We start from the raw sequence: 144,179 nt of genomic DNA, 5'->3' as shown, positions 1-144,179 counted from the left end.
TCTGCTGATGGACATTTAGGTTGCTTCCAGATCTTGACTATTGTAAATAGTGCAGCGATAAACATAGGGGTGCATCTGTCTTTTTCAAACTGGAGTGCTGCTTTCTTGGGGTAAATTCCTAGAAGTGGAATTCCTGGGTCAAATGGTATTTCTATTTTGAGCATTTTGAGGAACCTCCATACTGCTTTCCACAATGGTTGAACTTATTTACATTCCCACCAGCAGTGTAGGTGGGTTCCCCTTTCTCCACAACCTCGCCAATATTTGTTGTTGTTTGTCTTTTGGATGGTAGCCATCCTTACTGATGTGAGATGATATCTCATTGTGGTTTTAATTTGCATTTCTCTGATGACAAGTGATGTGAAGCATCTTTTCATGTGTCTGTTGGCCATCTGAATTTCTTCTTTAGAGAACTGTCTCTTCAGATCCTCTGCCCATTTTTAATTGGATTATTTGCTTTTTGTTTGTTGAGGTGTGGGGGCTCTTTATATATTTTGGATGTCAACCCTTTATCGGATCTGTCATTTACGAATATATTCTCCCATACTGTAGGATACCTTTTTGTTCTCTTCATGGTGTCCTTTGCTGTACAGAAGCTTTTCAGCTTGATATAGTCCCATTTGTTCATTTTTGCTTTTGTTTCCCTTGCCCAGGGAGATACGTCCAAGAAGAGGTCACTCATGTTTATGTCTAAGAGATTTTTGCCTATGTTTTTTTCTAAGAGTTTTATAGTTTTACAACTTACATTCAAGTCTTTGATCCATTTCAAATTTACTTTTGTTTATGGGGTTAGACAGTGATCCAGTTTCATTCTCTTACATGTAGCTGTCCAGTTTTGGCAGCACCATCTGTTGAAGAGACTGTCATTTCCCCATTGTATGTCCATGGCCCCTTTATCAAATATTAGTTGACCATATATGTTTGGGTTAATGTTTGGAGTCTCTATTGTGTTCCATTGGTCTGTGGCTCTGTTCTTGTGCTATGGCCCTCCATTTTGGAGGCTGCCCAAGGCTGGAGCCATCTGTGTACCATGCATCTTTGGGGCTTTACCCTCCTGAAAGGGACTCTGTGCTAATGGTTTGAAAGCAAGTTCTTCCTGCTTTTGCACTAGTGTATGTCACCGGCCCCAACAGGCATTGGAGTTCTTCACTCAAGGGGCTACTAAAGAGGGCACTACACTGCTGTAGGTAAGCACCCCACTTGGCTAGTGTGGGTGATTGTGCCACACCACTCCTTGGCTTTTTGGTCCAGTCTCGTACCCACCCCAACATGGGATAGGTGGTTATTACCTTTATTGGGGCCATTCCAGTGATGGGTTCTTTAGCCAGCAAGGCATGATACACAGCAGCCAGTTGTTTTTCTATCAAAGTGTATTGTATCTCTGCCCCTTTCCAGAGTTGTGACCAGAATCCAAAGGGTTGATGAGTTCATTCAAGTTGCTGCCCGAAACCCCAGCCATAACCATCTTCAGTGACATAAACATCCAGTTCACAAGGCCTTGATGGGTCTTTCACACTCAAGGCCTGTATGGCCTTGACTGCCTGTTTTACTGTAGTAAAGCCAGATGCACATGTCCCATCCCAGTCCCACATGACACCTTTTCATACCAACCAGTATAAGGGCTTCAGAATTTGTGCCAAGTGTGGTATAAGCATTCTCCAGTAGCCTAGAAGACCCAGAAACTCCTGTAGTATTACTACAGTTGTGGGGGTAGGAAAGGCCTGGACTTTATCTATAACTGCTTCTGGTATAACCTTGGTCTTACCCGACCAGATGACCCCCAAGAATTTAACAGACAAACCAGGTCCCTGAACCTTGGAGCTGTTCACAGCCCATCCTTTCTCCTGTAAATGTTGCAGCAGTCTAGGTGCTGCACCTTCTAGATCTGAAAGAGAATTGGACGTGAGCATGACATCATCAATATAATGGTACAGCCACACCGTTGGCAGTTTCCCCCATGTAGCCAAGTCCTGGGCTACAAGTTCATGACAGATGGTGGGGCTGTGCAGGTATCCCTGTGGGAGGATGGTGAAAGTCCACTGCCATCCTTCCCACATGAAGGCAAACTGTTCCTGATTTTCCTGCTCAATGTCAATGGAAAAGAAGGCATTAGCAAGATCTATCACATAATGGTATGTTCCTAGTTCATGGCTGAGGGTATCCATTAAGCCTGCAATAGAGGGGACACAGCATGCATAGGGGGTATGACTTTATTCAGTTCTCTGTAATCCACAGTCATGTGCCAGGAGCCATCTGGCTTTTGTACAGGCCACACTGGAGAATTGAAAGGACTATGGGTGGGCTTTATAATACCCACCTTTTCCAGCTCCTGGAGAGTTTCTCCAATCTCTTTATGACCTCCAGGCAGTTTATATTGCTTGGTATTAGTCACCTGCCGAGGCACCGGCAAAGCTATGGGTGGGTGCTAGCATGTCCCCCCAGAACTGCCTTCACCACACATACTCTCAGTCTGAACTCACCTGCAGTGGTCTGCAACTATAGACCATGCAGGATATCAATCCCCCAAATATACTCAGGGATGGGAGATACATACACAGTATACTCTTTTGGGGGTAGACACCCTATTCCCAAAGGGATTTGGGCTTTTTTTACTCTGATAGCTAGAGCCAGGACAGGTTGTATGTTCACTAGGGACCAATGGATAGCTATTTCAACATGTGGCCTCCGTTCACCCCCTGGTCCCTCAGGGCAGATACCTTGGCCTTTCCCTCAGTCAAACTGTGTTCCCCAGTCACCTTCCTGTGTGGACTCAAGTGAGGTTGGCTCGTTTTCCAGCAGGAATTCTTGCAAACACACAGGCCAGACTCATGGCTCTGTCTCTGACCTCTGCCTCTTTGGTCTTAATGGCTGGAACTGCTGCTCTGGTTTCAGTTGCTGCCGTAGCTCTAGTAAGATCCTATTTGACTTCCCATCTAATTTCCTTCCATCTGCTCCTGCCCATATTAAATCAACCCACATCTGGGCCCTCATAACCTTCACGAGGCCCTTTAAATTCTTCTTATGAGGAGCAGACCTTATTTCTTTCTGGGTTCTCCTTGCTTCAGCCTCTCCTCACTTTGCTTCTGTATGTGTCACCTCGCTTATGGGCTGCCCTAAGTGAGGGGAAAGAATGGCCACTAGAGACCCAAAGAGGGATGTGGGAGCTGTTTGAAGCACAATATTTCTCATCCCAGTACTGAAAATCTCTTCATCTGGGCCATAATTCTCTGGACTATGAATGGCATTGCTTATGCCTGGCTCTCGTAACACCTGCTGGAGCTCAGCATATGTCGGCCATCTAACAGGAGAGGATGGCAGATCACCTGGATTGAGCCACACAGCACGAACTGCAGCCATAAGCCAATCGAGGAGGAGATGACTCTCTGGGGTCTGATGTGCATTGTGTAATTGCTGCCTCAAGGCAGGCTGCACTGTCAGGGAAGACAGCTTTCCCATCTCTGATCCCGACAGAACAATTGCATCCATGCTTAAGTCCCACAGATGCAGGAGCCAAGCTGATATTGACTCCAAAGGCTTCTGCCTAAACCGGAGTCCAAATCTACCAGCTCAGCCTGAGTATAGGGGCAGAGAATAGAGTGCTCCATGACCTGGGGAGGGGGCTGCTCCTCTCCTTGGGGAACTTGCAGCTGCTGGGTCTTTATTTTCTTTACAACCACTAGGCCTGCTTTCAATACAGGAGGCACCAGTGCCTCCAGCACCACCCCTTCATCCTTATACAACTCCTCCATTTCCGGGGCTGATGGCACCTTTCTCTCCACTCCCCTGAGTGCCTCCTCTGCTACAATCTTTACCTTTTCTACTGTGCCTTTCAGCAATGCTACCTCTGTCTTCCGAAGCTCTCTTACCTTCAGCTCAATGCTATGCAGCTGATGTTCTCGTGCCACCTCCACCTATGCTTTCCTCAGATGTCTTTTTCCTTGATGGCCTCTTCCTCCTTCAGAACACCTTGCAGTGCTGCCGTCTCATTTCCAATGGCTCCTTGCTGCTGGCACTCTTGTGCTGCCTCTTCCTGCATCCAGGCCATCTCCTTCCTCAGGGAATCCACAGAGGTTTGCAGTTCATGTTCTCATGCCACCTCCTCCCGCATCAATACCATCTCCATCCTCAGGGCATCCACAGAACTCTGCAGCTCACTTTCTCATGCCTCCTCTTGCAACAATGCCACTTCCCTCCTCAGGGAAATCTACTGAAGTTTGCAGCTCGCATTCTCGCGCTGCCATTTCTTGGGTCTCCTCTGTAGACCTTTTTAAGACTGTGAGAAGCAGCCAACCCACAGTCCCCACTGCCTCACCGGCACTCTGCTTCTCAAAGGATCTGCTTACTATATTAAGAGCCACCCCTACTGCCTCAGGTGTCACTCCACTTGCCTCCAGTCCTGGGGTGGGGCCCAGTCCTCTAGGAGGCAAGCCACCTCACAGTTTGTTTGGTGGATGATCCACTGTCTCCCCATTCACAGGGGCAGCCAGCTGAAGCACCCCTCCCATAAGGGCAGCCTGTCTTCCCTTGATCAGCAGTGAACCCTGCCAGCTTTCACCAGTTGTCTTGCTAATGGGTTTCAGCCCAGGCAAGTTCCCTATGGATTCAGTGTGACCAAAGAAATTGACCGAAAAATGCTCTTTGGGGTGAAAGGGTCTTACAAAACTGCCCTCTGGCCCATCTCTCTCTTCTGCTCTAGCAGCAACCACACCGGCCCTCCCCCTCACCTCTCAGGTACAGATAAGCCCTCTTTTGCCCAGGTAATTACCCACTGATATGGAGATGAAAGATGCAAATGCACTAAAGCCTACTTACTTACACCGCTTTGTTAGGGTCCGGGCTTCTGAGGCTTCTCCAGAGAACAAACTACACAGGCATAGAGATGTAAATTCAAGCAAAGTCTTTATTCAGCCAGCTAGCTGGGGTCCAAGTCAGCCCGACACAGCGGGTCTCAACAAGGACCCCGAGCACTCAGAGCCAAGGGTTTATATAGCATTTTCAAAGCACTTAACTCATAGTAATTTTCCACAACTATACATTATTCTTGCAAGACATACATCCTGGGGTTAAGCAAGGGCAGGATAAGACTACTCCTCAATGGTTAGGGAGGTTCTGCACGATAAGCTTGGTATGTAAGATTAACTGACCAAGGTTAGCTGACCAAGGGTCACAGCTGCCCACCACCCGGTGCTCATGATTAACTTGTTTTTCAAGGCCTTACCCAGGCCCAGGTTTTTTTTTTTTTTTTTTAAGTCACATACTCAGAAAATGGCTTCTAGGCCTTTAAGATGGCTATGCTTATGCTAACCTATTTCTATTCTTACATTCCCCTCTTCTTCTTGTATCTATTTCAATCATGAAATTAGGGGTCATCTGTTTGGTTAACACTCTGATAGTTCTGTCTCAACACTATGATTTGCACGGTGCTAATGCGTTCTTTGATAAAGGTAACACATGGAGTGACTCCAGTTTGGCAGGCCTACTACTTGTTAGAATAAGCTGGGGTGGTGCTGATTACTTCTGTCCTGTTGCAGAGGGAGGTGTAAGTTTTAGGAACTCTCTCAATGCAGGTTCTTTGCCTACTTACAGAGGATAAAGTGAGTCTTGGTCTTTGTCTCATTCTCTCTTCTACAGATAGGGACTCTAGCTGCTGCTAGGGAAAAGGGGCGATGACCGCTCTGGCTGCTTCGTGCTGAGAAGGGGGCACAGTAAAGGGTGCAGCTAGGTCTCCATCACTGGTCAGTTGAGAGGGCCTCAGAAGGCTGGCGCTTCTATTCTGGGTTTCATTTCTATTACTATTTGCAGTTTTGTGGCTTCTAGGCAAGATAAAACAAATTGTGTTATTAGGTTATGTAGCAACATCTGGAGTTGGATTTTCTATTCTGGAAGGAGGCTGCCGTTATTGAAACAATACTTTTCTCTAAAATCACCCTCATTTTTATTAGAAGTAACCAGGTTAAGAAAATAATTAACAGCTGGCTTGATCATTTGCACAAGTGCAGCAAGAAGAGCAATTGATACCACAGGCTCTTTTAAATATGCTTTGCTGGAACTTTTTGTAAGGAATTTCAGATTGAACTTTTAAAGGCCTCTTGAGGACAGACAGCCAAGCTAGACTTGCCATCAGGCTTTGCCTGCAGTACCTGTAGATTTGGATGAATTCTTCTCTTCTCGAGGTCTCTGCACCTGCCAGGAAGTGACCTTCTTTACTCACCTGGTAAGGCTGCTGGGAACTCTGTAAGCAAGGTACCAGGCCAGTTCTTCCAAGGGGCTTTGTTGGCTTTATAAAGTCAATCTTAGTTCCTTAAAGTTGTTCACATCTGAGTCCATGCACATGTCTCTCAGGTATGACATTCCAGTCAAAGCCCTGGCAGTATAACCAGTGTTCTTAAGTAGTCTTATCACAAGGAAAGCAGATTCTTATTGAACTCGTGCAAATAAACATACTGCCATGGAATACAAAAACAGTCACTGAAAGTTTTTAAACTCTGGAGGGATCAGGTAGCGAGAAGGATGTTTCAATTCTGCTCATAAAGATAGTAATTTGCTAAACTGTTGTCAGTTTAAGAGAACAAGGTTAAAACACTTTATCAGCAACATTTGAAACAAAAAGACACAAAATCATTTTCTTTAGTTTATGTAATCTTATGTAACTAATACCTGTTCTGCTGAAATCCAGTTCTTTACCAGTTTAGGGATAATACTATAAATGACAAAAGACTTACAAATGACAATGGTTAAAGATCTGATGAGAGCTTACTGTAAGACAGTTGACATAAGGAAATTCTGATATTTCTGTAATACAAAACATTCAGTAACAAAGTTTAGCATCATTCTCTTTGACAGTGCTTTCCTGGTAAATATATATATATATATATATATATATATATATATATATATATATATATATCAGATAAATAAGCCAAATTAGTCAAATACTTTCTCTAATGAGAAAAAATTCTTCTGACATGTTCCAGGGGCCCTCTGGAAAATATCAGAGTTAACTAGAGGTAAAAGCAATTTTTTTGAACTTAGCATAAGTGTCCAAGACCAGATACAAAAAAAAAAACAGAGAAAGTGCTTAAGTCTACAGGTCTTCCCTGAAAGCTTCAAGAATGTTTTACTCTTTAATAGTAGATATAAGCTGCTATGCAAATTCTATTAAAAGCTCTAAGATCATTTGCATTAAAAAATATGGAGAGTCCCCTGAAGGACCACCACCGTAAGATGGCAAACTTCCGGCTTCTCTTCGGGGTCCTTGGTTCCCGCCAGCGCCACCTGAAGCCCAATCACCTCTCGCTCCCCTCCCAATCCCAGCACCTAGCCAACAGCCACCAGCCCCGTAGAAGTGACACCTCAATCAATTCATGCCCCTTCCTATATAACCCAGCACCTTTCCCTAATAAAGCGGAACTCTCCGGTTAATTGCTGCTATGTGTCGCTCCTTTCCTTTCATCCCCCATGTTTTTTTTAAAACATACAGCATATAAATTAAACAAGAAGACCTGGTGGTTGTCAAAAAAATCTATTACAACCTTTCTCAAAAGTGGTCACACGTTTGTCCATTTAAACTTTTACAGTGAAACCTGTTTTTCTGGGAGAAACATAATCTTGTCCAGATTCTAGTTTAATTTTTAAGAATAAATTTTGGTTTGTTAACTAAGTGCATTTAATCAGCTGAAAAAAGCTTTGTTACCATTCTGTTTAGGAGGATAAATTAAGAAAAATAATCAGTAACAACTTTAATCATTTGTTGGTTAGAGATTTTTCCACTTATAAAAATATATGGAATAAATAATTCAATTTCTCAGGCCATGCAATCGTTTTCAATAACAAAATATTTCAAAGGCAAATAAAGGTTATACAGTTGTTAACAAACTTTAGCTTTTAGTCCCTTTAACATTACGATTTCTTTTTTTTTTTTTTTTAAATATTCTGGCAACTCACTGAGACTTTAACCATGAGAAACTACTTTGATCTTTCAACATTAAGAGCAGACTAACAGTTAAAGAAAACTGTTTAACTAGAAACGAGATTCTAATTTTGCTGTGCACTTGATATCAAGACTCACTTGTTTTAATTTCACTAGGCACGACTATATCTGTAAGAATATAGTAATTTATTCTTCATTTGCCCCATGGTCCCAAGCACATAAGCCAGTGAGAATTATGCCTGGGCTTGCCTGCGGCTTGACTGGGTTTATCTCACTTAATCTCTAAACATCCTGACCCTCCCCCCAAGCAACAGGCAGAGCGGATCTTCTACAACAAAAGGCACCACGCTGTTTTCTCTCTTTAAATAAATAGCTGTACTTTAGAACAAAGTTACTTTCTTATATCATAAAACACATTCTTTAGCATGCAGAAGAGTTTTCATTCTTTATACTTTTTCTTATTAAAACATACATCTTTTAGCATAGAGAAATGTTTTCTTTATTACTTTAAGTAGTTTTAATTAGAACTTAAAACCATTAGAAACTTTAATTTCCAGTGAACACTGAGAAGTAGGCTATTGTAAATTGTTAAACTAACATTCTTTAGATTGACAAATTTATGAACACATTTTATAATTTCTGTAACCATGAGCTTTACAGCACAATCTCTCATAGAGTATATCTTCTTAACTTAGCAAAAGTTTAAGGTTTTAGGTTACTACAAAGATTCTCAGGCAGTAGGTAGGTATACACACTGTAACACACAATTAAAAAGGTGTTCACTTGCCACAGTCATTTAGTTCACTCATTCATAACAACTATTCTAGATTACTTACAAGACCTTTACTGAATATTAGACAAAGCCAAGCCTTTAAGCATTTTATTCTTAAAAGATTTAGCAGATAACATGACTTAAATGACCTCAGGTAAATTTAGGCAGCTGATAACCACAAGGACATGCCCGCCTCAGGCAAACTCAAATTAGCATTAATGCTTAACACTTTTTATCAGGTTTTCTGGAAGTTTTAGAATACCCAATTTTCACAAGCGCTTGTTACACACTTAGGGGGTCGTCTGAGTCTGTCCCATGGTGAGAAAGAAGAAGGAAAAAGAATATGAGGGAGACAAAGGCGAAGGATGAAGATGCCACTTCAAACAAAATGACTGTTGTATGTGCTTGTGAACAAGTGCCTGTCATTGCACAGTTTTCCTTCCATGGGGGACGCAAATTTATCTGGGATTCACGGCTGTGACCCCCTTATCCTGTCACAGGAGTCTTCTAGCGGCGGGCACCCTAATGGCTCTTAATTGCCCGACCCGTGCCCGCGGGGAATGATGTAGTGGCAGAAAGGAGGAAAGGAGAGAGCAGGAGAACCTTAGAACAAGGAAACTTAAAATGGGAAGCGCAAAAAAAAAAAAAATAAACTGAAACCAAAACACAGTAAAACAGTCAATGATAACACCAAGCACACACACCACATCTGATCGCACTCGTTCAGACCGGTCCTTCTCTCACTCTGGTGCGCACCACACTCACCACTTTCAGGGTCCTCAAAAACTCTCGTAATTCTCCTGAAGGGCGTCCACTCGGACTGCTGCAGGGTGACGAGCTCGATCTTTTCCTCCTCGGGCGCCAGTTTTCTGCTGATTGGATTTGCCTTCCTAAGGCCGAGTCACTCGGACCCAAGGGCCAGGATTGGTTACCTGGGCTTTTACCCAGGGTCGCTAACCTGGGGGCCAGGACTACCAGCCTGGACTTCCTCACTCGGGACCACTAACCTGAGACCATACACGGGATGGCGACTCCTGCTTTATAATGGATTTATGCAGACACGAGGGGGCAACCCTCGAATTACACTGCCCCGTCCGGACAATTAGACCTTGCCTCCAGCTGTCCTTTGTTCTCAGGGAAGCCGCTCGTATCCCGGACGAGCCCCCAAATGTTAGGGTCCGGGCTTCCAAGGCTTCTCCAGAGAACAAACTACACAGGCATAGAGATGTAAATTCAAGCAAAGTCTTTATTCAGCCAGCTAGCTGGGGTCCAAGTCAGCCCAACACAGCGGGTCTCAACAAGGACCCCGAGCACTCAGAGCCAAGGGTTTATATAGCATTTTCAAAGCACTTAACTCATAGTAATTTTCTACAACTATACATTATTCTTGCAAGACATACATCCTGGGGTTAAGCAAGGGCAGGATAAGACTACTCCTCAATGGTTAGGGAGGTTCTGCACGATAAGCTTGGTATGTAAGATTAACTGACCAAGGTTAGCTGACCAAGGGTCACAGCTGCCCACCACCCGGTGCTCATGATTAACTTGTTTTTCAAGGCCTTACCCAGGCCCAGGTTTTTGTTTTTTTTTTTAAGTCACATACTCAGAAAATGGCTTCTAGGCCTTTAAGATGGCTATGCTTATGCTAACCTATTTCTATTCTTACACGCTTAACACCTGTTTATATGCAGGTGTACCAAAGCCAGGTGAGATATTCTGGAAATATTACAATTTTACCCACAAGTGCAAATGGTGACGCAACCAAGACAGGACCCACTCTAGCCCTAGCACCCAAGCTCTTATTATTAACTACCGCTGCCATCTTATCTTAAAGCTAGGGGAACTGAGAAACAGAGAAGGAAGGGTCCACATTTCCATAACGAGCTAGCCCAGCAGGATAGCAAGGCCATCCCTCAAGCCTGTATTTCCAACTCCTAGAAAAGTGCTCTCTTCTGAGCACCACCTATGAGAAAACTCAACCAGACTTCATTTTAAGAAGCGAAGGAGTGTTCTGAGAAACCATGGGGCATACAGTTTCCTTACAGCCAGAACATAAGAACTGAGCCATTTATTATCTGCTTCACTTTGACCAAAATGCTTAACTTGTCTCAGGCCTCTCCTCCTTCACTAGGGAGCTATTATATGATGGATAAGTTTTGCCATTAGGGACTATTTCAGGACACTGTATAGGCAAGAGCTAAACTAGGCTGTAAAAATATTAAGTGCCATCATTTGAGACTAAATAAATCTCTCTATGGGTCAAAGTAATAAAAAGTACCTTGAGAAGGTAGCACTGATGCCAGGGTTCATGTTCATGAGGATGAAGAATGAGCTTCACAAACACTCAAGGTAGGAGAGCAAGGTACAGGCTTTTATTTAGAAATAAAGTGAGAGGAAAGAGCTCCTGGCTCCTGCCAGGAGGGGACAAGAGAGTCTGTAGTGGTACATTGTCTAGGGGGTTTTATAGACAGTTGAGGATTTGAGAACATGAAAAAAACTTGGGGTGTGAACTTGCATCACCTGCCCTGTCCTCAAGGTGGGCTGGGTCACAGTCTGATTGCCAGGGCTGACAGCGGAGTCATGGATTATGCTGATACCCTTGCAGAACACTCAAACATTCCAGGCCAAGTTGCTTCTGGCCTTTTGACCTTAACTGATCTCACTGAAAATGTCTGTATTCCTAGTCTGGTATCTTTACCCTAGAGAATTAATGTGACCTTGACTTTGCATAATGCTGAACACAGTGTTTCAATAGGGATTTTACATTGTTACATTCCTCTGAGTGTAAGTGTCCTGCCTTGCTTTTCCAGGAGGCCCTCACCCTACTCTGACTACACCCATGGTCCCTGTCTCAGCACCTAAGGTTGGCTCTGAAATATATGAGATTAATAACTATTTTTTTAATGTGTTCTTACTATGCATCTGGTTCTGAGGTATGATTTCAGTTTATCCTTATGAAACCCTATATATTTATTATTACTGTGTTTCCTATTCTAGAGGTGTAGAAACTAAGGCCCAAAGCAGTTTGAGTTTAAATTGCTGGCAGGTGACATAGCCAAGATTCAAAAGTCAGGGATTTAGACTCAATCATATATCATACTGCATCTCTGGGTAGGCTGAAAAGACAAAGGAGGGAATGGTTTTCATGAAAGAAGAGGCATCCAGGGAATTAAATTTTTCATAACAACCAGCAATAGCTGCATTTCACAACATGGAATTTGGTATTTCAAATACTCTAAAATGATAACCTGGCTGTGCCCTGTATTTTCCAGCAGGGCAAGCGTCACCCTATTCCAGAGGGGTTAAGGACACTCTCAAGGTCAGACACCTAGGCGATCACTTCCTCCTCCCAAGGCCCTGCTTCTTCCTTAATCTTTTGCCTTGAAGCACAATTTAAGTTCATGGACCTCCAGGTCTCAGCTAATAACTGCTCTGTCTACCTTACGTTTATGTGTTCTATAGACCATAGATTATAAAAAAGGGTGCTGAGATGTATTTAAATCCTTCCACAAACAGAAAGTTTTATGTAAATACAAAGTATGTGGAAGCCTAGGATAAAAGGCATCGACAATACCATAAGCACATAGACAAATGGTAATTGAAATGCAAGGCTTTACCTACCCAGCAGAGTATTAAAGTTGGAAGAAGCCTTAAAGTTGGGTGACCCAAAGCACCCGAGTTACAGACAGGGAAACTGAGGAGGAAAGGGTAGAATGATTGGCACAAAGTTCCACAGATGGTTAATGCTGGACCTAGGCTGGCACCCAGGGTGCAGGCGTGTAATTTGCTGCCCTTCCTTCTTCACTCTGCTGTCCTCTGCTCCACACTTCCGTCCATGGAAGGCCTAATCCACGGCTTCTCATCTGAACACTTGGCAGCATCCCTGGAGTCATGGCCCCAGAATCCATTGCCTTTTAACCATCTGTCCCTCATTAAAACATTCTCATTTCACCCTCTGCACGCTTGGTTACCTCATGGAGGCACTGGAAGGACCTCATTAACTGACAGGATGCTGATGTGAACTTTCTGCCGGTTTGAATGTGCTCATCCTCCTGAGTTGCCCCTGTTACACCATGTAGACTAGGCTGCCTCTTTGACAGGAAGCCCTAGAGGATCCTGAAGCAGGACAACTCTATGTAGAGAGAGAATAGCCTGCTGTGAGCTAAATAGCTTCTCAGTATTAAAACGCTTTTAATTTTATATAATAGGGGCTGAGAGGACTCAAAGTGAATGATGGGTGAAATTCATTTACATTTCAAATGAACACAACATTTGCCTGGGGCATTACTTCTTCTTAATAATCTAATCTGTAAAATATACCATTCCTTTTTTTCTTTAACCAAATAGTTAATAAACAAATAAATTTCTGCCATTCATAAGCATTACTATCTGCATATATTGTAAGCATAAAAATCAAGAACGTGCCTTCAATGAGCAGCTGATCTAAGCCTTATATGCATTTCCACAGGAGTGAATAGCCTGAGTGACTCATGGGATTCTCTTTTTTAAAATGCAAAGAATTCTCACTGGGGACAGATTCCCCAGCTAGACCTCTGGGCTCCCCTTCCCTTGTAAGGGGAGAAAAAGAAAGAAGCATTGCTTGGCGAGAATGGCTTCACAGATGCTTCAGTGATTCCCAAGGTAATTCCACAGAAAAGTCCATTCCCTTCAGGCACCCAGTGCAACATGAGCTGCGTACTCCACCACAAAGAGCGTTTGTCACTCAGTGAAATTACATTTTTGAAAGAGAATCAATTGAGGACACCAAGCATCATGAGAAAAACCCCTGGCAGGGGAGCTGGTAATGAATTTTCTTAGCACTAGCTTCTCCAACAGGTGTATAGAGGGCCTATTTATAATTAAGCCTTGGTAGGATTATTAGTAGAAAAAGACAAAAACAAAATATAAGTAACAAAAACTTTGTTATGAGTTCTCCAACTGCTGTGATCACACCAAGGCACATATAATCACCCTTGATCACCCAAAGAAAAACAGGACTTCAACGGAGGCTCTGGCTTCTAGGTATTTCCTTCCTTTAGGAAGACCACAAGTGGGTCTTTCTGCTATTCAGAACCCTCATTACCTATCTATAAAACCAGGGGAGAAGATCAGGCTGGTATGTTACCCCTTCAGTATTGATTTACTTTCTCCAGTGATGACTGGGCTGGGGGCAGGAATATGAATTATGATGAGTTATCAGGCTGATACCTGTACAAGTGTCCACAGAGTTGGGTTGTACACTCTCTTCAAGATATTTTTAGTAGTACACCCTCAGTATATTTATTTATGAATCCACACAGAATCCATATTATGTATATTATAGATATATACATTTTTAAAATATTCAGATCTACATATTAAAATGCATATAAACATAAGTTATAATATTTCCTCCCCAAATCTCAGTGTTGCCTCTTGGTATGCAGGCATTCCACTTCGAAAACTTCTGATCTATACCATCAGCGAGTGACCTCTGCCTTTACCTTCTGTCTCACCTGTCCTCCACCTGTAATCAAATCTGGAGCCAGACACTACTATTGACAAAGCAACTGTCATGCTCAGGTGAGGGGCAGGTAGTGTGTGAGCTCTAAAAAGTAGTCAGAACTTGAATGCCCCATGCTTATGAAAATCTAACTGTTCATATATAGTTCAGGGATTGCACAAGTCCTACCACCCCAGTAACCCTTTCCTGGCTATTTGGATGATAAATAATCACCTTCCTCCAATAAATGCCTGTAATGAATTTGTCAGGGAGCAGACATTTTGCTAGGTGCAATAAAATTTGAGAGAAAAGAAGCTTCATTTCCGTTACCCCCAAAAATGGTTGAAATCTCAAAATTAGTAAGTGGTAGACCTACAGCATTCAAATCCTCGTCTTATACTAAATTAGGTCAAATACACTTTCTTTAATACACATCACCTGTGCTATTCATGTGAGATTTAAGTGTAGTGCCTTTTACAATAATAATCAGCTGGATTTCAGACTTCCTCAGGGATCCATTTCTGAGAGTTCCTACTCTGAGGTGCTTTCACCCTGTGTTGAAATCCTCTGTCAACTTACACTGGGAATATGCTATGTGCCAGGAATACTATATGAGTTACCTCACTCAACTGTCCTGGTCATCCTGCAGCATTGTGTAATTATACCCTTCTTAAAAAAATAAAAAGTCAGAGATTGGTGAAAAACTTTCTAACCATGATCACTAATTTTATAAGGGATAGAGTCAGGATTTGAACTGTGCCAAATTCCAAGCCCTATACCACTTCATCTTTTCATGCAGCCATTATTATCAGAAGGTTCCTCACCATATATTTCACTGATGGACTTGTTACCTATGCATTTTACATGTTCCTGTGATATGTGACTGACACTTCTCAAATGTCAGTCACATGGTAAATGCTCAACATATGAGTTGCTTTTTTTCTTCAATGATGATGTACTTTAGAAAAGGAATACTTGCTACTGGACGCTAAAGCATATGCTGAATTTCATTCCACCTGAATGGAATCATATAATGTCTCCTTTGTGTCTGATTTCTTTCACTTAGCCTAATGCTTTAAAGTTCATTTCCATGCTATAGCATGTATCAGTAATTCATTACTTATTATGAAACTAATGTTTGCCCCCCACCTTGGGGAAGCCCCTGAGACTTCTCATTAATAAAGGGGAACCCAGTCCCTCACATGCTCACCCAGATGTGGAAATTAGATTAGTCAGGAAAGGGGAGTTTGAGGACTGAAGATAAAGAAACTCAATAGATAAACATTAGCCACAGGACCCTTTGTACCCCCTCAAAGTGTGCAGATAAATTCTTAACATGTGTATCTTTGAGATGTGTTACAGGAACCTAGACCCCATCAGATAGACCACCTGCTGATCACAAGCATGGAGACCCCAGACTGTCAGAACCAGATGACTGATAACTAAGATTACTAGAATAATCCCCTTTACCTCACCAATCAGAAGAATATGAATAAACTACATATTCTTACTCATAAATTTGCCCTTAAAAACTCTTGCTTGTAAACCAACAAGGAATTCAAGGCTTTGTGACTTTGTGCATTAGCTGCTCAGTCTCCGTGCTTTGTGCCTTACAATAAGCTCACCTACTTTGACTCTCTACACCCCAGTGTCAGTGTTTGGTTTGCTGGACATCAGATGAGCAGACCCAGGTTTGATTGGTTTGGTAACAATTATAGCAGAATAATATTTCACATTTCATTGTATGGATATGCTACATTCTGTTTATCCATTCAACAGTTGATGGACATTTGTGTTGTTTCCGTTTTGGGCTATTACAAATAATGCTACTATGAATATTTGTTTGATAGTCTTTGTGTGGACATGTTTTCATTTGTCTTTGGTTTATACCTAGGGAGAAATGGAAAGAAAGAATATCTTTGAAAATAATGGCCAAAAACTTCCCAAAGTTGATGAAAAGCACTCATCTACATATCTGAGAGTATCGATGAACTCCATATAGGATAATTCAAAGAGTTATACATCTAGACACATCATATTCAAACTATTAAAAGCAAAAACAAAGGGAGAATCTGCAGAGCTTCAAGAGAAAAATTATTATTCTTCATAGGTAAAGCCTCCTCAGTAAGATTAAGCACATACTGTATCAGAAATCACAGAGGATGGAATGCAGTGGTAGGAAATATTCAAAATGCCAAAAGAAAAAGAATGTCAATCAAGAATTCTATATCCAGCAAAATTGAGGCAATATGTGAAGACATAAAAATTAGTGTTTGCCAGGAACTGAGGGGTGGAAGAGGGAACTGCTGATGAGTACAGAGTTTTCATTATGGGGTGATGAACATATTCTAAAATGAGATAGTGGTGATGGTCACACAACTCTGTGGATATATTGAAATCCAATGACTTGCATACTTTAAAAGGGTGAATTTTATGACATGTGAATTGTATCTGAATAAAGCTGCTACATAAAAAAACAGGACTGGTACATAGTAAATTCTATATTAGGAATAGCCACCACTATTTTTAAATTACTATTCTTTTTCAAATCATGAATCATTTTGGATCCTTATGAAGAATGGATTGTTGGGGGGAAATGGTAACTGGGTAAGAGGTGATTGCAGTACATCAAGGCAAGAGAAAATGGTGGCTTGGATGAGATGACTGTGAAGATGAAGAGGCAGGATTCAGGATAAATGTTGAGATAGAGCACCCATGGTGTTAGAGAAAGCACTACTCCTGGATAGGATTTCTGAGTGATTGGATGCCTGCAATAGCCCTTACTGAACAAATAACTGCTAATCCCCCAGCAAATACAGTTACTATCAAAGGGCCCCTTGAGTAATGGAAACTGTTTTATTTTCCTGCCCAGATGATCACCTAGGAGTGATTCCAATCAGAGACTTCTGGCTCTTGAAATAAAAGATAAAAGACAACATTTCTTCAAGCTGGTAAGTGTAAAGATTTACATGTGGGGAGTCTTGAGGACTTCCACATAGATGATGTACAACTTGAAGGAAAGGAATGAATTTAGGCTCATAATCAAGGTATGGGTGGTTGGTTTCCTGATATTTAAAGAAAATATTGGCTAAGTGTTGGAATTCAAGTAAAGAATAAAAATGAGTAAGCTCTTGATCCACCCTGCAATAAGCAAGGAAACATTAAACCCTCAAATGGTAAGCAGGAAACAGCTGCCCAGAGGCAGCTGCCCAAAAGCATGGAATTCCAGGACATTTCCTGTCAACTGTAAATGTCAGACATGGTATTGAGAGCCTTCAGTAATTTCCATGCAATGCTCTAATTTAGCTGAAGTGGGATGGTCAGGTAATAATTAAGATCACAGAGGTCTTGTCCTCCACTGTAATGATCCTCAGAAGAAATGCCTGAATTGAACCACTGTGGATTGATAAATCCTTCTGAAAATGAGTTGAAAAATTCCTTGAAAAATTAGGCATTAAAAATAAAGTCATTCCATGTGTGAGTCTCTTAAAGATAATGAGAATTAACATTTATGAGTGCTAACAATATTCTAGGACTGTGAAAATTACCTTATATGTATTCTTTCACTTAATGCTCACAACTCCATGAGGTGGATACCATTATTGTCCACATTTGGGAGACCCAACATCACAACTATTACATGGTGGAGCTATGATTCAAATCCATACTGTCTAATTCTGGAGTAGACACAAGTTACATTGCCGGATATAATCACTCTTTTCCTTTATCCCAGTGTGAATATATCCAAGACCATAATATGCTGATCCCCTTCATATATTTTGACCAACCTAAATCCTTCAGCTGATATTTACTTATATCTTGATATTTGTCATATATCTGATCAATTAAGAAACATGATTACAGTGTTCATCAAAATGTAAACCAATAAAAACTAAAAAATTATACATCTAGCTCTTTATTAGATACTGTAAGTGGGAGAGACAAAGGTGTGGGTAAAATTGCAATATTTACAGAATCTCACCTGGCCTTAGTGCATCTCCAAATCAATAGATGTTTCCAAGGGGTGCAGAGAAGTAGTCCACCTCCATACCAATTGGTAATTACGAGGGTGACTTAGGGCTAATCTGGACAGGAGAGGTTGGGTGGGGCCTTTTCTTGTGCAGCCAGGTCGTGAGAGACATGGGAAAGCAGAAGTGGACGACTGCTTGTAAGAAATAAATGGGTTTATCCCACTTTGTTTCTCCTTTTGGCTGATTTCAGTTTCAAAGCTATTTTTCCCTGGGATATCTCCCCCCAGAGTTACATCCGGTGGTAGTCAGCAAGACTCCTGAACCAGAAATCTGTCTACATGAGTGTGACCCTTGGGCAGGCTGTATATGGAGATGACAGGGAGATGCCCAGAACCTCTCCTGTCGATAGTGGGGAGGCCTCAGTGGCTGCAGTGGTAGAGTGTACAGCTTCACCTAGGAGGCCACTGTCTGTGGGGCTTCCAATTGGGGTGCCCCTAGTGAGGAGCTTGTCTAAGATAAAGCACCTCCTAGAGGGGTGGGGCCTTCCCCAAGACTGGGGAAGTGTGGAGACACCAGAAGCTGTGCAATTAGTCCTCCATAAGAGAGAAGACTGCTTAGAGTCCCTGAGTGGCCATGTAGCAGCTGGGACTGTGGGATGCATTTTCCTCAAGATAGTGGAAAGTGTTATTGAGGAGAAAGCATTACTGAGGAGAGAGACTTTGGCAGGAGAGAGACACACTTCAGCATCACTTGGAGGAGCTGGGCAATCACCTATGGGATGCTCTGAAGAAAGAGAGACAGTTACTGAGAAGACGGTTGAGCTCCTGGGAGATGTTATCAGCAGCAAAGGAGGAGACATCAGGAGAATCCACATTGCAGGAGACAATGGGGGGGTGGAGGAAAGAGCAGTGCCTTCAGCCCTGGAGATGGTAGAGGAGATGTTGGAACAGGATGAGGGGGTGGGGCCAAGGGCTGATCTGTTGCCAAGGCCACCACCCAAAGCACCGGACTCTCCTCTATTAAAGGCATACCCAATTGTAATTAAGAAAGTAAAAACACAACAATCACGGGCTCCCCAGGGGATGGAGCTGCTCCCTGCCCAGTTTGTGGAGCACTCAATGCTCCACCACTATACCAAGGATGAGACGGTGGACATGAGTGTCCAGTACCAGCAGAAGCCATTGGAACCTCTGCCTACTTGGCTTTTGCGTCTCTGGGATATGGGGGTGGAAAATACTGTTATGTCAGGTTCTGAAATGGGTAGACTGACTTCCCTGATGACTCACCCTTCCCTCTGGCAGTGTTTGCAAAGTGCCCAACATACCTCAGGGAATCAGGTGTTTCTGGATTGGCTGACAGCAGCCATCAGGGCAGTTCGGCTTAATCAGAGTCATTTACTATACTTACCCACTAGCTGGAAAATGTATGCAATGCTCCAGCAGGTGTTACAGGAGCTGGGCATAAAAAATATCATCTATAATATGGACTGCCAGGGCCCTGATGAGGGTTTGTTCACCATCAGAATGAAAAATCTGGTGCTCCATACAGCTCACCCATCTCTTGTTGGGTCCCTAATGAATACTCTTGCCCCCCACATAGGGAAACCCATAAGTGAGGCTATTTGTAATTTAGCACATCTGGGGAGGTTGAAATAATAAGAGCACAGAAGGAAGTACAGGCTGCAACTGAAAGGAAAGATGCAAAGGGCCCCATGAAGGTCACGAGGACCCAGACGTGGGTTGATTTGATAAAGGCCAGGGTAATGGAAGAAAAAGTTGATGGGCAGCCCAATAGGATCTTGTTAGAACTGTGGCACCAATTAAAGCCAGAGCAGTAGTTCCAGCCACTGAGGTCCAGGAAACGGAAGCGGGAATCAAAGCCCCATACCCAGCTTGTGTCCCTGCAAGTCTTCCTGAGGGGCAGTACTCAGGCTCTGCCAGGGCCCTCACCCCCACAGGAGGTTGATTGGGCATCACAGTTTGACTGAGGGGGGATCAAGACCCCTACCTTGGGGGACATGGTGAGGACCAGAGGCCACAAGTAGAATTAGCAATTCATTGGTTGCCTGTGAATGTACATGTCCTGGTGCTGGTGGACCCAGGGGCTGAATGTTCTCTGATCTATGGCAACCCTGAGTGTTTTCCCGGGACCCCTGCTGTGATAGATACCTATGGGGTAGGGTATTTAGAATGAAGAAAGCCTGAATGGGGCATTTACCCCCAAAGGGGCATACTGTGTACATTTCTCCCATCCTTAATATATTTTGGGGGTAGATTTTCCGCAGGGCCTGTGGTTATAGACCACTGCAGGTGAATTCAGACTGAGGATATGTGTGGTAAAGGCAGTTCTGAGGGGACATGCTGAGCACCTACCTGTTGCTCTGCCTGTACCTCAGCAAGTGACAAATACTAAGCTGTATAAATTGCCTGGGCTGGCACAAGGAAATTGGAGAAACTCTACTGGAGTTGGAGAAGGTGGGCATTGTAAAGCCCACTCATAGTCCTTTTAATTTCCCAGTGTAGCCAGTGAAAGAGCCAGATGGCTCCTGGCTTATGACCATGGAATACAGGGAATTGAATAAAGTCAAAGTCCCTTTGCATGCTGCTGTCCCTTCTATAGCAGCCCTTATGGACACCCTCAGTCATGAACTAGGAATGTATCATTATGTTGTGGATCTTGCTAATGTTTTCTTCTCTATTGACATAGCACAGGGAAGTCAGAAAACATTTACCCTCAAATTCTACTACAGAGCCACAGTAATCAAGACAATTTGGTACTGGCACAAGAACAGACCCATAGACCAATGGAACAGAACAGAGAGTCCAGATATTAACCCAAGCATGTCTGTTCATAATATATGATAAAGGTGTCATGGACATACAATGGGGAAAAGACAGAGTCTTCAATAGCTGGTGTTGGCAAAACTGGACAGCTACATGTAAGAAAATAAAACTGGATTACTATCTAACTCCTTACATGAAAGTATACTTGAAATGGATTAAAGACCTTAATGAAGTCATGAAACCATAAAATTCTTAGAAGAAAACATAGGCAAAAGTTTCTTGAATATAAACATCACCAATTTTTTCATGAACGTATCTCCCCAGGCAAGGGAAACAAAGGCAAAAAAAAATGAACAAGTGTGACTATATCAAACTAAAAGCTACTGTACAGGAAAGGACACTATCAGTAGAACAAAAAGGCATCCTACAGTATGGGAGAATATATTTATAAATGACATATCTGATAAGGGGTTGACATCCAAAATATATAACAAGCTCACACACCTCAACAACCAAGAGGAAAATAATCTGATTAAAAAATGGTCAGAGGATCTGAACAGACACTTCTCCAAAGAAGAAATTCAGATGGCCAACAGGTACATGAAAAGACATTCCACATTACTAATCATCAGAGAAATGCAAATTAAAACCACAATGAGATATCACCTCACACCAGTAAGGATAGTCAAGACCCAAAAAACAAACAACAACAAATGCTGGCAAGGATGCGGAGAAAGGGGAAACCTCCTACACTGCTGGTGGGAATGTAAACTAGTTCAACCATTGTGGAGAGCAGTATGGAAGTTCCTCAAAACCTGAAGATTGAAATACCATTTAACCCAGTAATTTCACTCCTAGGAATTTATCCAAAGAAAACAAGATCTTGGTTTCAAAAAGTCATATGCACCCTTATGTTTATCGCAGCACTATTTACAATAGCCAAGAAATGGAAGCAAGCTAAGTGTCCATCAGTAGATGAATGGATAAAGAAGATGTGATACATATACACAAATGGAATATTATTCAGCCATAAGAGGAAAACAAATCCTACCATTTGCAGAACATGGATGAAGCTAGAGGGTATTATACTCAGTAAAATAAGCCAGGTGGAGAAAGACAAGTACCAAATGATTTCACTCATCTGTGGAGTATAAGAACAAAGAAAAACTGAAGGAACAAAAAAACAGCAGCAGTCTCACAGAACCCAAGAATGGACTAACAGTTACCAAAGGAAAAGGGACTGGGGAGGGTCAGTGGGAAAGAAGGGATAAAGGGATTAAGGGGCATTATGATTAGCACACATAATGTAGGGGTGGGCACGGGGGAGGCAAGATAACACAGAGAAGACAAGTAGTGACTCTATAGCATCTTATTATACTGATGGACAATGACTGTAACGGAGTATGTGGTGGGGACTTTATAATGGTGGAATCTAGTAATTACGATGTTGCTTATGTGATTGTATATAAATGATATCATAATAAAAGTAATTAATTAATTTTAAAAAAGATAAGTTATCAGGGGATTTTTGCCAAGAGGTATGAAAAGGGAAGCACAGGGAATTGTAGGGCAGTGAAACTCTTTTGCACTATAAATGACGCTATACATTTGCCAAAACCCATATAATGATATAGCATAGAGATCACTAATGTATAGAATTTTGTTAATAATTTATCAACATTGGTTCATTAGTTATAACAGATATACACCAATGCAGGTTGATAATAATAGAGGAACCTGGGAGTGGGGTGTGAGCATGGGAGGAGGGGAGAGACAGAGTATATGGGAAATCTCTGTATTTTATTCTTAATTTTTCTGTAAACCTAAAACTGTTCTAAAAAATAAAGTCCTTTAATTTAAAATATATATTTATCAAGAGGAAACAGTGTTAAAGTCAGACCTTGGAATCACAGACAATACAAGAAAAAGGTGGTACCTTTTCAGATGAACACACCTGCATCTGCCAGCAGACCAGAGAGTACTCAATCCACCAGCCCCTTCCCACAGTCACCCCCATGGCTGAGACTAGCTATGGCTTTGCCCAAAGAATCACGGATTCTAAACTTTTCATTTACACTTAGCATGACTGAGACATAGCATCAAGAAAAAGCTACATACTTATGGGCAAAAACCTAGTTTTAATGGTAAAAACAGTAATAGGACTTGATGGGACTCAGGGCAGGCTGCCCCAGAATGTGCCACTCTGACATGTAGATTATTTAAAGCTGAAGACAATCGAGGCCCAGAAGATGCAGGAAGAGCTTTACCTCTCCTTCAACTACCTGAAAGAATTTAGACAGGAGGCCTGGTCTAGGAAGAGCCCTCTCACCAGAGAAAACTACAGAAAGTATGGACTAGGTGTTGAAGGCTGGGGGAGATCTGGTCAGGAAAGGGGGTGGTGGGCAGTTTGTGCTGTTTGTCGAGACTCCTCTTGGTGCCCCATTGTGTCTGTATGGCAGGACAGACATTTGTTTACCAAACACTTGCTCTTTCTATCTTCCTGTGAATTTTCCTCCTTCACTTTGAAGCCCCAGACCCCTACCTACTTACTCCTTAGCTCAGGATGGTATATAAACTTCAACTGCCTGACTGTCTTTGAGCCTCATGTCTTTGGGGTTCCCATAAGAACAATATTAATTTTTTTTCCTGTGAATCTGCATTATGCCAATTTTATGATTAGACAAACCAAAGAAACTAGAAGGAAAGAAAGGGAAAGATTTCCTTCCCTACAAATTCAATTTTTCCTGTGTACAACTTTGCTAGTAGCTGTGTGTGTGTGACAGTCTTAATTATATTGATTTTCCCATGAATTTTTTTTTACAGAAACACACCAACCTATGAGCAGTAATTTCATTCATTTCATTCTCAAGACAGACAAGGACTCAACTGCCTAAATTTAAAAAAAAAAAAAAAACACACACAAATGCCTTGCAACTATCTAGTCCTTTCTGGCAAGTGCAGAATTTCACACTGATTCATGTAAGTTCCCTTCCCACGATATGACTCCCATTTATAATTGCTAAATATGTCGGGTCCACAACGTTTTCCCATTTGGGTGCCCTATTTGAATTTGTATATAAATACTCACGCCTCCAAAGGTTTTATTTGAGTACACAAAAACATCCATTTCAGCACAGTGCATTAATTTAAAGTTGGAGGCGTGTGGTGTACTGCCGAATAACACTGCCTCAAGAGCCAGCGTGTGGAGGTGTGGGCGTTGCTCAGCCATATGCTCACCATGGGACCTTGTGGACATCAGTTGCCCTCTCTGAACTTGTTTCCCGATCCCCAAAGTGGAAGAAATGAGATGTTTCATGTTTCACTCATGGGTACCTGGGAGAATCATGTGAGATCCTGGATACTTTTTATTTAATTGTCCATGATCCTCACTTTGAAAATAAAGGAATAGAACTGTTGGGAAGGAAAGGACTCGGCTTGGTGTCGCAGGGAAGTCAGATATAGTAAGATGAGAGACCAAAGTCAAGAAAACAAAGTAAGTTTTAATATACTCTTCAGAGAGCAAAGAGAGGGCCTGCCTAAGATAAGACAGGCAGGCAGGGATGCTCACTCTGAGGCTTCATTTATGTGGCTTTGCCAGGGCAGAGAGGTCCTTAACTGACAGCGGTCAGCTCTCTAGGCTGCTTCTGATAGGTGAAATGGAGACAGGGGCTGTTCTGTGCCTGTGCCTCTGATGTTTCTTATCTGGGGCACCCTGGACATTTCCTGAGTCATTCCTGGATCCTGTGGCTTCATCTGATTAACTCTTTGAGTCATTTCTGGCTTTCTGCTTCTATTTGATCAACTCCCTGAGTCATCTTTGGGGGGGTGGCCCTTTCTCCTTTTCATCCACTCATTTTTGTCTTTCTGCCTAACAGAACCAAAAACACGTACTTAAAGAAATTACAAGGAAATTTGGAACCTAGTGATATGGTTCCAGTCTTTCTATGAACTTGCCTACATTTCTTCTCTGGGGTGCAGGTTCTCCATCAGTTAAATAAGGGAGGGGAGACCAAATGATCTTTTATGCCTCCAGTACAGTGAGTGATGACATGAGTAAATGGAAAATACAGCTGAGCCTGTAAAAAGGCTCTGGGGTAAGATCAAGGTTTTGGTTCTGCCTCTACCAGTTACTGTATAAAATTAGGCAAGTTATTATCTGCTGGTCCTCAGATTCCTCATTTATAAAAAAAGAGGGCAGATCTATGGATTTCTCATGGTCATTCCTGTATAGTACATACATGGAATGGCCGGAATGCTGAGTAGTCATCTCCAAACCTTCCTTTGGCAGCCTCAAGTCTCTCCCAGCATCTTGGCAGATTCTTTTTCTCTTAAGGGTCTCAATAGGACCAGGCTTTGTGCCCCATCATTCCCATGCACGCAAGTGTCTGGTCCTGCAGTGAGTTAAGCAGAGCCACAAAGGGAGACACAAGCATGATGAAAAAACACAGCCAATGTAACAAGGTCAGCAGCAGGGGACATTAGATTTTGAATTTGCTTTATTGAGTACAGGAGCAGAGACTGTACTTCTAATAGCATGCCCTTTTGCTTTGTGAAATAGAAATCCTAACTTCCATCTGTGAAGCCTCTGGGGAAAGCAAATGAGGTCTTTGGCTCTAAGCCTTTCATTAGCGGGCAGTTTTATACCAGATGAGGCCATAGACTCAGAACTACCATGTCTCTGCAGAGACTTTGCCCAGAAGAAAGATTGAAGTCAGCTCAGAGCAACTGAATTTGGAAGTGGCACTGACTAGAATCTTGGGATTGCTCCTGGCTTTTTACTGTTGGTGACCTTTGTTAAGTTTGTGTAAACAAACACACATTAGCATGAGCACAAGCTTCCCAAATCAGAGGGGAATGGGGTATATATCCAAATAAAAATTATCATGGGGCAGGTAATATGCCAATCCACCCCATTCAAATTCTGTTTGCCTGAACCAACCATTTAGGTAAGTGAACATTTTAACAGTACCTATGAATCAGTTCTAAGTTTTGCTTTTCCATATGGGAAGTATATCAGAAGAACATATGACACTAACATTTTCTGAGTGCAAAAATGTTACTTGGTATTATGATAGATAAATGATTGTTTAGCATATTAAATCTCTCTAAACCCTGATTTCTTCATTTGGTGGTAATAAGCCTACAAAATTTGATTGGAATCTTAGCAATAATCCTCTGAGTTTTACTTTTATGTGACATTATCCATATATATGGAAAAGAAAAATGAGTTTAAAATTTAAACTAATTTCTTTCAATTTAGATGTTAGGTGCAGAGCTGGGATTTGAACTCACATCCAACAATGCTAAAGCCCACACATCTATTAGGATGATTCTGGCAAACAACTATTAACTATGATGCTTTTCCTGAAAACCATAACAAATTTGTCTCTTAAGCTTAAAAAATAAGAGAAAATTTGGGGGGCAACTGATATACCTCTTTTACACTTTGTTTGTCAATGTTATAGTTTGTGATTAAGTATGGTTTTCTCAGAATGAAATGTCTTAGCTATGTAGAAACATATCCCATAATGTATGGAAACCAAATCTATCACAACATAAAGTCTAATGAACAAAAAGTATTCATCTATCATTCCAGAGATGCTACTCTTCTGGATTGAGACTATAGAGATGACAGAGTAGGAAAAATTAAACAGAATCAATAAACTGGAAGACCAGAATATAACTGAATCAGAAGTTTTGTTTTCCTTTAGAATTTGTTTTGTTTTATTTTGTTTATGTGGGGAGAAGACCACGTTATTTGTTTTGCCAGGCCCATTATTTATTGTGCAAGTTTTCTATTTCCCAACTCTTCAGAACATTATTCACATTCCTAATTGTTACACATTTATTGAAATATTATGTTAATTTCAGGCAAATGACAAAACAGTGACTTGAGGAAATCAACATTGAAAAATGCATTTTCATAATTAATATATTATTTACATAATACTTTATATTGATGATTATTAACTATTATTATTGATTATATATTTTTCAATGTAAACACTTTAATATATATTACAGAGTTGTACAAATCAAAGCAGTACTGTATTAGCATAAAAATGGAAACATAGACTAGTGGATCAGAGTGAGGAATCCAAAGATAAACACACACAAAATCGTCAACTTATTTTTGAAAAGCTGTCAAGAACACACAATGGGAAAAGGATACTCTTTTTGATAAATGGTGTTGAGAAAACTGGATAGCCACATGCAGAAGAATGAAACTGGGCATTTATCTTACAATACTCACAAAAATTAACTCAAAATTGTTAGTGACTTAAATATAACATGAAATCATAAAAATCCTAGGAGAAATCATAAGGAAAAGTTTCCTTGAAATTGATCTTGGCAATGATTTTTTGGATAAGACAGGAAAGCACAGGCAACAAAAGCAAAAATAAACAAGTGAGACTCTGTGAAATTAAAACATTTCTGCATAGCAAAGGAAATCATTAGTAAATTGAAAAGGCAACCTACACAACGGGAGAAAATTTTTGCAAACCAAATAGCTAACTAGGAGTTAATATCCTAAATAAGGAACTCATAAAACTAAATAGCAAAAAACAAATAATCTGAATTTAAAAAATATGCAAAGTACCCGAATGCACAAATTTTCCAAAGACTTCCAAATGGCCAATAGGTATATGAAAAGGTTCTCAACATCACAAATCATTAAGGAAAGACAAATCAAAACCACAAAAAGAGATCATCTCATACCTATTAGAATGGTGATCATTAAAAAGACAAGAGATAATAAATGTTGGTGAAGATGTGGAGAAAAGGGAAACCTTGCACACTGTTGAAGGAAATGGAAATTGGGGCAGTCATTGTGAAATACAGTATGTCAATTCCTCAAAAAATTAAAAATAGAACTATCATATGATCCAGAAATCCACTCCCATGTATAAATCTAAAGGAAGTGAAGTCAGTATCTCATATTCATTGCATCATTATTCATAATAGCCAAGATGAGAAAACAACCCAAAATGTTCTTCAATGATAAATGAAGAAGATGTGATATGTACACATGGATAATACATATCCATAATACATGTACGTAACATATCATACACACAGGCATACCCAATTTAATGTGCTTCAAAGATTTGTGTTTTTACACAAATTGAAGGTTTGTGGCAACTCTGGGTCAAGTTTATTGTACCATTTTTCCAAGAGATTTTGCTCACTTTGTGTCTCTGAATCATATTTTGGTAATTCTAAAAATATTTCAAACTTTTTCATTATTTTTATATTTTCTATGGTAATGTATAATCGGTGATCTTTGATGTTACTCTTGTAGCTGTTATAGGGTGCCATGAAACTGCACCCATGTAAGACAGTGAACTTAATAAATGTTGTGTGTGTACTGATTGTTCCACCAACTGACCATTCTCCCATCTGTCTTCCTCTCCTTAGGCCTCCTTACTTCCCAAGGTACAACAGTATTGAAATTAGGCCAAGTAATAACATTACAATGGTCTCTAAGTGTCTCTGAATCATATTTTGGTAATTCTAAAAATATTTCAAACTTTTTCATTATTTTTATATTTTCTATGGTAATGTATAATCGGTGATCTTTGATGTTACTCTTGTAGCTGTTATAGGGTGCCATGAACCCTATAACAAGTGAAGGGAAGAACCCCACATCTTTCACTTTAAATCAAAAGCAAGAAACAATTAAGCTTAGTAAGGAAGGCATTTCAAAAGCTGGGATAAGTTGAAATCAAGGCCTCTTGCATCCAACAGACATCAAAGTTGTGAATACAAATGGAAAGCTTTTGAAGGAAATTAAAAGTGCTACTACAGGGACACACAAACATTAAGAAGCAAAACAGTCTTATTGTTGATTTGGAGAAAGTTTTAGCGGTCTTGACAGAAGATCAAACCAGCCAACAATATTCCCCTAAGCCAAAATCTAATATAAGACATGGCCCTAACTCTTCAATTCTGTGAAGGCTGAAAGAGGTGAGGAAACTGTAGAAAGAAAAGTTCAAAGTGAGCAGAGGTTGGTTCGTCAGGTTTATGGAAAAAAGCCATCTCTATAATATAAAAGTACAAGGAAGCACCAAGTGCTGATATAGAATTGCAACAAGTTATCCAGAAGATTGAAGCTAATTCCTGAAGGTGGCTACACTAAATAACAGATTTTCAATGCAATGAAGCACTCTTCTATTGGGAGAAGATGCCATCTAGGACTTTCATAGCTACAGAGGAGAAGTCAATGCCTGGCTTCAGAGCTTCAAAGGACAGGCTGACTCCCTTGCCAGGGGTAATGTATCTGGTGACTTTAAGTTGAAGCCAATGTTCATTTACCATTCTTAAAACCCCAGGGCCTTTAGGAATTAATTTACTCTGCCTTGGCTCTACAAATGTAACAACAAAGCCTGGATAATGGCACATCTATTGACAATATGCTTTGTTGAATATTTCAAACACACTGTTGAGACCTACTGCTCAGACAAAAAAATTCAGTATACTACTGCTCATTGGTAATGCATCTGGTCACCCAAGACCTCTGATAGAGATGAATGATGGGATTAATGTTGTTTTCATGCCAGCTAATACAATATTCATTCTGAATCCATGGACCAAGTAGTAATTCTGATTTTAAAATTCTTGTTATTTAATAAATACAAATTCTTATTCTTTAATAACTATATTTTGTAAGACTATATATGCCATATATACTGATTCCTTTAACAGATATGGTAAAGTTAATAGAAAACCTCTGGAAAAGATTCACTAATCTCAAGGCCATTAAAAAATTCATGATTCATTCTTCAATGAACAAGAACAAACAGTTCTAAAATACATATGCAACCACAAAAGACCCCGAATAACCAAAGCAATCCCAGAAGGAATAATAAAGCAGGGGGAATTGTGCTCCCCAACTTCAAGCCCTACTACAAAGCCACAGTAATAAAGACAATTTGCTACTGGCACAAGAACAGACCCATGGATCAATGGAACAGAACAGAGAGCCCAGATATAAACCCAAGCATATATGTTGAATTAATATATGATAAAGGAGCCACTGATATACAATGGGGAAATGACAGCCTCTTCAACAGCCGGTGTTGGCAAAATTGGAGAGCTAACTGTAAGAGAATGAAACTGGATTATTGTCTAACTCCATACACAAAGGTAAACTCGAAATGGATCAAAGACCTGAATATAAGTCATGAAACCATAAAACTCTTAGAAGAAATCATAGGCAAAATTTCTTGAATATAAACATGTGCAACTTTTGCCTGAACACACCTCCTCGGGCAGGGGAAACAAAAACAAAAATGAACTCATGGGACTACATCAAACTGAAAAGCTTCTGTACAGCAAAGGACACCATCATAGAACAAAAAGGCATCTTACAGTATGAGAGAATACATTAATAAATAACATATCCAACAAGGGGTTAACATCCAAAATATATAAAGAACTCACACACCTCAAAACCCAAAAAGCAAACAACCCGATTAAGAAATAGGCAGAGGATATGAACAGACACTTCACCAAAGAAGAAATTCAGATGGCCAAACATGAAAAGATACTCCACATCACTAATCATCAGGGAAATGCAAATTAAAACCACAATGAGATAACACCTCACACTAGTTAGGATGGCCAACATCAAAAAGACAAACAACAACAAATGCTGGTGAGGATGTGGAGAAAGGCGAACCCTCCTACACTGCTGGTAGGAATGTAAATTAGTTCAACCATTGTGGAAAGCAATATGGAGACTCCTCAAAAAAATAAAAATAGAAATACCATTTGACCCAGGAATTCCACTTCTAGGAATTTACCCAAAGAAAACAAGATCTCAGATTCAAAAAGTCATATGCACCCCTATGTTTATTGCAGCACTATTTACAATAACCAAGAAATGGAAGCAACGTAAGTGTCCATCAGTAAATGAATGGATAAAGAAGATGTGGTACATATACAAAATGGAATATTATTCAGCCATAAGAAAAAAACAAATCCTACCATTTGCAACAACGTGGATGGAGCTAGAGGGTATTATGCTCAGTGAAATAAGCCAGGCAGAGAAAGACAAGTACCAAGTGATTTCCCTCATTTGTGGAGTATAACAATGAAGCAAAACTGAAGGAATAAAACAGCAGCAGACTCAGATCCAAGAAGGGACTAGCGGTTACCAAAGGGGAGGGGTTGGTGGGGAGGAAGGGAGAAGGGGATTAGGGGTTATTATGATTGGTACACATGGTATGTGGGGGTTATAGGGAAGATAATGTAGCTCAGAGAAGGCACGTAATGACTCTGTGGCACTCACTACAGTGACTTCCATGGACTATATGGGGGGACTTGATAATATGGGGAAATGTAGTAACTGCCATGTTTTTCATGTGAGTCCTTCATAAGAGTGTATATCAATGATAACTTAATTAATTAATTAACTAACTAACAAACATTCATGATTCATAGGAAGAGGTCAAAATATCAACGTGAACAGGAGTTTGGAAGGAGCTGATTCCAATCTCCATGGATGACTTTGAAGGATTGAAGACCTTAATGGAGAAAGTAACTGCAGATGTGTGGAAACAGCAAGAGAACTAAAATTAGAAGTGGAGCTTGAAGATGTGACTGAATTGCTGCAATCTTATGATAAAACTTGAATGGGTGGAGTTACTTCTTATGGATGAGCAAACACAGTTTCTTGAGATGAAATCTACCACTGCTGACAACGCCGCAAAGGCTGTTGAAATGACAACAAAGGATTTACAATATTACATACATTTAGTTGATAGAGCAGTGACAGGGCTTCAGAGCTCTGACTCCAGTTTTGAAATAAGTTCTGAGCGGGGTGAAATGTTATCAAAATGCTATAATGCAGCATTGCCTGCTACACAGAAAGGAAGCTACATTTGTGAAAGGAAGAGTCAATCGATGTGGCAAATATCATTATTGTCTTATTCTAAGAAATTGCCCCAGTCACCCCAACTTCAGCACCCACCAACCCTGATCAGTCAGCAACTATCAACATCAAGCCAAGACCCTCCAACAAGCAGAAAAATTATGACATACTGAAATCTCAGATGATTCTTAAGATTTTTCAGCAAAAACTACTTTAAAATTAAGATATGTATGATATTTTTAGACATAATGTTATTGTACACTTAAGAGATTACAGTATAGTGTAAACATAATTTTGATATGCACTGGCAAACCAAGAAGTATATTTGACTTACTATATTACTGCATTGTGATATTAATTTTATTGAGGTTGTCTAGAATTAACTGCAATATATTTAAAGTATGCCTGCATAATGGAATACAGAATGTGAGATATATAGATATACATATGTTTTAATGGATTATAGTCCAGCCATAAGAAAGAAGGAAATCCTGTCATTTCGAACAATATGGATGAAACTGGAGGGCATTATGTTAAGTGAAATAAGCCAAACAGAGGAAGACAGATATTGTATGGTATTTCCTATATGTGGAATATTTATAAAGCCAATTTCATAGAAACAGATAATAGAATGGCAGATTCTCCAAGCGAGAAATGTGGAGATGTAGTTCAAAGGGTACAGACTTTCAGTTACAAGAATAAATTCTGAGGATCCAGTGCACAGCATGGTGACTGTAGTTAATAATACAGTATCTTACACTTAAAAGTTGCTGGGGATAGATCTTAATCATTCTAACTACACACACGCATGCACACTCACATACACACACACACAGAGTTAAATGTGAGATAATAGATGTGTTAATTTTCTTGATCTTAGTAATTATTCCCCAATGTATACATATATCAAATCATAGCATTGTATAATTTAAATATATACAACTATTTGTCAATTATTCCCTAATAAAGTTGGAAAACAAATTTATCATCCCATGATACCAGGGCTGTACTTTGCCTTAGAATCACAAAGGGAAAAAAAGGAAAGAATCAAATGAAAGCTACCTTAAGTCACAGGGTAAAATCTGTTGTCATTGTAGACAAGATACTAAAGCAGGAAAAAATCATCAATAGCAGAATTAAGAAGTGCTCTGCAATCGTGGCCCACTCTTTTCTTGCTTTCCCTCCATGTCTTCCTCTACACATTTGACCTCTACACAAACTTAGAAAGCCCACGATCTTAGGTCAATTATACAGTCTTCTCTCTCTGCTCCTCTGTAGCAGAACATGTAACCTAGCGTCATTGGAAAAATTTGCTTCACTCTGTAAATTGGAGTCTACAATTTCATGAGCTGGAGCTACTTAAAAGATTTATGCTTTTTCTGGTCAGCTCACATTCCCATCCTGCTTGAGAATTTTGCAAGCTTCTATCACTCTCTTCCAGGGAGTACTCAGCCTTTGTCTCCCTTTCTTAGCAGATGGCTTCTCTCCGATTCCATAAAATGATTGAGGCCACCAAAAGTGATCTGTATCAACTTCCTACCCTACCCCTAACCATTGACTTGACTATATTTATACCAACCATCACCTTCATTCCTCCAGTCTTTGAAAATAGCATACTGTGGTGCTGCTTCCAGAAGCTGCTCACTCCTGAATACATTCACATTTCTATTTCAACCCTTGGGTTACATATATTCAACTTCAGGCTGAACAACTTCATCTGGATCTCCCATATCTGCCTGAAATACAACTTGTCTGAATGCACATCCTCTCCAAATTGCCTTTTCCTACCACTATTTTCAATGTCAATTCTTGGTACCAAGAAGTATAAATCTGAGATCCATCCCTGACTTTCAACTTCCTCTTGCCTTCACATACAACATAATCATTCATCTAACCAATCATTAGGAATACTACTGATTTTGGCATCTAATACTTCTTGAACCTAATCTGTGTACCTTTAATCCCTTCCTCTGCAACATATTTCTGGACATTACTCCTCTTTGGGACAGCCTCCTAATGATGTCATGTCCTCTGTTACTTTTTCTTTCTCATCCTTCTATATGGTCCCCAAGTTATTCATACAAAATGCAAACTTAAACACACATATGCTTTGCCTGAGACCCTTCACTACATACCTATTGACCTAGTTTTCTGACTTCATCTCTCAATTCAGCACTACATCTGATTAGAAAAACTCACTCTTGGCCCTCTCTTTTAAGCTACAGAAAATCCAACACTATGTATAATTCTCTATACTTAACTCTGTTATTGTTATTTATTTATTTATTTTGGTATCATTAATCTATAATTACATGAAAGACACTATGTCTACAAGGCTTCCCCCTTCACCAAGTCCCCCCCACATACCCCTTCACAGTCACTGTCCATCAGAGTAGTAAGATGCTGAAAAATCACTACTTGTCTTCTCTCTGTTGCACAGCCCTCCCCATGCCCCCCCACACTATACATGCTAATCATAATGCCCCCTTTCTTTTTCACCGCCCTTATCCCTCCATTCCCACCCATCCTCCCCAGTCCCTTTCCCTTTGGTAACTGTTAGTCCATTCTTGGGTTCTGTGATTCTGCTGCTGTTTTGTTCCTTCAGTTTTCCTTTTTCTTATACTCCACATATGAGTAAAATCATTTGGTACTTGTCTTTCTCCACCTGGCTTATTTCACTGAGCATAATACCCTCTAGCTCCATCCATGTTGTTGCAAATGGTAGGATCCATTTTTTTCTTATAGCTGAGTAATATTCCATAGTGTATATGTACCACATCTTCTTTATCCATTCATCTACTGATGGACAATTAGGTTGCTTCCATATCTTGGCTATTGTAAATAGTGCACTGACAAACATAGGGATGCATCTGTCTTTTTCAAACTGGAGTGCTGCATTCTTAGGGTAAATTCCTAGAAGTGGAATTCCTGGGTCAAATGGTATTTCTATTTTGAGGAACCTCCATACTGCTTTCCACAATGGTTGAACTTATTTACATTCCCACCAGCAGTGTAGGAGGGTTCCCCTTTCTCCACAGCCTCACCAACATTTGTTGTTGTTTGTCTTTTGGATGGTAGCCATCCTTACTGGTGTGAGGTGATATCTCATTGTGGTTTTAATTTGCATTTCTCTGATTACAAGCGATGTGGAGCATCTTTTCATGTGTCTGTTGGCCATCTGAATTTCTTCTTTAGAGAACTGTCTATTCAGCTCCTCTGCACATTTTTTAATTGGATTATTTGTTTTTTGTTTGTTGAGGTGCATGAGCTCTTTATATATTTTGAATGTCAACCCTTTATCGGATCTGTCATTTATGAATATATTCTCCCATACTGTAGGATACCTTTTTGTTCTATTCATGGTGTCCTTTGCTGTACAGAAACTTTTCAGCTTGACATAGTCCCACTTGTTCATTTTTGCTTTTGTTTCCCTTGCCCAGGGAGATATGTTCAAGAAGAGGTCACTCATGTTTATGTCTAAGAGATTTTTGCCTATGTTTTTTTCTAAGAGTTTTATGGTTTCATGACTTACATTCACGTCTTTGATCCATTTCGAATTTACTTTTGTGTCTGGGGTTAGACAGTGATCCAGTTTCATTCTTTTACATGTAGCTGTCCAGTTTTGGCAGCACAATCTCTTGAAGAGACTGTCATTTCCCCATTGTATGTCCATGGATCATTTATCGAATATTAGTTGACCATATACGTTTGGGTTAATGTTTAGAGTCTCTATTGTGTTCCACTGGTCTGTGGCTCTGTTCTTGTGCCAGTACCAAATTGTCTTGATCACTGTGCATTTGTAGTAGAGCTTGAAGTTGGGGGTCGAGATCCCTCCCACTTTATTCTTCCTTCTCAGGATTGCTTTTGCTATTCAGGTCTTTGGTGTTTACATACGAATTTTTGAACTATTTTTTCCAGTTCATTGAAGAATGCTGTTGGTAATTTGATAGGGATTGTATCAAATTTGTATATTGTTTTGGGCAGTATGGCCATTTTGACAATATTAATTATTCCTAGCCAGGAGCATGGGATGAGTTTCCATTTGTTAGTGACCTCTTATGGTTTTCAGGGTATATGTCTTTCACTTCCTTGGTTAGGTTTATTCCTAGGTATTTTATTCTTTTTGATGCTATTGTGAATGGAATTGTTTTCTTGATTTCTCTTCCTATTAGTTTATTGTTAGTGTATAGGAAAGCCACATATTTCTGGGTGTTACTTTTGTATCCTGCAAATTTGCTGAATTCTGATATAAGTTCTCGTAAATTTGGAATGCAGTCTTTAGGGTTTTTTATGTACAATATATGTCATCTGCAAATAGTGACAATTTAACTTGTTCTTTACCAAACTGGATTCCTTATATTTCTTTGCCAAGGTTAGGACCTCCAGTGCTATGTTGAATAAAAGTGGGGAGAGTGGGCATCCCTGTCTTGTTCCTGATCTCAGAGGAAAAGGTTTCAGCTTCTTGCTGTTTAGTATGATGTTGGCTGTGGGTTTATCATATATGGCCTTTATTATGTTGAGGTACTTGCCCTCTATGCCCATTTTGTTGAGTTTTTTTTTTTAGATAATTAATTTTCATTGAAGGGTAGTTGACACACAGTATTACATTAGTTTCAGGTGTACAACACAGTGATTGAACATTTATATACATGATAATTCTAGGTACCAGCTATCACCATACCAAGTTGTTACAATATTTTGACTATATTCCTCATGCTATACATTTCATCTCAGTTACTTATTTATTTTACAATTGGAAGTGTGTACTTTTTTTTTTTTTGGAGAGGGCTTCTCTCCTATTTATTGACCAAATGGTTGTTAACAACAATAAAATTCTGTATAGGGGACTCAAAGCTCAATGTATAATCCTTAATCAAGCCCAAGCCTAATTTTCATCAGTCTCCAATCTTCTGAAGCATAACGAACAAGTTCTTACATGGAGAACAAATTCTTACATAGTGAATAAGTTACATGGTGAACAGTACAAGGGCAGTCATCACAGAAACTTTCGGTTTTGATCCTGCATTATGAACTATAAAAAGTCAGTTCAAATATGAATATTCGTTTGATTTTTATACTTGATTTATATGTGAATACCACATTTCTCTCTTTATTATTATTATTTTTAATAAAATGCTGAAGTGGTAGGAGATGCAAGATAAAGGTAGAAAACATAGTTTAGTGTTGTAAGAGAGCAAATGTAGATGATCAGGTGTGTACCTGTAGACTATGTGTTAATCAAAGCTAGACAGGGGCAATAAAACATCCACGTATGCAGAAGATTTCTCTCAGAACTGGGGGGGATGTTCTAAGCCTCACTTCTATTGATCCCCATTTTCTCACCTGATGGCTCCCCCATGACTGTGCCTGTCTTAGGTTGTTCCTCCCTTGAGGAATCTTACCTGTCTCTGGGTAACCAGTCAGCTTCCAGGGCCATACAGGGAAATGTAAAGTTGGTAAGTGAGAGAGAAGCCTTATTGTTTGAAAAGGTTAGTTTTTTACTTCTTTGCATATTTATGCCCTGTGGCTTCTATGCCCAGCATTTGTCTTGAGGTATCTTTACTACTTGGAAGAATTGTGATACATGGTAAATTCGATATGAGGCACGAATTCTATTTAGGGGTTGTAATTAGGAAGGAAGAAGAAAAGCTATAGAAGTAGCAGACAGAAGAAAACATGGAAGGATTGATTATTTCTTTGACATATCTTCTTGTAGAGTAACTTCAGCATGTATAGGTTTTAAACTACTAATTAAATTGCGCACACACATTAATGTAATAGGAGTACAGTTACGTAACCAAAGCAGACCTATAATTACCAGCCATCTCCAGTGAAACCAAGAAAGCCAGTTAGGCACCTTAGGCATTTGTGAAAACTTATCTATGATATGGTGGATATTGTCCAACTGAACTTGAACAGCCTGAGAGAAATCAGACAAATTAAAACAACCCATTCCTGGAGACTGTTCACATCCCATATGTTCTTTTAACAGAAAATAGTCTGTAGTTGTAACATTTTGGAGCACTACAATTTGCACTTCTCCTAATTCTTGGTTGAGTTCCAACAGGGTAGATCCAGTCAAATTTGTTGTTTTACTGTATGCAGAGGCCAGCTTAGATATCTCCTTCTTCATTCCCATGGCAAGTCCAGGAACCGGTGGGATGAGTGCATCTATACCTGTAGCAGCGCGTGGATCTTTGTTGGGTTTTTTTGATGATCATCTTCTGGCATGAGTCTTCCCGAGAGTGCTGATGTTGGAAGTTCTTTTTCATATCGTATCTTAGTTCATTTTCTGGGTAGCCAAATTAGGCTTTGATCCTCTGTATAAACACAAACAAACCCTTTGCCTACACTTTTATATGCCCTTTATACCATTGTGTAGAAACTCATTGGAGGTCATCACACAGGAACTGCTTTTTTTTGTTTGTTTGTTATCATTAATCTACACTTACATGAAGAATATTATGTTTACTAGGCTCTCCCCTATACCAGGTCCCCACTATAAACCCCTTTACAGTCACTGTCCATCAGCATAGCAAAGTGTTGTAGAATCACTACTTGTCTTCTCTGTGTTGTACAGCACTACCCTTTCTCCCACCCCCCCATGCATGCTAATCTTAATACCCCCGTTCTTCTTCCCCCTCTTATCCCTCCCTACCCACCCATCCTCCCCAGTCCCTTTCCCTTTGGTACCTGTTAGTTCATTCTTGAGTTCTGTGATTCTGCTGCTGTTTTGTTCCTTCAGTTTTTCCTTTGTTCTTATACTACACAGATGAGTGAAATCATTTGGTATTTCTCTTTCTCTGCTTGGCTTATTTCGCTGAGCATAATACCCTCCAGCTCCATCCATGTTGCTGCAAATGGTAGGATTTGCCCTTTTCTCATGGCTGAGTAGTATTCCATTGTGTATATGTACCACATATTCTTTATCCATTCATCTATCGATGGACATTTAGGTTGCTTCCAATTCTTGGCTATTGTAAATAGTGCTGTGATAAACATAGGGGTGCAACTGTCTTTCTCAAACTTGATTGCTGCATTCTTAGGGTAAATTCCTAGGAGTGGAATTCCTGGGTCAAATGGTAAGTCTGTTTTGAGCATTTTGATGTACCTCCATACTGCTTTCCACAATGGTTGAACTAATTTACATTCCCACCAGCAGTGTAGGAGGGTTCCCCTTTCTCCACAGCCTCACCAACATTTGTTGTTGTTTGTCTTTTGGATGGCAGCCATCCTTACTGGTGTGAGGTGATACCTCATTGTAATTTTAATTTGCATTTCTCTGATAATTAGCGATGTGGAGCATCTTTTCATGTGTCTGTTGGCCATCTGTATTTCTTTTTTAGAGAACTGTCTGTTCAGTTCCTCTGCCCATTTTTTAATTGGGCATTTGTTTTTTGTTTGTTGAGGCGTGTGAGCTCTTTATATATTCTGGACGTCAAGCCTTTATCAGATCTGTCATTTTCAAATATATTCTCCCATACTGTAGGGTTCCTTTTTGTTCTATTGATGGTGTCTTTTGTTGTACAGAAGCTTTTCAGCTTAATAAAGTCCCACTTGTTCATTTTTGCTGTTGTTTTCCTTGCCTGGGGAGATATGTTCAAGAAGAGGTCACTCATGTTTATGTCTAAGAGGTTTTTGCCTATGTTTTTTTCCCAAGAGTTTAATGGTTTCATGACTTACATTCAAGTCTTTGATCCATTTTGAATTTACTTTTGTGTCTGGGGTTAGACAGTGATCCAGTTTCATTCTTTTACATGTAGCTGTCCAGTTTTGCCAGCACCATCTGTCATTTCACCATTGTATGTCCATGGCTCCTTTATCAAATATTTATTGATCTTATATTCTGGGTTAATGGCTGGATTCTCTAGTCTGTTCCATTGGTCTGTGGCTCTGTTCTTGTGCCAGTACCAAATTGTTTTGATTTCTTTGGCTATTCAGGGTCTTTGGTGGTTCCATATGAATTTTTTAATTATTTGTTCCAGTTCATTGCAGAATGTTGTTGGTAGTTTCATAGGGATTGCATCAAATCTGTATATTGCTTTGGGCAGGATGGCCATTTTGACGATATTAATTCTTCCTAGCCACGAGCATGGGATGCGTTTCCATCTATTAGTGTCCCTTTTAATTTCTCTGAAGAGTGACTTGTAGTTTTCAGAGTATAAGTCTTTCACTTCTTTGGTTAGGTTTATTCCTAGGTATTTTATTTTTTTTGATGCAATTGTGAATGGAGTTGTTTTCCTGATTTCTCTTTCTGTTGGTTCATTGTTAGTGTATAGGAAAGCCACAGATTTCTGTGTGTTGATTTTGTATCCTGCAACTTTGCTGTATTCCCATATCAGTTCTAGTAGTTTTGGTGTGGAGTCTTTAGGGTTTTTTATGTATAGTATCATGTCATCTGCAAATAGTGACAGTTTAACTTCTTCTTTACCAATCTGCATTCCTTGTATTTCTTTGTTTTGTCTAATTTCCATGGCTAGGACCTCCAGTACTATGTTAAATAACAGTGGGGAGAGTGGGCATCCCTGTCTAGTTCCTGATCTCAGGAAAAGCTTTCAGCTTCTCGCTGTTCAATATAATGTTGGCTGTGGGTTTATCATAGATGGCCTTTATTATGTTGAGGTACTTGCCCTCTATTCCCATTTTGCTCAGTTTTTATCATGAATGGATGTTGAATTTTGTCAAATGCTTTTTCAGCATCTATGGAGATGATCATGTGGTTTTTGTCTTTCTTTTTGTTGATGTGGTGGATGATGTTGATGGACTTTCGAATGTTGTACCATCCTTGCATCCCTGGGATGAATCCCACTTGGTCATGCTATACGATCCTTTTGATGTATTTTTGAATTTGATTTGCTAATATTTTGTTGATTATTTTTGCATCTACATTCATCAGGGATATTGGTCTGTAGTTTTCTTTTTTGATGGGGTCTTTGCCTGGTTTTGGTATTAGGGTGATGTTAGCTTCATAGAATGAGTTTGGGAGTCTCCCCTCCTCTTCTATTTTTTGGAAAACTTTAAGGAGAATGGGTATTATGTCTTCCCTGTATGTCTGATAAAATTCTGAAGTGAATCCATCTGGCCCAGGGGTTTTATTCTTTGGTAGTTTTTTGATTACCGCTTCAATTTTGTTGCCAGTAATTGGTCTGTTTAGATTTTCTGTTTCTTTCTGGGTCAGTCTTGGAAGGTTGTATTTTTCTAGGAAGTTATCCATTTCTCCTATGTTTCCCAGCTTGTTAGCATACAGGTTTTCACAGTATTCTCTAATAATTCTTTGTATTTCTGTGGGGTCCGTCGTGATTTTTCCTTTCTTGTTTCTGATTCTGTTGATGTGTCTTGACTCTCTTTTTCTCTTAATAAGTCTGGCTAGAGGCTTATCTATTTTGTTTATTTTCTCAAAGAACCAGCTCTTGGTTTCTTTGATTTTTTCTATTGTTTTATTCTTCTCAATTTTATTTACTTCTTCTTTGATCTTTATTATGTCCCTCCATCTGCTGACCTTAGTCCTCATTTGTTCTTCTTTTTCCAATTTCGATAACTGTGACATTATACTATTCATTTGGGATTGTTCTTCCTTCTTTAAATATTCCTGGATTGCTATATACTTTCCTCTTAAGACTGCTTTTGCTGCGTCCCACAGAAGTTGAGGCTTTATGTTGTTGTTGTCATTTGTTTCCATATATTGCTGGATCTCCATTTTAATTTGGTCATTGATTCACTAATTATTTAGGAGCATGTTGTTCAGCCTCCATGTGTTTGTGAGCCTGTTTTCTTTCTTTGTTCAATTTATTTCTAGTTTTATACCTTTGTGGTCTGAAAAGTTGGTTGGTAGGATTTCAATCTTTTTAATTTACTGAGGCTCTTTTTGTGGCCTAGTATGTGGTCTATTCTGAAGAATGTTCCATGTGCACTTGAGAAGAATGTGTATCCTGTTGTTTTTGGATGTAGAGTTCTATAGATGTCTGTTAGGTCCATCTGTTCCAGTGTGTTGTTTAGTGCCTCTGTGTCCTTACTTATTTTCTGCCCTGTGCATCTGTTCTTTGTAGTGAGTGATGTGTTAAAGTCTCCCAAAATGAATGCATTGCATTCTATTTCCTCCTTTAATTCTGTTATTATTTGTTGCCCATATGTTGGTGCTCCTGTATTGGGTGCATATATATTTGTAATGGTTATATCCTGTTGTTGGACTGAGCCCTTTATCATTATGTAATGTCCTTCTTTATCTCTTGTTACTTTCTTTGTTTTGAATTCTATTTTGTCTGATACTAGTATTGTAACACCTGCTTTTTTCTCCCTGTTGTTTGCATGAAATATCTTTTTCCATCCCTTGACTTTTAATCTGTGCATGTCTTTGGGTTTGAGGTGAGTCTCTTGTAAGAAGTGTATAGATGGGTGTTGCTTTCTTATCCATTCTATTACTCTGTGTCTTTTGATTGGTGCATTCAGTCCATTTACATTTAGGGTGATTATTGAAAGATATGTATTTATTGCCATTGCAGGCTTTAAGTTTGTGGTTACTAAAGGTTCAACGTTAGCTTCTTTACTATCTTACTGTCTAATTTAACTCACTTATTGAGCTATTATAAACACTGTCTGATGATTGTCTATTTCTCTCCCTTCTTATTCCTCCTCCTCTGTTATTCATATGGTGGATGTTTTGTTCTGCACTCTTTTTAGGAGTGTTCCCATCTAGAGCAGTCCCTCTAAGATACCCTGTAAAGGAGGTTTGTGGGAGGCAAATTCCCTCAACTTTTGCTTGTCTGGTAATTGTTTAATCCCTCCTTCATATTTAAATGATAATCGTGCTGGATACAGTATCCTTGGTTCAAGGCCCTTCTGTTTCATTGTCTTAAATATATCATGCCATTCTCTTCTGGCCTGTAGGGTTTCTGTCGAGAAGTCTGATGATAGCCTGATGGTTTTCCTTTGCAGGTGACCTTTTTTTTCTCTCTGGCTGCCTTTAATACTCTGTCCTTTTCCTTATCTTTGCCATTTTAATTATTATGTGTCTTGGTGTTGCCCTCCTTGGGTCCCTTGTCATGGGAGTTCTGTGTGTTTCTGTGGTCTGAGAGGCTATTTCCTCCTCCAGTTTGGGGAAGTTTTCAGCAGTTATTGCTTCAAAGACACTTTCTATCCCTTTTTCTCTCTCGTTTTCTTCTGGTATTCCTATGATGCAAATATTGTTCCTTTTTGGATTGGTCACACAGTTCTCTTAATATTCTTTCATTCCTGGAGATCCTTTTATCTCTCTCTGCATCAGCTTCTCTGCATTCCTGTTCTCTGTTTTCTAGTCCATTAATGGTCTCTTGTATCTCATCCATTCTGCTTTGAAGTCCTTTCAGAGACTGTTTTATTTCTGTGTTCTCCCTCCTTAGTTCTTGCATATTTCTCTGCAAGTCCATCAGGATGGTTATGACTTTTGTTTTGGATTCTTTTTCAGGAATATTGGTTAAATCTACCTCCCCAGATTCCTTCTCAGGAGAGGATGTTGAAGGTGTCTGGGTTAGCCTGGTCTGGATCAAATTTTTTTGCCTTTTCCTGTTGATAGGTACAGTGGAGTGCTATTGACTCGCCTGTCAGCTGGGAGAGCCAAGACCTTTTCCACTTGCTGCTGACCTTCCTTTACTGGGACAACGGTGACCCCTAGCGGCTTGTGTTGGGCAATTTCACATAGACTGGGTCTGTTTCTTGCCCAGCCACTATGGAAAAAGCTCTCTTGTTGTGGGCATGGTCAGCCTCAGGCTGCTGCTCTGCTATGGCGGGATGCCAGAGTGGCAACAGATGGAGGGGCTGTTTATAGTCGTGAGGGGTCTCAGAGTTGCTGCCCAGGGGGTTAGGGTGCCCGGAGTTCCCCAGGATTTCCAGCTGCTGGGCTAAGTGTCTCAGGATGCTTCCATCCAGCTGTGGGGTCACTGTCCCTTTAAGACTTTCAAAAAGCACTCGCTTTTGTTTGTCCCAGGTGTGCCAGCTGCAGGGACCCGCTCACAGGTCTTACTGTCCAATTTCCCTAGTATCCAGCACCCCACACCTGGGTGCAAATGGCTAGGGCTGGGTGTTTAGCAATCCTGGGCTCCCTCTCCCTCCCCGCACCAACTCCTCTCCTCTCTCTGGGAGCTGGGGTGAAGGGTGCTTGGGTCCTGCTGGGCCAGGGCTTGTATCTTACCCCTTTCACGAGGTGCTGGGTTCTCGTGGGTGTGCATGTGGTTGTCCTGTATCTTCTGGTCTCTCTTTTAGGGATAGTTGTATTTGTTGTATTTTCAAAAATATATATGTTTTTGGGAGGAGATTTCCACTATCCTACTCACACTGCCATCTTGGCTTCACCTCTTTTTGTTATTATTGTATCGTACTGTTATTATTGTTGTTTCCTCTTAATGAAGTACCTTTTAACTCCTCCCTTTTTACTCTGAAAACTCTCCACCTAAATTCACTGTCATTTCCAAACTTATCTCAAACATCAACTCCTCCAGAAAGATTTCTGTAAGCATCATTATTGCCATAATAGGTTAGATGACTCATATTCTATACTGCCACAGTACCCCTGCATGATTTCATCACTGTTCTGAGACATTTTATAATTAGTTGTCATTCTGTGTCTTTTTTACTTTATTATTATTCAATCTTTAGGGACAAAATAGACAAACTATAACCCAAACCCAGTCTGTCACCTGTTTTAGTAAATAAAGTTTTATTGGAAGACAGACATGCCCATTCTTACACTTATTGTCTACATGCTTCTGCACTACAGCAGCAGAGCTGAATGGTTGTAACTGATGGCCTGAAGAGTCTAAAACATATGGCCTGAAGAGTCTAAAATATTTGTTATTTGGCCCTTTTCAGAACATGTCTGTCAGCTGCTATCTTAGAGGGAAGTAACTGTTTCATTCACTTTTGCATCCCATCACCTTATAAGGAGGAACTGAACAATACTATACAATACAAAAACTTAACAATACAATAACTGAAATAAATAAATTCACTAAACAGGCAAATAGCAGAATGAGATGACAGAAGAAACAGTCAATGAATTTAAAGATAGTTTAAAAGAAATTATCCAATGGGAAAAACAGAAAAGTTACTGCAAAAAAATTAACAAAGCCTCAATTCCTGTGGAACCATTTTAAAAGTCTAATATTTATGTCAGCAAACAACAGGAACAAGAGGAGTAATTTTTCAGCATACAAAAAATATTTCAAGAATTAATGACTAAAAACTTCGTACATTTGAGGAAAAACATAAACCTACAAATTCACTAGTCTCAGAAACCCAAAACAGGATAAATATGAACAAATTAATGCCAAGACACAGCACAGTCAAGCTACTGGAAACCAAACACACACACACACACACATCCCAAAAAGCATGTAGATGAAAATTATGCACTACTTGCAGCTAAAAAAAAAAAAATAGCTGTTAGAAACTGAGGAGCTGAGAAGAAAGCAGAGCATTTTTAAAATGCTGAAAGAAAACAATTGTGATCAGTATACAGAGAAAATAATCTTCACGAGTGAAAGCAATGACCAAATGAAAGAAAATTAAGAAAAACTATTGCTCTAAACTAATTGCTAAAGGAACATTTCAAACAGAAGGGAAATGATCTTTGAAAAAGGAAACTTGGAAGAGAAACTTGAAAAAACAAACAGGAATGGATAAACAGCAACAGAAATGGTAAATATATGATACATATATACTACTCTTGATTTTGTAAAAATATGTTTGTTGATAATTAAAATCATAATATTGTCTGACAGGGTCTTCAGTGGATGTATACGTAATCCATAGGAAAACCAAAACACAAAGAGGGTGGGAAAAAAACTCTGTATAGGTAGAAAGGTTTGAAAATTTTACTTGAAGTGGTAAAATATTGATTTTATAGAAACATTAAGTATTTATATTGCAATCCCTAGAGAAATCACTACCAAAGTTATAGGATGTGATAAATTAAAAAAATACACACACAGAGTTAAGTAGAATATTTACTCTGGTTCAAATAACACCATAGTAAACAGGGAAGAGAGAACAGAGAAACCAAATCAGAATAGAAAACAAATAATAAAATGCTAAGACCTAAATCTAAATATGTCAATAATTACCTTAAATTTAAAAGGCCTAATCATAGCAATTGAGAATCAAAGATTGTCACAAGTATATAAAAGTACTAATTAATCTATAATAGTTATTTCAAATATAATGATATTGGTGGCTATAAATCAAAAGGATGGAAAGAGATATACCATATAAATATTAACCAAAAGCAGACTAGAGTAACTGTATTAATGTAAGACAAATTAGATATCAGAAAAAAAGAAAATTAAGAGAAAAAAATGTGGTATTGCATAATAGTAACAGAATCAAATCATCAAGAAGAAATAACAATCCTAATTACATTTATACCTAATAATAGAGCTTTAAAAAGTGAAGCAATAAACTGACAGAACTGAAAGTATAGACAGACAAAATCCATAATTATACTTGGAAACCTCAATAGTCCTCTCTCAGTAATAAATAGAACTAATAGGCAATGATCCAGTGAGGATGCAGGACTGAACTGCATCAACAACCAACTGGACCTAACAGGCAGCTCTAGAACACTTGACCCAACAATGGAAGACCTGACAGGTAGCAGAACAGTTCTTTCACTGCTAACAACATAATGAAAAAGCCACATGGAGAAGGTTATGAAGGTCAGAATCACAGTCTGTTAAGGAACTGAATCTGCAGTGAAGTGACACACAGACCTGGAGGTCACCCCTTAGGGAGTGAGGGGTTCAAGTCCCACATCAGGTGCCACCCATCCTAGGGATCTGCACGAGAAAGAAAAATCTCTATAACATTTGATTTTGAAAATCAGTGGGCCTTAACTCTGTTAGCTTTGAAAATCAGAGGAGCTTAACTACAGCAGAGCAGGAGATCTATTGTAAACCAAGACTCCGCTTTTAAAGGAACCACACACATTCTCACCCATTCCAAGACCCAGCAAGGAGGCCGTAGTTTGAAAAACAACTGGGGAATATGTGAATGGGATTTATTAACTAGCTTTAGGGTGTGGCTAGAACAAGCAGGTATCTGTAGGAACTTTTTCTGGGAACACAAGTGTTAGCAGACCCCATTTTTCTTGCCATCTTTTAGCCTAGCTGGCTTGATACTCATGGCTACCACTTATGACACTCTCCATCTACCTTGACACCACCACTGATGCCATCACACCATTCTTCTGTGGGTCCACCCCACCCTACACACCCACCCTGGCAGATGCCCCTCCAAAGTGACTCCCACTAACCACACCCAGCAGGCAGCCTCAGTAGAGACTGGTGGCCTCTCTAAGGTAACACCTGCTCCAGGATAGAGGTGCAGTGCCACTCACCAACATGCCCACAAAAGTCATGGTCAGGCCTTGCAGCCAGCCACACTGGGGGTTAACCTCCAAGCCCACAGCAGCTGAGCTGGGCCTCACATCCAGCCACACCAGGGGATAAACCCCACCCACAAGCATGCTTGCAACATTCATGGTTGGATCTCAGCCAGCCACACTGATGGCCAACTCACACACCAATGCACCCACAGCTGTGCAGCCCAGTCACACAGGAGAGCATGTGCAGGAAACCTCTGAACACCCAGTTCTGATGACTGGCAGGGGTGGGAGGTTGTGTTTCTGGGCTCTACAAGATTCCTTCTATATAAGGCCACTGCCTTCAAGACCAGGATGTAGTTGACCTACCTAATATATATAAACACAGAGAGTCACACAAAATGAGGAGACAGATTATGTCCAAATGAAAGAAATTATAAAACCTCATAAACAACTCAAGGAAAAAGAAATAAGCAATCTACCTGATAAAGAGTTCAAAGAAATGGTCACAAAGATGCTGACCAAACTTCAGAGAAGAGTGGATGAACTCAGTAAGAACCTCAAAGAAGAGACAGAAAAAAAATTTTTTAATGAACCAATCAAAGTTGAAGAATACAATAAATTAAATACACACTACAGGGAATCCACATCAGGTTAAATGATGGAACAGATCAGCAATCTGGAAAACAGGGTGGTGGAAGTCATCCAAGTGAACAGTCAAAAATTTTTTAAATTTAAATGACAATAGGTGAAAGGACCTCTGCATATTAAGAGAACTAACATTCACATTTTGGAGGTCCCAGAAGAAGAGAAAGAGAAAGGGGCAGAAACCTTATTTCAAGAAATAACAGCTGAAAATTTCCTTAAACTGGGGATGGAAACAGACATCTTAGTCCAGGAAGTACAGAGAGAGCTAAGCAAGATGACCCAAAGGAAGTCCCCACCTAGGCACAGAATAACTAAAATGTCAAAGATTAAGGATAAAGGGAGACTCTTAAAAACAGTAAGAGAAGAGCAAGGAGTCACATATAAGGGAAACCCTTAAAATTATCAGCTGATTTTTAACCAGAAACTCTACAGGCTAGAACACAGTTGCATGATATATTCAAAGTGCTGAAAGGAAAAAAAAATTACAACCAAAAATGTTCTACCCAGCAAGGTTATCATTCCGAATGAAAGAAGAAATAACTTTCCAGACAAAAGTGAAGAGAGTTCATTACCACTAAGTCAGCCTTACAGGAAATATTAAAGGGACCTCCTTAAGCAGAAAAGGCTAAAACTAGAAATAAGAAAATGACAGAAAAAATATCACTGGTAAAGGCAAACATATAAAAGAAGTAGATCAATCACTTTCAATAAAGATTAAAAAGACAAAAGTAGTAAAATTAACACTATCTAAAGTAATTATTTAATAGATACACAAAATTTTAAAAAGTATAAAATAGATATCATACTCATCAAATGTGTATGAGGGGGAGTAAAAAGGATATCACTGTTAGAATTTGCTCAAAATTAAGTGACTATCAACTTAACATAGACTGCTATAGATGCAGCATGCCATATATGGACCTCTAAGAGCTGGTTCTTTGAAAAGATAATCAAAACTGATAAACTTTTAGGCAGACTCATCAGGAAAGCAAAAAAGGACTCAAAATAAGAAATGAAAGAGAATTTAAAAGCAACACCACAGAAATACAAAGGGTAAAAAGAGATTGTTATGAAAAATCATATACCAACAAATTGGACAACCTAGAAGAAATGGATAAATTCCTGGAATTATACAATATTTCTGAAAGAATGAAGAACAGAAAATGTGTGCAGATCAATTTTTATTAATGAAATAGAATCGATAATTTAAAAACTCCCAGCAACAAAAGGATAAGATGGTTTCACAGGTGAGTTATGTCAAAACATTTAAAAAGAGTTAATACCTAACCTTCACAAACTATTGCAAAATGCTGAGTAAGGAAAGCTTTTATATTCATTCTACAATGCCAGCATCATACCGATGGCAAAACCAGACAAGTATACTACAAAAATAGACTATTACAGACCAATCTACGTGATGACCATAGATGCAAAAACACTTTTCAAAACATTAGCAAAACAAATTGAAAAATACGTTAAAATGACCATTCACCACACCAACTGGGATTTTTACAGGATGCAAAGCCTTTTCAGTATTTGCAAATCAATCAGTGTGATACACAATATTAAGAGAAGAAATTATTTTAAAAATCACCTTAATAGAGGCAGAAAAACCATTTGACAAAATTTAATATCTATTCATGATAAAAACTCCCAACAACTGCATGTAGTAGGTTCATATGTCAACATAATAAAGGCCACATATTTCCAACCCACAATATCATACTCAATGATAAAGAGCTGAAAACTCTTCCTCTAAGATAAGGAACAAAACAAGGATGTTTGCTTTCACCACTTTTACTCAATAACATACTGGAAGTCCAGGCCAAAAGACTCAGACAAGAAGAGAAATAAAAGGCATCCAAATTGGTAAGACTGTCACTATTTGCAGGTGGCGTGGTACTATATAGAGTAAATGCTAAAGATTGCACCAAAACACTATTATAACTAATAAATGAACTCAGCATTTATAGGACACAAAATCAATATACAGAAATCTACTGTAGTTCTATATGCTAATAACAAATTGACAAAAAGATATATCAATAAAAAAATCCCTTTTACAAAGAATTGCATCACAAATGAAACACCTAGGAATAAATTTAACCAAGGAAGTGAAAGACCAGTAAACTGAAAATCAAAAGATACTGATGAAAGAAATTGAAGAGAACCCAAATAAATGGAAAGATATTCTATATTTCATGCTCATGGGTAGGAGGAATTGAATGCTAAAATGGCCATACTCCCCAAAACTGTCTATATATTCAATGCAATGCCTATCAAAATACCAATAGTATTTTTCACAGAACTAGAAAAATAACCTTAAAATTTGTATGGAAATATGAAAGACCCTGAATATCCAAAGCAATCTTGAGAAAGAACAACAAATCTGCAGATAACAAACTATTTCAAACTATAAAATAAAGCTATAGTGATAAAAACAGTGTGGCAATGGCATATGAATAGATACCTAGCTCAATGGAACAGAATTGAATGTCCTGAAAAACCCACAATTCTATGTTCAATTAATATACAACAAAGGAGGCAAGAATATACAATGGGGAAACAACCATCTCTTCAGTAAATGTTATTGGTAAACTGAGGTATATGTGAAGTAATAAAACTGGATCACTGTCTTTTACCATACACAAAAATAAACTTGAAATCGGGTAAAGACCTAAATATAAGACCTGGAACCATAAAACTCCTAAAAGAAAATATAGACAGTAACCCCTTAAACCTCAGCATTAGTGATTTTTTTTCTGGATGCTCCCCCAGGCAAGGGAGCCAAAAGCAAAAATAAGTGAGTGAAACTTATCAAACTAAAAAGCTTCTATATATCAACAGAAACTATCAACAAAATGAAAAGATAACCTACCAAATGGGAGAATATATTTGCAGGTGACATATCTGACAAGGGTTAATATCCAAAATAAGTAAAGAACTCATACAACTCAATACCAGCAAAAAAAATAATAAAATCCAATTGAAAAATGGGCAGAAACTCAGAATATAATTTTTTCAAACAAGACACAGATGGCCAACAGACACATAAAAAGATGCTCCACATCATTAATCATTAGGGAAATGCAAATCAAAACCACAAAGAGATTTCACCTCACGCCAGTCAGAATGGCCAGTATCAAAAAGGCTACAAAATAACAAGTCTTGGTGAGGATGTGTAGAAAAGGGAACACTCATGCACTCTTGGTGGGAATTTAAATTGATGAAGCCACCATCGAAAACAGTATAGGGGCTTCTCAAATAATTAAAAATAGAAAACTCTATGACCCAGTAACTCCACTATTGGGAATTTACCTGAAGAAACCAAATGACTATTTTTTATGTGCATACCTAAGTTACTTCAGCATTCTTTACAATAGCCAAGATAGGGTACTAACCTAAGTGTCAGTTTATGGGTGTCCAGCTAAAGAAATTACAGTGTGTATGTATGCGTACACACAACACACAGGAATATTATTCAGCCATTAAAAAAAGAATGAAATCTTGACATTTGCAACAACATGGATGGATATTATGCTAAGTGAAATAATTCAGACAAAGAAATACAAATGCTACATGATTTCATTAATATGTGACATTTAAAAATGTACAAAGAAACAAAACAGAAAAAGACTCATAAACAAAGAGAACAAATCTGCTGGTTGCCATAGGGGAGGGGACTGGGTGAATGGACAAAATAGGTGGGAAGATAAAGAGGGACAAACTTTCAATTGTAAAATAAGTACGTTACAGGAATCAAAAGTACAACACAGGGAAAATTGTAATATTATAATGTCTTTGTGTGATGACACCTGATAATTACATTTATTTTCATGAGCATTTAGTAATGTATATAACTGTTGAATCACTATTTTGTACACCTGAAACCAATATAATATTGTATATCAACTATACTTGAATAAAAACAGAAGAGTTAATACCTACCTTGTCAAACTAGCTCCAAAAAATGAGGAAGGAACTCTTTCAAATTCATTCATGAAGCCAGCATTACCCTGATATCAAAACCAAATATGCTATTTTTTTAAAAAAAGGAAGTTATAGGCCAATGTCCCTTATGAACATAGATGCAAAAATCATCAAACAATATTAGCAAACCAAATCTGACAACACAGTAAAGGATCATTCCCCACAATCACGTGAGATTCACTCCAGGGATGCAAGGATGATTCAGTATCCACAAGGTGACACAATTAATATGATACACCATATTAACAAAGGATTAAAATCCACAAACATATCAATAGATACAGTAAATTCAACATTCATTGATTACAAAAACTCTCAAAAAGTGTACAGGGACTATAACTCAAAATAATAAAGGATATATATGACAAAACCACAGCTAATACCATATTTAGTGGTGAAAAGCTAAAAACCCTTATTCTAAGATCAAGAATAAGAGGATGCCCACTTTCTTCACTTTTATTCAAAATACTACTAGAAGTCCTAGCCACAACACCCACACAAGAAAAAGAAATAAAGGTATCCAAACTGGTAAAGAAGTAAAACTGTCACTATTTGAAGATGATATGACACATAGAAAACCCTAAATAAAGCCTCCACCAAATACCTATTAGAATTAATTAACTTGTAAAGCTGCAGCATAAAAAAATCTAAAGCCATCTGTTGTAAGTCTATACATTAATAATGAACCTAATAATGAATAATTATTAATAAATTAATAATTAATAATGAAACAGAAACATATGGTACTGGCACACAAACATGCAGACCAATGGAATACAAAAGGATGAAACTAGACATTTTCTTACACCATACAATAAACAATTAAATGAAAATGGATTATACACCTAATGAGTCTTGAAACCTAAGACTCATAAAAGAAAACACAGGCTGTAAATTTGTGGAAATCAGTCTCGGTAATATTTTTTTGGATCTGTCCCTTCACACCATGGTAACAAAAGCAAAATAAACAATTGAGACTACATCAAATTGAAAGTTTTTGTACAGTGAATAAAATCAACAAAAAGAAAAGGCAAACTATTGAATAGAAGATATTTGAAAGTGATATATCTGATAAGGGATTAATATAAAAAATATATAAAGAAATAATACAACTCAACAAAAAGCAAACAGTCTGATTAAAAAATGGGCAGAGCCTGGATACACATTTCTTAAAAGAAGACACACAGATGGCCAACATACACATGAATATATGCTCAACATCACTAATCAAAGAAATGCAAATCAAAATCACAATGACTGTCAAACTGACTAGTATCAAAAGGATAAGAAATAATAAATTTTGGTGAGGATATGAAGAAAGGGAACATTTATGCACTATTGGTGGAAATGTAAACTGGTAGAGCCACTATGGAAAATAGCATTATTCCTCAAGAAATTAAAAGTAAAAATACCACATGATCTATCAATTCCACTTCTGGGTATTTACACTAATTTGAAAAGATATATGCAACCCTATGTTCACTGCAGTATTATTTACAATAGTCAAGAAAATGGAATCAACCTAAGTGTTTATAGATAGACGAGTGGATAAAGATGAATGGTGTGTGTGTACACATGCGATATGCATGCAATGGAATATTACTCAGCCATAAAAAAGAATGGAATCTTGCCACTTGCAACAACATGAATGGACCTTTGGGATATTATGTTAAGTGTAATAAATTAGAGAGAGGAAATATATACTATATGATTTCAATTATATGTGGAATCTAAAAACAAAACAAACATACTCACAGATACAAAGATGAGAGGGGATGAGGGATGAGTAAAATAGATGAAGGTGATTAAGGACTACAAACTTCCAGTTATAAGAGTTACAGGGATATAGAATACAGTATGGAGAATAGAGTCAGTAATGTTGTAGTAACATATGGTGACAGATAGCAACTACACTTATCATGGTGTGCATTTTGTTATGTATATTAATGTAAAATCACTGTGCTGTGCACCTGAAATATAGTATTGTATGTCAACTATTCTTCAATGAAAAAAAAACAGTAATAGTAAAAGCATTATCCATGAAAGAAAATATGGACAAACCAGACTTCCTCAAAATTAAAAACTGTTGCTCTACATGGGACACTGTGGGAAGAATAAAAGATTGAGAGAAAATAATTGCAAATTACATCTCTAACAAATAACTTGAATATAGAATATACAGAGAACTCTCCAAACTCAACAGTAAGTAAACAAGCAAGAAAATTATAAAATGGGCAAAAGTCTTAGACACATACTTCCTGAAAGAACAGCAAATACTCACATGAAAGAATTGTTAGTCATTAGAAAAATGCAAATCAAAGCCACAATGAGATACCACTTCATGCCTATTAGAATGGTTAAAATAAAATATGCTGAGAACACCAAGTCTGGTGAGGATGCATAACCCACTCTCAGATACTGTGGTAGGAATGCAAAAGACACAACTACTCTGGAAATCACTTTTATAATTTCTTATTCACTTGTACTTAGCATGTATCCCAGAAACCCAAGTTCTACATATTTACCTTACAGGAATAAAAACTGACATTCACACGAAAACCTATACACAAATATTTATAGCAGCTCTATTCACAATCAATAGCATGGAGACACCTCAAATGTCCTTCAGTATCTGAATGGATAACTGGTTCATGCACAAAATGGACTACTACTCAACCAAAAACAAAAACAGCAACAAAAGCAAAAAACTGTTGTTATACTTAACAACTTGGATCAGTCTGCTGATCCAGCACTCTGCTGTGTGAACAAGGCCAGCTTAAAGCTAACACTCTCTATGACTTCACTTGTATTTCATGCTCATAAAGATAAAACTGTGGTAACAGAGAACAGATCAGTGGTTTCCAGGGATGTGACAAGGGTATGAATATGAAGGAATAATATCAGGGAAATTTATAGGGTAAGAGAACTGTTCTATAACTTGATTTTTGGCAGTAGATATATATAGAGAGAGTCCTATGAATCCACATTGTGGATGCACACACACATATGTATATAAGTCCACTTTACTGTAAGTTAATTTGAAAATTAAAATAAAGCACAAAAATAGAAAATTAAAAACAAGCAAAGGGATATCAAATACAGAAACCTACTTTTCCCACTTTGATTTTCTCCCCAAAAATGAAAGCCCATACATTTTTCCCCCCACAAGCTAGACTTTTATTCATTTATTAATGAATATGTATTTGGCACATACTATGTGAAGAGGAAGGAGCAATCACTTCTGGCTAGTGGAAAGGTTGAAGAATATGGAAAGTTCTATGAGAAAAATAGCATATTAACTGATACTGAGAAACATAATCTTAGTGAGAAAAGATTAAGGGAAAACTTTGGACATCTCCCTGCTTGCAGGCAGAAAATTACCTGACTCATTTGAAAAAGGTTCAGTGTGTTTGGAGTATCAAATAGAGAACAGAGATAATGTGGAGAAAGGAGCAAAAAGTTAGACTGGGGAGAGGTCATGAAAATCTTGAATGCCAGACAAAGGAATTTGTACTTAATTTATATCCTATCTACCTGGCAATAAAGAGCATCTTATTTTCTATTCCTTGGCCTTATCATATGGATCTTATTTAAAGGGGATTTTGCATCATGACAGCTAACACTGAAAGTTAGAAAATGGATTCCAGTAATCACTTCGTCACTGATTTATCACATGAACTTTGGCAAATTCACTTCAGCATCTTCTTTTACCTCATATAACATGCAAGAAATTATGCCAGACTTTCTTTCTAGTGAAGTTTATCTGACAAGTCAACCTGATGATAATGTAAAAGGAATTTTTAAAGTATAGTGTAAAGCATTGTTTCAAAGTTTGGTCTTTGGGTGAGCAACATTAGCACAACCTGGGAACTTAACAGAAATGCAATTTCTCACACCCTATACCAGACTTACTGAATCATAAATGCTGGGGATGATGGCCAGCAGTGTGTGCATTTAACAAACCTTCTTGGTTATTCTGACGCGTAAACATAAAATATTATACAAATATCTTCAAGTACTTCAAACTCAAATTGCATGCCTCAGTCTACTCTGAATATTAAAATCTCATGAAGGGACACTGTCTTATTTGTAGCCAGAAAATCAGATATTCTTCATTGGCATTTTGCTTTCCACAACTTGTGAAGCTATCAAAAGCAGATTTTCCTGGAGGAATAATTACTTTCAGAAATGTTCAGAACTCTGTATCAGGAGGTCTAGGAATGATTTCTTCCAGGGAAAGAAAATAAATAGGGAATCTTTCTTCACTGATTTGAATTGTGAAAAAGCAATTTTGCTTGAGAGAATTGATGTCAGCACACTGACCTGCAGTCACAATAAATTTGTGTCAATTTACTAAATGAATCATCCCTAATGTCAACATTTTCCCCTATACCCGAATGTTCTTAAGCATTACAAATCATTGCTGCAGAAAGGATAAACAATAAAGACACTGCTAGTCAGAGGACAGAGTACAAATGACACAAGTAATGAGGACACTTTTCTCTCAATATGAAATAATACACAAAAATATATTTCTGTGTAATTTATTTCAACATGAGATATCAGAATAATAATTGAAATAGATTGTTTAGTGCCTCACTCACCCAAACAATTAAAAACTGTGAACTTGTTCATGTCTTATAATCTGTATCTTCTCATGGATTCAGATCCTGTTTTCCTATGGTTTTCTTGGTTCAAATTATCACCATCAACATCACCATAAATATCAATTCTGTCCCTGATTCTGAGATTTCCCTGTAGGTCAACCTGTCAGGATTAGCACTAAGGAAGATTAAAATTTAGAAAGCACTTGTTTTTTAACTCACCTTCTATCAGGGTATTAGAAAAACAACAGGAGAGCCTATTGACCATGCTCCAAGTTAAGCCATGGGCTGAATCTGTGTCTCTAATTGTATCCCTAGGCTTCAGTTTTCTACCCATAAAATAAAAAAGGAGCTGTTAAATTCTCTAGAAAGGGGTGTAATAATCTCCTTTCTATAATTGTTCACTTTCTTTTAATGCCCCCTCACCATTTTCCACATTCAATCTCCCATTCTGCCCACATTAGTTCTGTCTCCAGAAGAAATAAATCTGATAAACTCATTATTTATTTGGCCAGAGGTCACAAATTCAAATTCCTTCAGATTAATAAGTTATCAAAATGCTTTCTGGGTACACAAAAATGTGTACAAAAAGCTTGTCCTGCAACCAAGCAAAACCCTATCTAAGTACATTACATTTAAAAACCTACATAAGGATACACATAACAAAATATTCAGACAAAAAAACCTCTATTAGTTGAAAAACTTTGTAATCACCAATTTGCATTCCTTAATTTAATCCTTGATTACTTTATACCATGGCCCTGACAAGTTAAACCCCTCTCTCTTCTCCTGCATAGTTAAAATAGAAGATTATTAGATAGGTAAAATGATGCTTGATGATGATTCATTACTGATTATTCAAATACAGTCTACTTGTCAACTACACTTTCTCAAATGCCATTGCCTATATCTAATACTGTTTCTTTTCTTTCCAAAATATATTATCTCTCTCTCTGGTTTACATTCTTATTACATTTTCTGTGCTCTGGGTAAAGGGATTGGCTTATTCCACCTTGTAGTGAAGTATATTAGATAATAGGGCACACGTTACACCTTATATTATTTTATAATCTGACAGCGATTGTGCATTATTGCTCTGTAACTCCATCATAACTTAACACTGTAAATGGAATATTTTCAAATCAGCCCTAAACAAGAGACTGCTAAAAATGGGCTTATTCATCAAATTAAAATAACCATGCATAAGTGACTATACTTGCCCAAACATAAGCACTCAACAGTCACCTCCGTTATTATAAATTCCCACTCACACATTTCCATGAATGCACATCCTTGCACCCTACAGATTTTAGTATTCCTTATCCATAAGATTTACTATGCAAAAAAGGCAGACATTAGATAGCAAAAGGCTGCCTGGAATGGGAGATTAAGGAGGAAACAAGACATAAAATTTTTCAAACATTATAGAACACTGATTCATTTCTAAAATGTTTTTCCTTTCTTAAGTCCTTATTTACTGGAAGTTGTTGTCAGGCTGTGATTAAACACATTGATCACTAACTCCTCCCTGTTAACTACACTAGCAATCAGTCCTCTTAGAGGAAGTTGGATTGCCCCCATTGTGAAAGCTTAAATATTCCAGATGGCTTTGCACAGATTCTTGGGTTTTGTCCAGTACCACGGACAGCTCTACTTATTCATCCACAATAGCCTGTATACAAGTCCTCTCCAGAAGTGTTATTATGCATCCTTTATCTAACAGTTGTTAAAACCTTGAGTATATATTTTTCTCCTCCTCTAAGATATTCAGCAGCATTTTCAGATGCCGCATACGCGTTTCATGTACAACACACATTTCTATAAGCAGTAACCAAATTTGAGATTCTCTTGAGATTTGGCAGAAATTATTTTTTTGTCAATGAGTCATTAATACTGTCTTTTTTTCTTTAAGTATCATCATTAATATTAGAGTGTCATTGCAGAGGAAAAGAAAAGAAAAAAGGAAACAAACACATACATCTCAAAACAATCATTGGCAAGGCATAAGATTTTAGATAAGGAAAGAACTGTTGTTAGGATTTTACTGAAAATAAGTGTCCTGCTGATGACTAATTTGTTTCAATAGAGAGAAAATTAATCTCAGACACCAGTTACAGATAGAATGTTGGCATTCTTTTGTCAGATGACAAAGGCTCAGCACTCCCAGTTACTCCAAAGAAAGTCAGACCCAGTAAGGTCAACGAGACTCTATCCCCCTCTAGTGTTTCTACATTAAGAAGAGAACAAGTTTCCCTTCTGGCCACAACCAATCATTCTTTATTCCAAGTATCCTTGCAAAATAGTCCATTTGCCTTACTTCTCAAAGTGTTAATAAAGAATCATGGTAAATCTCAAATATCTTCCTTTAATCCAATATGAAGTTCCCCACGGAGGAAACAACAGCCAGAAATTCCTCCAGGAACTAACGTACCACCATGTTTGCATATAATCAAGGAGTTAAGGTAGATTAGAAATTCCATTAGTCATTATAAAATTATATACACCCACTAATGTCTTATGATAACTACAAATAATGCCCCATACCTGATCAATTTGTTTATAAATATGGTTAAAATAATACATTTTAGTCCAGGTGCTATTACTAATCAACACATACTGAATAAATGATGCCTTCTCCCAGGAAAAATATTTTCTTTAAAACAACAGGCTTAAACAAGATAAGCACTAAGAATTTTAGAATTCTTCAAATTAGCAGTTCTCTGATCATTTTAGGTCTCTCACCCTCATTATTAACATAAAATTCCATAATTATTTCAACCAGACAATTCCATTATATTTTCTTTTGGCATAGTTGTCTCTCATCAATAGCTAATATTTCATAGCCAAGAAGAATAGAGGTTCTGGAGTTAGACTGCTCATTCAAAACCCAGCTCCACTACTTAGAGGCTGTTACTTTAAGCAAGTGACTTGTAACCTCTCTTACTATAAGCTCATTCATTTGTAAAATAATGATGATGATGATAAGAGGAGGAGGAGGGTGGATTTACAAGCATTGCATGAGAAAATCCATTCTAAGCACTCAAAAATGGTAATAATTATTAATTCTAAGAATAATATCATCCATATGGTAAAGATAAAGTTAAGAAACTGGGTTACAACAACCAAAACAATAACAGCAGCACCTCATTCATCTACACTAACATTTGGTATGTACTAGGGACTATGCTAAGTGATTTAGATTATTATACCCTCTATTTCCTTACCTGCTCCCCTCCTCTCCACTTCCCTTTCCTAATGATCACCTTTCGAAGAGATATCATTTCAGGATTATTTGGTGAAAGAGTGTATTTCAAGTGCCCTTTCATTCGATTTTAGAAATGATCCAGGGTTTTATTTATGAGGTTTTTTTTATTCCAACTTTGCAGAGGCAGAAACATTCAGAGGGGTTGCATAGTTAGTAAATCAGAGACCAGATTTCCTATATCAAGTCTGGTATTCTTGTCTTCCTACTTCACTGCCTCCCTTTGCTCAACAGGTGAGCAAATGGCACAGGGCTAATTACTGATGAGTAGTGAAATGGAATGGTGCCCTGCCGAGGAAATCTGAGTACTTAGACAGCTGGATGTCTTTTGATTCCTACCCCTGCCAAAAGTATATTCTGGCTAAGGAGTTATTTTATTCATCAGATGCCAGAGGGTTGAATTTTTATGTAAGCTCAAATCTTGGTTGGCTAGCCAGAAAAGGCAAATAAAAATTGCATGAAGTTTGGAGTAGTCTGGGGATGGGTGGCAGGAACCTCCCTGCTGAGTTGGCCTTTGCTGCATGAAAGAGAAAGCTGAACCTCAGCAAGGCTGATGTGCATCCCAGAGAAACCTATTTGATGGAAATATAAGCCTTCTGTATGAAGCAAAATTCATGAGGCTAGAAAGGCCAGAGAAGCTGACCATCCTTTTTTTTTTTTTGAGAAGGAAATGTGAAAAATAGCCACTCTTTTTCTTGCCTTTCTTCATTCAAGATATATTCAATGGCCACTTTGTATCTAGACCTATGCTTGGCACTGGGAAGCACATATAAGATACATATCATATTCCCACACTCAAAGAATTAGTATACTAAATACCAATGCTGGAATCTGAAAATAGAGATGGTCCTAGCCTCAAGGAACTCACAGCTAATAGAAAAGCAGACACTGATAATAAACTACAACACTACCAGTACTACAGTACTTGTTCTATCAGAGACAGACTCTGATAAATGCTGTCACAGATATGGTTAAGAACCATAGAAGAAAAAGGAAGGAGAGAGAAAGTCCAATGGGGATACTAATAGAAGGCTTCACAAAGGACATGATGTTTTAGGCAGGTCAGCGATAATATCTGAATATCAGTATTTCAGGAAAAACAAGACTCATAGAATTGCTAAGGCATTCCAGGAAGGCTGAATTGTGGAGGCAGGTTTCCCATGCCAGAAATATCATGTGTTCTTTAAGACAACATCTTAATGGAAGCTCATGGGAGCAGTAGAGTGGGAAGAAAGTGATTAACTGCCAATGTCATAGCAAAAACAGAAGAGGGAAGGATCGAACAGCTGGCACTGAGTCAGGCACGTCCAGCTTCAAATCTCAGCATCACCATTTTTGAGATTTGTGAGCTAAATTAATTCAGTTAAGGTCTCTAAACCTCAGTTTTCTCACTCTAAAAGAGGGTGATATAACTAACTTACAGTTGATGGGGACATATTAGTAAACTTGTTAATAATATTTAAAGAGTGAAAGTAGATAGTATTTGGAGGAAGAGAAAGAGGAGAGTCCTGACTAATGTCCAGGAATTGTGCCAGGAAATAGTGGGTGATTAGGTTTATGGGAATAAAAAAATGGGCAAGAAAAGAAAAATAACTCAATTTGAGTTAAATTATTTTATTTCATATTCAACCTTTTTGGGAAACGTTCCTCCCTGGGGACACAGATTGTACATCATTACAGCTAAAGACCCAGTAGAGAGGAACACTGGTCAACAGCAAGCATTCTCCCCTGTTGCTTCTGAGCTCTTTGATTGATGATATTGCCATTAGAACAAAATTGGTCAGTCACTATCCAAAAGCATATGCATATGCATGATAAGGCATGGATTTTAACTGGCCTTTGCCACCTGGGGAGCAAGTTATATCAGGAAATAGTTATTACATTTGAAGAAGTCGTGCATTTAGGAAAAATATGAAAGACTTAACAAAGACAAAAATTACAGGAAATTGAAACTTTATTATTCCTAATGCTCTTCCAGTTCCTGAAAACATTGAAATTATCTTTAACTCTTTACTTTCTCTCTCTCTTCATACATCCGTTTCATCAGAAAATCCCATCTACTCTACTGAGCATGTGTTCTGACCCCATTTTCCTAAAGCCCATGTATTGCTTCGATCGAAACCTCACTGGACCATGACAATGATCTCCCTTTTCCACTCTTATACTCCTACAGTCTCTGGTTCACACAATAAGTAGACAGATTGTTCAAAATCATATCAGATCATGTGGCTCCTTTGCTTAGATCCCCCAAAGGCTTCCCACCCAGAGCAAACAAAAGCCTATATGATTAGACCCCATTACCTAAGTCCTCTCCTTTTTGCTCAGTCTTCTCCAGCTATTCTGGCTTTCTGGCTCTTCCATAAACGTAGTGACCACCCCCCTCAAAGCATTTACATCTCCCTCTTTGGCTGGACCACAGCTCTCACAGGTAACAATGTGGCTTACTCACTCACCTTATTCAGGTGCTAATAAAATAACAACATAGTAAGAGACCCTGACAGATTAACACCTCTAAGAGAGTAAACATCCCTATTATAACTCTCTTCTCACCTTTATTTTTATTTCATAGCATTTATCACTATCTGATGGAGTAAATATATTATTTTCAATTACCTATTTCCCCTTACTAGGCTGAAGCTTCCATAAGACTAACAGTTTGCTCTCTTCTCTGCTGTATTTCAGTGCCTGTTTCACAGGTTGACTATATACCACCAGAGTTAGCCTTAGGAATTGAAATGTAGTAACTATCTCCCTTCACCGTCTAACTTCAGCCTCTGAATCTTAAAGACCTACCAGCCATGTAATACAAAAATCAATTCTAAGATATTGCTGTTTATTGACTAAACACCAAAATGAGATGCTAAAAAACTGAAATGTTTATCAATGTATAAATCAATATTGCACGACAGCCATGATACGAAATACATCCTAGGCTGTTGGACCTTACAGATGCTATGTCGTTTTCCACTAAAGGTGGAAGAGGGATTGCAAGCCCCAAGCTGAAGATGGCAAAGATGAAACCAAGAGCTCATAATTTAAATAGCTATTTCATTTATTTACAAAAAATCTATTTTTACCTCATTAGAAGGCATGGTCAACATTTACCCTAGAGTCACTTCCAGAGCTATTATACCAACTCATCTGCTATCTTATTTTATTCTCTTTTACAAATGTATTAGTCTTATGAAAGCACTGGAGTTTGTGGATGTGGAAAGTGTCATACAGTGAAATTCCTTGGAAGTTATTTCATATTTAATTTATCATATGATTAGGGGAAAAACATGTGGCTTGAATTCATCTTTGTATTATTGCTTTAACTGAGAGCAATGTAGATACTTTGGATTTTAAAAACTGAGTCAGGAAAATATTAAGTGAGTAATAGTAGAGACATTACTTGGGTTTGGCAAAAATTGTGAAGGTTGTTTGTGAATTACTAATGCTTGGAAATTGCTGACACATTGTATTTCACTTTAACCTAACAGAAATCCCATGAAGAAGATACTATTAATCCAATTTCTCCATTTTGATAAAATACTGATACTCAGAGAGATGAAACAAACTACTCAAGGCCTCATAGCTAATGTATTGCAGATGTGAGACTAAAATTATGTCCCCTGACCACATAGTTTCCATACTCTCCACTAATCTACCATAATCAAAGGTCTCTTGTATCTCAAAACTAACAATGGCTATCAAGGATTAGACTAAGACTGCAGACTGGCAGCCCCTTATCTGGATCTGCCCCAGAGGGGCTTTGTTTATCCCACATTTTGCTTTTTACAAATTTGACCTTAAGCCAACGATTTTTACACACCAGGAAGTCCCACATTAAAAATGCATCTTTCTGGCTTCAAATGAACACTCCAAATAATCAGACAACAGTCATCCAAGCCAAACACCAGCTGGAGTTGAGTCCCATGAATATATACATATTGTCTGGAGACTGACAACATCCCCTGATGCCCAGTTTGCTGACTGGCTATTATTACAGGCATTTTTTAGCTTGAGACCACTGACTTATAGAAGAATCATTTCATAATCAGTGGGGTTCTGGTTCTTCTCCTGAAAGTTGACCAGAAAGACAATGGATGAAATTCAATCAAGTGAATTTAATAGGAAGATATACACTTAGCTCAGTACCTAAAGAAGAATTGATACTAAATAATTGCCAGTGTACTTCTGTCTAGTCTACTAATTTTACTCTTCTGTCTTAGTGAAAGGGATGTTCTAGGAAAGATAATATTTTCCAAAAATTGGCCCATTGATCTTTTGCATCAGAATGATCTAAAGAGCTTGTTAAAGTGGATGTTTCCTAGGCCCTACTTTGAGACTCATTTGGCTGAACCAGGGCATCACCTGTGTATCCTCTCTGAAGTCCAGTTACCTCCAGCTGGAGCTGTTCGGGGAAATATGAATAGTGCCTCTGGAATTGCACAATATGGCAACCCTGACTGACTCCCATGTAATTGGATTTCCAGGACACCAGAGAAAGACTGGAAGAAAAATAAAAACATTTTCAGGAAAGGAAGAAAAATACAGAAATGCACAGAGGTTTCTATGGAGAGGAGGCAGAGAAGTCTAACAGGCTCAGGCAGCCACAGACAACAGTTTATCATATGCACCAGCATCTATAAGCAGTGTCTTGGTCCATCAAGTCTAATGATTTCTTCCTAAGGCTGATCACTTAGCATCACTTCAAAATCGTGCCTGTGGAAGTAAATTCCCTGAACACCTTGGTCACACAAGTCAAATTATTCTTTTGGAAAAGAATGAAAGTAATTCCAAGGTGGTTAAGTATAAATTTCAAAATGGACAACCACAACCAACCACTCATCAGGGAGGGAGGCTCCTCACCCATTATGCCTCAAGCCCCCAAACAGGCCGAGGCAGAGCACAGGAGCCCCAGCTATGCAGTGAGATCTGCTGCCAGAAGAGCTGCCCCAGGACTAGGAAAGCAGTTGTTGTTCCTTCGTTCCTGATCCTAGCCCTCTGTTCTCTATCTGAAAAATAATGGAAATCTTAACTCCTGGAATTGGGTGCTGCTAATTCTCTAGCCTTGAAATGAAGTCTGAGCTAGCCTTTCAGAAGCAGATGGATTTTACCCCAGTTAGAACTGAAGAAGCTGTAAGATGGGTAAGTTGTGTCATGTACCACCTTCCAACCACATGGTATTGTATCACTGTCAGCCCTATAAAAGTACTAAACATGCCGCCTACCTCACTATTTAAATATTAAACAATAACAACAAAATTTGTTTTTCAGTGCAGGAAATTAGAAAGCAATATTGCCCCACACTTGTAAGCACCATGAAGACATCTCCCAGGACTAAGACCACACAGAGGCTGTCAAGATGGTGTTGTACAGAATAAATTCAGCTTCCAGCTCGAGTGAACATGCACTGCCCCCTCGTGGTCATAAGAGGCCACAGGCCAGTGTTCACAGTAGGAGTAAATGCTCAGGGAGTCTTGCAAACAGGTCTAGCACTGGGCCCTTGCATGATTGATGGTGCTGATTTGAGAAGCCACTTTTCCCCTGATCACATGGCAATTGCAATAAATTTCAGGAGTAAGCCTGTTTGACAAGATGAAAATCTCAAAAAAATATATTGCTCCTTTTAGCAACAATCTTTCATGTTCCTAAATCTTTCATTAGGTCATCATATATATAAACAAATATTTTTTGATTGCCTACTAAGAGTAAAGCAGTTTTTTCTGGGTATTAAGGTTATCTGTGAGAAAATTAGGTACCATCTTTGTTCTCACGGTACTCACTATTTTGTGAGTGCTTGGGGATACATACATTAATAACAATCACTGCCTAAATTTACTGAATGCAAAGGAGGTTTATACTGAATCCTCCCTCCATGTGTGGAAAAGAAGGTGAGGAGGTATAGTCTTTCCTGTATGCTGTTCAAAAACATACACTGTGCTGAAAGGGCTCCAAAACACTGTGAAGCCAACTGTCTCATTGGCAATGGCAGCAAGATAGGGTTGTAATCAAGACTGTGGACTTCAGGTTCCAATGTTAGGATCCACTTTCTACCTCAAGTCGCAGGGTACCATTCCTGAATTTCCATGCTTTCCTTCAATTAATTGAGATTCTTAAATTAATTTGTAGGTTTGTAAGGAGAATAAAAAGATCGAGAAGTGCAGTGCCCAGTCCAGCAGCTAGCTGGCAGGGGTATTTTGGCTAGGTTGGGGGCAATCATGCAGATGGGACAACAGAGCATTGTTCGTGACTTAGTGCTCCTGGGGCCTCTGCTTCTTGTTTTTACCTAGAGAAAAAATGTGGTCTTCACACTGTTGCAGAACAAACAGAACTATGACTTTTGTTTCACACTGTACTGTTGTGTTCTTTTGAAAAGTATGGCATATCCCAAATGATCACATTTTTGACCTCCTGTCACGTATCATGGGAGCATGATGAGACATGATGCCAGATAACTAGGGAAGAACACACAAGGATGCCTGCCATCTAATACTGATGCTGTCCCTAAGGGGATTGGTTCATAACTGAATTCAATAAATGCTTTAAAAAGTATTCTTGCTTTAATAATATTATAGATGACTATCATTGTTATTACTAATTACCAGTTATTATTATTATTACTATTACTACTACTTTGAGTAGATCTGCCTAAAATGGCCCTCAGGCAACAAATGGTATACCCAAAATCTATGAGCTTAGTTCAAAGCATGTTATGTCCAGATGACTTTGGACACTGCCCCTGAGAAACTGATGCCATATGGAGTCAGTACACAAAACAGAAGTAAAATCTGCCAGATTAAAATGAGTTGGCAGACGCAGAGCCACCTGCGATGGGCAATTAGCCTCATGGCCTTTAAAGTGAAAGTTTTCTGGTGATGGAAAGGCAAGTCATCCAGTCATGGAATCAGACTTAGAAGAGCCTGAGGCCACTCACCCATGGGCCAGGCAGAGAGCACACGAGTGAACTGGCACAGTGGTGAGGACCTTGATTAACCAGGGACCAAAGTTTGCCATGCCTTAAGAAGACAGCCACCACTCAGAATTGTTTTTATGCAGGAGTGTGGACTCAGTCTATCCAGATCTGCAGATATTCCAAGATAAGGCAGAACTGTAGAATTTTTGTAATATTCCCAATTTTTCAAAGCACTGTGCAGGTCAACCAAAGCAGGCTGGAGAACCGTGTTCAGCCCGCTGACCTCCCATTTGCCACTCTGGCATAGTTGGCCTCCACATTTTAGAGAGACGGATCTGAAGTCCAGAATGGGGAAGGGATTCTTCAAAGATCACAGGACTGGTAAATACTGAAGAAAACAGTGATATGCACTTCAAATTACAGGGTGTTGGTGATTAATTTCTCACGTGTTATCTTTTTACTTGCACACATCTTGCTATATCTGGCATTTGGCAAGTCTCAACTACAATGATTCACACAGAGGACTTATCACCTATGGTTGCCTCTATGGTTTTCCAGAAAGCACTGATGATTTCAGAGACAAAACAAAACAGAAAAAACCAGCATGCTGGTTTGAGTAAGAAATGCAGCCCAGATGGATGGAAAGCACTTGGAGAAAAGAAGGATGTATTTAAGCTGAATTATTATTGTTTGTGCTTCTGCAAATAGTTTACATCTGGAAAGAGTTATCCAGTTAATGTAATGAGATTTGGGGCCATATCATCTTTAAATAGGAGAAAGGAATTATGGAGAAGCTGAATTACCAATCTAAAACTCCTACTGGGACTTGGGAAGTTTTTGTTACAGGTCCATTTTGAGATGTGACTAACCAGTGACTTGGAAAAGTCATTTTACCTCCAGCTCCCCTGGAGTGACTAATCTTCCCCACCCTAAATTCCAAAATTATTCAACTTTTTCTTGTTTTAGTGATTAAAGCAAACATCTAGCAGTCTGGCTCCTAGGGTAGGCAATAGAAAGCTCAACACCACATGGGAGAGATCCATGAAGGAAACTGGGCCCTTTGTCCTTCACCTGGGGTATTGGACTCTGTCTTCACTGCTGTCAAGAATCTGGCCTGAGGGCTGACACTGAGCTTGCCATGGCTGCTAGACAGATGCTGGAGAGTTAAAGCAACAATTTGCCAAGAGAGAGCAGTATGTGAAAACTTAACCTTACATGGAAATACATTAGTTTAGAGTCTGCATCCTCTAAATTTCTGGGTCCTGACTGTCCAAGTCTAGTTCATGACCTTATTTGAAGGGAACGAGGTTCATTTTAGGTTTATTTTCAGGTGTTAAGGACTGAATTGTGTTCCCCCAAAATTCACAAATTGAAGCCCTACCCCCGAGTGTGGCTGCATTTGGAGATAGGACTTTTAGGAGGTAATTAAGCTTAAATAAAGTCATAAGGATGGGGTCCTAACCTAAGAAATAGGTTTGGTAGCTTTCTGAGAGAAAGAGAGAGAGAGAGAAATCTCTATCCCGCATACACTCACAGAGAAAAGCCACGTGAAGATACAGGAGAAGGCAGCTGGCACTTTGATCTTGGACTTCCCAGACTCCAGAACTGGGAAAAATAAAAATCTGTTGTTTAAGCCACCTAGTCTGAGGTATTTTGTCATGGCAGCCACGCTGACAAAGATATCAGGTCTCCATCACACACTGGAATGTTGCTTGTACTATTTCAAGCACGTTCACTTTTGTTAATGCTTTCATGTACACTGGGCAATAGACAACTTGGGCATCCTTGACTCCCAGATGCAGAGATACACAGAGATATGGCGTGACTTGCTTGAGTCATGGTGGGCGGCCGAGATAGTATCAGACCTTGGGGTGAGCTCCACACCCAGCTCTTCTTCCCCCCACACGAAACACATGCTCCCTTCCTGGGGACCAGCCTCCTCTAACCATGAACTCACTCTGCTGTCAGGGCTCTGGTGACACTAAACTAGCTTCCCACTGGTCAACTTTCACCCTACAGCATGTTTCTAATTAGTATGAGAGGGAGGAGAAAAAAGAAATGACACTTTGAAGCTGGGGTAGACAAAGGAGGAATGAGTAAAAGATGAATTGCCTCCCAGCTGTCAGGACAGTAATTAAAGTCAGGTTGTTTACTCCAACTTTGCTTTATGTGAAAGGTTGCCTTTTGATTTTTGTGCAGAAGGCAAGGTGACCTAAACAACATGACAACAGAGAGAGTGACACATCCTTGGCCATTATCCAGCCCAAGCAGCCTCCTGTAGCTGAGCAGGGTAGGGACTCTCTAACTTCCAGTGCTCTTCATAAAACAAAACGTCTTAGCTGTGTGCACATGCAGGACCACATTCAGAGGGGATGAACCTTAGCGTTAGGAAGTAGTTTTTAAAGATGAGAGCAGCGTGTCACTCATGGACCCAGGGAGATTAAACCATTCCAAAGGGAAGTCTTTAATCAGTGATGTGGACTTGCAGGTCTGGAACCCCTGGTTCCAGGACTAGGAATCCTGGTTGCCGCTGTAGGGTCTGACATTCAGTCTCCCTGACTTTGAGTGCTGTGTGTTTTACCTCTGGGCCCCCGGGTCTCAGGTTACATCCTTACCCTATTCCATCTGAGAAAGTGAGAAGATTAGAACAGAATTATTCTTTTCCAGTTCTAATATGTATGACCTTCCTACTTTCCATGAAAATCTGTTCATGTCTAAATATCCTAGGCTCCTTCCATAATAAAATTGTAGGTACTGAGTGGCCAGAATTTTCCCCTGGCCTCCTGATACCTAGGATAAAGCTTATCGGCCTGTGTAGGTAGGATACATTGGCTGCCCACATATTGGGAACTTAAATGATCCTAGACTCTACTTGCACCTGCTCCCTGATGCCTGGGATTCACTTTGGTGAGAAAGGTTTGAATGCCCTTAGACAAGCTTAAAGCATAAAACCCCCAATGAAGAGGCCATCTTCCAAGGTGCAGATGACTGATATCATCAGTCTTTCCTTCAGTGGGTGAAGATGCTGAGAAATACCATGCAATTACTCGATGTCTAGAGGTGGAAGGAGCAATAAAAATGGTGATGCATGCGCTATTTTGTCCAAGGTGTTCTTTGCGTTGCAAACCTTGTTACCAAGATAAAATTTTATGTCTCTTCTCTAAGAGAAAGGGAATGCACACAGAGACTCCGTATTCAGTCTTCTCATCTGAAGAGCAAGAACAATGAGGATCCCTTCACAAAACCATTACAAACATCTAAGGAGATTAGGAAGCAAAATACTTTCAAGTGGGCTATCCCAAGGGAAAGCTTCTCTTTTCAACCTCTGAGGGGCTGAACTGCATAATGAATAATAACTTCTACAGAAGCCTGTCTCTGTGCCAGGTACTTCTTGATACCTCACCTGCTCCACACACCCACCTGTGATGCAGACCCGACCCCTCTCTTCCATCCTCAGCATTTTTCAGCGCAAGGTTTACAGATGTCACTCAAGGAAGGGACTTGATAAATTATGAATTCAGGATTCAGATAGGCTTTTCTAATTGAAGAAACTGCATTTTAAACTAACCAAAACCCTGTAATGTGGGAGTGAGTTTTCTTTCATTGCACATGTTCAAGCAGAGGCTGGAGAGATGAGTGTCAGGAACACTCAGTGAGTATGAAAGTTGTGCATGAGGTTGGAGCAGACTGCAGAGACTTCCCAGGCTCCTTCCTCAAGAGTGCACATTCTACAGGCATCGTCAGTGGTTGAACGCCAGGTGAACTTTACTTCCAGGCATTCCTTAGTGGCTGGGCAAAGCAGCAAAGGTGAGGCGAGTTCTCAAACATGAAGACTGCCTCTGCTGCTGTGAGAATTTACCTTCCATCTTCTTTGTGGGGTATTATTCAGTTACCCCTTGATTTTTCAGACAATGCACTTGTTCCTCCTCATCCTATTACTCACTGTCTAATGCTCTCTATTTGGTGCACTCCACCATGGGCTGTGGTGCTTAATCCCCATGTCCTCTCATTAATCCAATTTTCTTTGCCATGATCTGCAACAAAATCATGACTAATATCTCTTCCTTGGCCCTGTGCTATAGGCTCTGTATATCTGCCACCAGTTAATGAGAACAAAAGATAATTAACCCACCCAGGTATGATTACTTCTATTATTCATATTTTTAGAAGCTGTAAGATTAACCTTTACAGGATAGGAAATTTGCCTTTGGATGAAATTTTAACATCCACATCCCTCTACTCAACTCACTGCTCACAGCCTGATTGTAGTCAGCAGTCATTTACCCAGAACCTACTATGCATGCAGGCCTGTACTTAAAAGAATAAACTTTAAAGCTGCACAGAAGATCCATTTTTTTCCTGATGTGGATTAGAAATCAACTCTTATCTGTAAGTGAATTTCACATAATTAAAATGTATCTTTTTGAGTCCCCGAACATAAAGTACCCCTTTGTCCTATAAAATTTCTGCAATGAATTAAACATTTACTCATATGCTTGAACATAATTTACTTATAACTAGATAAATTCCCTTCCTGATAACTTAGAGTCATGCACATCAATGACTCTGCCATGCCTTGACACAATCATCTTGGGTACCCACCAGGCTTTTAGCCTTCACATTGAATATGCCACAATATGCTATAATTTTGGAAATCTTGAGCCTTTTATATATTTACATGTTTGCCATCCCCCGAACTCACCTATGCCTACACACTCACACCAACTCATACAACACTTAATTGGCCAAAGTCTCTGCAACTGTTTGAATCTCTGCCTTTAGCCCACATTGTGGATTGCACTCCAGATCTTTTAAGACTGAGAAAAAGGAACAAGAGTTTCTCTGCACCTATGGTGGCCTACAATTTCTTATTATAAACACTCAAGATATTATTAAATAAGTTGGCGAGGAGAGAGAGGCTCAAGATGGCTGCATGAGTAGGGCAGCGGAAATCTCCTCCCAAAACCATATATATTTTTGAAACTATAACAAATACAACTACACCTAAAAGAGAGACCAGAAGATAAAGTACAAGAGCCAGGCTACTTATGCATTTGTGAGAACTCAGCATCTCACGAAAAGGGTAAGATACAAAGCTGCGACCTGGTGGGACCCGAACACTCCCCTCACCCCAGCTCACCAGCAGGAGGAAAAGAATCAGAGTGGGGAGGGAGTGGACGCACAGGGCTGCTAAATAACCAGCCCTAGTAATCTGCATGAGGAGCACAGACACACATTGCATGGTGTACTGGATATTAGAGAAATGAAAAAGTAGAATCGAAGACAGAGACTGTGAGTGTGTCCCCACAGCTGGCTCCTCTGGGACAAAAGAAAAGTGGGTGCTTTTTAAAAGTCTTAAAGGGACAAGGGCTTAACAGCTGGACAAAATCATCCCAGCACACCCAGCCCAGCAGGCTGGGAATCCTAGGGAACTTCATGTGCCTCAACCCCCTGGGGGGTAACCCAGACCCAAAACCCCTCATGATGATAAGCAGCCTGCCATTCATTCACCCCAGCCGGCGCTACAAGCAAACCAGCTGACTCGCCACAGTGGTGGAGCAGCCTGAGAACAGCCCCACCCACAGCAACCTCATAGAGTTTCCTCCCAATGTGCCGCTAACTGGGACAGACCCAGAGGCTGCCACCGGCAGGCAGCTGCCCAGTACAGACAGAGGAAGCCAGAGCAAGGTCAGTAAGGCATGAAGGAGTGCCGTTCTAGCTGGAGAACACACCCTATGTGTCTGCCTTTCCCCACAGGGCTCTGGGCTGCCCCAACGGCTGTGCCACCCATGGCATCTCAGGAGATTAACCCAGAGACTGCTCCCTGTCTGTGGTAACCAACACAAAGGGACTTTGTTCTCCCAGCTCACATGTGTGTCACCTCCCTATGACCACTTCTATTGCCATGAAAAGGCAGAAGAATCTGGCCAGTCAACAATCAGTAAGATAATCCCCAAGGGAGGGCCTGGGGGAATAGATATAACCAATCTTCCTGAAAAAGAATTCAAAATAAAGGTCATAACCATGCTGATGGACCTTCAGAGAAATATGCAAAAGCTAAGGGATGAAGTGTGGAGAGAGATAACAGAAATGAAACAATCTATAGAAGGTCTTAAGAGCAGACTGGATAAGGTGCAAGAGTCTATTAATGGAATAGAAATCAGGGAATAGAAATCAGAGAACAGAAATACAGAGAAGCTGAGGCAGAGAGAGAGATAAAAGAATCTCTAGGAATGAAAGAATATTAAGAGAACTGTGTGACCAATCCAAATGGAAAAATATTCACATTATAGAGGTACCAGAAGAAGAGAGAGAAAAGGGGATAGAAAGTGTCTTTGAAGAAATAATTGCTGAGAACTTCCCCAAACTGGGGGAGGAAATACTTGCTCAGACTATGGAGGCACACAGAACTCCTGAGAGATGGGATCCAAAGAGGTCAACACCAAGACACATAATAATTAAAATGGCAAAGATCAAAGGAAAGGACAGAGTATTAATGTCAGCCAAAGAGAGGAAAAAGATCACCTGCAAAGGAAAACCCATCAGGCTATCATCAGATTTCTCAACAGAAACCTTACAGGCCAGAAGAGACTGGCATGATATATTTAATGCAATGAAACAGAAGGACTGTGAAGCAAGAATACTGTATCCAGCATGATTATCATTTAAATGTGAAGGAGGGATTAAACAATTCCCAGATAAGCAAAAGTTGAGGGAATTTGCCTCCCGCAATCTACATCTACAGGGTATTTTAAGGGACCGCTCTAGATGGAAGAATTCCTAAGGCTAAACAGATGTCACCCGAGAAAATAAAATCACAGCAAAGAAAGCAAACCAACCAGATACTAACTAAAGGCAAAAAATGAAATCAGCTATCCACAAAAGCAGTCAAGGGAAACGCAAGGGTACAGAATAAAACACCTGACATATAAAGAGTGGAGGAGGAAGAATAAGAAGGGAGAGAAATAAAGAATCATAACACTGTGCTTATAGTAGCATAATAAGTGAGTTCAAGTTAGATGGGTAGATAGTAAATAAGCTACCCTTGAACCTTTGGCAACCACGAATCCAAAGCCTGCAATGTCAATAAGTACATATCTATCGATAATCATCCTAAATGTAAATGGACTGAATGCACCAATCAAAAGACACAGAGTAATAGAAGGGATTCAAAGTCAAGACCCATCTCTATGCTGCTTATAAGAGATTCACCTCAAATGCAAAGATATACACAGACTAAAAGTGAAGGGATGGAAAAAGATATTTCATGCAAATAGGGAGAAAAAAGCAGGTGTTGTAGTACTTGTATCAGACAAAATAGACTTCAAAACAAAGAAAGTCACAAGAGATAAAGAAGGACATTACATAATAATAAAGGGGTCAGTCCAACAAGAGGATATAACCATTATAAACATATATGCACACAATACAGGAGCACCAACGTACCTGAAACAAATATTAACAGAACTCAAGGAGGAAATAGAATGCAATGCATTCATTCTGGGAGACTTCAACACACCACTCACTCCAAAGGACAGATCCACCAGACAGAAAATAAGTAAGGACCCAGAGGCACTGAACAACACACTAGAACAGATGAACCTAACAGACATCTACAGAATACTACACCCAAAAGCAGCAGGATACAATTCTTCTCAACTGCACATGGAACATTTTCCATAATAGACCACATACTAGGCCACAAAAAGGGCCTCAGGAAATTCAAAAAGATTGAAATTTTACCATCCAACTTCTCAGATCACAAAGTTATAAAACTAGAAATAAATTGTACAAAGAAAACAAAGGTTCACAAACACATGAAGGCTTAACAACATGCTCCTAATCAATGGATCAATGACCAAATTAACTTACCCTTTGGTAACTGTTAGTCCATTCTTGGGTTCAGTGAATCTAGTGCTGTTTTGCTCCTTCAGTTTTTTCTTTGTTCTTTCTGTTATTATTTGGTATCATTAATCCAAAATTACATGCAGAATGTTGTGTTTACTAGACACCCCACATCATCAAGTTCCCCCCACATACCCCATTGCAGTCACTGTTCATCAGTGTAGTAAGATGCTGTAGAATCACTACTTGTCTTCTCTGTGTTGTACAGCCCTCCCCGTGCCCTCACACACATTATAGTTGCTAATCATAATGCCCCCTTTCTTCACAGCCACTTTATCCTTCCATTACCACCCATCCTCCCCAGTCCCTTTCCCTTTGGTAACTGTTAGTCCATTCTTGGATTCTGTGACTTTGCTGCTGTTTTGCTCCTTCCATTTTTTTTCTTGTTCTTATACTCTACAGATGAGTAAAATCATTCAATACTTCTCTTTCTTTGCCTCGCTTATCTCACTGAGCATAATACCATCTAGTACCATCTATGTTGTTGCAAATGTTCGGATTTGTTTTCTTCTTATGACTGAATAACATTCCACTGTGCATACGTACCACATCGTCTTCATCCATTGATCTACTGATGGGCAATCAGCTTGGCTATTGTGAATAGTGCTAAACTATTCACATAGGGGTGCATATGTCTTTTTTAAACTGGGCTGCTGCATTATATTATATTATATTATATTATATTATATTATATTATATTATATTATATTATATTATATTATATTATTTATTTATTTATTTTAGTACTATTAATCTACAAAAACATGAGTAATATGTTTACTAGACTCCTCTCATCACCAAATTCACCCCACATACCCCATTGCAGTCACTCTCCATAAGTGTAGTAAGATGCTATAGAATCACTATTTGTCTTCTCTGTCTTGTACAGTCCTCCCTGTGCCACTCTTCCCACTGCATACGTGCTAATCATAAGGCACCCTTTCTGTCCCCACCCTTCCCTTATCCCTCCATTGCCACACATCCACCCCAGTCCCTTTCCTTTTGGTAACTGTTAGTTGATTCTTGGGTTCCTTGAGTCTGCTACTGTTTTGCTCCTTCAGTTTATCTTTGTTCTTATACTCCACAGATGTGTGAAATGATTTCATTCTTGTCTTTCTTTACCTGGTTTGTTTCATGGAGTATAATATCCTTTACCTCAATTTATGTGGTTTCAAATGGTGGGATTTGTTTTCTTCTTATGACTGAATTGTATTCCACAGTGTATATGTACCACATCTTCTTTATCCATTCAACTACTGATGGAACTTAGACTGGCTATTGTGAATAGTGCTGTGATAAACATAGGGGTGCATATGTCTTTTTGAAAGAGGGCTGCTGCATTTTATTTATTTATTTATCTATATACTTATTTATTTTGGTATCCTTAATCTACAATTACATGAGTAACATTATGCTTACTAGACTCCACCCATCACCAAGTTCTCCCCAGATATGCCATTGCAAACAATGTCTATCATCATAATGAGGAAGTATAGAATCCCTACTTGTCTTCTCTGTGTTGTACAGCCCTCCCCATGCCCCTCCCATATTATACATGTGAATCATAATGCCCCCTTCTCCCCCACCTGCCTTATTCCTCCATTCCCACCCATCCTTCCCAGTCCATTTCCCTTTGGTAAATGTTAGTCCATTCTTAGGTTCTGTGAGTCTGCTGTTGTTTTGCTCCTTCAGGTTTTTCTTTGTTCTTTTTTTTAAATTTTGGAATCAATAATCTACAATTACATGTGAAACATTACATTTACTAGACTCCCCACATCACCAAGTTGCCCCCACATGTGCCTTTGCTGTCACTGTCCATCAGCATGGTAAGATGCTGTGGAATCACTGCTTGTCTTCTCTGTGTTATACATCCTTCCCCATGCCCTCCACACACATAATACTTGCTAATCATAATGCTACCTTTTTACCCACCCACCCTTATCTGTCCATTCCCACTCATCCACCCCAGTCCCTTTCCCTTTAGTAACTGTTAGTCTGTTCTTGGGTTCTGTGAGTCTGCTGCTGTTTTGCTCCTTCAGTTTTTTCTTTGCTCTTGTACTCCACACATGAGTGAAATCATTTGATACTTGTGTTTCTCTGCCTGGCTTATCTCACTGAGCATAATTCCATCAAGCTCCATCCATGTTGTTGCAAATGGTAGGATTTGTTTTCTTCTTATGGCTGAATAATATTCTATTGTGCATATGTACCACATCTTCTTCATTCACCTACTGAAGGACACTTTGCTTGGTTATTGTGAATAGGTGCTGTGATAAACATAGGTGTGCATATGTCTTTTTTAACAGCTGCTGCACTCTTTTTATTTATTTATTTATTTTGGTACCATTAATCTACAATTACATGGGTAGCATTATGTTTACTAGACTCCCCACATCACCAAGTTGCCCCCAGATACCCCATTGCTATCATGTCCATCAGTGTAGTCAGACACTGTTGAATCACTAGTTGTCTTCTCTGTGTTGTACAGCCTTCCCATGCCCTCTAGCTCCATCCATGTGGCTGCTAATGGCAGGATTTATTTACTTCTTATGGCTGAATTGTATTCCACTGTCTATACGTAGCACCTCTTCTATACATAGCACCTCTACTTTTTCCATTAAACTACTGATGGACAGTTAGCTTGCCTATTGTGAATAGTGCTGTGATAAACATAGGGATGCATATGACTTTTTGAAACTGGGCTGCTGCATTCTTTTTATCTATCTATCTATCTATCTATCTATCTATCTATCTATCTATCATCTATCTATCTATCTATCCATTTATTTTGGTATCATTAATCCACAATCGTATGAGTAACTTTTTATTTACCAGACTCCCCCCATCACCAAGTTCCCCTAGATACCCCATTGCAGTCACTGTCCATCATCGCAGTGAGATGCTATAGAATCACTACTTGTCTTCTCTGTGTTGTACAGACCTCCACGTAACCCCCCTCGACATTTTGCACTCTATTCATAATGCCACCTTTCTCCTACTCCCTCCACTTTGTCCCTCCATTTCCACCCAACAACCCCAGTCCCTTTCCCTGTGGTAACTGTTCATCTACTCTTGGGTTCTATGAGTCTGCTGCTGTTTTCCTAGTTCAGTTTTCCTTTGTTCTTTTATTTTTATTTTGGTATCCATAATCTACAGTTATGTGCAGATTATGTTTACTAGACTCCCCACATCATGAAGTTCCCCCACATACCCCATTGCAGTCACTGTCCATCAGTGTGGCAAGGTGCTGTGGAATCACTGCTTGTCTTCTCTGTATTGTACAGCCCTCCATGTGCCCTCCCCACATTACACATGCTAATCATCATGGGCCCTATCTTCTCCCCCATATCCCTCCATTCCCACCCATCCACCCAAGCCCTTTCCCCTTGGTAACTGTGACTCCATTCTTTTGATCTGTGAGTCTGCTGCTGTTTTGCTCCTTCCATTTTCTATTTGTTCTTATACTCCAAAAATCAGTGAAATCATTTCATATATATCTATATATATATATATATATATATAAACCACTAATGTTTACTAAGATTATGCAGCTTCCCATGGCTGGGCAGTGCCCTGCCCTCTGCGGGAGGAATTTGCAAGTGCAGCACTGTTGCCTGGAGATTCTATGATGTCACAGAGGTGCCTCTTTCTTACGGATAGAATATATATGGTGAGAGAAGCAGGTTCTCCCTTCAGAGCCTGGTGACTTAGCTGGGGGTGTGATTTCAGTGAAGAGAGTGCTGAACACCATGACAGCATCAGGGATAATTGAAACCAGATCCAAGGTACTGTGTGTTTCTTTTTATTTTGCTCTCAGTGCTAAACAGTTACATGAGCAACATTATGGTTACTAGACTCCCTCCATTGTCAAGTCCCCACCACATACCCCTTAAGAGTCACTGTCCATCAGCCTAGTAATATGCTGCAGAATCACTACTTGTCTTCTCCTTGTTTTACAGCCTGCCCTATGTACACCCCACATTATACATGCTAACCATAATGCACAATTTCTATGCCCACCCCTCTTACCCCTCCTCTCCCACCCATCTACCTGAGTCCCTTTTGCTCTGATAAAGGTTAGTTCATTCTTGGGACCTCTGAGTCTGCTGCTGTTTTGCTCCTTTCGTTTTTCTCTTTTCTTATACTCCACAGATGAGTGAAACATTTTGATACTTGTCTTTCTTCCCCTGGATTATTTCACTGAGCATAATACCCTATAGCTCAATCCATGTTGTTGCAAATGGTAGGATTTGTTTTCTTCTTATGGATGAATTGTATTCCACTGTGTATATGTAGCACATCTTCTTTATCCATTCAACTACTGATGGACACTTAGCTTTGCTATTGTGAGTAGTGCTGTGATACACATAGGGTTGTATATGTCTTCTTTAAACAGGGCTGCTGCATTCTTTTCATTTGTTCATTTATTTTTTAATTAATTTATTTATTTTATGTTGTTGTTACCATTAATCTATGATGACATGAGGAACATTATGTTTACTAGACTACCTCCATCGAAAAGTTCCCCCCACATAGCCCACTGTAGTCATTGTCTTTCAGCATAGTGAGACACTGTAGAATCACTACTTGCCTTCTCTGTGTTGTACAGCCCTCCCCGTGCCCCCCTACAATATACTTGCTAATCATAATGCCCCTCTCTTCCTCCCCCCTTCTTTAATCCCCCCATTCCCACCAATCCTGCCCAGGCCCTTTCCCTTTGGTAACTCTTAGTCCATTCTTGGTCTTTGTGATTCTGCTGCTGTTTTGCTCCTTCAGTTTTTTCTTTATTCTTTTTTTTCATTTGGGTATCATTAATCTTCAGTTGCATGTGGAACATCATGTTTACTAGACTCCCTACATCACCAAGTTCCCCCCACATACCCCACTGCAGTTACTGTCCATCAGCACAGTAAAATGCTCTGGAATCACTGCTTATCTTCTCTGTGTTGTACAGAGCTCCCTGTGCTGCCCCCTACATTATACTTGCTAATCATAATGTCCCCTTTCCTCCACACACCCATTATTTGTCCATTCCCACCCATCCTCCAGAGTCCCTTTCCCTTTGGTATCTTTTCATTCATTCTTGAGTTCGGTGAGTCTGCTGCTGTTCTGCTCCTTCAGTTTTTGCTTTGCTCTTGTCCTCCACAGATTTGTGAAATCATTTGATACTTGTCTTTCACCATCTGGCTTATTTCACTGTGCATAATAACGTCTAGCTCCATCCATATTGTTGCAAATGGTAGGATTTGTTTTCTTCTTATGGCTGAATAATATTTCATTGTGTATATGAACCACATCTTCTTTATCCATTCATCTACTGACGGACAATTAGCTCAGCTTTTGTGAAGAGTGCTGTGATAAATGTAGGTTTGCATATGTCTTTTTAAAACTGGGCTCCAGCATTAGTTATTTACACATATATATATATATATATATAATTTATTTACATTTTGGTTTAATTGATCTAGAATTACATGAGTAACATTATGTTTACTAGACTCCTCCCATCACCATATTCCCCCTAGATACTGCATTACAATCACTGTCCATCATCGTAGTGAGAAACTGTAGAATAACTACTTATCTTCTCTCTGTTGTACAGCCCTACCTGTGCCCCCTGACATTTTTATTGCTAATTGTAATGCCCCCTTTATTCCCCACACCCCAAATCTATCCATTCCCACCCATTCACAGCAGTCACTCTCCCTTTGGTAACTGTCAGTCCATTCTTGTGTTCTCAGTCTTCTGCTGTTTTGCTCCTTCAGTTTTTCTTTGTTCTTATTCTCCACAGAAGAGTGAAATCATTTGATATATATTTGTAGGCCAGAACCACTACTGTTTACAAAATTATGAAGCTTCCAATGGCTGGGAACTGCCCGCTCACTGGAGGTGGACTTTGAAAGAGCAGCACTGTTGCCTGAAGATTCCATGATGTCACAGTGGTGCCTCTTTCCTAGAGACAGATTGTGTATGATGAGAGGAGCAGGTTCCCATTTCAGAGCCTGGTGCCCTAGCCAGGTGTGTGATTTTGGTGAGGTGGGCGATGAACACCTTGACAGCATAAGGGAAAATGGAAACTACATCCAAGGTACTGTGGGTTTCTTTTGATTCCATTGTGTATATGTACCACATCTCCTTTATCAGTTCATCTACTGATGGACAATTACGTTCGCAATTGTGAATACTGCTGTGATTAACAGAGGGGTGCATAAGTCTTTTTCAAACTGGGCTGCTGTGTTTGTTTGTTTATTTATTTATTTGTTTGTTTGTTTACTTATTTATTTATGTTGGTACTGGTACTCAGGTGAACTTCCCAAAGAGCCTCTGCCTGGCCTGGGAGCACTGGGCCTCCGTTCTGCTGGGGGTCGTCACCGCTTACTGCCCTAGCATGTGGAACAGACCCTTTTGCATCCCTGCCCGGCACCTCCTTTTCCCTGTCCTTACCCTCTTGGTAGCTGCATCTGAAGACAAACGCAGGGGAAACACCCACAGGGCAGCCTGTGGAGGGTGTGCCTGTGCCTGCACCTGACCCCCCACCCCATAGGGTCTTTCCCTCCCCTCACAGGCTTCTTGTGTGCTCCATGCCTCCTCCCTCAGGACAAGAGCTGCTGTTTCTGGTTCCTAGTCCTCCTGACTTTATACCTGGCTGTAAACTGGGCTTTCCTGGGTTACCCTGAGATGAGTGAGGCAGGCCATGGGCTGCAAGGCCACAGCCCTGGCGATCGGTGGCATCTCTCCATGCCTCAGGCCCAGCCAGCCTCCCCTCTCACCTTTTCCCAGGCACAGTGGGACACCTTTCTTCCACACTCAGATCTCAGGTAGCCCCATGGAAAAATGGAATATATGCTGTGTGTCATTTATTTGATCAAACCAGGCAGACAAATCTATAGCAAAGCTCCAAATCAAAGTCCCATCCCAGAGGCTCCTTGGGGACAGATGTGGTGGGTGTAGGTGGGGACAGTGCATGGTGGGTGTGGGTGGGTGTGGGTGGAGATGGTGTGTGGTGGGTGTGGGTGGGGATAGCTGGAGCAGCTTGCTGGCAGCCTCCTGTTTGTCACCTGTCTCTCCCTCCTTCTGCACGGCTGTGGGCAGCTTCTGCTGGGCCCCTGGTCTCTGTGGGTTGGCAGGCTTTGTGTCCCCAGTGCTTACTCAGAGACCCCCACCTCCCCCAGTGGCTAAGGCCCTCTCACCCATGCTGGGTGTGCTTGTGTGGCCTGCGGGGAGGGGGATGCCTGGCAGGAGGCCCAGCAGTGGGGGAAGCTCTCCAAGTGACCAGCCACTTGGGGTCTCTGCCCTGGGCCTCTGCATCTGGGACAGTCAGCCGTGGCAGCCTCTGTGCCCTCCTCAGAAGGCCCCATGGAACTGAGCACAGACCTTGTGAGGGTTTGACTTGGCGGGCCCATGCAGCCCTGTCCTGGGCTCAGCCTCCAGGAATGTGTTCTCACAGGTAGAAAGGACCCATCTGCTTCCCATCCAACCCCACTCCTGCAGGCTGTGGCCCTGATGAAATACGCTTGCCTTGTGCTGCACACCTGCATCTCTGGGGCACAGTGGGGGCGAGGCCTTGCCTGTTGGGCAGCTGAGCCAGAGGAAGAAGATTCCTCAGCTCCCCCTGGGATCTTCTGGGCCTGGACACTTGGACTTATCTGCTTAGACCAGAGATTGGCAAATTAAGACCATTGGGCTACATCTAGCCTGCCACTATTTTCATATGGCTCACAAGCTAAGAAGGATTTTTGATTTTTTAAAAGATTGGGGGAGAAAACACAAAAGAGTAAGATTTTGTGACTTGTAAAAATTGTATGAAATCTCAATTTTATTGCTCATAAATTGGCACACAGCCAAGCCCACTCATACATACTGTCTGTGGCTGCTTTTGTACCATAATTGCAGAGACCCTTTTGCCACAGAGACCCTGTGGCCTGCAAAAGCCAAGAAATCTGCTCTCCGACCCTTCACAGAAACTGTGCTGACCTGCTTACAGGGTCTAGGCTGAGGGAACTCTCTGTTCAGGCTGGAGCCTCAGACGCAAAATGATGTTGTGTGAGCTCTTCGAAGCCTGGGCCACCTGTAAGTAGAGGGTGTGAGCTCGTCATCACGAGGGGCTCTCTAGCCTGAGCCTTTCATGGGCCTTGCAGACCCCAGCCCTCTCCTTCCTGAGGCTCACCTACTCCTATTGGCAAATACTGGGGTCCCAGGAAGGAGCTAGGTCACAGGAAACAAAGGCCCTTTAGTCTGTGTTACTGAAGATCACAAAAACCTCAACCACTTTGATGAGAAAAGAGATTTTAATGTCTTGCATGTAAACACTTTTACTATTTTGCATATTTTATATATGCAGAGAAATTCGCTGTTTGAAATTAAGCACAAAATGTATTTGTCAAGGAGGATCATGGGAAGATGGTGGCATGAGTAGTTCAGAGGAAATCTCCTCCCCAAAACATATATATTTATGAAAATACAATAAATACAACTATTTCTAAAAGAGACACCAGTGGATGCAGTAAAACAGCCAGGATACATCTATACCTGCAAGAACTCAGCATCACACAAAGGGGGTAAGATACAAGCTGTGGCCAGGCAGAATCCAAATGCTCCCCCACCCCAAACCTGGCAGGAATAAAGGAGTCAGAATGGGGAAGGAGTGATAGCCCAGGACTGCTAAACAACCAGCTCTAGAAATGCAGACACAAGGTGCACAGGGTGCTGGATATTAGAGAAACAGAAAACCAAACCTGTGGGCAGGTCCCCGCAACCGGTGCCCTTGAGACAAAAGAAAAGCGAGTGCTTTCTGAAAGTCTTAAAGAGACAGGGACCCAATAGCTGGACAAAGTTGTCCCGGCAGCTGGGAATATTGGGGAAACTTCAGCACCCTAAACAGAGGCAGTGCAGCTCTGAAGCCCCTCACAGGACTAGGCAGCCTGCCAGTTGTTCCTCAACTGGCATGGACCCCAACACACGGGCCCAGTAGCAGGAAAGTGGGAGCGTGTGCCAGGGGCGGAAGCGCTAGAAGGAACCGAGAGCAGATCTGTGCACCACAGGGCTAGCCCACAGCAGCACGACCGAACAGCCCAGGTGCAGCTCATGTGCACTGGCAGCAGTGAAGCCAGAGCCTGGTAGAAGCCTGTGCAAAAAGCCCCACATGCCCCAGCAGCGGAGTCAGAGGGAGCAGGCAGACTCTCAGGAGCCAACTGGAATCCCAGCCCAAAGCACAGCCACCCAGGCCAGACCCAAAGGCTGCTGCTGCCACACAGATGCCCAACAGGGCCACTGCTAGCATAGACGAGTGCACCTGGCATGCCTGCCACTCCCCTCAGGACGCCTTGCTGCTCTGACGGACACCCCACCCACAGCAGCATAGGAGATTAGTGCAGGCAGCCATCACAGGGAGCAGAGAAGGGCAAGGCATCCAGCAAGCAGGAAAGGACTTTCTTCTCCCAGCTGACACACCCACAACCTGCCTACAGCCACTGCAATCACCATGAAAAGGCAAAAAAATCTGGTCCAGACCAAGATACACCTAAGAAAGGATCTGCAGAGGCAAACCTAACCAGTCTCCCTGAAAAAGAATTCAAAATAAAAATCATAAACATGCTGACAGAGCTGCAGAGAAATATGCAAGAGCTAAGGGATGAAGTCCAGAGGGAGATTACAGACATCCGGAGGGAGATTACAGCAGTGAAACAAACTCATGAAGGATTTATAAGCAGAATGGATAAGATGAAAGAGGCCATTGATGGAAAAGAAACCAGAGAACAGGAACACATAGAAGCTGATGCAGAGAGAGATAAAAGGATCTCCAGAAATGAAACAATATTAAGAGAACTGTGTGACCAATCCAAAAGGAACAACATGCACATTATAGGGGTACCAGAGGAAGAAGAGAGAGAAAAAGGGATGGAAAGTGTCTTTGAAGAAATAATTGCTGAGAACTTCCCCAAACTGGGGGAGGAAATAGTTGCTCAGACTACAGAGGCACGCAGAACTCCTGAGAGACGGGATCCAAAGAGGTCAACACCAAGACACATAATAATTAAAATGGCAAAGAACAAGGACAGGGACAGAGTATTAAAGGCAGCCAGAGAGAAAAAAAGGTCACCTACAAAGGAAACCCATTAGGCTATCATCAGACTTCTCAACAGAAACCTTACAGGCCAGAAGAGAATGGCATGATATATTTAATGCAATGAAACAGAAGGGCCTTGAACCAAGGATACTGTATCCAGCATGATTATCATTTAAATATGAAAGAGGGATTAAACAATTCCCAGACAAGCAAAAGTTGAGGGAATTTACCTCCCACAAACAACCTCTACAGGGTATCTTAGAGGGACTCTAGATGGGAGCACTCCTAAAAAGAGCATAGAACAAAACACCCACCATATGAAGAACGGAGATGGAGGAAAAAGAAGGGAAAGAAATAAACATCAGACTGTGTTTATAACACCTCAATAAGTGAGTGAGGTCAGACAGTAAAGTAGTAAACAAGCTAACGTTGAACCTTTGGTAACCACAAATCTAAAGCCTGCAATGGCAACACATACATATCTTTAAGTAATCACCCTACATGTAAATGGATTGAATGCACTAATCAAAAGACACAGAGTAATAGAATGGGAAAAAAAGCAAGACCCATCTATATGCTGCTTACAAGAAACTCACCTCAAACCCAAAGACATGCACAGATTAAAAGTCAAGGCTTGGAGAAAGATATTTCATGCAAACAACAGAGAGAAAAAAGCAGGTGTTACAATACTAGTATCAGACAAAATAGACCTCAAAATAAATAAAGTTAACAAGAGATAAATAAGGACATTACATAATGATAAAAAGCCTTAGTCCAATAAGAGGATATAACCATTATAAACATATATGCACACAATACAGGAGCACCAATATATGTGAAACAAATACTAACAGAATTAAAGGAGGAAATAGAATGCAATGCATTCATTTTGGGAGACTAACACTCCACTCACCCCAAAGGACAGATCCAACAGACAGAAAATAAGTAAAGGCTCACAAATACATGGAGGCTTAACAACATGCTCCTAAATAATCAATGGATCAATGACCAAATTAAAATGGAGATCCAGAAATATATGGAAACAAATGACAACAACAACACAAAGCCCCAACTTCTGTGGGATGCAGCAAAGCAGTCTTAAGAGGAAAGTATATAGCAACCCAGGCATATTTAAAGAAGGAAGAACAATCCCAAATGAATAGTCTAATGTCACAATTACCGAAATTGGAAAAAGAAGTACAAATGAGGTCTAAGGTCAACAGATGGAGGTACATAATAAAGATCAGAGAAGAAATAAATAAAAATGAGAAGAATAAAAAAATAGAAAAAATCAATGAAACCAAGAGCTGGTTCTTTGAAAAAATAAACAAAACAGATAAGCCTCTAGCCAGACTTATTAAGAGAAAAAGAGAGTCAAGACACATCAACAGAATTAGAAACAAGAAAGGAAAAATCACGACGGACCCCACAGAAATACAAAGAATTATCAGAGAATACTATGAAACCCTATATGCTAAAAAGCTGGAATATATAGGAGAAATGGACAACTTCTTAGAAAAATACAACCTTCCAAGACTGACCCAGAAAGAAACAGAAAATCTAAACAGACCAATTACCAGCAACAAAATTGAAGTGGTAATCAAAAACCTATGCAAGAACAAAACCCCTGGGCCAGATGGATATACCTCAGAATTTTATCAAACATGCAGAGAAGACATAACACCCATTCTCCTTAAAGTTTTCCAAAAACTAGAAGCGGAGAGAATACTCCCAAACTCATTCTATGAAGCCAACATCACCCTAATACCAAAACCAGGCAAAGACCCCACCAAAAAAGAAAATTACAGACCAATATCCCTGATGAATGTAGATGCAAAAATACTCAATAAAATATTAGCAAACAGAATTCAACAGTATATCAAAAGGATCATACACCATGACCAAGTGGGATTCATCCCAGGGATGCAAGGATGGTACAACATTTGAAAATCCATCAACATCATCCACCACATCAACAAAAAGAAAGACAAAAACCACATGATCATCTCCATAGATGCTGAAAAAGCATTTGACAAAATTCAACATCCATTCATGATAAAAACTCTCAGCAAAATGGGAATAGAGGGCAAGTACCTCAACATAATAAAGGCCATATATCATAAACCCACAGCCAACATTATATTGAACAGCGAGAAGCTGAAAGCATTTCCTCTGAGATCAGGAACCAGACAGTAATGCCCACTCTCCCCACTGTTATTTAACATAGTACTAGAGGTCCTAGCCATGGCAATCAGACAAAACAAAAATACAAGGAATCCAGTTTGGTAAGGAACAAGTTGAATTGTCACTATTTGAAGATGATATGATATTGTACATAAAAAACCCTAAAGACTCCACTCCAAAACTACTCGAACTGATATCGGAATACAGTAAAGTTGCAGGATACAAAATTAACACACAGAAATCTGTAGCTTTCCTATACACTAACAATGAACCAATACAAAGAGAAATCAGGAAAACAATTGCATTCACAATTGCATCAAAAAGAATAAAATACCTAGGAATAAACCTAACCAAAGAAGTGAAAGACCTATACCCTGAAAACTACAAGACACTCTTAAGAGAAATTAAAGGGGACAGTAACAAATGGAAACTCATCCCGTGCTCCTGGCTAGGAAGAATTAATATCGTCAAAATGGCCATCCTGCCCAAAGCAATATACAGATTTGATGCAATCCCTCTCAAATTACCAACAGCATTCTTCAATGAACTGGAACAAATAGTTTAAAAATTCATATGGAACCGCCAGAGACCCTGAATAGCCAACACAATCCTGAGAAGGAAGAATAAAGTGGGGGGATCTCGCTCCCCAACTTCAAGCTCTACTACAAAGCCGCAGTAATCAAGACAATTTGGTACTGGCACAAGAACAGAGCCACAGACCAGTGGAACATAATAGAGACTCCAGACATTAACCCAAACATATATGGCCAATTAATATTTGATAAAGGAGCCATGGACATACAATGGGGAAATGACAGCCTCTTCAACAGATGGTGCTGGCAAAACTGGACAGCTACATGTAAGAGAATGAAACTGGATCACTGTCTAACCCCATACACAAAAGTAAATTCAAAATGGATCAAAGACTTGAATGTAAGTAATGAAACCATAAAACTCTTAGAAAAAAACATAGGCAAAAATCTCTTAGACATAAACATGAGTGACCTCTTCTTGAACATATCTCCCCGGGCAAGGGAAACAAAGGCAAAAATGAACAAGTGGGACTATATCAAGCTAAAAAGCTTCTATACAGCAAAGGACACCATCAATAGAACAAAAACATATCCTACAGTATGGGAGAACATATTCATAAATGACAGATCGGATAAAGGATTGATATTCAAAATATATAAAGAGCTCACACACCTCAACAAACAAAAAGCAAATACTCTAATTAAAAAATGGGCAGAGGTGCTGAATGGACAGTTCTCCAAAGAAGAAATCCAGATGGCCAACAGGCACATGAAAAGATGCTCCACATCGCTATTCATCAGAGAAATGCAAATTAAAACCACAATGAGATATCACCTCACACCAGTAAGGATCGCTATCATCGAAAAGACAAACAACAACAAATGTTGGCGAGAGTGTGGAGAAAGGGGTACCCTCCTACAGTGCTGGTGGGAATGTAAACTAGTTCAACCATTGTGGAAAGCAGTATGGAGGTTCCTCAGAATGCTCAAAATAGAAATACCATTTGACCCAGGAATTCCACTTCTAGGAATTTACCCTAAGAATGCAGCACTCCAGTTTGAAAAAGACAGATGCACCCCTATGTTTATCGCTGCACTGCTTACAATAGCCAAGATATGGAAGCAACCTAAATGTCCTTCAGTAGATGAATGGAGAAAGAAGATGTGGTACATATACACAATGAAATATTATGCAGCCATAAGAAAAAAACAGATCCTACCATTCACAACAACATGGATGGAGCTAGAGGGTATTATGCTCAGTGAAATAAGCCAAGCAGAGAAGGATAAGTACCAAATGATTTCACTCATATGTGGAGTATAAGAACAAAGGAAAATTGAAGGAACAAAACAGCAGCTGAATCACAGAACCCAAGAATGGACTAATAGTTACCAAAAGGAAAGGGACTGGGGAAGATGGGAGGGAAGGGAGGGATAAGGGTGGGAAAAAAGAAAAGGGGCATTACCATTAGCATGTATAGTGTGTGGGGGGCACGAGGAGGGCTGCACAACACAGAGAAGACAAGTAGTGATTTTACAGCATCTTACTATGGAGATGGATAGTGACTGTGAAGGGGTATGTGGGGGGGGGGATTTGGGGAAGGGGGGAACCTAGTAAACATAATGTTCTTTCTGTAATTGTAGATTAATGATACCAAAATAAAAAAAATGTATTTGTCAAACGATGGATGAATGCATTCATCAAGGGATATTTTCAACAAAAAAACGACTTTCTTTCATAAAACTTCTTACAGGGGATTTTATGTCCATGGAAGTATCTGTGATTTCCTTAATCAGTTTGTTGTGTAAACGGGGTGCGTTCACATTTATTTGTTCCTTTTTAAGAAAGGAATTTTATGGAAAGAGCTGTGTTTGAAGGTTTTTGTGAGAAGAATTCATGCCTTTTTGTTACAGTTTGAACAAGAAGGGCCTCTTTCCCCAGTTAACAGTGTAACTGGGTATCCTCAGGCTTGGCGGTGAAATCACCTTCCTGTGTTGTATTGTATGTGCACAGTTGACCTCATTGATGTTCATCTTTATGTAGAGTCAAACTGTAGCACGTGACTGCACCTGAGAACCTCTGGCAAAGTCCAGAGTGACAAAACCAGGACCGAGGGGCCCCAGAGAGTTGAGATGAAGGTGTGCGGGTGTGCTGATCTGTGCCTTCATGTCTGGGGGAGGCAGCGCCATGGGAGGATCAGAGACATTGAAAGGACCAATAAGAGGGACCAGAAGGCCAGGGAGGGAGTAAGGGGTCCAGAGAGAATCGGTGCTGGAGAAGAAGGGTGGTGAGAGGGGAGGGGCAGTGAGTGGAGTAGGGGGCAGAGGGGTGCATGGGAAAGGAGGGAGGGGTGGGGGAGAGGAAAGGTCCATGGCAGGAGAGTGGGGTTCATGATGGGAGGGAACCAGGAGCTTAGGTTGAGAAAGCTACACCGGATTACCTTCGTGGAGGTTTGTTATGAACTTTCTCCAAGTCCTGGGTTCAAGGTGAGGCCGCCTGAGGCCACGTTCTCCTTTGTCCTTGCCACAGCCCCTGGGGTCGATGCAGCTAACCCCACCTGGACGGCTCCCCACCACTGAAGCCCGGTTTCCGGGGCACCCCCTGTCCCGTGTTGTCCGGAGACAAAGGCAGCCCCAGCATCACCATCCTGCTGCCCAGCAGCACCGGTGTGGGCCTCTGCCCGTCTCTGTCCTTCATTTGCCCCCGTGCTCATCGCCCACGATGCCCCACTGCCACCCCTGGGGCGCGCTCCCTGTCCGGGTTGTACAGGCTCACGGTCTAGAATCCTGGCTCCAGCTTTAGTCTGGTTCTCACGGTTCAGGAGTCTGCAGGACCCCGGGCACAGCGACCCCTCTGAGGGGCACCACTGGCTGGTCAGGTCCCGCTTGGGCAGCAGCGAAGCCTGCTCAGTGCTGCTGAGCAGAGGCTGTTTGGTCCTTGGAACCTGCTGCCTCTCATCCCGGGAGCCTGCTCCTGGTTCCCAGCCCTCTTGGGTCCCACTTCCTTCCCAGTCCAAGCAGCAACCATCTCTGGGCACGATGCAGACCACAGAACATCGCTGGCATCTCGCCATCTCCGTGGCCTGCTTCCTTCCCTGCCCCTCCGTGCGGGGTGGTCAGTAGTAGGGATATTCTATCCGAGGCCTTTACTGGGTCCAGTGTGGGAGGTGCATGGGCTCCAGGGGTGGTCTTGAAACTGCCATTGATCCCTTGGTGCCAATTTTGCACCTCAGTAATGTATCTTATTTAGGCAACACCCAGACATCAAGTAAAATCGGTTGGTTCACATATGCGTTCGTTCATGCAGAGCTCGGGATTGGATAGCCATTACGTCCCAGCTACCCTGCTGTTTCCCGTGCAGCAGTGAGCAGGTGGTCTCTCCCCACAGACAGGAGGCCTCCCCCTTCACCTGGTCCTCCCCTTTCTTCTGCCCAACGTCCAGCATTGCAGGGCCAGCCTCCCATCTTCACCTGAACCCAGGGAATGTGAGTCCTGGACCCGCCAGCCTGGTCCAGCCAGTTGCAGGCTAGTCCCTGCTGCCCTCCTGTCAGCTGCTGTATTTCTTGCTGACTTGCAGGGTGTTGGTGATTCCCTCATCAGCTCAGGCTGTGTAACAAGAACGCCATGGACCTGGCAGCTTGAACATTAACGTTTATTTCTGACAGTTGGGAGGCTGGGAAGGCCCAGACCAACGTGCCACTACTTCATGTCTGGCGAGGACCCTCTTTCTGGTTTGCTGTGTCCTCACTTGGTGGAGAGTGGAGAAAGGGGAGAAACAAGCCACCCATCTTCTTAGAAGGGCACTGGTCCCTTCAGGAGGGCTCTGTCTCATGACCAGTCACCTCCCAAAGGCCCCACCTCCTAACACCATTCCTCTGCCATTTAAATTTTGACACTAATTTTGGGGGACACAGGTGGGTAAAGCGCTGTCAGAAGACCATGGGGCCTGAGGTCTCACTAGGGCTTCTAGGAACCTGTTTCATGGGGCCCAGGTAATTTCAAACACGGCAACAGGAAAACATGGCAGTTATTGAAGGATGTGGGAATTCCACAGGAGAAGTACACAGATATTCCCACCCTGAGGGAGCTCTTACTGCTTTGGGGTCCACACTCAGTGATTGATGGGTGGTCGCACATAGTCTTCTGTCCCATGCCCATACACCATCCTCACCTTCTTGGGGTTTGTGGGGCATGTGGGGGGAGCCTTGGTGCTGGGCATGTGGGAGTGTGAACGAGGCAGTGGCATTCCCAGAACACCCATGTCCCCCAGGTTATCAGCCATTTGGTGTCCCGACAGGGCTGTATTTGCTCCGTGATCCATATGGGACCTGGATGGTGTCCCCTTGTGTTGTGGCTCGACCTGCATCTCTCGTGTGGATGGTCATGTCTGCACATGGCTGTCTGCTGTTTGATGTAGCATTTGACCCAATCCCCTTCCCAGTGGCCTTGTTTGAGGTACTTGATAAGACACAGTGTTTGTGAGACTCGAGTGGGGCCTACTCTGCGGCTGGCTGGTCAGTTGGTATCCACCGTGGGCCCCCTGGTCCCCGCCTCCAGGGCCATCCCAACCCTTCCCACACACCGCTTATGCCTGATGGGTTGGCGGGGCTCCTGCTCTGTGGCTCCCTGAACTCACCTGTGTGTTCACGGCTGTTTGCTGCTCTGTCCTCCCCATCTTAGGCACCCTGCCTGCCTTCTGCATGGGCAGGGCCTCACTCTGGCCTGGTGCCTGGAAGGGATAGACAGTTGTGGAGGCCTGGTGTTTGGTAGGAGGGAGGCCCGGAGGAGCCCTCGGCCAGGCTGGGTTCCTGGGTGGTGCCACATGGGACAGCTGGCACCTGTGGGCAGGGTAGGGGCCCATGTGGCCCAAGTGCTGCCGAGTCATGAGCACAGGGCCACTCCCTGGAGGAGTGTCACCCCTGGCCCCACTGCTGAGCTGCCGCATCTCTCCCCACCTCCATGAACTGATTGCCCAGTGTTTCTTTTATCTATCTATCTATCTATCTATCTATCTATCTATCTATCTATCTATCTATCTATCTATCTATCTATCTATGTATCTATCTATGTATCTATGTATCTATCTATCTATCTATTATCTATCTATCATCTATCTATCTATCTATTATCTATCATCTATCTATTTATCTATCTATCTATCTATCTATCTATCTATCTATCTATCTATCTATCTATCTATCTATCATTGACATAAACTCTTATGAAGGTTTCACAAGAAAAACAATGTGGTTATTGCATTCACCCTTATTACCGAGTCCCCCCCATACTGCATTGCAGTCACTGTCCATCAATGTTCTAAGATGCTGCAGAGTATCTATTTGTCTTCTCTGAGGTGCACTGTTTCCTCTGTGACTCTCCACACACCGTGTGCACCAATCATGATACCCCTCAATCCCCTCCTCCCTCCCTCCCCACCCACCTGCCCTCCCACACCCCTCCTCTTGGTAACCACTAGTCCCTTCTTGGAGCCTGTGAGTCTGATGCTCTGTTGTTCCTTCAGTTTTGCATCATTGTTATACTCCAAAAATGAGGGAAATCATTTGGTATTTGTCTTTCTCTGCCTGGCTCATTTCACTGAGCATAGTACCCTCTAGCTCCATCCATGTTTTTGCAAATGGTAGGATTTGTTTCTTTCTGATGGCTGAATAGTATTCCATTGTGTATATGTACCACATCTTTATCCATTCATCTACTAATGGACACTTAGTTTGCTTCCATATCTTGGCTATTGTAAATAGTGCTGTGATAAACATATGAGTGCATATGTCTTTTTGAATCTGAGAACTTGTTTTCTTTGGGTAAATTCCTGGAAGTGGAATTCCCGGGTCAAATAGTATTTCTATTTTTAGTTTTTTGAGGAACTTCCATATTGCTTTCCACAATGATTGAACTAGTTGACATTCCCACCAGTGTAGGAGGGTTCCCCTTTCTCCACATCTTCTCCAGCATTTGTTGTTCCTAGTCTTTTCTATTTTGACCATCCTAACTGGTGTGAGGTGATATCTCATTGTGGTTTTAATTTGCAATTCCCTGATAATTAGCCATGTGGAGCATCTTTTCGTGTGCCTGTTGGCCAACTGAATTTCTTCTTTGGAGAAGTGTCTGTTCATATCCTCCACCCATTTTTTTTTCATTTTTATTTTTATTTATTTATTTTTTTGAAAGGGCATCTCTCATATTTATTGATCAAATGGTTGTTAACAAGAATAAAATTCTGTATAGGGGGGTCAATGCTCAGTGCACAATCATTAATCCATCTCAAGCCTAATTCTCGTCAGTCTCCAATCTTCTGAAGCATAACGAACAAGTTCTTACATGGTGAACAAATTCTTACATAGTGAATAAGTTCTTACATGGTGAACAGTACATGGGCATTCATCACAGAAACTTTTGGTTTTGATCATGCATTGTGAATTATAAACAATCAGGTCAAATATGAATATTTGTTTGATTTTTATACTTGAATTATATGTGGATCCCACATTTCTCCCTTTATTATTATTATTATTTTTATTTTTAATAAAATGCTGAAGTGGTAGGTAGATGCAAGATAAAGGTAGAAAACATAGTTTAGTGTTGTTAAGAGAGCAATTGTAGATGATAAGGTGTGTGCCTGTAGACTATGTGTTAATCCAAGCTAGAAAAGGTCATTAAAACATCCACAGATGCAGCAGATTTCTCTCAAAACAGGGGGGGGAGGTGAGGTTCTAAGCCTTACCACTGTTGATCCCCAATTTCTCACCTGATGGCCCCCCTGCAACTGTGCCTGTCTTAGGTTGTTCCTCCCTTGAGGAATCTTACCCGTCTCAGGCTAACCAGTCATCTTCCGGGGCCATACAGGGAGATGTAAAGTTGGTAAGTGAGAGAGAAGCCATATTGTTTGAAAAGGTTAGCTTTTTACTTCTTTGAAGATTTATGCCCTGTGGCTTCTATGCCCAGCACTTGTCTTGAGGTATCTTTACCACCTGGAGGAATTATGATGCTCGGTAAATTCAATATGAGGCAAGAAATCTATTTAAGGGTTGTAATTAGGAAGGATGAAGTAAAGCTATGTAGCATATGGAAGAAAACATGGGAGGATTGATTATTTCTTTGACATATCTTGTTGTAGAGTAACTTAAGCATGTATAGGTTTTAAACTACTAACTAACTTGTGCACACATATTAACATAATAGGAATATGGTGCCATAAACTAAGCAACTCTATAATTACCATCCATCTCCAGTGAAGCCAAGAAAACCAGTTAGGCACCCTAGGCATTTGTGAGGATTTGTCTATGATATGATGGATATTGTCCAACTGTACTTGAACAGTCTGACAGAAATCAGACAAATTAAAGCAACCCGTTTCTGGGATCTGTTCACATCCCATATGTTCTTTTAACCGTAGATAGTCTATAGTCGTAAGATTTTGGAGCGCTACAACTTGCACCCCTCCCAACTCCTGGTTGAGTTCCAACAGTCCAAATCCATTCAAATTCGTTGTCTCACTGTATGCACATTCCAGCCTAGACATCTCCCTCCTCATTCCAGTGGCAAGTTCAGGAAATGGTGGGATGGACGCAGCCACAACCGCAGCATCGCCCGAAACCCTGTGGAGGCTTTTTGATGAATATTCCCCATCACAAGTCCTCCAGAGAGTGCTGATGCCGGAAGCTCCTCCGCATATCATATCTTAGTTCATTTTCTGGGTCGCCAAGCTAGTCCTTGATCTTCTGCATAAAAACAAACAGACCCTTTGCCCACACTTTGACATGCCTTCTATACCACTGTGTAGAACTCATTGGAGGTCAGCACAGAGGAACTGCTTTTTTTTTTCATTTTTATTAAGAGAAAGGGTACATCCATAGCCGTTCATCTGACACCCTTTAAGTGATCAAAATTAAGGATATTTAAAGCATGCATTAATCTTTGATTTACCAATAGTTTTATCCTATCAAGGAGTAATCCCCCTTTTCTTTCTTTCTTTCTTTTTTACTCCTTTTTTTTATCCTTTAATATACACTTAGATGAAGAATACTATGTTTACTATGCTCTCCCCTATACCAAGTCCCCCCTAAAAACCACATTATAGTCACTGTCCACCAGCATAGCAAAATGTGGTAGAATCACTACTTGTCCTCTCTGTGTTGTACAGCCCTCCCTCCCCTTTCTCCCTCCCCCCCTATGCATGCTAATCTTAATACCCCCTTTCTTCTTCCCCCCCTTATCCCTCCCTGCCCACCCATCCTCTCCACTTCCTTTCCCTTTGGTACCTGTTAGTCCATTTTTGGATTCTGTAATTCCGCTGCTGTATTGTTCCTTCAGTTTTTCCTTTGTTCTTATACTCCTCAGATGAGTGAAATCATTTGGTATTTCTCTTCCTCCGCTTGGCTTATTTCACTGAGCATAATACTCTCCAGCTCCATCCATGTTGCTGCAAATGGTAGGATTTGCCCTTTTCATATGGCTGAGTAGTATTCCATTGTGTATATGTACCACATCTTCTTTATCCATCCATCTACCGATGAACATTTAGGTTGCTTCCAATTTTTGGCTATTGCAAACAGTGCTGCGATAAATATAGGGGCGCATCTGTATTTCTCAAACTTGATTGTTGCGTTCTTAGGGTAAATTCCTAGGAGTGGAATTCCTGGGTCAAATGGTAGGTCTGTTTTGAGCATTTTGATGAACCTCCATACTACTTTCCACAATGGTTGAACTAATTTACATTCCCACCAGCAGTGTAGGAGGGTTCCCCTTCTCCACAGCCCCTCCAACATTTATTGTTCTTTGTCTTTTGGATGGCAGCCATCCTTACTGGTGTGAGGTGATACCTCATTGTAGTTTTAATTTGCATTTCTCTGATAATTAGCGATGTGGAGCATCTTTTCATGTGTCTCTTGGCCATCTGTATTTCTTTTTTAAAGAACTGTCTGTTCAGTTCTTCTGCCCGTTTTTTAATTGGGTTATTTGTTTTTTGTTGAGGCGTGTGAGCTCTTTATATATTCTGGACGTCAAGCCTTTATTGGATCTGTCATTTTCAAATATGTTCTCCCATACTGTAGGGTTCCTTTTTGTTCTATTGATGGTGTCTTTTGCTGTACAGAAGCTTTTCAGCTTAATGTAGTCCCTCTTGCTCATTTTTGCTGTTGTTTTCCTTGCCCTGGGAGATATGTTCTAGAAGAGGTCACTCATGTTTATGTCTAAGAGGTTTTTGCCTATGTTTTTTTCCAAGAGTTTAATGATTTCATGACTTACATTCAGGTCTTTGATCCATTTTGAGTTTACCTTTGTATATGGGGTTAGACAATGGTCCAGTTTCATTCTCCTACATGTAGCTGTCCAGTTTTGCCAGCACCATCTGTTGAAGAGACTGTCATTTCCCCATTGTATGTCCATGGCTCCTTTATCAAATATTAATTGACCATATATATTTGGGTTAATTTCTGGAGTCTCTAATCTGTTCCACTGGTCTGTGGCTCTGTTCTTGTGCCAGTACCAAATTGTCTTGATTACTATGGCTTTGTAGTAGAGCCTGAAGTTGGGGAGTGAGATCCCTCCTACTATATTTTTCTTTTTCAGGATTGCTTTGGCTATTCGGGGTCTTTGGTGTTTCCATACGAATTTTTGAATTATTTGTTTCAGTTCATTTAAGAATGTTGCTGGTAATTTGATAGGGATTGCATCAAATCTGTATATTGCTTTGAGCAGGATGGCCATTTTGACGATATTAATTCTTCCTAGCCAGGAGCACGGGATGAGTTTCCATTTGTTACTGTCCCCTTTAATTTCTCTTAAGAGTGACTTTTAGTTTTCAGGGTATAGGTCTTTCACTTCTTTGGTTAGGTTTATTCCTAGGTATTTTATTCTTTTTGATGCAATTGTGAATGCAATTGTTTTCCTGATTTCTCTTTGTATTGGTTCATTGTTAGTGTATAGGAAAGCTACAGATTTCTGTGTGTTAATTTTGTATCCTGCAACTTTACTGTATTCCGATATCAGTTCTAGTAGTTTTGGAGTGGAGTCTTTAGGGTTTTTTATGTACAATATCATATCATCTGCAAATAGTGACAGTTCAACTTGTTCCTTACCAATCTGGATTCCTTGTATTTTTGTTTTGTCTGATTGCCGTGGCTAGGACCTCTAGTACTATGTTAAATAACAGTGGGGAGAGTGGGCATTACTGTCTGGTTCCTGATCTCAGAGGAAATGCTTTCAGCTTCTCGCTGTTCAATATAATGTTGGCTGTGGGTTTATGATATATGGCCTTTATTATGTTGAGGTACTTGCCCTCTATTCCCATTTTGCTGAGAGTTTTTATCATGAATGGATGTTGAATTTTGTCAAATGCTTTTTCAGCATCTATGGAGATGATCATGTGGTTTTTGTCTTTCTTTTTGTTGATGTGGTGGATGATGTTGATGGATTTTCAAATGTTGTACCATCCTTGCATCCCTGGGATGAATCCCACTTGGTCATGGTGTATGATCCTTTTGATATACTGTTGAATTCTGTTTGCTAATATTTTATTGAGTATTTTTGCATCTACATTCATCAGGGATATTGGTCTGTAATTTTCTTTTTTGGTGGGGTCTTTGCCTGGTTTTGGTATTAGGGTGATGTTGGCTTCATAGAATGAGTTTGGGAGTATTCCCTCCTCTTCTAGTTTTTGGAAAACTTTAAGGAGAATGGGTATTATGTCTTCTCTGTGTGTCTGATAAAATTCCGAGGTAAATCCGTCTGGCCCGGGTGCTTTGTTCTTGGGTAGTTTTTTGATCACCATTTCAATTTCTTTGCTCGTAATTGGTTTGTTTAACTTTTGTGTTTCTTCCTTGGTCAGTCTTGGGATGTTGTCTTTTTCTAGGAAGTTGTCCATTTCTTCTAGGTTTTCCAGCTTGTTGGCATATAGGTTTTCATAGTAGTCTTTAATAATTCTTTGTATTTCTGTGGAGTCTGTCGTGATTATTCCCTTCTCATTTCTGATGCTGTTGATTTGTGTTGATTCTCTTTTTCTCTTAATAAGTTTGGCCTGAGTCTTATCTATTTTGTTTATTTTCTCAGAGAACCATCTCTTGGTTTCATGGATTTTTGCTATTGTTTTATTCTTCTCAATTTTGTTTATTTCTTCTCTGATCTTTATTATGTCCCTCCTTCTGCTGACTTTAGGCCTCATTTGTTCTTCTTTTTCCAGTTTCGATTATTGTGATGTTAGAGTATTCATTTGGGATTGTTCTTCCTTCTTCAAGTGTGCCTGGATCACTATATACTTTCCTCTTAAGACTGCTTTCACTGCATCCCACAGAAGTTGGGGCTTTGTGTTGTTGTTATCATTTGTTTCTATATATTCCTTGATCTCTCTTTTAATTTGATCCATTGATTATTTAGAAGCATGTTGTCAAGCCTCCTTGTGTTTGTGAGCCTTTTTGTTTTCTTTGTAGAATTTATTTCTACTTTTATACCTTTGTGGTCTGAAAAATTGCTTGGTAGAATTTCAATATTTTGGAATTTACTGAGGCTCTTTTTGTGAGCTAGTATGTGGTCTATTCTGGAGAGTGTTCCATGTGCACTTGAGAAGAATGTATATCCTGTTGCTTTTGGATGTAGAGTTCTGTAGATGTCTATTAGGTCCATCTATTCTAGTGTGTTGTTCAGTGCCTGTGTGTCCTTACTTATTTTCTGCCCGGTGGATCTATCCTTTGGGGTGAGTGGTGTGTTGAAGTCTCCTAAAATGAATGCATTGCAGTCTATTTCCCTCTTTAGTTCTGTTAGTGTTTGTTTCACAAATGCTGGTGCTCCTGTGTTGGGTGCATATATATTTAGAATGGTTATATCCTCTTGTTGGACTGAGCCCTTTATCATTGTGTAGTGTCCTTCTTTATCTCTTGTTACTTCCTTTGTTTTGAAGTCTATTTTGTCTGATATTAGAACTGCAACCCCTGCTTTCTTTTCACTGCTGTTTGCTTGAAATATGTTTTTCCATCCCTTGACTTTTAGTCTGTGCCTGTCTTTGGGCTTGAGGGAGTTTCTTGAAAGCAGCGTATAGATGGGTCTTGCTTTTTTATCCATTCTATTGCTCTGTGTCTTTTGATTGGTGCATTAAGTCCATTTACATTTAGGGTGACTATTGAGAGATATGTACTTATTGCCATTGCAGGCTTTAGATTCGTGGTTACCAAAGGTTCAAGTTTAGCTTCTTTAGTATCTTACTGCCTAACTTAGCTCGCTTATTGAGCTGTTATATACACTGTCTGGAGATTCTTTTCTTCTCTCCCTTCTTATTCCTCTTCCTCCATTCTACATATGTTGTGTGTTTTGTTCTATGATCTTTTTAGGAGTGCTCCCATCTAGAGCAGTTCCTGTAAGATGCCCTGTAGAGGTGGTTTGTGGGAAGCTAATTCCCTCAGCTTTTGTTTGTCTGGGAATTGTTTAATCCCGCCATCATATTTATATGATAGTTTTGCTGGATACAGTATTCTTGGTTCAAGGCCCTTCTGTTTCATTGCATTAAATATATCATGCCAGTCTCTTCTGGCCTCTAGGGTTTCTGTCGAGAAGTCTGATGTTAGCCTGATGGGTTTTCCTTTATAGGTGACCTTTTTCTCTCTAGCTGCCTTTAAAACTCTTTCCTTGTCCTTGATCCTTGCCATTTTAATTATTATGTGTCTTGGTGTTGTCCTCCTTGCATCCTTTCTGTTGGGGGTTCTGTGTATTTCCATGGTCTGTTCGATTATTTCCTCCCCCAGTTTGGGGAAGTTTTCAGCAATTATTTCTTCAAAGAGACTTTCTATCCCTTTTCCTCTTTCTTCTTCTTCTGGTACCCCTATAATACGAATATTATTCCTTTTTGATTGGTCACATAGTTCTCTTAGTGTTGTTTCATTCCTGGAGATCCTTTTATCTCTCTCTATGTCAGCTTCTATACGTTCCTGTTCTCTGGCTTCTATTCCTTCAATGGCCTCTTGCATCTTATCCATTCTGCTTATAAATCCTTCCAGGATTTGTTTCACTTCTGTGATCTCCTTCCTGACATCTGTGATCTCCCTCCAGACTTCATCCCATTGCTCTTGTATTTTTCTCTGCATCTCTGTCAGCATGTTCATGATTTTTATTTTGAATTCTTTTTCAGGAAGACTGGTTAGGTCTGTCTCCTCAGGTGTTGTCTCTGTGATCTCTGCCTGTAGTTTTGCCTTTTCATGGTGATAGAGAGTTTGCAGAGCTGGTATGAGTGACAGCTGGGAGAGCTTTCCTTCTTGTTGGTTTGTGGCCTTCCTCTCCTGGGAGAATAGCGACCTCTAGTGGCTTATGCTTAGCAGCTGTGCGCAGACAGGGCTTCAGCTACCTGCCCGGTTGGTTTGGAGTTTATCTCAGCTGTTGCTGTGTGCGTGGCCTTGCTGGGGCTGCTCCTCCAAATGGTGGATCCCCTTTGGAGGGGGAGTGGCCAGGAGGCTATTTATCTCTGTAAGGGGCCTCCATGCTCCCTGTTGCCCAGGGGGTTAGAGTGCCCAGAGATCCCCAGTTTCCCTGCCTCTGGGCTAAGTGTCCTGTCCTGCCCCTTTAAGACTTCCAAAAAGCACTCTCCAAACCAAAACAACAACAGCAACAATGAAAGAGAGAGAAAAAAAAAGGGAAAAACGCGTGATTTTCTTTGTCCTCAGGCGCCGGTCCTGTGGCCTAATAGAAGTAAATTTCGAAAAATCCTAACAGTCGTTTATCATGACAAAGAGAATTGCATGAAGGCTTTAATTGCAATATACTCTGATAATCTCTTTTCTTCTGCTTTGTGTTATTATGTATGGCTCGTGGTTCAGAAAAGATAGATTGGTCTTCCTAAAGGTAGCAAGGTAATGCATTTTCTCAATATCTCTATTATTTCCCTGTTTCCTCTTGCATTTAAATATTTAGAAGTGCTCAATAATTGGTTCTGCACACAAAATTAATAGCTTTCACCATGTAGTGTGGATGATCACTTATTCCTGCAATAATACATTTTTATGTGTAAACCATCTGATAGGGAATTGAAATGTAGTATTGTGCATACAAGGAGATTCTCAGTCTCAGTTCATGTAGCATGCATATTTATACTTGCAAGCCAATATTCAGAGCTGAACGAGTTCTTCGGGCATGCCTCGTGTGTAGTATTGATGTTGACCTATTTTAGGTACACTTGTGACCTTTGTGATCATAAAGTCACTGATCACCGACATGTGCAGGGATCCCTGAAATGGGCTGGAACTGGGTGTTCCACTGCCTGACCGTGCAAGGTCGAGGCATTCGTTTAGATGCTAAGGGCAAATGGTAGGCCAGGGGCCAATACTGTGGCTGGAGCTGAACTGGATGGGTCCCTGACAATCATATATTTGCATATAAGATTTTGTATCCTACTTGCAGTTACCGTCAGTGTTTTCCTGTAAAATTATTCTCTGAAATTCTGACACTGAGTGGCTGAGTGATCTTTACTCTGTGGCCGTTCCGTGATTTATCAGCTTTGCTCTTTACGTCACTGCCTGTGGCCAGTCAGCCTGTATCTGATTCATTCATGGTTTTCCCTGGCTTCTTATCCTTGGCCATCATGCCCAGGCCTCCGCAGTCAAGAACTGGGCTCTTTCCCTTCAAGCAGGAAGGTCTCATGCACCAAATGGGGATGCTTTCATCTCCCCTTCAAGGACTCGCTGTGGGGGGACAGGCTTGTCTTGCCGACAGGGTCTCCTGGATGCAGCCTTGGGCTCCTCACCACCCCGTGGCCCTTTCTGGTCTTTCCAGTCTGAGGATCAGAGTCCCCTCACAGGCTGTGCTGCCATCAGCCCAGCACCCGCACCTCCGCCCGTGAGGTTGGTCCTGCTGCAGAGGGCTCCTGACCCCGGGGGCTCGGGCCTTGCGGGCCCCGGCCTGGTTTTAGTCACGGCTTCTAGTGAGGCCTCTTTTTCTGCCCAGCCTGCCCACCGGCAGACCCCAAGACTTCCAAGCCAGGGGTCCAGGCCTGTCTTCACTTGGCCGATGGGACCCGCTTTGCCCTGATGGTCGCTGCTCTTGGGTCTGACTTGAGACAGGACAAATAGTAGCAGATGTCCTGTGTGGCTGGGTATGTGGCCGCTGGTGCTCATTGGTCACGGGGAATGGGCTGAGTGAACAATTCACCCTTGCCGGCTCCAGGAGCATACCCTCCATGTAACCCCCCTGCCTTCCTCCTGCCGGACTTTGGCGTTGCCCGTCTTTTCAGTGTGTCTGTGTTTCACCTTGTCTAGAAGGTCCAGGGCAGGGGGGCTGGGACCTCAGCCAGAGGAGGGTGTGGACACTGGGGGTACAGGTGACCCATCGTGGGCTGTGTGTGGTGCTGTGGCACAGAGTGCACTGCGCTTGCCCACTTCGGTCCTGCGTAAGCCAGTGGTGTTGGCTGAGGTGGGGGCATCCCCCTAGGCTGCTGGGGGCTAGTTTCGGTTCCCTGATTCCCAAAGCTGCCTGCTAGGAGTGGCTCGGGGGCCCATTGCCTGGGCTGGAGGCCCTGCTGTGGAGGCAGGACCAGCCTCTTCCCCCCTCTGGACCCACAGGCCACCTCTCCCCATGGCTGCCACCCCTTGCTCTCCACGGAGACCCACATGCCTGCTGGGAGAGGGCTGCCTCCCAGAGGTGGTACAGCTGCCTGAGGTCTAGCAAGGACCCGGAGTCAGAGCACCCTGGCGCCCAGACTGATCATTTCTCTGTACATTGTGCTACAAAAATCCCACCCCCAAGAAGGCCTTGGGGACTCCTGTGCCCTGCCTTCCTTCTCAAAGTGAGGGGACCCTCCCTCACTGGCATGCCAGGAGGAATCCTTTTTTTATGTCTCCCTGTTTGTATAACAGTTTAGATATTTCCAGAGCATACTATGGTTGCACAAGATATTCAAGTCACTGATTTTTTCAGAACCTAAGCAGTTAATGTTCAAATTTTGCTGCAAATAAATTGATCAGTATGCAAGACAGTTATCATGGCTGAATCATGATCCACAATTAAGGTAAACAGATCTGCGATGACAGATCTGCGATGATATTTTCTGAGCAGAATACAAATGCAGCTCATTTCGTCTCAGAGATTTCTGCCATTTCTTCTATGGATAACAGATTCTCTCAAGAAGGTGGTGGCCACAAGGAAGACAGATCTTTGTTTAATCCCTCTGAAAAGATAGGGCTACAATATTTGATGTGATATCTGTGAAAAGAATTGTTCTAAGAGAGATGACCAGAGGAGAGCGTTTTTCTCTGGTTAGCTTCCCCCCACCCATGGAGAGACCCTTTTGGGTATTCGTTTATTTGAATGATCATTAAAAAAGTTTGCATGTGATTGACTTGTTTTCCAATGTGAAGAGCAAGGGGTGTCTTTCTTATTTAGGTTCCCATGCTTAGTGGGGAGGGGGCAGATGGTGTTTTTTCATTTCCTTATGTTCCTTTCTTCTGTAATGCTCTCAATATTCTCTCCACCACCCAGGTTTTCACTGCTCATGCTGCATTATGGGAATGCTACACAATATGTCTGCATCTGAAATGTGAAATAGTCTTCAGCTAGATGCTGCATCATAAGCCAGATACGTTTTCTGTGCTATGGTTTGGACAGATGTTGGAATGAACTTTGTGTGGGGCAGGCAGTCACCCCTCCCATGTGTTGCAGGAAACAGTGCATCCCCGGGGGTCTTTGCATTTGGAGCCAGACTGCTGTGGTAGAGATATTTCTGTGTATTTGTGCAGACCTGTACAAGGGGGCTGTGTTTGAGGTGGTGGAATAATTCTAGATCTTGCCAGTAGCTGCGGTTGGGGTCAAAGGCCAGAAAGCCCCAGTGACTGGATGTGACCGAGGTGGCATGGCCCTGCAGGCTTCAGCTGAGTGGGTCTGCTCAGAAGTCCTGCCCCAGGCTATGGGAGCATCTAGGGAGAGGGCACCTCTTGTGTCATGCCTCATCCCCCCAGAACATTTCTGCAGTCTGTTGCCAGGACAGCACAGGTGTGGCCTCCTCCGGGAAGCCGCCTCAGATCCTCCCGTTCCTTGCCCAGCACACAGCTCTCAGGAGGAAGTTACCTGACGGTGGTCTCATCACATTCAAACTGAGCCCACCAGAGGCACGACAGGGCTCTTTCATCTCTGGCTGTCCCACAGCTCTTGGCTCAGAATCAGAGCTTTTATAAGCTGCTTATAATTGAAACAAGGCCCATTTCCTTACAGCAACTTCTGTGAAAGGGAGGAACATCCTGATTAAGCTCATTTCTCAGTTGGAGAACAGGTGGAGAAGCAGTTGCGGGTTGGGGAAGGCTGAGAAGCAGACACCTGTTCAAGGCCCATCCCTCTGAGTGGCGGGAGGTGTCCTCGGCTGCCTGTGCTTTGTCACAGAGCCCCGAGTGTCACTTTCGGGCCTGGTGGGCAAACCTGCAGCCGACGCAGTGGGTTTCTCTTCCTCCTCCAGGAAGTTTTTCCCTCCCACAGTCTCAGTGTGGGAGGGTCAGGTGACCCAGGCTTTTTAGAATCTTCCCTCTCTGGGCTCTGATGGGGAAACACCGCCTATTCTGAGGCATTGATGTCATCTTTCTCCTGAATGCCCTCTTTGTGGCTCTGTTATTCAGGCCCTGCACCTTTCACCTGGGCCACTGTGACCTGTGTTTGCTCCTGGGAGAAGTACAGGTATAATAAGACTGAACCACCAGGGGTCAGACCTAGACTGGGTGGAGAAGGGGATGGCTGGGACAGGCTTCCTTGGAAAAAATAAGTTTTAGCTGAATCTAAAAGACTCTTAGAACTTAATTTGGTGAAGAAGGGGAGGAGAGCCACCAGGTATGGCATGTGCAAAGGCCCCGAATTTGGAGGGAATGTATGTTCAAGAATTGGATAGGCAGGAGCTGCCTGGGGATCGCAGCAGGGCAGCCACATTTGTGCTAAGAACAGAGAAGCCACTGGGGGACATGAGCAAGGTCTGGTGCGGCTGGATCTGGCTTCCCTGTTGAGAACGCCTGGGAGCAGGGAGTGCACAGCCCTCCTGAGGCCCTAGAGATGTGGAGTGATGTTAACAATGGGGCTTGACGGGGTTGAGAGCCATCAGCAAAGAAACAGCCTTGCTGCCAGGTGCCTGGATGAGCTCACCCAGGGAGAGACTGACAGGGGAGGGGCTGTGTGAGCTGCCTGGAGGTCTGGTGGGGCAGGGGGCTGGCAGAAGGGAGCATGGGGGTGCAGGAGGGAAGGGAGCCGGGACAGCAGTGGGGCTGCATCCATGGAGGAAGACCAGGCAAGCAAGGGGAAGACCAGTGATGGCAGTTCCAGTAGGGTGGCTGGGACAAAGGTTGGCACAGAGGGCTAGGCAGGCAGCCTGGAGACCTTGAGGGTGGGCATCAAGGGGAGCAGATTGCTTTGCCATGCCGTGAACTGTCTGGAGTACCTTGGACAGCTCCTCACCTGTTAGGAAGATTGGTTTGGATTTTGACGTGTGGCATTCCCATCAGTAGAAGCATCCTGTCTCTGTGCTTCGCTGGCTAATGCGCTCAGCCCTCAGTTGCCTAGGAAAGCCCAGGTGGGGAGCCGACCTTCCCTCTCCTTCCAGGGGGCTCCTTGCTAGGCTCTGCGGGGGGCCCTAAGTGGGCTGGGCCGAGAGGGGAGGGGTGACTCGCTCAGGGCTTCCCAGCTCCCAGCTGGCCTGCGCCAACACTCTTGATGGCTGTGCGGGGCAGCAGTGTCCCAGAGCTGTGTGGGTGCCATGCCCAGGTGAAGTTCAGGGCACTGAGAGCCAGGGAAGGGCTGTGTCCAGGTCAGATCCAGGCTGGTGTTGCCTGTGTGTGAAGCCCCACAGGGATGGGGTGGTGCGTGGAGGTACACCCAGGGCCTTTGTGAGACCCCGCCCTGTGATGATTTGGGTGGGCCAGCCAGCAGTCAAAGGCAGAACTGCCTAGGGAGGCCACCTCAGGCTGCCAGTTGGGAGCAAGCCTCTCTTTGCATCCCCGATGAGCTGTCCAGGAGTGGCGGTTGCTGAGGCATAAGGAGGGCCTTTCAAAAGGCCACACCCACTCTGTGGCCCACTGTCACTCCTTCTGCACCCCTGTGAGACAGAGCCATAAAAGGAAGGCAGAGTTGACTTAATTCCTTACCATAAGAAAACACTGCAAGTTTTGTTAGTATCTGTGTATGCAGCCCACATCTAAATGGGCTTACTGTGGGGCAGGATCATCTTCCAGACTTTGTGCTGTCTGTCTAATCCTCCCATCAGTGAGGTGCTGGCCATCATGCCGACCACCGCACGGACAGGAGAGGGGTGCCGAGAGTTGAAGGGAATTGAACACATTTGGAGTCTGCTTCAGAAACATGCTTGTCTTGGGGGAGTAGACGGACAGAGGGGAGATCTCTTCTGCATCTTAAAGAAGATGCAGGTGTGTGTGGTGTGGGCACTTCCCCTATTTTGCAGATAAGGCACCTGAAGTTTGGGGAGGGTAGCTAGCTTGTCCATGACCCCACAGCTAGACACAGCAGCCCCCAAAACATGGATTTTCCCTGTGTCTTGCTACTTCCATCTGGGCCTGTGGTTTAGAGTCTCTCATTGCCCCAGGGAGGGTCTGCTAGCTGCCACCTCTGTCTGGGCTCCGTGAGGGGTGAGGGCACTCCAGTGGGTGGCTGACCGCCCAAGAGACTCCTCTGCCACTTTGCTGGCCATGTGGCCGGGCAGTGCCCTGACCTCTCTCTACCCAAGTTCCCTCATCTGTAAAATGGGTTGACTTTATACCTGTCTTGAGGAGTGGTGCAAGTCCATGTGAAGACTTCAGAACATAGTTAGCACCCAACATAAATCTTATTAGTTTTATATAAAATTTTTATGAAATTTTATCATCATTATGAAGCAAATCCATTGCATTGATGGGCACCCTGACTATCACAAAGGGTGTGCCCTTCCTTTCTCTCACTCATCACTTCCAGGTCTCCAGCTCTGTGTGCTTTCTACTGAGTCTTCTACATGTAACTCTTTAAAAAATTTATTGTCCTATTTGTCACCATTAAATGAACACATTGTTAGATTAACATTACATTAAGACATATTCATTGGGGAAAAAAGCTAGTATATTAAAAAACAAAAGGAACTTTTAGGAGAAAATAAAACCCACCTGTAACTCTCAGCACAGAACCAAGTTTGACATAGTGGTGTCCTTGTATATGCCTTCCAGTGCTTTTCTCTGCATGTAACAAGTACACACACCTCCGAAGAGCCTCTTGGAGATATGGGTGCTCTCATGTCCCTTGATGCCTACTGTGCAGTAGTCCTGCAGAAAGGCTGTGCTGTGTACCCACATATGCAGGCCTGACTACAGCCACATGGTCCCTTGTAGGTGCCTGGGGTGATTTCTTCTCTGCCTGGAGTAGTGGTAAGGTTCCACCTGTCTTCATTTTGGAGTGAAATTCATGAACCCTGGAGCAAATCAACAATGTGCTTCCAGGGCCATTTCCCATCCTGACATGTGGCCTTCTCTACCTGGTTATCACCAGGTCCTGCCTTGGGAACCCTCAACCTGGCCTAGCCATGACCTTTCTCTGGCCACCTTTCCTGAGTGAGTGTCCCAGGAGCTTTGCTCACTTTTATTTGAGTCACATAGAAGAGTTTTCAGATTCGGGGAGCAGGGGGTCAACTTTTTCAAGTAAGGCTGATAGCTGACCTCATTGGGGACCGTGAACATAGAGACATGGTTTTTATGTTTTTGTTTGAACGAATTAAGGGCAGCTCCCAAAGGACATTCAAGGAAACTTTAACTCTTAAAATGACTCACTGATTGCATTTCCACTTGGTTTATTTGGTATCTAAGATACTATTTTAGTTACCAAAATGATATTTGGTAAAAGGAGACATCTGTTCTGTAGATAAACTTTAAAAAACAGGGATAGGAGAAGATGTCATTGATGTCATAAAGCATATCCATCTTAAATGAGGAGGTCATCCCAATTAAATTCAAGGACCACATAAGGTTGCTTACCATTATAATTACTCAAGTGGTTTCCAACCCCCACCCAGGCCCTATGTTAGGCTCATCATGTACATTATCCTTAGTTTTTAAAATGGCCTTTCAAAGAAGACTATTGACACTTCGACCTAGAATGGCTCAGTCACTCTTACTGCTAGGGAGTGTTTGCAATGTGATTAAAAACCAGGTATGTTTGACTGCAAAGCCTGTTGGTCTTTCTGTTATGCAATTATAGGCCATTATTGCTAAATATTTTATTTATATTTTAATTTTACTTTATTTTTTTATTGCTGAATATTCTTTGTGGAAGTTCCAGCCAATGCAATAAGACATGAAAAAGAAATTAAACATTTAACTCTTTGAAATGAGAAAATAATATTATTTGTAGCGCTTAGTACTTGTAAACTTAGAAAATTTGGAAGAATGAATGAAACTATTACAATAAGTAAAAGAACTCAGTGAGATGTCAGGACACACTGTAATGGCCCTAGAAACTCTGTGACCAGGCATGCATATACTGAAAGGGTGACACACAGAGCAGTGAGGTGAGGGAAGGCCACACCTTCCTGAGCTGCTGCTCAAATCAGTTGACATCAGTCATGACAAAGTTGTTTCAGCTCAATTGTATTCATAGCTACTAATCCATCAGAAAATAACCTGGGAAAGGCCATCCCCTTCATGGTAGTAGCATCACAATACATAAGACAATATCACCTCATAATAATGGTACAAAATATGTAGAAATAAACCAAATGAGAAATTTCAGGAACCTATGTGATGAAAACAAAAACCCCTTATTGATCTAAAGAGGAAGCTTTGAGTAAATTGGAGGCATATGTCAATTTTTGATTGAAAATCCTACATGTTGCAAAAAATGTGACTATGTCCCCAAACTAACTAGTAGGTTCAAGGTAATACTGTTAATTCCCAAGGGAGAGTACTCAACCTGTTCTAAAACTTAAGTACAAGAATCAGCCAGAAAGAAGAACAAAGACTGTCTGGAAGGTAAGAGTAGTAAGAGTTTGCATCACTTGGTGTGTTACGATGGTGTAATGCTAGAGAAAGTACAGAAGCCTAGATAATTGGCAAAGAAATAGATATTCTAGAAACAGACACTTTTCTGTACATAAATGAGATACAGGACAGAAGGAGTACCAAAAAAGCTTGGGGAAAAGGAAGAATCTGAATAAATGAGGTTGGGGCAGCCGATAATTTCTTCTGCTATGGATGGATTTTGTCTCCCCAAATTCCTATGTTGAAGCCCTACCCACAGGGTGCCTATATTTGGAGACAGAGTTTTTAGGAGGCAGTTAAGGTTATATGAGGTGCTAAGAGTAGAGCCTGAGATGGGTGGGTTTGTAAGAAGAGTAGATACAAAGATGCGGAGAGGAGGAGGCTGTCCATGAGCCAGGAGGGTCCTCAGCAGGAACCGTATTGGCCGGCACCTTGATCTTCGACAGTCCCCAGACTCTGAGGAAACACATGTCTGTGGTTTAAGCCACCCTGTCTCCGCTATTTTGTCAGGGCAGCCCCAGCTGATGAGGACATCCTCTTAAAACTATACCTCTTAAAGCTTTCTCTGTATTAAAAAATCTTTCAACATGAAAAGCAAGCAAGAGGTTGGAAGAAATCTTACAAAGCATTGTCAGAAAATATGACAAACTCTCATATCTGTATTATAAAAAGAGATCATACAAATAGATAAGGAAGAAACTCTTCATGATATGCTAGGTTAGTCAAAGTGAAGCAAACTTAACAGAGGATTTCTCAGTATGGTTTTGATGGACATTGGAATCTCCAAGGAGGAGAAGTGTGTGGCCTTGACCCCAGGACCCTATTTCTTGGAGAATCTTCAGGGACTGATGCTGTGTGGGGCCAACTCTCCGTGGGACTGATGCTGGGAACTGGCCGCTTGGCTTCACACAGGCAGTGATTCTGCCCTCCGGTTTGGGGAATTTAGTGACTTAACCTGCTTTAGTCCTATTTCAGAAAAAATAGAGGAGCAGGCAGATGACAAGGTTAAAAAGTCATGGCTGTTAATACTGTGTAGCTGTCGCAAACCCAGGGCAGTAATCTTCCAAAGGGAGAGGAAAGAGAAGAGGATCACTTTAAGAGGGGGATTTTTTCCATGAGCGTTTTTCAGTGTGTACATTAGTTAAAAGAAAACAACTGTAACAGCTCTTAGATTTCTGTGAACATACTGGAGTAGCTAAATTAAGATTTTATATCTTAGGATTGTAAAATTCTTCAGAAGTTGTGGAAGGAATAGTTCAAGTTGACCTGGCATGTGTTTATTAAACATGGGGTCTTTGGACCTAACTGCAGGTCAGCTGTCAGGAGCACCCTGGTTTTTGGAAGGAGCAGAGAGCAGAGACCTAGACTGTCTGAGCAGCACAAACACCCCTGGGCCCCTTCTCCACCTATGGGGCCCAGATGCCATGTTTATCCCGAACTGTCTTTCTGAAATACCTTTTTGTGGACCATTGTGTCTCTTCTGCTCTTCTGCCCTGGATAAAAGGCAGGCGCTGTGGAAGTCATTCTCCAAAACAATAAACAAAAATCGGGACGCTTGAATATTTATCTCGCTGCTTAATAGCCTGAGGAAAGGGCGCCTGAGTTCAGGAACTGGCCTCAGAGTAGGAAGGAGAAACTTTAGCCATGTGGCTTCTTTGGCATCAGGGCTGCCTAACGTAGTGCGGCCAGGCTTCCTCGGTATCTGCTGTCGGACTGCATGGATTCCTGGATGTCTTACCTGGGCCAGGTGCCCAGGAGACAGGAATCCCTTGGGAAGGCTACTGAGTGGTTACCTCCTCTTTTCAACCACCTAAATCCCAGGGAATCCCTCACAAGGAGAGAGGCTGCACCCAGACTGGGGACCAATCCCCCCCCCCCGGTCACATGGCTGGGTGGGCATGGTGGCCGCAGCCCCTGGGTCCCCGGCACCTTCCCAGGCTGAGGTGCCAGGCAACCTTCTCACTCGTTCTGGGCTTCTTGGATGTTGACACAACCTCTTGTCTTTGCTGAATTCCAGAAATGGCTTCAGACATCCCTGGATCAGTGACACTGCCCGTTGCCCCCATGGCAGCCGCTGGCCAGGTGAGGATGGCTGGGGCCATGCCTGCCTACGGAGGAAAGTGGGGTTCCAGGTAAGCGACCTCGGCGTTTCCAGGAATCTGGCTTCCTGCGTGTTGAGCAACACTCATGACCTGCTATTGTCTCTCCTTCCTGGAGAATAAGGGCTCAGCAGTTTGCATGCTGTTTGGATTCTGCAAGATTCCATAACTCTGCATGTGATTGCCTTTAAGTGTTTTCAGGCCTGTGCACCCAGCTGTGGACTTCTATTTTCTTGTATTTGTGGTGAGAACATGCTCTGTGATGCACTGGCCTTGCTCAGCCCTCTGGGAGGAAGGGGGATCTCCCAGCCCACCCAGAGCACACCAGCTGGAGGCCAGCACTGCAGGCTTGAGCTGCAGGCCCTGTGGGCAGCAAGGGTTCCTCGGCACCTTCTGTGCCTCTCTGGGGCCACCAGTCTGTCTGGTGAGATGCAGGAATTTCTCCCAAGTAATTGGCCACAGTCCAGCCCCTAACGGCTGGGCGACTGACTGTTTCATGGCCTCTAATTTTATAGACAAACCCTGGGCTCCCCTACTCCCAGCTGACTTCAGAGAGCTCTCGCCCCACGCCCGGGCCATCCCTTTCTTGTGCTGCCTGCTCACTGGAGCCACAGCTGACCTACCCAAGCTGGGACCTTTCCTGGTGAGCTGGGCCCCCCTCCCGTTGTCTGACCCATGGGGATCCCGTACAGATCAGAACTGTCTTTATGAAAATGGGGGTGACCAACCACCCTGCTTAGCCTGGGACTTTCCCAGTTTTAGAACCGCAGTCGTGCATCCTGGGAGTCTTCTCGGTCAGGGAAAACCAGGATGGCTGGTCACCCATAATACCCAGGAGGTCGTGCAGGATGAGGAGCACAGGCTGACTACTACATTGCATTTTGCAGGGGCCCTGTTACCACCCTCCCAGGACCTGGAGCTAAAAGCCATTTTAAAGATAACCGTGCATGTCACAGTCACTTGAGGTATTGATAAATGCTTCCACAAATCCATTGGAATTTTGGAAATGTGGTTTCTCTTCGTGAGCACTGCATGTTTTCAACAGCCCTGGGTGTTGAGAGAGCCCTTCACGTCCTTGGCAGTCGCTGTTCCCCACGGTGAACGCTGGGTGGCGGTGTGGCTCTGCGGCTCTCATGAGCACCGGGGTTCGTAGGCAACGATTTTACTGCGTCTCCCAGAAGTAGTTTTTGGGAAAGGTGAGACGCTGGCTCTGTAATTACGCAGAATGTCGCTGACCTTGCTTCGTGGGAACATAGTGCCTGTGGCCCGCACCTTCCTGCAGCAGATGGCTCGTGGGCCGCCGTGTGCCCAGCCGCCCTGCGGGGTGGGGTGCCTGTCTGCCCCTCCAGTGCTATGCACACGGCTCCTTGAATCTGGTCCCTGTCCTGCCAGCCTCTCCGTGCTTAGGTACTTCTGTCCACCTCTGGTGGCCTGACCCCTTTTCTCCTTTACTCCTACAGCTAGCGCAGCCCTCGCGTATAGAGATCAGGACCCCACACTGGTCTTCCCACATTAGAACCTGGCCTCACTGCGTGTAAAACAAACTAGTGGTACCACTTTAAAGGAGAGCATGCTCCTTTGCCCTAATGCCAGCTCCTGGGTCCCCGAGTCCCCACATGCTAAGGGCCATGTGTTATCAGCAGGGAATCTGCCACTTGTGCTTGAACAGGAATGCTCTCCATGCATCCTGGCCCCTTCCCAGTGGCCTGGTGGTGTCGTGCCCTCCCTGAGCCACTGTTACCCACTGAGAACCAGGGGTTGGGTCCCGTCTCTGTGAGGCCAGCAGCTCTGGCATCTGTAGCCGGGTCGCGTAGCACACTCTGCGTTCCGGTGGCGATCTGGCTTCCCTGTCCTGGCTGCCCGGCGGGCTGGCCTCCTCTCTTCCTAGTCCATGGGAAAGGGGCCTCACTTAGTCCATCGGTGCCCCAAGGCCAGGTGGGGAACTCAGAGTCTTTGGGATGTCCTTCCCCAAGGTGCCTGCCCCACTGCCCCAAATTCCCAGAGAGCCTGTTCAGTACTGTTTCTTGTTCAGTCCACTTGATAGTAACTCCTCTGCCCCAGTGTCTTCAGGGGTAAGACGAAGTGACATCAGAGAGGACTGGGTTTTTTTGGAGACTTTTTGTTTTATGTTTATGTTCAGAGGCCCAGTAATGTGGGGGGAGTGGAGTATTCGTTTGGTGAGTTTCAGACAGCCACTTAGAGGAGCTCAGGCCCAGACTACCATTTCTCCATCCACGTCCATTTATGTGGCCTGGACCTTGTAGGAGAGTGGCCTCAGATGCCCTTTCCACATTGAGTGTTTGACACCCAGCCACGTGCTCTCATAACACAGCCACTAGTGTGTCCTGTCTTTCCTTCATGAGCCTTAAAGCTCCTCCTTTGAAAAAGCCCCTGGGTTTCTCCAGTCTGAATAAGTCACAAAATAAAGTAAGAGGAAGTCTCAGTGTGGCATGTGATGTGGAGGGGTGCAGCTGTCCCCAGAGGTGGAAGAACAAGGCACACTGACGTTCCCAGTGCTGCCTGAGCAGCCGGTCCCCCTGCAGGGTTCCGGGGCAACGAGCTGGTGCTTCAGCATCTTTGCCGAAGTTCCCAACCATGTCATTTTCGGTGCTCTTATGGAAAACTTTTAATTCTGCCTTTTCTTGTCCCGAACCTGTTTGATGATGGTGCGGAGACTGTTTCCTGGCTGCCCCTGCTCTCATCTCTGGCTCAGTGACCCGCTGGCATGAATGCTCACATGTCACCTTGACTTTTCAGGATGGACTTCGATGATGAGGATGGAGAAGGCCCCAGCAAATTTTCAAGGTGAGTTTATGTTCTTGGATTTAAAGAAGCCCTGTGGCCAGCTGTTACCCCACTGGGTACACAGGGATGTCAGCGTCTTTTGCGATTGAAAAGCCATTGCCTGTAGCTCGCCCCCTCGCTGTCCCCTGTTCTGCATCAGTGTTTGGCCCAGTGACAGGAAGCTGTCAGCGACCCTGCCCTTCCACAGCCTAGATGATCAAAAGCTAAGTAACAAGTTGCTGATGCTTGGCTTTTTAAAGGAAGCACCGCCTGCCAGTTTTAACAGAGTCCTTTCTAAAAGACAGACCTAGGGTTCTAGTTTAGAAAAGACAGTGAAGGCGAGGCCCCTTTTTCTACCACAGAAGATAAGGAGAAACCTAGCCCCTGAGCGGCTCTGTTCTCACGCAGGACATGGAACCAGCCTCTGAGCTCCTGAGAGCTGCATGTTCCCGGGTGGCATGTCAGCACCTACGCCTGGGCTCCAGATGCCCATGTGCTGCCCCACCCACCCAGGAAGGGTGCTGCATGGGCGCCAGTGGATTGTGTGTTCGTGTACATGGAGGGCAAGGTGGGCACAGCCCACTGTCTGAGTTATGGCAGGGAATTTGGCAGTGTTGAGAAAGGCGGGTATCATTCACCAACCTTAGCAGGCTCTGCTGTTTATGCACTCATGGGAGGGCCTGCCTTGCCATCCACCCTTCATGCAAGCGTCCTGGTTCTAGGTGGTCAGTGAACCTGGAAACCTGCCGCAGGGGATGGCACGGCTCTCCAGAGCCCACAGTCTGCAGTGGGCATCGGCAGCCTCAGCTGTTTGAGGAAGGTCCACAGAAGACAGCATCCGGCGCCGAACCCTCGCCAGGCCACTCGCCCCACCGTGGTCACTTTTGCGTTAGCTCCTCTTCCCCACACTGAGCCAAGCCCACCTTCCCTGAATCCAGGGGGAGCCTGCTTGCTGTTACTGCCCAGGGCGTCCCTGGGTTCTGTGTTCACGAACATCCCACTGTTTTCCAGGCCCTCCTGCCACCCCCTCAGGCATGGTGGTTAGGCAGGATACTGACACCTGCTGACTGGGGTTCTAATCAAAGCAAGACATTTCACAGCAGAAGCATGTATGGCTTTTCCCCTGGTGCAGAGCTCAGGTGGGCATCATCCACCCATTTCCTGGGGTCTGCTTCAGTGGCCAGGGGTGTCTTGCTCCTGCGCAGAGCTAGTGGCATAAATAAGGGGACCCCATCCTAGTCTGCTCTGGCCTTATGTGTCCTCCCTTTATAAGGGAGCAATGACTTTTGATCTCTCTGGATCACAGTGCCCCTGCTGTCCCATTCTACACTGTGGTGACCTCAGGAGATGACAGTTCCTGGAGTCACAGAACAGAAAGGGGAAGAGAGACAGGACATCTGCCTGACACTGGAGATCAGTGTCATGATGAAACAGCAGTGCAGGGATGCAAACAGCTCACTGAGGCCAGGTCCCTGGCTGAGAGACCGGAATCCCAGACCCTGGGCAGCTCTCCATCAGCTGGCAGTGACTTAGATTTTACACTGTCAGTTCAAGCCTTGGCTTCTGTGAACCATATCCTTTCCCTGTCACTAAAATAAGGCAGAAAGGTGGGGTGTGCTTCCCACATCTGCTGGCACCTGTAGAGTTGTCTGTGGGAGACTGGGGCCCTTTTACTCTGTTGCACAGGGGGGCAATTGGTGGGCCCGTCAGCTTGTGGGGGCATCTGAGCTGCTCAGAGCTGGGGAACTGAGTCTGCCCCCAATCCTTCCACTTACTGCCCAGGGCAGCGGGGAGAGGCTGCTTTGGGTTGGCAGCCACAGTGTGCATGGCACGTGGACCCTTCCAATTCTTGCTGCTCCACTCAAGACACCAGGAGAGGCCCTGGAGCGAGGCCCTGGAAGGGGGTGCAGCTGAGCTGTGGGCAGCACCAGCGCAACCTGCAGACTCGGGATCTGGCTGGGGAGCTGTGTGATCTGTCTTAGTTAGAGAGCTGGGCGTTCACTCCACGGTGGGAGGTTCTCCATGCACTTAGGATGCAGAGCAGTCGGCCATGAGGGACGGGGGCTTCCCCCGTTTATCAGGCCCTATGTGTGGGCCCCAGGGGCTCTGTGGTGTTGCTGAGTAACCCCCGGACTCCCAGATGTTCCCCCGCCTCGACGTGCTCATGTCTTATGAACCGGAAAAGGGCTGTGGGCCAGTCAGGCGCCCACGGTACAGGGCAGCCCAGGAGCAGCCAGGTCACCAGGGAGTCAGGCTGGAGTCATCCTCGTGGTTTCAGTGGGTCGCGTTCGGGTCGGGACCAGGATGCTCTGGACCGAGGTCTGTTTCAGGTGGAGCCTGTTCTCTGACGTCAGGCCCACACAGTCAGTCTCCTCGCCCCATGGGGTGTCTGGCTCTCGTGGAACTGACTGGCAACTTCAACGCTTTTCTGACCTCGGTCAGCCCGCAGTCCTGTCTGTCTACCGCAGAGATTAACCTTGATTAAGTGGCAGGGCCGGGGTAGCGCCAGGACCCCTTAGGGGGTGGGAAACTTTTTCTGGAATCTTCCACAGCCCCAGGCTGTCTCTCTGGCAGGTGCCAGGCATTCTTCCCCGTGAGCCCTGCCTGTCTTTGCCTCTCAGGCTTGCTGGGCTCTCCAGCTCTGAATCTAGGAGCAGTCAGTGCTCTGCTGAGCAGCTGGTTCAGGTCCTGGTAAGCCAGAGCCTCACCAAGCCTTTGTTCCTTTTCTGTAAAGGAGGGTATGAGATTAAGGCAGTAAGGGCTGAGCTGTAAGGTGCTACATAAACACAGAGGCCGTGTGTCCCACTGGGAGTGGGGCATTTGGAGGCTGGGCCCCCTCTTTGTAGGGCCTGGGCTTTCTCAGAGTCCCCCTGCCTGCATCTCATGTGGCTTATCTTTAGCCTAGCCATGTGGGTGCCCTGCAGCTGGCTTGTAGAGGGAACTTGGGAGCAGGCACCTGCCTGCTTCCCCAGGAGGGAGCACACTTCTCCCCTTCTGGAGGAGCCCCTGGAACCGGGAACCTGCCTGGCTGGCCACCACTCTGTGGGTCCCCTCCGCAGGGCCTGTGGCCAGCCTCCCTGAGGTCTGCACCAGATGGCTTTCCTTGGGCCTCAATGGCTCCCAGCGCCCTGCCCTGCTGCCCAGGAAGGGCTGGCCAAGACAGGAAGGGCGTCGCTGCAGCTCAGCAGATGCAGTCCCCCTCCTGATGTCAGGGCTGGGGTCCCGAGCCAGCCTGCGCCTGGCACACATGAGGGCTGCTGGCAGCAGGGGAAGGCTTGTGTGGAGCCCCTACTCAACCACCCTCGGTCTGTGCCTCTGCAAAGGGTCTCTTCCCACAGTCTGAGGGCCTCTGGCTGGTCAGGCCTCAGGGATGCACCTGTGGCTGGTGGGGAGGTGCGGTGCTTCTGTGTGACATGGAAGCCTGGGCCTTTGTTGCCACAGCCTGCCCAGTGGAGCAGGTGTGCACGGAGTGGTGAGCGGCCAAGAGCTGGTCCAGAGTGAGTTCCAAGGAGGACGCACTCCCGGTGGCCTGTCTCCCAGCTCTGGTGCCGTCTGGGGCATGGGCACAAACCCGTCTGCGTGAGGTCCATCCCCAGGCCTGGGGCTCTGAGGCGGCAGCTGCTTGGCAGCATGTCCGAGGGGACAGGAGGGGCGCTTGCCTCTCTCGCAGGCCTGCTGTAGAGACCGCAGTGGGGTGGAGAGCAGGGAGCCCGTGGGGGCCCTAGTGGGGACCGAGGCCCCCCAGGATCATGGCTCTGGTCTGGTCTGTGGCAGGGTGCTCTGCAGACAGTCCATGTGACCCATGCAGCCACTAAGCAGGCAGTGACATGGGACTCTGCTGAGGGCCGACTGTGGTTTGGAACCCGACTGGGTGAGCAGGCTGGAGATGCAGCATCGGGTCTGGTGGTGCTCTGCCACCTTCAGGTTGCCCTGATGTGGGCAGAGAGGCAGTGAAGGCCCTGAGGTTTACCCAGCACCTCCTCTCAGAAGGCCTGCTGGGGCACGGCAGGTCCCTGATGACGCCCCGCCTGAAAGGCATTTCCTCTGGGAAGCCTCACTCACACACTCACATGGCCTCACCTGAGCCTTTGGAGTTGCAGGGAGCCGATGTGAGGACTGTACCCACTGCTCACCCCCTGCTGCCCTGCTCGCCCCACCACCCAGGGCCCAGCCCCACAGTGTGCCAAGGGTTCCCAGGTCTGTGGTGATGGGGAGACCCCAGCCCCAGGTTCGGCCTGTGCCGGGTCTGAGGCTCTCTTCCTGGGGAAGAGGGGAGTCTCACACGCCTTCTACAGTTTAAGATGATCTTTATTGAGATTCCATGAAACCCGTCTTTTGGATATTTCATTCAAGGTGGGCTTGCCCCTCACCATTCCGGTTAAACTCGGGGGGTTCCCCTTTGGAGAAGAGATGGAAAAGAAGCCCACCTCTTCTTTCTTGTCGTTGATTTCCATAGCTACACCCCTGGCCTAAGCTGTGCGTCCTTTTGGCCCTGCGGAGGTGTCTCAGAAGCAGACGGCTCTGCCCACATACCCAGGTGTGCAGCTGAGCCCCTGCCCCTCCATATGTAGGGACTCCTTTCTGGACGAATGCTCCTTGGCCCTTAGCATGCCTATGGGGCTCATGCAAGATGGTGCTGTGTTCCCAGGCCACCCCTGAGGCCCCCTGGGCAGACCCCAAACAGCCCTTTAGTCTGTGGACTTGGTCAGAAGCCTTGGTCAGAAGCCTAGATGGCAGATGTGTCCTTCTGTTTCACAAGAGGGCATGAGGCTGTCACATATGTGCACACACACATACGTGCATGAATCTCTGTGTATCTCCGTCTGTATGGATTAATACATCCACATCCGCGTGCACTCACTGCATCTTGTTGCTTAGGTCCCAGGCAGCTCTGGCATTTTGCAGTCTGCTGGCAACTCTTTTGGTCTGTTTCATACACCACGTGGAGTGTTTCTGGCACTAGTCAGCGGATACTGATTTGATCCCCAAGGTCAGGCAGAGGGATTGGAATTAGACTGCAGGCAGGGTGAGCCAGCCAGCCTCAGGGTGCCTTCAAGTGGACCCAAGAAGGAAGGCATGTCCAGGCCTGGCATGGAGTGCAGGGTGTGGAGGGATGCTGCAGCTGCACGGAAGTGTGCGTCTACCCCAGCATCCCTGCTGGCTGCCTGGAGGAGGCACCATGCCTGCTGGGCCCCTGGGACAGGAGCCCTGAGGAAGGCCCAAGGCAAGGTGAGCTGCTGTCACTCTGCCCCACTTCAGAATTGTTGTGGGAGGGGAGCTCCCACATCTGTTCCAGAGAAGGGTTCCTGCATCTGAGCTCCCAGGACATCCTAACTGAATGCCCGCCTCCTCACGGCTGCTGTGGTGTCCCTGACCTCTGCTCTGCTTACCCTCCCCTCCCAGTGGCTGAGCATCCTTCTGGGCACAGCAAGGGTGAAGGCTGCCCACTGTCTCCACCTCCCCTCAGGCAGCTCTGGTAGGCCGGGGGCTGCCCCAGGGGTCTTCAGCTGGCCCAGCCTCTCCCGCCTCCCGACACAACTCGCCCGGCTGAGGACCACAGGGGACTGTGCCTGCTGTCAGCTGGCCTCCCTGGTGGCTTTCTCCCTGTAACCGGGCAACGTTTCCAAGTTCCCACATGCCCTGGGTCATTGGCCCCATCCTCGCAGCCCATGTCTGTGCCTCCAGCCTCCTGTCCACTCCTGCCCACAGATGCTTCCCCTCATTCCAGACCTTTCTTGGAACCTGCTAATACTCTTCCCAGAATATGCTTCCTTACAGGCTGCCCAGGTAGGGCCACTCTCTCCAAGGCCCTGCCCCTCAGCCCATCACCCGGGACACCTCCTCCTGCCCTCTTTCCTCCCTGTGGGTTTTGCATTCTCGGCCTTCAGAGCCTTTGGTCCTGTCTGCCTTCACTCTGCTCTGCAAGGTGACACTGTGCCTTCCTGCATGACCCACCTGAGGACCCGAGGACAGGAGTGGCACCCTGTTTCCTCCCTCCCACACCCCTCCTGGTGCCTGGCTCTGTGTTCTTCGGGGAGGAGTGCTGGCTGGGCCACTCGACCTCCCCCACTCTGCTCCTCACAGCCAGCCGGCCCCATGCGGCGGCAGATGACTGGGCCTGTGTCGGTCTGCAGTCCCAGGGGCAGGTGTGAACCCCAGTCACGTGCTGCCCACGGAGGCTCCCTCACCAGGGTTGGGCCTTCTTTGCTGTCAGTGTTGCCTTATCCTCAGAGCGCTGGGGAAACCCTAACTCCTCCCTCAGGCATGGACAGTCTTTCTTCCCAAGTAGCAGCTTTGTCTCGGTGTCTTTGAAATGGGTCAGCCATCACCCTGCTCCAGCCTCCAGGTGGGGATCCCGGGGTGGAAACATTCTGCCTTTCTTTCTGTTAGCTTTTCATCCTCGCGCACCTCACATGCTTTTAAAAATTATAGGCCATCTGTAATTAATAAGCCAGGGGAGCATGCGTTCTGTTCCTGTTGCCGTGGAAACGTGTCGGAGGCAAAACAAAGACTTGTTCACACCTTGGTGTGATGTGAATCTGTGGATTGCTGCCAACACAACATGGCAGCACAAAGCCTGTCAAGGCCACAGCGCTTCCTGCCATGGGTCCATGTGAGCCACCAACTCAGGCAGAGAAGGACTGTCATCTATGTGTGTGCACCTGCCACATGGATCTGTGCGGCTGCATGGAAAGCATGTTGGGTTAACCTCTGACAGCTGAAGGATAGTGTCTTAATCTCTGTGCCTAGTGAAAAGTCCTTAGGCACATAGGAACGATGCGAAGCCTGCAGGGCATATTCAGAAGTGAGAGGAGGCACCTGCGGGGACCTGAGCTCCGCACAAGGAGACCAGGCTCCCAGGGGGTCAGGGCTGCCCCTCCCGAAGCATGATCACGGCCCCCTGCCTGTGTGTCTTGGCCACTTGGTGTCGACCCCAGGCCACTTTAGCCTATTGAGTGGTAACCCTGGTCTGACACGTCTCTCCCCTGTCCTGATCTTGTGCTTCTGGAAAGAGAGAACCACAGTGAGATCGAAAGACGCTGGAGGAACAAGATGACGCAGTACATCACGGAGCTGTCCAACATGGTGCCCATGTGCAGTGCGCTGGCCAGAAAGCCAGACAAGCTCACCATCCTGCACATGGCCATGTCCCACATGAAATCCATGTGGGGCATGGGGAACAAGTCCATGGACAGCGCCTACAAGCCTTCTTTCCTGATGGAGCACATATGCTATCTGCCCTGTCTGTGCCCCTTCCGCCCTGGCGAGGTCCTTATTGGGAGGGGAGAGGACGACTGTGTCCCCAGATGGCATGGCCACGTGAGAAAACGGGGTTAAAGGCTGAGGAGGGGATGGAACAGGGACCCTTTATTTCCATTCTGCCGGGAAACTATTCTGGGGAGTGTCTGACCTTTGTGTCATTTGCGTTTGTATTTCCAGTGTGCCTTAGTAAGGCATCGCTCGGAAAAATAGAGCAAGCCTCTGACCATGCACGTAGCATGCCGGCATGGGAAGAGGGCAGGAAAAGCACCATTCCTGTGTGCCGGGCAGGGGTGGTGAGAGCCATCTAGTGACGGTTTGGCAGCAGCCCTGATGATCATGGCACCAGGCTCCCAGTAGCCTGCACCCGCAGGCCTCTGCTCTGAGCCTGGCTGGAGCCCCACCTTCCTGTGCATTATTTATCTTCCTCCTTATTCTAGCCTGAGGAGGGGATGCTATGTTCACCCCCAGTTTACAGATTAGGAAGTTGAGGCTTAGGAAGTTCAGCAGATTGCCCAGAGTCGGTCTGCAGCCCAGTGGCAGACCCAGGAGGTGATGCAGGCTGGTCAGACCCCAAAGCCATGTTAGTAACAGCTATCCTCATCTTTGAATAGTTGGAAAGAGCAAACACACAGGATAGTGTTTTACCAACTGGCTGTTATGTGAGCTGGAAGTCCTTGTTCTTCGGCAAGTTGGCAAACATGCTGAGCTTCCATTTGCTGACCCCTGAAATGAATGGGGGCATTCTGCCTTTGTGGCTTTTGCAGGATTTGAAGGCACTGGGCACATGGTGGGTGGCATAGGGATGGCAGAGTGGTAGGTTGTTAGAGAATGCAGAGCGAAGTGCCCAGGGGCCTGCAGTACCCTAAGTGGGGAGTAGGTATTGAGGCACAGAGGGGCCACAGGAGACCCCAAGCAGCCTGCTGTGTGGCAGACGTTTTAGCAAGGTCCTAGTCCATCCCTCCCTTAATCATCCCAGTGGCCCCGTGGGACCTCAGCTCACAGGTGTGGCTCTGGACGGACCATCTCGGGGAGGCTGTGCCACATGGGGGTGGTTTCAGGGCACCCCACCTCATATTCCACCTGTGAAAAGAAACGAGCAGTGGTCCCACCTCATAGTGTTGTGGGGCCCCATAAGGGGACAGCGGGAGCAGAATGGTTACTGGGCTTAGAGCATGATGAAGCATGAGTGGCTAGAGGGGGGCCATGCAGACATGTGTCCCCACCTCCTAACCGCTGGGGTAAGGAAAAAGCTCTTTATTTGCATTACTCTAATCCTTGCACAAATCCTGCTGGGTCGGTGTTTGAAATTCATCTCTTTCTCTATATAAGGAAGGATTAAGAGAGCAAGTCAGGAGAGAGGATGGTGTGGGAGTTACCAGAAGAGCAGGACGAGCCTCCTGTAGTTTTCCTCTTGGTTCCCTGCTGTGTAGCTGGTAGTAACCACAGCTGCATTGTTTGAGCATACGCTGTGTTCCAAGCCCTTCCTGAGTCCTTCCCACACAAGGTCTCATTTAACTCTAGAGAATCTCACTGAAAAAGAAAACGAAACAGAACCGTGTGAGAAAGATGGGGCTGAGGATAGTAAGTAATATGCCTGAAGTTGCACAGTGGAGTGGAAAAGCCATGAATGGTGGTCTGGTGGGAAATCCATGCCCTTAAGCCTTGCTGTTGACTAGTTGGAGAGTGGAGTAGGGCTGGTCCTGGTGTCATGGCACAGGACCTTAGTAATGAGTACTCCTGGAAGACAAAGCTGGGGAGAAGGGTGGTAGAAGGAGGGTTCCATGATGGTGAGCCTCCATCCCCTAAGACCTCCATAGTCCTTGCAAACTTGATGGAACTGGGAAAGCACAGAAGAAGTCACTCAGCATCCACTTTCTCTCTTCCAGTGACAGAATTCTCTGCTTTCCTAGACATACTGTTCCATTTTTTACCATCCTTTCTGTTGGGAAGATCTTCCCAATACTGAAAATAGAAGTGCTGACCCACTTCTCTGAACTAAGTAAGCATTTGAAGACACAGACCAGCTCAAGGGCAAAGCAAGAGAAATGGACAAAATAAACTTTTCCTTAAAAAATGCTTGTGCTGTCCACTTCCTCTCTAGTTTCCCAGGCAGTGTATTAGAATTAGAATTCTGGCCCAGCTGGGGGCTCAGAGTCACTTCCCAAGCTCCCAGGCTTCACTCACCAGCACATCTGCATTTTCTAATCTCTAGGTCCTTGGAGCCACACTGAGGACAGGGACTTAGGGCAGGGCCAGAGGCACTGGAGTCCCCACTGGCCTCCACACAGCTGGCCCTTAGTCTGTGTTGCAGTGAGGCTTCCACATATGATTCCATTTGGACAGAGGATTCCTAGCAGAAGGCTTCACCAACCACTGGCCTGGAAGGACCCTTGGTTCTCTGGGGCTTGGTCAGCCTGTTGAGGTGGTTGGAACCACATGTGCAGAGTCACTATAGGAGATGTACTGCCTCAAGCTGCAGAAGCAGAGCCCGGCCACTCTCAGGAGAGGGCTTCTCATCTCAGTGAGAGAGGGCCAGGGCAGGAAGCTGCAGGCATTAGTCTTAACAAAGCTGGCTCCCCCCCTTGCATCAGCCCTGGGGGGACAGCGAGGCATCCTGGGCCTGCTTGTCCACCTGGAGCAGCTGTCTTCCCACCCTCACCGGCAGCCACGAGCCAGGCCCATGTCCCCAGGCGGGTGCAGCTGACCCCTCTTCTCACTTGTGGATGGTGCTCTGCGCCTTGCCCACCTGGGATCAGAGCCTGTCAGAGTTCTGGGAGGTTGGCAGACATGCATTTGTAAGGTGGCACTCCCGTGATGGCCCTGTGCTGGCAATTCCCTCTCTTCCTAAGAGGGGCCTGGTTATGATAGGGTCAACAGTGTTTAGCACTAGTACAAGCTTTGCACATTTTTTCTTTTTTTTTTTGAGAGGGCATCTCTCATATTTATTGATCAAATGGTTGTTAACAACAATAAAATTCTGTATAGGGGAGTCAATGCTCAATGCAAAATCATTAATCCACCCCCAGCCTAATTCTCGTCAGTCTCCGACCTTCTGAAGCATAATGAACAAGTTCTTACATGGTGAACAAATTCTTACATAGTGAATAAGTTCTTACATGGTGAACAGTACAAGGGCAGTCATCACAGAAACTTTTGGTTTTGATCACTCATTATGAACTATAAACAATCAGGTCAAATATGAATATTTGTTTGATTTTTATACTTGATTTATATGTGAATCCCACATTTCTCCCTTTATTATTATAATTATTTTTTTAAATAAAATGCTGAAGTGGTAGGTAGATGCAAGATAAAGGTAGAAAACATAGTCTAGTGTTGTAAGAGAGCAAATGTAGATGATCAGGTGTGTGCCTGTAGACTATGACTATGTGTTAATCCAAGCTAGACAAGGGCAATAATACATCCACAGATGCAGAAGATTTCTCTCAAAACAGGGGGGTGAGGTTCTAAGCCTCACCTCTGTTATCCCCAATTTCTCACCTGATGGCCCCCCTGCGACTGTGCCTGTCTTAGATTATTCCTCCCTTGAGGAATCTTACCCATCTCTGGCTAACCAGTCATCTCCCGGGGCCATACAGGGAAATGTAAAGTTGGTAAGTGAGAGAGAAGCCATATTGTTTGAAAAATCTTAGCTTTTTACTTCTTTTCAGATTTATGCCCTGTGGTTTCTAAGCCCAGCATTTGTCTTGAGATATCTTTACCACTTGGAGGAGTTATGATACTCGGTGAATTCGATATGAGGCACAAATTCTATTTAAGGGTTGTAATTAGGAAGGAAGAAGAAAAGCTATAGAGGTAGCAGATGGAAGAAAACATGGGAAGATTGATTATTTCTTTGACATATCTTCTTGTAGAGTAACTTAAGCATGTAGGTTTTAAACTCCTAATTAAATTGCACACACACATCAACATAATAGGAATACAGTTACATAACCAAAGAGATCTATAATTACCAGCTATCTCCAGTGAAGCCAAGAAAACCAGTTAGGCACCCTAGGCATTTGTGAAAATTTGTCTATGATATGATGGATATTGTCAAACTGTACTTGAACAATCTGAGAGAAATGAGACAAATTAAAATAACCCATTCCTGGGAACTGTTCACATCCCATATGTTCTTTTAACAGTAGATAGTCTGTAGTTGTAAGATTTTGGAGCACTACAACTTGCACTTATCCTAATTCTTGGTTGAGTTCCAACAGTATAGATCCAGTCAAATTTGTTCTTTTACTGTATGCACAGGCCAGCTTAGATATCTCCTTCATTCCAATGGTAAGTCTAGGAACCGGTGGAAAAAAATGCAGCTACACCTGCAGCATCGCCTGGATCTTTGTTGAGGTTTTTTGATGATCATCTTTTGGTATGTCTCTTCCAGAGAGTGCTGAAGTTGGAAGTTCTTCTTCATATCATATCTTAGTTCATTTTCTGGGTAGCCAAATTAGGCTTTGATTCTCTGTATAAACACAAACAGACCCTTTGCCCACACTTTAACATGCCCTTTATACCATTGTGTAAAGAAAGGAATATTATCAGAAAAGTGTACATCCATAGCTGATCCTCTGACACCCTTTAAGTGATCAAAATTAAGGATATTTAAAGCATGCATTAATCATTGATTTACAGTTAGTTTTATCATATCAGGGAGTAATCCCCCTTCTCTTTATTTCTTTTTTTTTGTTATCTTTAATCTACACTTACATGAAGAATATTATGTTTACTAGGCTCTCCCCTATACCAGGTCTCCCCTACAAACCCCTTTACAGTCACTGTCCATCAGCATAGCAAAATCTTATAGAATCGCTAATTGTTTTCTCTGTCTTGTATAGCCCTCCCCTTTCTCCCACTCGCCCATGCATGCTAATCTTAATACCCCTCTTCTTCTTTCCCCCCTATCCCTCCCTAACCACCCATCCTCCCCAGTCCCTTTCCCTTTGATACCTGTTAGTCCATTCTTGGGTTCTATGATTCCACTGCTGTTTTGTTCCTTCAGTTTTTCCTTTGTTCATATACTCCACAGATGAGTGAAATCATTTGGTATTTCTCTTTCTCCACTTGGCTTATTTCACAGAGCATAATACCCTCCAGGTCCATCCATGTTGCTTCAAATGGTAGGATTTGCCCTCTTCTTATGGCTGAGTAGTATTCCATTGTGTATATGTACCACATCTGCTTTATCCATTCATCTACCGATGAACATTTAGGTTGCTTCCAATTCTTGGCTATTGTAAATCATGCTGCAATAAACATAGGGGTGCATCTGTCTTTCTCAAACTTGATTGCTGCGTTCATAGGGTAAATTCCTAGGAGTGGAATTCCGGATCAAATGGTAAGTCTGTTTTGAGCATTTTGATGAACCTCCATACTGCTTTCCACAATGGCTGAACTAATTTACATTCCCACCAGCAGTGTAGGAGGGTTCTTCTTTCTCCACAGCCTCGCCAACATTTGTTGTTTGTCTTTTGGATGGCAGCTATCCTTACTGGTGTGAGGTGATACCTCATTGTAGTTTTAATTTGCATTTCTCTGATAATTAGTGATGTGGAGCATCTTTTCATGTGTCTGTTGGCCATCTCTATTTCTTTTCTGGAGAACTGTTAAGTTCCTCTGCCCATTTTTTAATTGGGTTATTTGTTTTTTGTTGAGGCATGTGAGCTCTTTATATATTCTGGACGTCAAGCCTTTATCGGATCTGTCATTTTCAAATATATTCTCCCATACTGTAGGGTTCCTTTTTGTTCTATTGATGGTGTCTTTTGCTGTACAGAAGCTTTTCAGCTTAATGTAGTCCCTCTTGCTCATTTTTGCTGTTGTTTTCCTTGCCCTGGGAGATATGTTCTAGAAGAGGTCACTCATGTTTATGTCTAAGAGGTTTTTGCCTATGTTTTTTTCCAAGAGTTTAATGATTTCATGACTTACATTCAGGTCTTTGATCCATTTTGAGTTTACCTTTGTATATGGGTTTAGACAATGGTCCAGTTTCATTCTCCTACATGTAGCTGTCCAGTTTTGCCAGCACCATCTGTTGAAGAGACTGTCATTTCGCCATTGTATGTCCATGGCTCCTTTATCAAATATTAATTGACCATATATGTTTGGGTTAATGTCTGGAGTCTCTAGTCTGTTCCACTGGTCTGTGACTCTGTTCTTGTGCCAGTACCAAATTGTTTTGATTACTATGGCTTTATAGTAGAGCTTGAAGCTGGGGAGTGAGATCCCCCCTACTTTATTCTTCTTTCTCAGGATTGCTTTGGTTATTCGGGGTCTTTGGTGTTTCCATATGAATTTTTGAATTATTTGTTCCAGGTCATTTAAGAATGTTGCTGATAATTTGATAGGGATTGCATCAAATCTGTATATTGCTTTGGGCAGGATGGCTATTTTGACAATATTGATTTTTCCTATTCACGAGCATGGAATGAGTTTCCATTTGTTAGTGTCCCCTTTAATTTCTCTTAAGAGTGACTTGTAGTTTTCAGAGTATAGGACATTCACTTCTTTGTGATTTATTCCTAGGTATTTTATTCTTTTTGATGCAATTGTGAATGGAATTCTTTTCCTGATTTCTCTTTCTATTGATTCATTGTTAGTGTACAGGAAAGCTACAGATTTCTGTCTGTTAATTTTGTATCCTGCTACTTTGCTGTATTCTGATATCAGTTCTAGTTGTTTTGGGGTGGAGTCTTTAGGGTATTTTATGTACAATATCATGTCATCTGCAAATAGTGACAGTTTAACTTCTTCTTTACCAATCTGGATTCCTTGTATTTCTTTGTTTTGTCTGATTGCTGTGGCTAGGACCTCCAGTACTATGTTATATAGCAGTGGGGAGAGTGAGCATCCCTGTCTAGTTCCCGATCTCAGAGGAAATGCTTTCAGCTTCTCACTGTTCAGTATAATGTTGGCTGTGGGTTTATGATATATGGCCTTTATTATGTTGAGGTACTTGCCCTCTATTCCCATTTTGCTGAGAGTTTTTATCATGAATGGATGTTGAATTTTGTCAAATGCTTTTTCAGCATCTATGGAGATGATCATGTGGTTTTTGTCTTTCTTTTTGTTGATGTGGTGGATGATGTTGATGGATTTTCGAATGTTGTACCATCCTTGCATCCCTGGGATGAATCCCACTTGGTCATGGTGTATGATCCTTTTGATATACTGTTGAATTCTGTTTGCTAATATTTTATTGAGTATTTTTGCATCTATATTCATCAGGGATATTGGTCTGTAATTTTCTTTTTTGGTGGGGTCTTTGCCTGGTTTTGGTATTAGGGTGATGTTGGCTTCATAGAATGAGTTTGAGAGTATTCCCTCCTCTTCTATTTTTTGGAAAACTTTAAGGAGAATGGGTATTATGTCTTCTCTGTGTGTCTGATAAAATTCTGAGGTAAATCCCTCTGGCCTGGGAGTTTTGTTCTTGGGTAGTTTTTTGATTACCATTTCAAATTCTTTGCTCGTAATTGGTTTGTTTAACTTTCGTGTTTCTTCCTTGGTCAGTCTTGGAAGGTTGTATTTTTCTAGGAAGTTGTCCATTTCTTCTAGGTTTTCCAGCTTGTTGGCATATAGGTTATCATAGTAGTCTTTAATAATTCTTTGTATTTCTGTGGAGTCTGTTGTGATTTTTTCATTCTCATTTCTGATTCTGTTGATTTGTGTTGATTCTTTTTCTCTTAATAAGTTTGGCTAGAGTCTTATCTATTTTGTTTATTTTCTCAAAGAATCAGCTCTTGGTTTCATGGATTTTTGCTATTGTTTTATTCTTCTCAATTTTGTTTATTTCTTCTCTGATCTTTATTATGTCCCTCCTTCTGCTGACTTTAGGCCTCATTTGTTCCTCTTTTTCCAATTTCGATAATTGTGATGTTAGAGTATTTATTTGGGTTTGTTCTTCCTTCTTCAAGTGTGCCTGGATCGCTATATACTTTTCTCTTAGGACTGCTTTCGCTGCGTCCCACAGAAGTTGGGGCTTTGTGTTGTTGTTGTCATTTGTTTCTATATATTCCTTGATCTCTCTTTTAATTTGTTCGTTGGTCCATTGATTATTTAGGAGCATGTTGTCAAGCCTCCTTGTGTTTGTGAGCCTTTTTTTTTTCTTTGTAGAATTTATTTCTACTTTTATACGTTTGTAGTCTGAAAAATTAGTTGGTAGAATTTCAATATTTTGGATTTTTCTGAGGCTCTTTTTGTGGGTAGTATGTGGTCTATTCTGGAGAGTGTTCCATGTGCACTTGAGAAGAATGTATATCCTGTTGCTTTTGGATGTAGAGTTCTGTAACTGTCTATTAGGTCCTTCTGCTCTACTGTGTTGTTCAGTGCTTCCGTGTCCTTACTTACTTTCTGCCCAGTGGATCTATCTTTTGGGGTGAGTTGTGTGTTGAAGTCTCCTACAATGAATGCATTGCAGTCTATTTCCCCCTTTAGTTCTGTTAGTGTTTGTTTCACATATGCTGGTGCTCCTGTGTTGGGTGCACATATATTTAGAATGGTTATATACCCTTGTTGGACTGAGCCCTTTATCATTATGTAGTGTCCTTCTTTATCTCTTGTTACTTTCTTTGTTTTGAAGTCTATTTTGTCTGATATTAGTACTGCAACCCCTGCTTTCTTCTTGCTGTTGTTTGTCTGAAATATGTTTTTTCATCCCTTCACTTTTAGTCTGTACATGTCTTTTGGTTTGAGGTGAGTTTCTTCTAAGCAGCATATAGATGGGTCTTGCTTTTTTATCCATTCTATTGCTCTGTCTCTTTTGATTGGTGCCTTAAGTCCATTTACATTTAGGGTGACTATTGAAAGATATGTACTTATTGCCATTGCAGTCTTTAAATTCGTGGTTACCAAAGGTTCAAGTTTAGCCTCTTTAGTATCTTACTGCCTAACTTAGCTCGCTTATTGAGCTGTTATGTACACTGTCTGGAGATTCTTTTCTTCTCTCCCTTTTTATTCCTCCTCCTCCATTCTTCATATGTTGGGTGTTTTGTTCTGTGCTCTCTCTAGGAGTGCTCCCATCTAGAGCAGTCCCTGTAAGATTCCCTGTAGAGGTGGTTTGTGGGAAGCAAATTCCCTCAACTTTTGCTTTTCTGGGAATTGTTTAATCCCGCCATCATATTTAAATGATAGTCGTGCTGGATACAGTATCCTTGGTTCAAGGCCTTTCTGTTCCATTGCATTAAATATATCATGCCATTCTCTTCTGGCCTGTAGGGTTTCTGTGGAGAAGTCTGATGTAAGCCTGATGGGTTTTCCTTTATAGGTGACCTTTTTCTCTCTAGCTGCCTTTAAAACTCTTTCCTTGTCCTTGATCTTTGCCATTTTAATTATTATGTGTCTTGGTATTGTCTTCCTTGGGTCTTTTCTGTTGGGGGTTCTGTTTATTTCTGTGGTCTGTTCGATTATTTCCTCCCCCAGTTTGGGGAAGTTTTCAGCAATTATTTCATCCAAGATACTTTCCATCCCTTTTCCTCTTTCTTCATCTTCTGGTACCCCTATAATACTGAGATTGTTCCTTTTGGATTGGTCACAAAGTTCTCTTAATATTGTTTCATTCCTGGAGATCCTTTTATCTCTCTCTATGCCATCCTCTATACGTTCCTGTTGTCTGGTTTCAATTCCATCAATGGCCTCTTACATCTTATCCATTCTTCTTATAAATCCTTCCAGAGTTTGTTTCATTTCTGTGATCTCCTTTCTGACATCTGTGATCTCCCTCCGGACTTCATCCCATTTCTCTTGCATATTTCTCTGCATCTCTGTCAGCACGTTTATGATTTTTATTTTGAATTCTTTGTCAGGAAGATTGGTTAGGTCTGTCTCCTTCTCTGGTGTCTCTGTGATCTTGGTTTGCCTGTAATTTTGTCTTTTCATGGTGATAGGAATAGTTTGCAGAGCTGGGACTAGTGACAGCTTGAAGAACTTCCCTTCTTGTTGGTTTGTGGCCTTCCTCTCCTGGGAGAATAGCGACCTCTAGTGGCTTGTGCTGGGTAGCTGCACACAGACAGAGTTTCTGCTTACTGCCCAGCTGCTATTGGAGTTTATCTCTGCTCTTGCTGTGGCGTGGCCTGTCTCCAGCTGCTGCTCCAAAGTGGTGGAGTTGCATTGGAGGGGGAGTGATCAGGAGGTTATTTATCTCTGTAAGGTGCCTCCATGCTCCCTGAAGCCCAGGGGATTAGAGTGCCCAGAGATCCCAGGATTCCCTACCTCTGGACTAAGTGTCCCACCCTGCCCGTTTAAAACTTCCAAAAAACACCCGCCAAAACAAAACAATGACCACAAAAAAAAAAAAAAAGGCCGCTCGTTTTTCTTTATTCTCCAGTGCCAGCCCCGGGCACCCGCTCACCGGACTTGCTGCCCTGTTTCCCTAGTATTTGGCTCCCTGTCCCTTAAAGCTTCCAAAAAGCACTCACCACAACAAAACAACAACAACAACAACAACAACAACAAAAAAAGATGGCTCGCTTTTCTTTTGTCCTCCGGCACCGGCCTCTGGTACCCGCTCACTGTTCTTGCTGCCCTGTTTCCCTAGTATCCAGTGCCCTGCGCATGCACTGTGTCTGCGCTCTGGTGCGGATGGCTGGGGCTGGGTGTTCAGCAGTCCTGGGTTCCTTCTCCCTCCCGCTCAGACCTCTCTCCTACCGCCAGGAGCTGGGGGGAGGGGCGCTTGGGACCCACCGGACCGGTGCTTGTATCTTACCCCCTTTGTGAGACGCTGGGTTCTCGCAGATGTGGATGTGGTCTGGATGTTGTCCTGTGTCCTCTGGTCTCTATTTTAGGAAGAGTTGTCTTTGTTATATTTTCATAGATATATGTGGTTTTGGGAGGAGATTTCCGCTGCTCTACTCATGCTGCCATCCTGGCTCTGCCCACCGCTTTGCCCATTTTTAAATGCTCATTTTCGAATAAAAAAATCAGTTTCCAAAGCTACATTTGTATCATGGTACCTGGAACGTCAAAGCTGATAAGAAAATTTATTTGGTTTAGGTTTATTGGTGCTTCATCCTAATCACAATATTCTCTCCCCAGAAGCTGGAGCATCTCATCCTTGAAGCAGCTAATGCATTTTTGTTCATAGTGGCAGCTGAGACTGGATGGGTGATTTATGTGTCTGACTCAGTCACCCCCATTCTGAACCAGCCCCAGTCAGAGTGGTTTGGGAGCACCCTCTATGAACAGGTGCATCCTGATGATGTGGAGAAGCTGAGAGAGCAGCTGTGCACCTCTGAAAACTCCATTACAGGTCAGCGTGGCTCTCTCAAGGAGACTGTTTGACTCCAAAGAAACAGTTCTTTCAGTAAACAGATCAGCTAGAGGTCAGAAAAGGTGCCTAAAGGTGAAGGGGTGTAGTTGACATGGCTTGTGTGATGGTTTCATTTACCTCAAAGCATTTTAGAAGTTTATTTTTAACACATCACTGTTTTCTATATTTTACCTGCAATTAGGGGATATTGACCCAGGGAGGCACTGTTGATCCATCAGCCAGGACCACATGCCACATAATGAAGTTTACACCTCCAGTGTGTGATGTGTGTTCCTGGCAAACTAAGGCATTTGTCATGTAGGCCTGACTTGCCTACAGTGAAGTTTCTTCCTGAAACATTTGAATGAAGTCTCTTCTGCTACAATGTGACATACATGTTACTATAAACCCCTGCAGTGTACAGAACTGTGAGAGAGAGAAAGACCACAGGGCTTTGGGGGAGTGTGACCCACAGTAATCTGCCAGCAAAAGACAAAAAGGAAAATAGAAACCCAGTAAAAATGGGAGCACAACTTTACACAGTAAATGGTCAAGAAATTCACAAATATTAGCATAAACATGGCACTTGACCTTGAAACTAACCTGAAGTTTGCTTCTTGGGGGGAGGGGACGGGCATAAGCATTGCCACTGGTGTGTTGTTGTGAGATGGTGCAAGGGTGGCCATGTGAAATCTGACAAGTCAAGAGAGTCATACCAGCAGACAGCAGACATGACAGGGGTGGCTCCTGACACACAGGGTAAACTGAGGCTGCTGGCAGATGCATGAAGCGTGTGTGTCCTACATGGCTCTATCCAGCCACGTGCAGTTTTCTGTGCTCATCTGGTATTTCTTACAGGTGAAATCATGTGTAAGCAAAGACAGAATTCACGTCAGGCTCCAGTTGTTCCCCAGTAGATCGGTCACACTGGAACGAGTGTGCATTTTCCCAAGAAGCATGTGGGAGGGCTGCCTGCACCATAATACTTGCATCCCACCATGTGATCTTATTTGTGCCTCTGTGCTGAGAGCCGCTACATCCTTGTTGACACCCACACATGCCTCACGTGGAGCTTTGCATGTAGTGGGCATTCAGAAGCTTGGCGAGTAAGGGTGTCTGCACTGTGCTCACTGCTTAGAGTCCTGGGGCTGCCGCAGCAAACACCACAGGCCCTGTGGCTTAAACAGAAGAAATTTATGTTGTCATGCTTCTGGAGGCTGGAGGTTCAAGACTAGGGCTCCAGCAGGTGTGTTTCTCCTGGGGCCTCTCTCCATGGCTCACAGTGGCCGTCTTCCCTCTGTGGCCACACGTGGGCCTTGTGCTGTGCACACACATCCCTAATGCCTCTCCTCCCGTGATGTCACCAGTCTTGCTGGGTTAGGGCCTGGCCCTTATGACCTAATTTAACCTTACTTACTTCCATAAAGGCAGCATCTCCAAATGGTCACATTGTGAGGTCCTGGGGGCTAGAGCCTCAACCTATGAATCTGAGCAGGACACAGTCCAGCCCATGACACTTGCAATTAGACAGAACCAAATGCAGTCAGGGTGACAGAAGTACAGCTGTTTGCAAACAATGAGAGTTGTTTGTTCAGTGTTCATCATTGATGAAAGGGAAGAGGGGCTAGGGAATTAAGGTGTGGGGACCATCGGTGTTCTGCTCAGCACTTTGTGTCTGTGACAGTGGTGCATAACCTGGCAGCGAGCTGCACATGCATGTAAGAGAACCGTTCTAAAACAGACTCAGAGGAAGATGTGCTCTGCTGTGCCACACCTGGGCTGCATGGGAGGGCTCCACAGATGGGCCCCAAGGAATGCACCTCATAAAGCTAACTCTATGGGGAGTGCAAAAGGGAAAATGATCCCCCAGGACATGTGGTCTGACAGCCGAAATCACCTGCCCCAGGAAGAGCTGTTTTTCCCCAGCTTCTATATTTGACCACAGGATGTGGCTTCTTGAAACTCAGTCAGGCGGCCCACCTGGGGCAGATGGCAGGAGAAGGGAGGGTCAAAGGCAGGCCCAGCTCTGTCCAAGGGTTCAGCCAGCCAGCTCACCAGACTTGGGTGGGCACTCTGTCCATCGGAAGTCTTAATGTGCCTGGTGGAGTTTACAGGGGCAGTGTGAGCCACCTCTGGGCAGAAGGGTCCTTGGAGTGGACACAGATGGTGGCCCTGGCATCCAGAGCTGGTGTAGTGGAGAGAGGGGGCCCTCCAGATCCAGAGAGGCCCTGGAAATGGTGAGCAGCCAGATCTCCAGTCGAGCTTCTCTGATGAGGCACAGGGAGGTCTGGGGAGGCAGGCCCTTTTCCTAGCGAGAGAGAGGTGTGACGTGAGTCTCCCAGGATGTGGCCTAAAGGCTGCTGACCCCTGGGGGATCTCGGAGGGGCTCCCTTCACCAGGGCTGCAGGAAGGATGAGCCTCAGGGGGCTCCCAATAAGAGCAGGGGCCGGGCCCTGCAGCCATCCCAGCATGGACATGCCACAGGCCTGTGATAAGAAGCCTCAGGGGAGACTTGAAGCCTTTGGTCATTGGACTGAGGTCTCTCAAGACCTCCACCCCAGGCATGGTTCATTTCAGGCCCTGGAAGAGGTGGCCTGGGTCCCCGGTGGGGTCAGAGTCAGGGGTGTGGGGGCAGGGAGCCAGGCAGGGTCTGCTGGAATGGGGATCTGCGTGTCTGAGAATAAAAGCTCATCATCTGCATGGAGAGGTGGGCGGGCCCTCACCTGGTGCTGCTGGCAGAGGAGTGCTGCCAGGAGGACCGGACTTGCCCTTTTGTAGGAGTGGCTGGCATGTTGAGAACCGGGGTTTTAGTGGGTACTACAGGCTGGTTAAGGGAAGGGGTACCTTCCTTTTAGAAATTGACACACTTATAGGAAAGGGCAGCTGTGGAACAAGGACAGAAAGTCCCTCCCCTGGGCCTGGGGGGAGAAAGGAAACATCTCATGGCCCAAGGGGGGTCTACTGGCCACAGGACAGGCGATCAGACACCAGTGCTCATTACTGGCAGGTTTGCCTCCGAGCAGAATTTATCTGAAACCCAAGCCCATGGGTGCAGTCTCAGGTCCTCGCAGAGTGGGCAGGGTCCCTGCTCTGCCGGGGCGTTCCCAGCCTTACGCCCTAGACCAGTGCTCCCCTGCTTCCTGTGCCATGCTCTCTGCAGGCCTGCGCTTCTCAGTGGTGGTTTTAGATGACCGCCAAGAACAGGGCTGAAGTGCAGTGCAGGGCTCACTGCAGCGAGGCTGTGAAGGGCCTCACAGAGCAACTCAGAGGCCTTCACAGGACTCAGGGAGCTGCTGGTGTGGATCAGTGTCAGTGAGTCAACAGGTTAAAAAGCAGAGACACACATAAAGCAGGTCAGGCATCCACTGGTTGTGCCCAGAGACTCGTAGGAGCCCAGCCGTAAGCTTTCCCCAGGAGCGCTGGCTCAGAATCTGCTGACTGAGTGTTCGTGGTGACTGGAACGGAGCTGCTGTAAATAACAAGAGTTGACTCTGTGTCTTTATCTCTCAGTATCATTTCCTCTTAGGTACATTGAGATACACCGATATAAAAATTATACATATCTAATGCATAGATTTTGATGAGTTGGACCGATGTACACACCCCTGCCACCATCACCGTCACCGAGGTACTAGACGTAGACATCGCCTCCAAACATCTCGTGCTCTTTGTGGCTTTTTCCCTCTTTTTACTCCCCTCCCTTTCCTGACTCTTCTGCCCACCTTCCCCAGTTCCACTCTGCTAAGAACACTGACCATCTGTCCTCTGTGGGTTCTGAAGGGCTCATCACAGTGTCTTTACTGGCAGGCCCGGTGCTGTCCACAGTGTGAAACCTATTCATCCTGCATGACTGGAACTTAATACCCACTGAGCATCAGCGCCCCTGTCCCCAGCTCCTGGTAGAACCCCTCTACTCTGCTTCTGAGTTTGACCACTTTCAGTTCCTCATGTAAGTGCAATCATGCAGGATCCGTCCTTTTGTGACTGGTGTATTTATTTCACTAAAATGAACTGAGCTCATCCACATTGTGCAAATGGTAGGATTGCCTCTCTCTAGGCACAGTGATGTTCCACTGTACGTTTCTGCCCCATTCTCTTTACCTGTTCATCCATCAGGGGTTTGGGCTGCGTCCATGTCCTGGCCACTGTGGGTAACGCTGTAGTGACTGAAGCAAGCATGAATCCCTTTGAGGTCCCGCTTCCAACTCCTATGGCTGGCCAACTCCTATGGCTGGATGCACGCTGCACCCGGATGTGGGCTGCATCCGTGTGGGGCTCATTCCCAGGCAGGCTCTCCTTATAACAGGGGTGCTGTCAGTGGCTCTGACTTAGCCACACTGGCAGAAACAGTCCGCCTTCCCTGGGGGTCCTAGCCAGTATTCCAGGAGGTCTTGGCTCAGTGTGGGCCTCCTGCCTGGCCTTGCTCAATTCCAGTGGCTGAGCTAGGATGTCGGGCCAGCATCTCCACCCCAGACACCTGGACCCAAGAATTCGGGAGAGGTGGTCCCTGGAGCAAATCCAGCACTATCACTGAAAGGAAGGGGTGCCAGGCCCAGAACAGGAGGCCCGCCCAGGCCAGGGCCATTCCCGGGGAGTTAGAGGCGGTCCTTATGGGGAGGGGCTCTCCTTGAGAACCGGTAGTGGCTCTTGTCTTCCTGAGAATGGTGGGTATACTTGGTTGGAGGGTTCTGAGTGCGAGACGGAGCCAGTGCCTGGCATGGAGGAGGGTAGGGACAGAGAGGAGCTGCTGGGCAGGGGCCTGTGGGAGTAAGCAGTGTGGCTCTCAGAGTGCCCTGGCTCACCGGTGGGTGGGTGCAGGCTTTCCAGGTGGTCCCAGAGCACTGGTGGCACTGGGTGAACTGGGTGAGCCCAGGGTGGGGCTCGGGAAAGCTGAGCCATGAGCCACACTGGGGAGCACAGAGGGAGCGAATTCTTCTCTGTCCTGTGGCCCTTCTCAAGTCCCCCAGCTGCTGAGCTCTGGGGAGAGAGCAGGACCTGGAAGCCAGCGAGTAAGCGGACGGTGCTCCCCAGGACTAGGTGTGCTTGGCTGTTGCCTCACATGGCTCTACCAGGGCTGTCTCTGCTTGACGGTCAGAGAATTGGGCCAGCATTTTGGTGGAAAAGGGGCAGGACTCCGTAGCTGAATCCCTCTTTCCTCCTCCCCACTAATCTGCTTATAACTCATTTGGCCATTTATTCTTCATTCAACAAGCACCTGTTTTCCATGGCTACAGAGTCACCTGGGATGTAGCCACTCTTTCCCTCTCATGGCATTGAGTGAATGGCCCCCCATTTCCCAACTGTTCCAGCCCAGATTCTTCAGAATAATCTGGGGAGCCTGAGGGCTCTGGCAGGAAAGGCCCTGTGCTTGGCCCATAAATCCGGTCACCACAGCTGAGCTTCCCTCTCCTCTTTGCCCAGGGCCCAGACTGGGACCTTGTTAGAGATGCAAATTCTCGGCTGACCCCAGATCTTCTGCTTCAGGAGCTCTGGAGGCCCAACAGTGTGTGTTCTTGTGGCCTACCAGGCCCCTCTGGTGCACGCTGACATGTGAAAACCTCTGGTCCAGTGAAACCATCCTGGAACTTGGCGTCAAGCCACTTGGATCAAGGTCACCTCTGTTGACCTTGTCAGGCTCATTGGTCTCTGCGTTTAACTTCTCTCCTCAGAAAGATGGGGAATATATGGTTTTGTGAAATGTCTTATTAACTATAAAACTCAAGATAAGTGCTCATTTGTGCTTGGAAGGTAAACTCTGGTATGATCCCTGTACCTCCTGAGAGCTCCTTAGAAATACAGACTCACAAGCCCATCCCAGGCCTACTGACCTAGGATCCACATTGTAATGGGACCTCCAAGGGATTTATATGCCCCATAAAGATCAAGAAGCCCTGAACTGAAGAATCTGGCAAGTTACGGCTGGGGTCTTGCAGCCACTGGGACTGGCACGGAGCAGTAGGGTTGGCCCCAGCGATCCCTGCTGCCCAGCTTGAATTTTCCAGGCCCAGGCCCTGGGGAGGGTGGTCAGAGGAGCAGTCTCTGGAGATTGCTGCCCTCTTCTCACTGCCCAGGGCCCAGACTGCCCAGGCCTGGGCAGGGTCCAGGGCAGCAGAGCAGCCACATGACCCTGGGACCTCATGCTTGCTCTGCAGTCCCCCCAGAAGGCCCTCTGTTGGGGTCAGGAGGAGGGGTGCCAGGGCAGCACTGGGTTCTTCCACTGCAGGACAGGAAGCTGGCAAGGCATGGAGGCATGCTGCACTGCCACCCAGAGGGGACCCCAGCTCGAGCAGAGACATGTGCAATGGTGCATGACACCATGGAGGCCCCTCGTGCATGTCATGGAATGTGGGTGAACACCTGGGAAAGTTGCTGATGGCTGTCAGCATCCAGCCCCCACCCAGCCTAGGCAGCCGGGTTTTCCTCACAGCACTGCAGAAGAGCAAGCGCTGCTGTGTGGGACTCAGCTATCGGCGGGGTCCTTCGGCGCGGGCATGTCAGGCCGTCATCGGCCCCGCAGGGGGTCTGTGAACTGTGAGGTCCACCCCTGTGGTATCAGTTCTAGAAAAAGACGGTCTGTTTCCAAATGTCAGTCATGAAGGTATCTTCATGAAACTGTACTTGTGAATGCATAGCTTATTTTATTTTTATTTTTGGAAAACCCAAACTTTGTGTTTGGACAGCTGCCAGGATCTGAAATCCTGATCACTTTGAGCAACCTGTGTCTGGCTGTATTAGGTAACACAGATGTGGCAAAAAAAAAAATCCTGATTTTATCTGAGTCAGCTATACACACTGTTACTGAGCTCTTGTTGTTTGAAATAGAAATAAAGTGTTTTAGATCTGACTTTGGCCCCATTGTGTAGTAAGCAGGTCACCGCAAAGAGCTTCTCTGGCTGATTGCTTGGGGGCCTGGCCCTGCCCTACCCATTGGGGTGAAATCTGAGAGCCACAGGCCCTTGGTGGCTTCCTGCCGGGGCCGCAGCCCTTCATGCCGCCCCCCCAGCTGTCTCTCGGTGCCAGGCTGGCTCTTTCTCACTCTATTTACACAATCTGATGGTGTTGCTTCCCTTCCTGTGAAGCTGCTGATGCTGCTCAATTGCCCGTGTTCCTCTCATGTTTTATGTCAGAAGGTACTTCGTGAATCTGGACGGGTTTCCAGCTTGCACCTCTGGGTTCCTTATTACTGGGGCAGTGTTTTTGCACACACTGCAGACCCCGGCTGGAGGTGGTCTCCCTGCAGGCAGAGAGCTCACCCCAGCCTGTGGGTCCTTCTCAGACGGTGAAGGGCTGGGAGTGGGGCAGGCATGAGACACAGAAGAGGCAGCTGGGGGGCAGCAGGGCCCTGCACTGGGTCTGATGACCTGGCAACGCATCAGCCGTGGCCCTTCACTTTGCGTGAATGACTCAACCTCCTTGACCTCGGTTTCCTCCCCTACAGACACAGGCGGTGATGCATCCCCTGCAGGGCCGCCCAGGGGCAGGGGTGTCATGGCCAGTCGGGTGGGACTTGCGACAGTGCCTGGGCATTGTGGAGATGTCCTTCACCTTTTAGTAACTGAAGGTCACTTCTGAACACATACAGAGGGGTGGCCTTCCAAACTGCCCATCTTGGTCTGCCTATTTCTCTTCTTGCCTGTCTAAAATGTGTCTTAGGGTTCACTGTGGATGAGGGGAGGTGGGAGGACGTTGCCCTAGTCTGGCCCAGATACTGGGGCACAACCCCCACGCCCTGCTGGAGATCCCGGCGGGGGCGGAGAAGGCCACTTTCCATTCCTTGTTCCCTCTGCCCGTACACCGGTTCCTTCGCCCTGCACACTGTGGGTCACAGTAATGAATAAACCCAATGCGTGGTGGTCACAGCCTAGTGGGGCAAACACACCACAGAAATGACCATGTGTGACACTGTAACCATGACAGGGTTAGGGAGGGAGAATCCACGTGGGCACTGTAAACAGACATGTGGATCTGGCTGGTCCAGGCAGGGGAGAGGCTGTCATGGGTGGGTGGTGTGGTGAGGTCTGGCCAGTGCGCCACGGCTGCCTTGAGACCAGGTGGCAGGGTGAGGAGAGCGGTGCCCGCTCCCAGGGCAGTAAGTGCTGGACTCTTCCGTCTGTGCCCAGAGGGCCTGTGGCTGTGTTGGGTGAGAGGCTCACTCCCACTACAGAGTGCAGCGCATGGGAGCTGCCAGCCCGGCAGGGGGCTGGGTTATGGGGGGCCTGGGATCCTCTGGGGTCGTGGTTAGGATGGCATGCCACACTTCCTCAGGCTCAGATTTCCTGGCCATGAGTCACCAGCAGCTTAGCAGCTCTGAATGGCAGGAATGTCTCTCCCGGGCCTGGGGGTCGAGTCTGAACCCAGGTGTCAGAGTGTCAGCCCCTCTTGTGGGCTCTGAGGGAGGATGGATCCATTCTCCACACCCAGTTTCCAGGGTGGCCAGCAGGCCTGGCGTCCCTGGCTTGTAGGCACGTCACTCCCCTCTCTGCCTCTTGTCGCACAGCGCTCTGCTTGTGATTCTCTGAGTCCTAATTTCCTTCCTACAAGGACACCAGCTATATTGGCATGACCCCAGTTGGACCTGGTGATACCCACAGAGACCCTCTTTGCTTTTGGGGCCCACCGTGACCTGCGGAGGTGGAGGGAAGCTAGAGATTCAAGAGATGCTCAGGCAGCGAAGTCACAGGGAGTCTGTCCACCTGGTTTCTTCTTTCTCTGCCCAAGTAGTGCTGGAAAGGCTGATTGTGAGGTATCCAGCGACCCCTGCTTGCTGCCCTCTATTGTCATCGTCACATCTCTTCAACCAGAAGTGAGCTGGACCCAGGGGAGAGCAGGAAGCCCCTCCTCAGGAGCCCCAACTTGTGGCATCAGGTGCAGAACCCACACCGACCTTGGATGCCCTTGAGTTCATGGTGGGTCCTGTCAGGCCCGTGGCCTGTGTTCACGGGCCAGCTTGGCTGTAGTGTGGAATGTGGTCAGCGGGCCCTGACAGGGAGCAGACCCCATGCTGTTTGGGCGGCCGAATCACCACGCTCCATGCGTCAGCAGGGTCACGATGGGAGGGGGGTTTTGTTCACCCTGACCACATCTGGGTGCAGGTTCAGAGGGTTCCAGGGAAATTGCTCAGTACTAAAGTAATCACTGCCCACATGCATCTCACTGTTTTGACCTATGAACAATCTCTTGCACATCATCCCACAGGGTTTGAGTATGTGGGACGCATAATTTACACATAGAGGGAGTCAGACAGTGCTTCACCTGGTCTCCCAGGGGAGCCAGGGAGCAGCCTGGATGCTCTCCTGTGTCCCAGACAGTGTGGTGTTCAGCCTTACACCGTAATCATGCACGAATGTGCTCATTGCTGGAAGTTGCTGTCCAACAAAGCATTGACTGGCCAAGGTAGTAACAGGGACTGAAGGAGGCCAGGCCACTGGAGGAGGAGCTGGTGGGATGGACTCTGAGTTGTTTGCCCCCCGCTCTGGGCTTTTGAGAAGCAGATGTGTGCGTTTTAATAGGAGTAGGTCCTGCTGTCCTCTGTAGGAGTGTGAAGAGGCTGTGGAAGGAAGTGGACAACCCCTGTTGGTTAAAAAGGACCCTTCTCCCCTGATACACACTTCCCAGCTTCCGTTCTCTGTCATCTGCTCATAGGCACATCTTGTCTCTGAATCTGGAAGAGGCAAGAATAATTTTTTGATGTGTAATGAACTGAAGCCTCAATATTTACCTGGCACATACTTCATGCCAGGACGTGGATTGGAAAAGATGTCAGATTTCTTGATGCAGTGTATGTCCCTGGAAGATTCTTCTCAGAGTGCCTTCTTACATTCCAAGTTTCCTTTTAGAGAAAGGAGAGGGCTTTGGTATCAGTAATCTACAATTACATTAGTAACATTATGTTTACTAGACTCCTGCTATCACCTGTGGTTTAGGGTACATGTGTTAGAGATTCCTGTGTGTTCATTGTGTGTGTTATTCCTGTCATTTTATGTTTGTTGTGTTGTGTCCGTTCTGTATGCTGTGTATTTATTGTGTTGTGTGTGTAGTTGTGTGTGTTCGGTGTATTGTGCATAGTGATTTGAGTGTGTTGTGTTGTGTATGTGTTGAGAGTACACTGTGTGTGGTTTTTAGTGTTAATTTTGTGTCCCGTATGTGTTGCATGTGTTTTGTTTATGGTTGTGAGTTGTGAGTATGTTGACGTTGTGGGCTGTGTTTTATGTAGTTGATGTGTTCTGTTGTGTGTGTCTTAGCTTCGTGTGTGTGGTTGTGTTTTGGGTTTGGTACTGTGGGTGTCTGGTCATTTTTGTGTTTCATTGTGTGTGGTTGTGGGTGTGTGTTATATGATTCACTGTTTGATGTGTTGATTGTCGTGTTGTGCATGTTATGTGGTCCTTGTGTGGCGGAGGGTCTTATGTGTTCCATTTTGTGTATTAAGGCTTCTGGGTGTAGTGTGTGTTGTGTTTGTTGTTATGTGTAGTGCGTGTTGAGTATTTTTTCTGGGTGGTTGTGTGTGTGTTGGTGGTTTTTTTATGTGTGTGTCGAGCGTATTGCATGTTGTGTTACATTATTAGCACTGTGCATTGTGTGTTTTCTATTGTGTGTGTTTTCTGGGTTGTGTTGTGTTTGTGAGCCTTGTGAGTGTTCTCAGTGTTGTATTTTTTGTGTGATTTGTGTGTGGTTATTTATGTAGTGTGTGTGCATTGTGTTTTCTATGGATTGAGTTGTGTGGCTATGCATGTTGTGTGAAGTGAGTGTGTTGTGTTGCAAGTTGTCTGTGTGGTATGTAGGGAGTGTTGTGTGCTGTGTTGTGTGTGCTGTATTTTCTGTGTGTTGTGTGTGTGTTATGTGCGTGTTGTGTGTGGTTGTGTGCTTTGTGTGTTGAAGGTATTTGTGTTGGTGTTAGGGTTAAAAATCATGTGTGCGAGGGGCTGAGGCTTTGCGTCTGCCATAGAGCTAACAGTAAGGATTATGGATAGAGTTAGGCACAGTTTTATGAGGGGACCACTTTTAATCGGGAAGTCTCTCTTCTAGGTAACTTCTGCATGGCCAGGGAGAGAAAATTACAACGTGGAGTTCTCTGAGCCTTAGGTAATTAAACGGGTTGCCTGTGGGTCACAATTACGGTGATCCTATGTGCTGCTTTATGGTTCTATCTTGAATTAGTGTTTGATAAGTCTTTAGATTTAAGGTTAACTTCTGTTTTGTTTAGAGCTATGGTAGTGGTTTCTGTGAGGGTTGACAGGTTGAGTTTTTCCTTCAGTTCACATTGCAGATCAAATGAGGATGAGGTTAGTGGTATGCGGAGGCATTGCATGATAGCTTTGCAAGGAGTTATCATTAGGGGAAAGACAGGGTTAGTGACAGGGTTCTGTTTAGATCTATGTCAGTGAGGTGTGGGTATGGATTATAATGTCTGGGGTGAACAGTGATGTTTAGAGTGAGGATGAGAAGTAGTCTTCAGGTCAATCACTCCCATACCCACATTCATAAGTGTAGTGCTGGGCTCAGAGAGATGACCTTTGGCATTCTTCCAAGTGTCCCTCTTTTTGTAGGAGTATGGCCACAGTAGA

At 43.2% G+C, this 144,179-nt stretch overlaps 1 protein-coding gene across 1 annotated transcript; it reads left to right on the top strand.

Moving 5' to 3' along the window:
• Nucleotides 1–80,446: 80,446 nt before the first annotated feature.
• On the top strand, nt 80,447–132,650 carry LOC140843396 (aryl hydrocarbon receptor nuclear translocator 2-like). The gene is made up of 5 exons (XM_073212772.1): nt 80,447–80,561; nt 111,239–111,353; nt 114,078–114,125; nt 121,118–121,323; nt 132,397–132,650. The coding sequence occupies exons 1-5, from the start codon at nt 80,447–80,449 to the stop codon at nt 132,648–132,650; spliced, it is 738 nt and encodes a 245-aa protein (XP_073068873.1).
• The last annotated feature ends 11,529 nt before the right edge of the window (nt 132,651–144,179 follow it).

Source organism: Manis javanica, chromosome 1 (assembly GCF_040802235.1).
Source record: "Manis javanica isolate MJ-LG chromosome 1, MJ_LKY, whole genome shotgun sequence".
Taxonomy (NCBI): domain Eukaryota; kingdom Metazoa; phylum Chordata; class Mammalia; order Pholidota; family Manidae; genus Manis; species Manis javanica.
The sequence above is the reverse complement of the archived record's forward strand: the minus strand, read 5'-3'. Positions and strand labels throughout refer to the sequence as shown.

What these genes read in the sequence shown, in the direction of transcription:
- LOC140843396 (XM_073212772.1), top strand. Translation starts at nt 80,447, where the DNA reads ATGAGAGGAGCAGGTTCCCATTTCAGAGCCTGGTGCCCTAGCCAGGTG. An exon ending in AAATGGAAACTACATCCAAG is followed by an intron (nt 80,562 to 111,238) that starts GTACTGTGGGTT and finishes GCTGAATTCCAG; the next exon opens with AAATGGCTTCAGACATCCCT. An exon ending in GGAGGAAAGTGGGGTTCCAG is followed by an intron (nt 111,354 to 114,077) that starts GTAAGCGACCTC and finishes TTGACTTTTCAG; the next exon opens with GATGGACTTCGATGATGAGG.